The sequence below is a fragment of the Pseudorca crassidens genome, chromosome 5, assembly GCF_039906515.1.
Source record: "Pseudorca crassidens isolate mPseCra1 chromosome 5, mPseCra1.hap1, whole genome shotgun sequence".
NCBI classification, from domain to species: Eukaryota; Metazoa; Chordata; class Mammalia; order Artiodactyla; family Delphinidae; genus Pseudorca; species Pseudorca crassidens.
Window position 1 is genome coordinate 31,664,351 of NC_090300.1, and position 136,278 is coordinate 31,800,628.

Genomic DNA, 136,278 nt, shown 5'->3' on the forward strand with positions numbered 1-136,278 from the left:
AAGAGAGTAAATCCTCATCGAACATGGCAGAAAGTCAACAGATAACTCAAGAAATCTCTATGTAAGCTTATTTTTTAGCGACAAGCAGGTAACCACTAGCTGAACTCAACGGGGTAAGTGTTATAAAGGACTCCGTGGTGGGGCGCAAGGGAGAGGGCTCTGTTGCTTCCATTATAAGAACATGTAGGTAACTTTATTTTCTAAAAAGTGCTCATGCATTACTTATATTTTTTAATTTGCTCTTTAAAAAGAAGTAAAAATAAAAATAAGAAATAAAGCGGAACGCAAAACATAGAAAAATAAAATGCAAAGGCGCACACAAGCCAGGGAGTGGGAGCAGAGGCGGGGTGGGGGAGTGGGCGGGGCTTGGCCAAAGGGGCGGGGCGTGGGACGCGGTCTCTTTAGGGCCCGCCCCCGGCGAGGAAGTCGGGCGCCGCGGTTTCTCTCTGACTCCGGCCGCCTCGGGGGAGCCGTTGCAGTGAAGAGTCTAGTTCGCCTTAGGCCCTCTCCCCACCGCGGGGGTAGGAAGGGCAGGTGACTGACTGCCCCACCGTAAAGGGCGGTGCGTGCGGAGGCCTGGAGCGGTCCTCACCTGGCCTTGGGTGCGGGGCCAAGCGCGGGCGAAGAGCCCCGGTTTGGCGCCGCCGGGCCTACAGTCCCCTACAGTCCCCAGAGGCTCGCCGAGTGCCTCTGCGGAGCCGCGCGACGCGCAGGTAAGCGCAGCCAAGGCCGGGCCTGTTCAGCCCGCCTTTGCCGTGGTGGGCGCCCGCCGAGACCTGGCCCGCACCGCACCGGGGCGACAGGTGGCGGCGGGGTGCGGAGCTCGGTAACCCGTCTGGGTCGGATGAACCCCAGAACTCCTCCTGTCTACAGCCGGCGCCACCCATTCTCGCCACAGCGTTATCGACCTAACCGCAGCACCCCTGTGGCTCAGACCCGAGCCCATCTTCAGCACTCGAGCCCTCAACAAATGCAAATAAGGATCCACCAACTCCTGCATGCCGTTGAGTGCCCGCCACTGGGCTCAGTGCTGGGGGGTACAGTGCGGTCCAACGAACGTAGTGCCCACCCCCCGTGGAGCTCGCAGTCTGGTAAGAGAGACCCAGAGCAAATAGGTAATCTCCACATGTGAGTGTAAAAGTTAAAACTGAAAGATCTGTGAAGATAGGAAGTGCAGGGTGCTGGGAGAGCATTTAGCCGGTGGTCCCCATCTATAAAGGATGCTGGAGCTCACACTTCAGTATGAATGGCAGGGTCCCAAGGTGGAGAACGATGGAGTAAACACACTTGTTGGGAGAGAGTGTGGCTTGTTTGAGAAAAGGAAGGTCCTGCCCACTGAAAGCAGGGAGCAAAGCAAGTTTCCTAACTTCCTCCTCTGTACAATGGGACTGTTCCTCCCCATTGACGATTGAGACTTTGCATGTAAATGACTTAGTGGTGTTCCAAGGGTGCAGTAAGTGAAGTGAAGGTGAAGATTTCTGTGGATGGATCAGGTTGTAATCTGGGCCGAACGCAGGGTGCTGCCTCTGGGCACTCACTCACTTCCCCTCTCCTGGAGTCCTGTCTCCTTGTCTGAGTAGAATCTCTCAAACAGCTTGTTCTCTAAAATGATGCCTGCTTTAGTCATTCATTCTTAAAATATTTAACTGGTGCCCACTTTACACTGGCCTTGCCCTCATGGAGCTCATGCAGGGTGGGCCAGGTGAAGTACACTGGTAGTCCCAGCCGTGGTGCTCTGGAGCCCAGAGGAGAGAGCCTGATCCAATGGCCTTGCCAGAGAAAGCCTCCTGCTTCCATCAGGGCCAGGTATACATTTCCCAGAAAGGCTCACCTGTTAGTGCCAACACCGTGAATCCCCTGAGAACATAAGGCTCACACTCCTCCGCTGAGCATGTTACTTCCTTATTTTTATTGGTGGCATCACCCCCCCCAAAACTGGCCAGAAAACTCCCAAGAGGCAGCAACCCTACTTGTCCCTTGCTGAGGACCCCCAGGGATTTAGGAGAGGTTTGGAAGCTTCAGAAAACACCTGGCTGGTGACTGCTTGTATATTGTATTGGCTTGGATGATGCCAATTCCTTCTCTGGCTCGGTTTATACTGTTGGTGGAAACTGCGGATTTGCTCCATGAAAACAGGCCGGGAGGCCCAGAGAGTGGACAACACAGTTGAGAGAAGAGTCTGGCACTGTTTGTGAGTAGGCGTTAAAAAAAAAAAAAAAAAAAAGCAGAGGACAGGTGTTAACAGAAGGGTGCTGGGGGAAGAGGGGGAGAGGGCAGGCTTTGTGCAGCCACTCTGTTTCCCCTCGCAGACCGTGGCAATGCCACCTGCGGAGAGCAAAAGGAGAGCAATGGGTTAGGCAGTCACAGACCTGGGTTCAGGTTCTTATTTGTTACTTCCCAGCTCTGTGCCTGACCCTGGGCAGGTCACTGATTATCTGATTGTGCAAGCTTAAGACAGTGCTTGGCATCTAGCTGGCCCTGAGGAACTGTAACCTCCCTCCCTCTTCCCCTAAATGAACTAGAATAGGAGTAACAATAGTGCCTACCTAAGAGGGTGATTATGGGGATTTAATGAGTTAATGTACCTAAGATACATAGAGCAGTGCCTGACATGTAGAAGTTACTGCTGCTGTTGCTATTGTTATTATTCCTTATTCTGGGTAAAAATTGGCGAAACAAGGCAGGCAGAAGATAGGAGGTGGGGGTGAGAGGTTGGTTCTGAGGAACTGTGCAGGGTGATTAGTGGGGGAGTTGTGTTATCTGTTGGCAGTGGTTTTACCGGAAAGCATCAGCCCTGGCAGGAAAAAGCGGTGTTCTGGGTGATAAAGGGCCTCTTGGGCTGCCAGGCTGTCAGAAGGCCTGAAGACTCAGGCCAAAGAAAACACAGCAAAAGCGTGGGGGAAAAACTAGGGTTGAAAAAGATCCAACGTTGTCTTGTTTGGGTTGTCCCTAACCCACAGCTGGGTGTGGGTCCCCGGTGAGGAGCTGCCCCTGCGCCATGCTGACCCCTGCCCTCCTATGGATATGGTAATTGCCTGAGACCGGTCCAGGAGCTGTGGAATCCAATTCTGTAAGCCCTGTACCTAGCAGAATATTGGGCCCATAATGAATGCATGAAAGAATGAATGAATGAATGAACAAATGAACAAAGGAACCTAAACCCACAGATCAAATTTCTCAATGTGTAAGTGTGCTGTTAAAAGAAGGGAGTGTGGGGCTCCCCTGGTGGCGCAGTGGTGGAGAGTCCGCCTGCCGATGCAGGGGACACGGGTTCGTGTCCCGGTCCGGGAAGATCCCACATGCCGTAGAGCGGCTGGGCCTGTGAGCCATGGCCGCTAAGCCTGAGCGTCCGGAGCCTGTACTCCGCATTGGGAGAGGCTGCAGCAGTGAGCCACACACACACACAAAAAAAAAAAGAAGGGCGTATGAAGATAGGGAGAGAGAACTAATGTTTTTAGGCCCTGGCTAAGGGCCAAGCATTTTCATGTATGTTGCAACTTAGTGATGAACACTGCAGCTTTGGAGTCAGATGAAGCTGCCTGTGTGACCTCACATGCATGACAGAAGCTCTCTGAAGTACAGTTTTGCATCTGTAACCTGGGACTCATTGTCCCTCATTTGTAGGGCTGTTATGAGCAGTCAGTAACGCTCGTATATAAGTGTGTGGTGTGCCGTCCTCAATGCACAGCACAAGGTCTGGGAAGTACTCAGTCAATAATGGCTGCTGCTCTTATTATTATATTGATGAATCTTCCCAGTGCTGTCCACTGTGATGAGGGAACGGAAGGCCACAGACACAGATGGGTGGCGTTGATTCTGAGCTCTGTCCCGTCTGGAAGCAGAGGTTCTCTGCAGACGCTAACCAGACAGCTTTACGTGCATTTCATGCATTACTTAAAGCACTTGACTATGTGAAATCTTAAAAGGAAAAAAACTGCAGAATTATAATTTACGTGTCTTTCAAGTTCAGGTATTTTATCATCTAGATAAATCTTCCGTGCATCTATGTTAAACCACTTTGGGCTGTCGAAGCTTTTAAATAAAGTGGCTCATCCTGACCAGTGTCTGTCTTTGCTCGTTTATCATAGTTCCCTTGTATAGACAGACAGGAGCTGCCTCAGGACGGCAGCTCCTGCCCCACCGTTTTAGCTGTGTGGTTCTGCTAAATCACAGTGGACTTGTGATTCCCTCATCATTGTCTCTCTTATGTACACATAGACCCACAGCACCAATCTTGGAACTAGGAATAGAAAGGTGTTCTGTGGCTAGTGTGAATCTGGGGAAATCAACTCTGGGGAAATCACAGGTTCTCAGTGATGGGTTTGGGGGGTGAAAACGCCTTGGATGAAGGTGGCAGCGTCTTCTAGAAGTCAGGGCTGTCTGCCCTTTCCACCCAGGAGTGCCATCTCTGGGTCTGGCCTACCACACAGTAAGGGTCTGATCTGCATTCCCGTGCCTTCCTGCTGTCCCTGTCTCTGGCCACATCTGCCCCGAAAGCTGGAACCCCTGCAGCATCTGCAGGGAGGGGCACAGCCTATTGCAGGGAAGCCTTTCCGAAACAATCCTGCATTCCCATGGTCCCACTGGGCACCTCTGCTGGGCATCACTTTTCCAGCTGCCCTGGCATTACCTCCTCTGTGGGCTGTGAACGCTTCCACAGCTATTGGATTGAGCACCCCTGGTACCCAGCACCATGTCTTGTTCATTATCCTCCCTCCTTCTCTCCCTTTCTTCCTTCTGTACATTCTCAGGCAGTGTCCTGGGGATTAGAATGCTGAGACAAAGTGACACAGTCTCCACCCTCCTGCGGCCCAAAGACATCATGAGACAGATTATTGATAAAGACAGAATTAAGCACATGACCACACACACAACGTCAAGTTATAAACCAGATTAACTGCCATGAATGAGAAGCCTGGCATGCCTGGAGAACGCATAAAAGTGGGGTAGATATAGAGATTTTGTCAGTATTGATATAGATAGAGGGGGCCTGGAAGTGTTGGTTGGAGGCTTATACTGAATTATTTATGTACCTTTGAAGACTGTTGGATAGTATTTTTCTGTGAATTGTGGCAAACAATATTTTATGCGGCCAAAGTAATCTTATGAGAATGTGTACTTTAAAAATCACTGAGCTTTGGCTTCAAAATGGGAAAATAATGCTAATGCTTCAGTTTCCTTAACCCTTTAGAGGTACAGAGCCCCTCCTTGGATGTTGTCTCACTGGGTGTGCTAGCTTTCAGAATCTCTCATACTGGCTGGCGGCAACATACAGGTGTCCAGCTCACCTGGGGTAGATCGGGCATGGTGGGCATTGAGGCCCTCTCCCTTCAGAGTAACAGGGACCACCAAGAGCTTATATTTTTTCTCCTTCTTTGATATCTCTGGGCACATCAGGCTGAGGTTCTGGCATAGATGTTATGACATTGTGTCTAGAGACCTGTCATTTGAGGGGAAAGAAGGGCAAAGCTGACTGTTCTTGTCCAGGTGTGTGGAGGACACCTGTCTGCACGCAGCTGAGGGAGGGCGGGATAGCTGGCAGCGACCTACCCCTTCAGAGCCCCGCCATCCCAGCGTGGTCCCTCGTCAGGAGCCAGCGTCCTCCGGAGGCACACCACGCCTACCTTCAAGCCCAGTCAGTTCCTCTGAGAACAAAGAGAAAATCACACTCAGAGTCCAGTTTTAAATAAGACATGATCCAAACAGCCCCAGGAAGCATTCTCTCTCCATGACTAAATATTATTAGAGAGTTATTTTATTTATTTGGCCAGCGCTGATGACAAAATACATCTTCGATCCCCACCTGTCTCAGAGGTAGACCTTATTACAAGAGGTGAGCTGCTGTCTGCCCTGAAGCAAAGGAAGGAAAGTCGCATCGCTGTGCAGAAATTGAGCAGGCCTCCGCGCCAGTCTTGGTGGGGTTGGGCTTGACCACAGTATTCTCAGGGTACAGGTCTAATAGGCTTGTAATCGTGTGACTCTGAGCCATGGAGAAAAGAAGTGGCTCTGGAAATCTGCCTTCCATAAGGCTGACACACAGTGACGGTATTTACTGCCTCTAGGAAGTGCATGTTAAGGGGTAGGTATTTATGAAAAGGGTTCTAAGGAGTAAATGTGCCCATCAGTCAGCCAGGAACATTTTAGAGCTCCTAAGATGGTTTTAAATTAGAGCCAGTCTTCCTTCCTGCCTTCCGCCTTCCGTCAGCAACCCCCTCCCTTGCTTCCTGTTGTAAAAATGAACTGTCAAGGCAGGACACAGCCCAGGTAGGAGTGTGGGAACTCTCTTGCAGAGTTCACGTATTCAAGGCAGATGTGTGAGGGTTAGCGCCTTGATTCTGGTCCTTCCCACCTAGTTACCGCACTGGGAAGACAGGAGTGTGGAGCAAGGCTGAGCAACAAGGTCAACCTAATTGCCCCTAACCACGGCCACCAGCTGCTCTGCTCTCAGCCAGTCTGCTCGCCAAAAAGGGTGGGCAACTGGGGGGGGGGGGGGGAAGAATGATGAAAACAAGTGATGGAAACTAAGCTCAATTGGGGCCCAGTAAGTGGCATATGGGAGAGAATGAATGTCAGTGTCAGGGAATCCCACCAGGCCAGGTAAAGAGCAGGCTTTAAAAGGCTAGAAGTTTCTCTGTGAGCAGTTGATCATTAGAACAGAATGCCTGTTACACGAATTAGTGTGTAGGAGTCTAACTTGAAATTATGTTTGACCTTCAACTGTTCATTTTAAAGATCAGAAATTGGTGTTTATTGCACGAACCCTAGACTTAGTATCAAAGACTGCTTTGCTTTTTAATTCTCCCATCGGGCCTTCTTCTATGTGACTTTTTTTAAAATTTAATTTAATTTTTTTTAATACAGCAGGTTCTTATTAGTTATCTGTTTTATACATATGATTGTATACTTGTCAATCCCAATCTCCCAATTCATCCCACCACCCCCCGCCCCCGCTTTCCCTCCTTGGTGTCCGTATGTTTATTCTCTATATCTGTGTCTCTATCTCTGCCTTGCAAACCGGTTCATCTGTACCATTTTTCTAGATTCCACATATATGCGTTAATATATGATATTTGTTTTTCTCTTTCTGACTTCACTCTGTCTGACACTCTCTAGGTCCATTCATGTCTCTACAAATGACCCAATTTCGTTCCTTTTTATGGCTGAGTAATATTCCATTGTATATATTACCACATTTCTTTATCCATTTGTCTGTCGATGGACACTTAGGTTGCTTCCATTTCCTGACTATTGTAAATAGTGCTGCAAAGAACGTTAGGGTGCATGTGTCTTTTTGAGTTATGGTTTCCTCTGGGTGTATTCCCAGTAGTGGGATTGCTGGGTCGTATGGTAGTTCTATTTTTAGTTTTTTAAGGAACCTCCATACTGTTCTCCATAGTGGCTGTATCAATTTACATTCCCACCAACAGTCCAAGAGGGTTCCCTTTTCTCCACACCCTCTCCAGCATTTGTTGTTTGTAGATATTTTGATGATGGCCATTCTGACCGGTGTGAGGTGATACCTCATTGTAGTTTTGATTTGTATTTCTCTAATGATTAGTGATGTTGAGCAGCTTTTCATGTGTTTCTTGGCCATCTGTATGTCTTCTTTGGAGAAATGTTTATTTAGGTCTTCTGCACATTTTTGGATTGGGTTGTTTGTTTTTTTTAATATTGAGCTGCATGAGCTGTTTATATATTTTGGAGATTAATCCTTTGTGGATTCGTTTGCAAATATTTTCTCCCATTCTAAGGGTTGTCTCTTCGTCTTGCTTGTAGTTTCCTTTGCTGTGCAAAAGTTTTTAAGTTTCATTAGGTCCCATTTGTTTATTTTTGTTTTTATTTCCATTTCTCTAGGAGGTGGGTTGAAAAAGATCTTGCTGTGATTTATGTGAAAGAGTGTTCTTCCTATGTTTTCCTCTAAGAGTTTTATAGTGTCCGGTCTTACATTTAGGTCTTTAATCCATTTTGAGTTTATTTTTGTGTATGGTGTTAGGGAGTGTTCTAATTTCATTCTTTTACATGTAACTGTCCAGTTTTCCCAGCACCACTTCTGTGTAACTTTTATGATGCTATTGGTCAACCTCGTCTTAATATTTTTTGTGTGTGAGAAAGAGGATGCCAGTTTCTGTTACCCGGTTTATATTTTATGACTAATCCAAGGACTGTAGATGATGAAAGTAGGGGGGCTTCCTGTTTCAGATGTCACTGAATTGCTACCTTTTGCTTCTGGAATTCTGTCTTAAGAAAATAATTTGAACATTGGAAAATGCCACTGTATGAAGATGCGTCATTATTTATAATGGTGGAAGCTTAGAAGTGACTTGAATATCCAGTATAGGAGGGTAGTCAAGTTACAGAACACCAGGTTGGTTGAATATTTAAAAATAGGAAGATTAGTAATGAGAGAAGTCATTACCCGCTCAGTGAACAGAATACTGTTACATGAAAGATGTGTTCAGGAAAATGGTCTATGAGGGTTGCCTCAAGGGGACAAGAATTGCATTTGAACAGTGGAACAATGGATAACTTTCTTCCGTATTTTAAACTTTCTATACTGTTTTATTACTCCTGTAAAATCTTTTTTTAATTCTAAAGCGAGCCAAGTTCAATAATGATCTTTACGCTGTTTGCAATTTTAAGGTCACTGCATTCGTGGCCTTATCCTGATTAAATCTTTTACTCAGCAGTTTCTGAGGCCAGGCTTCGCTCCCTGCCTCAGTGTCTCTGGTCGAGGGACATCCTCTGGGTCCACTGGCTGAGTGGCTAGGAGATGTGCTCCCTCTGGCTGTGTAGACTTAGAGTCTCAGGGTCTTATAAGTTGGAGGAGGCTACTGCCCCTCCCTGCCCTGCAGCCTCATACCCTTCTGCCAGTCTCTCTCATCCCTGTTCCCCACCTAGTCCCCAGTGGTGGGGTAGGGATGGGGGGGTTTGGGTTTGCAACCTTTGGGGGCTTCATTGGTAAAGTTTCAGCCAACTCTGCCCCCCGGCCCCAAACACACACTCACTCCCTAAGGCAGCAGTTGCCTGGGGCGGCCCTACATCACTCTGGCTTCTTGTCCTGCTTAGGCCTTGGTACTCCCGTACCTCAAGGGCCTGGGTTTTGCATTCTTGATGCCAGCTCTCCCAGTGTCGGCCCTGTCCCCCTCCATCGTCTGCTGCCCAGTGCTGGCAGGGGCCTAGTGCTTGGCCAATGGTACGTCCTAAAGCAGCAGTTCTCATACTCAGCTGGCCATACGTTGGGAAATCATGGCATGTGTCCTTATTTGAGACAAGGATTTGAGTCTGTGTGGTTTATTTGGAAGGAAATCCCCAATAAAGAAGGGGAATAAGGAAGTAGGGAAATGAGCCAGAGAGGCACACCATCAAGCAGGTCACCAGCGTGGACCACTGGAGTTTAAACCTGCTGGGAGTTTCCGGCAGCCAGTGTGTAGAGCACCCATTCCAGAACTGGCCTCTCCTGGGGATTGGTGGCTGGGTATATACACACCCTTGCGATCTGTCATTGGTTGAGCAAGGCTCCTTAGGGGAAGCGAATTCTCTGCGACTTCCGGCAGCTTCCAGCCACCAGGTAAAGCACCAGGGCAAAGGGATGCACGTGCTGACTCACAGAAGACGCTGGCTTGCTCTAAAACAATGAGTCCTGAGAGCTCAGGGCATAGCACGGACAGTGTCTGCTGTGCCGTTCTTCCCTAAACACCATGAACGTGATCAGTGCACTAAACTGAAAATAACCAAATCCATAATTCTGTGCTGAATCAGACCTGTTTATACTCAGTTGAAGACTACCTTAAGAGTAGCCAACCCTCAAAGTTTATGAAAACTCATGGGAAGAAAACCTTAGATAAGAAGAATATTACCACTTTTTTCCCTGTGAGTTGGGCTAGACTACCGATATTTGATTTAAGTGGCAGAACACTAATATTCTGCAGCCATGCACTTTGAGACCCAACACTTTAAAAGACGACCTGAGTATATAATAAGAGTTATCTTTATTTTGGCAATGTTTCCCCCTCTCTTGTAGCTTGATTTTTTTTGTTATTTTTCAAGTGTAATACATTAAGATGAACTTAAAAGAAAAATTCATCGGGAGAAAACATTGAACCTCATTTGTATCAACCCATAATTATGTCTCCAGTGCCGTGTTTTAATATTAATGCAGGATTCACCGTACTGACACTGATACCAGAGGATGGGAGAGAATGTCTGTAGTTATGGCTTTAGACACTGTGATAAATGTGTAGATGATTAATGATAAATGTTTTGTAGTCATTGCCTTTATATAGAAACACTCCATCTCCAATTAAAGATTTAGTAAGCACTTCATCAAAGTATCTGTTAACAATTGAGGAGTATAATATGGTTGTGCTGACATTTCAACTTAATTCACTCTGTAGTTTGAGTCCCAATCCATTTTATATGCCTGTTTTTTTCTATGCATGGAGGAGGAATAATGGCAGAAATTTGGAGGCATATTGCAGATTCTAGAAGCATTACCATGTATTTATTATTATTGTCTGTTGGCATATTTGTCACTACAAATGAAGGCCTTACTCCAAGAGAAGATTTAAAATTGTTCATGTAGCAAGCTCAATAGGATTTAGTGGCTAAATCTCATATGCTTTGAGTTATGGGCATTTTAGTATTTGCAGAGAAGGGCATTCATTCAAGATCCCGGCATTTTAGAGAAATGAGGCCATTTCCCTTTAAGGCATGGTTAAATGTGCGTTCCATAAAGACCGGGATGGCGGATGCTTGGTGCTAGTGCCCTATTCCTGTGTCCTGTGCACACAGCAGACGTCACTCCCTGATACCCAAGCCTGCATCCTCCTCTACAAAGTGTTCCCTGCAGCCACTCCAGCTCATCAGTACTGGCTGACTAGATGAAGCCTATGGACGCCCCCACCTTTTTACTTGGTCTTGCCGTTACTGTGCATGGTCAACAAAACAAAGGAATCTTTCACAGTCTCTCTCTAAAAAAAAAAAAAAAAAAAAGGACCAACTCAAGAGGTAGTTTTTCCTCACCTTGTGCTCTTCAGTCGCCTCTTTGTTGTGCAGACGGTATCTACTCAATTTGTTAATGTTTGTCTCCCTTGTTTCGTTCTATTATATGCATTTTGATTTTTCCCTGTCTGCCTTTTCCCCTCTAATGTTGCTCAGAAGATACAGCAGGGAGCCCCCAATTATTTGCTGTTTGGTCTCATCAAGTTTGGTCGCAGTGATTTATATTGATGGGAATGCATTGAGATTTTCCCGTTTTTCCCACCACTTCAGGAAGACTACTCTCCTGTAGAGAGGTCACCAGTGACCTCTGCATTGCCAAATCTTCCAGAGCTTTCTCTGTATCTTCGGGGTAACATTTGACACCTCTGACCACGCCCAGCTCTTGAACTCTTCTTTCTTGCATTTTCCTCCTTCTTCCCTGATGATGATTCTTTGACGTCTACCTGCTCCTTTTCCTCTGCTGGCATTTTCAGTGGGGCATCCCCAGAGGTCTTCTTCTCTTGTTTGTGCGCTCCACCTGGATGATTTCATTCCCAGCCCTGGTTTTTAATGACCACCTTTACCTAGACGCCTCCTGCATCCTCAGCTCCATCACATCCCCTCTCTGGAGCCCAGACCTTGGTACCCAGCAGCCTGCTGAATGGTCCCCATGGGCATCCAGAGTCATATGTTTCATTTGTTTAGACTATTCCTACTTTCATAGGGCCAACTAAATAGTTGCCCCCAGGGTGGTTTCTGCTACCCCCTTGGGCTTATAGGTAAGCTGTTCTAAGTGTGTCAGAAAGCTTCCATCTTGGAAAATCAAGTGTAAGACAGAGGCACAAACCAAGAACTGCTCCTCAAAACTTAAGGGATTGAAAGAAAACAGTTATTTGGTTCTTGTCGCTACAGTTCTGGGGGGTGACTGGACTCAGTGAAGCAGGTCCCACCCTGGGGCTCTCATCTAGTGGCAGTTAGTTGGCCATCTCAGTGCCCCCCCTCACTCAGGGCCTAGTGGCTGGGACCTGGGCCGGGCCGGGCTGCTGGCCTCGGTTCCTCCCTGCAGGACAACTGGGTTCTTAGAACAAGCATCCCAAGAGGACCAGGTGGAAGTTCCGTCACCGCTCATGGCACACCCTCAGATGTCTCAGAGTGTCATTTCTGCCATATTTACCTGCCTGCCCAGCTACAGAGGGACAGGACATAGACCTGCTTCTCAACAGAAGGCACATCAGCATCACGTTGTAGCTGTGTTGGAAATGCACCTAAGCCACAGTCCCCAAACGTGTCTAACTATCCCTTTGAGAACTACCCTAAATGCCACAGAAGCTTTACCTTTTATTTAAAATGTTTTTGGAATAGGTAACATATTTACATGATTGGAAAGTTAAAAAAAAATGTAAATGTATTCAACGAAAATGGTCTTTCTCATCCCATATCCCATACCCTTACCTCCCCATAGACAACCACTGTTCTGTTTCTTTATAATTCTTTGTGAGTTTATAGGTCTTTTTTATATTTCACCCTTATACAAAACGCAGTATTCTATACTCACCATTTTGCATTTTGCTTTTTTTTTTTGCTTAACAATATGTCTGGGAGAGATTTCCATATCAGTACATAAAGCATTCTCTCCTTCCCTCTCTCCCTCCCTCTCCATCTCCCTCCCTCACAGATGCACAGTATTCCACTGAGCCGCTTTACCCCAGTTTACTTAACCAGTTCTCTGTGGGTGGGCCCCGGGCTGTTTGCAGTCTTTCTCTATGACAGATGCTGCTGCAGTGCGTAACATACATATGCCATCCTTCATGCGAGACAATAAACTAGGAAATCTTCCTCAAGGGCCCCAGCCTGTTATGTGCATCCTCTTCCCATAATGCCTTGCAGCTCCTTCCATCGTGCACTTACCTGCCTCCTCTCAGTGGACTGTGGGCTCCCACGGGTCATGGGCTGTCCGTTGTAGCTCATTTCCACACTGCCTGGCACAGGGAGCTCTGTGTCCACAGTGTGCAGAGGAAGCCTGTGGCGAGGAGGGGGAAGAAGGAAGAGTAGGGAAGGGTGACTGAGTACAGGTTTCTGGGTGGCCTGTGATCCACCTCCTCTAATTTCATTTGGAGGCTTATCTCTTAGTGACAGTTACCACTTGAGGCCTAAGTGGGTCCTCCCTCAGTCACTGAAACTGGAACCTGGTCCCACCCTATCCTGCCTAGCTTCATGGCTGTACCCCAGGAGGCATGGGCCCAAAGCCCAGTTTTTGTGCAGTCTCCTTGTTCAACCCAGGACCACTCTCTGACAGCTTGTCCTTTCCTGCTTGAGGAAGTATCCTTAAATCACATATTTTCACTCTTCTCTGCTAGGAAATGTATTCCCTAAGGAATATAGATTCTTTTTGTTAAATTAAGGAGGCTAATCTCTAACTCCCACAGGAAAAAAGGACAGTTATGCTAGTTGTTTTAAAGAAGGCTTTCTGGGGATGTTCAAGATTCTGTTACAAGGAATAGAAACCTCACTCAAACTAAGTCAAGCAAAACTAGGAATATGGCTATTAGAATAAAAAAGTTTCGGGGTATCAGGCACAGCTGGATCCAGGTGCTCAGATCATGGCACCAGGAAGTACCCCTTCTCTATCTTTCAGTAGTTCCACTATGAACACCACGGTGTTGGCTTCACTCTCTAAGGTAGGGAGAATGGCAGCTCCAGGCTTATGTGGAGTTTACAGCTCCTGATTTCAGAAGAAGATACTCTTTTGTCCAGTGTTCATATTGAAAAGGGGCTCTGATTTGTCCTATAGTTAAGGTTTTCCGGCCATCTTGATTGACAGACCTTCCAGAATCATAAGGAGTGGTAGCAGAGCAGTTTCCAAATCAAAGGGACGCAGGACCAACACATGGAGTGGACCACTGCAGATGGTGATTCAAAGTTCAAATTTCAGACCGTGAGAAGTACCTGAATTGGAGGTGGTAGGCCTGGGAGTGCGTTAAAACAAATTCTGTGCTCATCTCTCTATTTTTGTATGTGTTTAAAATTTTCTGTAATAAAAAGTGTTTTTTTAAAAAATGCATTATAAAAAAGAAAAGAAGAGGAGCTTTTTTCTGCCTTGGTTTGGGAACTCTCAACAAAAAAGCCTGCGCATCCCTGTATGTTTACTGTCTGATTTTCTCACTCTCTTATTTTCTTTTCATTGTGTAAAGAAACCTTAATCCTTACTCTCCTCTAAGCTGGGGATTGGGAGGAAAACACATAACAGTTGACTTAAGATTTGTGTGGTGTGCTGGGAGGGGCACGGGGGTAAGGCAGTCAGGTGTCCTTAAGTCCATATCTCCATGGTTCCCAGGACAAAAGGCTTGGAATATTCCAGGTAGGGGAAAGAAGGAAGTCGATGCTGGCTCCCTCCAATGGTCAGTACTGGAGCCTCAGTTAGTGTGGACAAGACGAGGTGAGAGTTTCATGGGGTCCTGGGCTTTCTCACATGTGTTAGTAGGAGAAGGTCAGGATCCTCAGACCGTCACAGACTGGCTGCTAGGAGATACTTTAGAGTGCTTAGATAGCCTTTTCATTTTGTAAGTGAGGAAACTGAGGCCAGAAGGGCTGAGTGACTTGCCCAAGGTCACAAAGCGAAGTAGCAGGAGCAGAGCTAGATTGGAGTCCCCATAATCTGACATCTGAGTCTGGTACCACTTAATAGCTGTGTGACCTTGAGTAAGCCCCATTACCTCTCTGAGTTTCAGTCTCTCTCTGGTGGACAGAATAATGGCCCACATCCCAATCCCTGGAACCTGTGAATAGGTTTGGTTACATGGCGTGAGGGAGTTAAGGTTGCAGACGAAATTAAGGTTGCTAATCAGCTGACTCTAAAATTATCTTGGATCATCCACATGGGCTCGATGTAATCACAAGAGTCCTTACAAATGAAAGAGGAAGGCTGGAGAGGCGGTCAGAGTGATACAGTGTGAGAAAGACTGGGCTGGCCATCGCTGGCTGGGAGGATGGAACGGGGCACGAGCCAAGGAATAGGGCGGCCTCTGGAAGCTGGAAAAGGCAAGAAATGGATTCTCCCTTAGAGCCTCCAGAAAGGAATGCAGCCTTTCGACACCTTGGTTTTAATCGAGTGAGACCTCTTTTGGACTTTCGACCTCCAGAAGTGTGAGATAATAAAATGTATATTGTTTTAAGTCACTGAGTAAAGGAGGGTAATCATGTCTTTCTTGAAAGATTGGAGTGTGGAGTCAGGGAGATATTGTCCAAAAATTACACAGCAAACTCCTGGAATGTAGCAGGTGCTTAATAAACAGTAGTGTTGATGGTGGGCAGCGGTGGTGGTGGACAGTGGTTGTCATTAACACAGAGTAAAGGAGGAGGAGCTGATGGCAGGTGGTTTTGAAGAACCAGGGTTGGTGCCTTGAGGTGAGGTTCAGGGCTAGCGGCAGGCCAGTAGGAGACACCAGATGGCCCAGGTGGGCGGCCAGAGGCCCCGTGCAGGGAACGCTTCTGCTCTGATGGTCCAACGGCCTTCCTCCCCCTACTCGTCAGCACTTCCATCTGGCAGCACCGTCCTGCATGGAGGACACGGGAGCTGGGAAGGGCCCGCCCTAGGACCTCTTGCATCAGGCAAGCCCTACCTTAGAGATCTGCAGGGTGCGGGCCTCTCTCTGCCTGGCCTTCGCTCAGTCTCATGCCTTCGGCTGCCCTTATGGCCTTAAAGGGGATCACTGCCACCCCCAGTGGCAGCAGCAGAACTTCAGTGAGCTCGTTACTGCCCAGGCCGTGTGCTAGGCACTCCACGACAGAGCCTGTGTCACTGTCTCCTTCAATCTTCATGACTGCCCTTTGAGGCAGGCCTTATCTCCCGCATTACAGAGGAGCACACGGACGCTCCCAGAGCTCAGGCGACCTGCTCAAGGCAAACTTGTCGCTGGCAGAGCTGGGCCTACAGGTGGGTTCGTCTGATCAGATCCAGCCTCCTGGACAAGACGGGTCACCGAGTGGGAGATGGCTGACTGGAGGGGCCTGGGAGCGCTCTGTTTGGATGTGGTGGCACTGTCGGGGCGAGGTCCCCCAAATCTCCAGAAGGGGACCCCACTCGAGGGAATGCCCCTCCACCTTCTCGCACCTCTGGGAATGATGGAGCCCCCAGGTGGGACAGAGGTGAGCACATTTGCCTCCTGGGGACCTTGCAGGGGCATTCACATCTGCTCTGTCTCTCCTGGGGTTGCCCAAACTGTATTGGTATTTTATTTCCTCAAAAGATATACGCTGACATTTGGACCTGTCTTATATGATATTGAGGAATTTTTGTTAATTGTTGTTAATTTTGTCAAGTGTGATCATGGTATTATGAATAAGTAAGAAAGTGGCCTTGCTTTAGAAAGTGTCCTTTATTTTCGGAGTGTTCAGAGGTGAAATGTCATGGTGTTTATAATGTGCGTACTTATACTTCCAGCAGAAAAAAGGTGAAGTAAACTTGGAAACACGTTAATGAGCATTTGGAGATGGCTGTGTTGCAGTCCATTACACTATTTCCTCTACTTTTCTGTATGATGTAATTTTTTGTAATAAATGGTTGTTTGTTTGTTCTTTAAGTCATCTGCTGAGGCCTCAGGATGTACTTTGTCTTGGTCTGAATTAGACACAGCTCTGCACTCTGGAGACCCACAAATAAATGCTGGCAGTGGTGGATGGAGCTTGGGAGCAGAGGCAGAGGGGTGTAGGGCGTGGGTGCGGCAGCCCTTGGAGGGGCGGGCTTCTAGGGGGAGTCACTTAGTGGGACCAGATTCTGGCTCTCCCAGTTGTGGTTGCTGTCCTAGAGCTGTTTGTAGTCAGTCCAGAGTCAGGTAACTACGAGACAGCTGGCCTAGTCTTTTTTGATGCCTGATCACAGAGAGAGTCCCTGCAGTGTTCGACCGTTCTTCCCAAGGCTGCCTGATTTGCCTTTCGTGGTGGCATTCCGCCTTTGCTGTGTTAGGCTAAGAGAAAAGGACCATGGTGTTTTGTCCAACATCTTCTCATGGTACGTACACTTAAGACAAATTCCACTTGTCACTGCCGATCCCCCAGCACATTTTCTTTGGCAAATTCTGTAATCTTTTGAGCTGTACATGAGAGTTCATTTTTCAGACTTAGCATTGGAAGAGATAATCAGATTCCGTGAGCTCCTGTTAGCCTCCTCTTTCTTTGCATTTTTCCTTATCAAAATAGCCAGCCGGGGCTTCCCTGGTGGCGCAGTGGTTGAGCGTCCGCCTGCCGATGCAGGGGACGCGGGTTCGTGCCCCGGTCCGGGAAGATCCCACATACCACGGAGCGGCTGGGCCCGTGAGCCATGGCCGCTGAGCCTGCGCGTCCGGAGCCTGTGCTCCGCAACGGGAGAGGCCACAGCAGTGAGAGGCCCATGTACCGCAAAAAAAAAAAAAAAAAAAAAAAAAGCCAGCCGATGAAGAAAAGCAGCCCTCAGAGTGTTTGTTCTTATCTTCTCGATATTTCCAAGGACTTTGACAAATCTGTAGAACTGTGTTGAGCATCTTAATACAGACGTTACTGCCAGCCAAGAGGCCAGACTCGGCCAAGTACTGGTTTAGCTCTCTAAATACCGTGTTATTCTTCCACTAACACTCTATTTCTTCCCTATAAGCCTTTGGACATAGGAACACATAATAGGTGACCTCTGAGTGGTAATTTCATATACTCTGGGTGAAATGAATTGTATCAGATCGATATATCCGTAGACTCATCACATTTTCCGGGCTGCGAGGGACTCTGAGATGAATCTGGTACAGCTCTGTTAGTAGAGGAAACATTCATTTTAACTGCATAGTCAATTCTCCATTAACAAGGGTAATGGAGTGGAAAGAGGTCAGTGATAATCAAAAATCACGGTGAAAATAAAATTGTAGTCAACAGTGGATTTTCTGAGGGCTGATTAACTGGTTTGTGAATTAATTGAGGTTGAGACACGGTGGACACCAGGTTGTCATCACCTTGGTAATTCTCACCACCTGGTCTCCACCTACCCTCTCTGTCCCAGGCAGGAGAAGGGCTTCCCAGGGGCTGGCTCAGGCAGAGCCAGCTGACCTTGGCCCGATTGGTCCCATGAAGGCTGCCTTTAGGGTTTGTTGCCCATGCCCCTTGAGAAGTGGTTCTCAAACTTGAGCTGCATCAGGCCCACCTGGAGGGCTTGTGAAGCCTCAGTTTGCTGGGCCCCATCCCCAGTTTCTGATTCAGTAGTTCTGGAGTGGCGGCTGAGAATTTGCATGCCGAAGAAGTGCCCAGGTGATGTGATATGTGCCGGCCCAGGAGCCACACTTGGAGAACCGTGGCTTTCCAAACCATTCTCGTCATCCCAGCTGCACATTAGGATCACCTGGGGAGCTTTTTAAACCTACTGACGCCCGGATACACCTTGGCCAATTATATGAGAGGCTCTGGAGGTAGGACCCAGGCATGGGTGATTTTAAAGCTCCAGGTGATTTGAATGTTCATCCAGGGTTGATGACCGCTGCTCTAGGGAATGTTTCCCAACACCACAGTCATCTGCATACAATTCTCATGATTTTTTTCCCTATCTTTACTCCCTGTGTATTTGTTTAATATTTCTTTAAACTTTTTATGTAAATACACTTATTTTAAAAGCAAACTAGGGACTTCCCTGGCCGTCCAGTGGTGAAGACCCCGAGCTTCCAATGCAGGGGGCACGGGTTCGATCCCTGGTCGGGGAACTAAGATCCCACATGCTGAGAGGTGAAGCCAAAAAAAAACCCACCAAAAAGCAAACTGTATATCCCTTTCATGTAGGAAAACTAGTTTCACAGGCCAGCTATAGGACATACTTGTAACAATAAACATATTAAAGTTCTGGCCTGGAATCATCTTGCATCCCATCACACTTTGAGTGTCTCTACTCTAGAACTGTGATTTTCACTCTTTTTTCACAAAGGTGACGGAATACACTATTTCTGCCCTTCGTCCCCTCCCATGGGTCAGGCAGGGCTATGCTAACTCTGAGCACACCTGGTCTTCTCCCCACAAGAGGGACAGGTTAGAATGCAAGCGTGACTTCATTACAGAACAACCTTGCTGAGGCAATAATCTTTACTTTTAACAAAGGAATTCACCAATGGGAAAATTATCTAGATAAACTGTGGTACAGCCAGAGAATGGAATACTACCTGCCGACGAAAAGGAGGAACTACTGATGGACACACCCCCTGGGAAGCCAGACACAGAGACTATACACTGTAATTTAGAACAGTGGTTGCCTGGGGGGAGGGGGACTGGGAGATTGAGCGGGAAGGGGCGTGAGAGGACTTTCTGGGGCAATAGGATGTTCTGTGTCTTGATAGGGGTTGGAGTTGCATGGGTGCGTGCATTTGTCAAAATTCGCTGAAGGGCTCCCTCAAGATTTGTGTATTTCACTCTATGTTCAGAAAATGGGGAAAAGAATGCTAAACCAATACAGAGCTCCAGTCAGTGATAGGCTTGCCAAAGTGTTCAGGGAGAAGGGTATTGCTGTCTGCAGCTTACTATGAAAGGCATCCAAAAAATAAGCTGGATTGACGAATGGATGGAGGGATAGATATATTACACAACAAACATAATAAAATAGGAATGGTAGAGTCTAGGTGGGGGATAGCCAGGTGTTCATTTTTAAATTCTTTCAACTTGGCAGGATGTTTGAAAATCTTTCCTATTAAAGATTGAGGAAAATTTGACATATACATTCAAAACAACAAACAAGTGCTTTCCCCGCATGCCTGAGCTCTCTGGCATCTGCCACTCCAGCAGCTCCCTCGGAAGATGAGCCGGAGGGTCAGAGGGGTGAGCCAGGTGTGGGCGGGCGGGGCCCTTGAAAGAGGCTGCTGCTCTGGGAGAGAAGCCTGTGGCTCCCTGTGCTGGGCCCCCTGCAAGAGGAGAAAGCCAAGGGCACTGCCTCCCTTCACCTATGCTGTGTCCTGGGTGTCCCCTGGGAGGGGCTGTGCAGAGGCGATGTCAGATGTGACCTGCAAAGACCACCTGGACCCTGTCCCAGAAAGGCAGGTGTGAGCGGCTGAGGAAGAGAGGGGCTTCCCGGGCCCCTCCAGCCGGCAGAATTCCAGAACATGCCACCCCAGTGTCTCCCTGGGGGAGCGTGAGGGTGCTGAGGCATGAGCTTCCCATCACGGGTATCAGGCAGGTGCAGTGGGCAAGAGCGGCCTTTTCAGGCCTGGTAGTCGCGGGCTGTCCGGGGTCCCCCACGGCTGTGATGGGGACCTGAGGCACCTCTCTGGACTGCAGGGTCCTTCCCGCCCTCCACGCACCCCCACGGCACACCCCCGTGATACACCACAGCAGACCGGTAACCTACCTCCGCAGCACAACCCCGTAAGGCATCTGCCAGCTGAGAACAAAACGTACAACATAAGAGCTGTGAGTAGTTTGCTCGGTGTCCTACCGAGGACCGTAGCCCGGGGGACAGCCTCTCAGTAGCTCTGAGGATCTGTTCCAGAGGTAAGGGAGGAGGTCAGCGTATATGTGATCCTGGTGAAAGGTAGGTGTAATCAAGCACACATCACAGGGGAAGGTTGCTGCTAGTCACGAGTATCGGGCACCTTAGTTAATGGTTTTAGTGCCTTTCTATGTATGGAACGATGCGAGAATTGGGGTGGTATGGTCAGGCCACTCAAGATGGCTGTTCTCTTGCTCTCCAGACATCCCCTGCTCAACTAGTGCCTGCTTCACCTACACCCTACGCACACGACTGCGCTTCCTACGTAGTCCCCGCCTACGTACTAGTCCCCTGCCTACGTACTAGTCCCCTTTTGTTCTCATCAAAAGGGGTGGTGAGGGGTGTGCCCCTCTGCTGGTTTCCCTGGTACCTGATGAGCCCACCTGAAGTACCTCCCCCTATAACTGGCAACCTCCCCCTGCCCCGAGGAGCAAAGACGGCCTCCACGTCCTGCCCGCAGGTGCGGTGTCGCTCCAAGGACTCTGCTCCAGACGTGTAAGCTCCCCCATCCTTTGAATCATTGATGTCTCTGTCACCGACTCCAGGCTCTTCCTTGGTCTTGAGGCTGAGCAAGCCCAGTGCTTGTAGGCCTGCGGGGTGCAGCCCAGCGGGGGTTCATAAAAATTTCTCCTGCGGATATCTAACTCTCTGAAGGCCTGTTCTGCAAGCTTTTCCCAGAGCACAGAGTGCCTTATTCCTGATCTCCACCCTGAACTCCTCCCCGGGTGTGCTGAAGGTCAGCCTCTATGGTGGCTAAGGACTTCATTCTCATAGAACCAGGTGGCGAGCGACATTCTTTAGTTGGCACATCCCAGCTGCAACCCTGCAGCACCCTCCATGTCACCCCGCAACAGCAAAGCCTCCAGAGCACACCCAGCGGGCCCACCCCCATGATACACCCCACGGCACACCCCTCGTGAGATGTCCCCTGCATTGTGGTTTCCACCACACGCAGCACAGCACAGCCCCTGTCACCTGCCCTTGACCTCCCCACATCCACTCCACGCCTCCCCATGAGACAGCCCATAGACCCACCCTCCATCAAACCCCTCCATGACACCCCTTGCGACACACACACACACACACACACACACACACACACTGCTGAACTTTGAAGAGACGCTCCCTTGCCGTTGCTGTTGAGGGTAGAGTGTGCGTGTTAACCTGCTCTCACCTCTCCTTACTTGTGCAAGGATCTTGAGATATGCAGGATGGAGGACAGTTTACTCTTGAGGGAAGGATTTGTGACTGACGTCTAAATGATGGTTGATATGCTTATTACATCTAGTGTTTCCTGCAAAAATGAAGGAGCCCATCTTGAATACCAAAGAGCCTGGGGCCTGGGTGGAGGGGGAGTCTGGGGCCCCTCTTGGTTTCTGCACCTTCAAGGCAGTGGGGAGTGAAGCGGTGGGGACCCAGCCTTTGTGATCAGACAGGAGCTCGTCCTTGCTCTGCGTTTCCTGGTACCGCATCTTTGGATGAGCCCTGAGCTTCAAAGGACCATCAGAGACAAGATGATAATACGTACGTCTCTGCATCGTGTTTGCAAAGATTAAAGATGATGCAAAAGACAGGGTAATAAGAGGCTTGGTATAGGTACTGTCGAAATATGAGTTAGACCTAGAAAGTGCCTGGTCCACAGTGCACTAAATACCTTTTAGCCGTTGTCACTGTTCCTGTTGATTATTGATTTAGTATGACTGATTCAGTATTGTCATCCACAAGGGTTGAAAATGTGAAGAGGGCAGCATTTAGAACTTCCCCAGCTTTGATGATACGAGCTTTTGCTTTGACCACACATGGCGTTTTGAACATTTAAGAAGCTGCTTGTCGTGTTTTCCATGTCTGACCCCCGCTCGGGAGTAGGGACTGGGTCCCCTGTACCCTGGTCCCCAGGACCGAGCACAGTCCCACGTGGAAGATGTTAGCAATTTGGTGGTTGGCGTGGTTTCTTGATGAGTAAGTCATCCCAATAATGAAACTGTGTAGCTCATCAGAGCTGGGCTTTGGAAACAAAACTGCCAACAGCACCTTTTAAAGCCACAAAGCCACAGTCGTAATTTCATTTACATACTACTCTGTCAATTAACGTTACATGCCAATTAAATGGGACGTTAACCTGCCAGTAGGCATGCGCCTCTGCACGCTAGCGTCCTCTCCACTTCACCTAGTGAGCTGAATTCCTCGCCTCCCATCCTTCCCCAAGGCTCTTCCGCACCCACATTCCAGCCCTCACCGGGACAGGAAGACCACCAGACATTTCTCTGGCTGGCTCTCCTTTGGGAGAGGGGTTCGCAACACCAATGAGTGTGGCTGCTTCCCTGCGGCGTTCCAAACAGGATTTGACCAGATGTTTCAGTTGCTTGGATGCATCTGAGTTAGTGACAATCCCATCTTTAAAACTCCCTCCTAGAAGCAGAAAATGCAGGAGTTAGTGCCTAAAAGTGCAAGGGGCCTACCTGCTACCTAAAGCAGCTGGTTTTCGGGGAGCCGTTTTAAGAGCTCTCATAGCAGCAGTTCTGCTGCCAGCCCAGCTCTTCCTGGTTTTAGGTAAACTGATTATGGTGAGCAGGTGCACCTGTGAGATGTCCCGAGAGATGTCCAGAGAGCCTGGTCATCTGACACGGCCCACGAACTTGCATTTCATTTTTCAAACCCTTGCTTTTATATTTCTATTGGCAAAAGATGCTTAATTATTCCCTGCCTTTGTGGCTCGGGCACATTCGTAATTTAAAAGCGCTTCTTGTCCTCCTTCATCTAGAGAAGTAAAAATATCATAGAAAATGGGTAATTTACAGCTACGGTGCCAGGCTGATGATCAAAAACTTGTAAACAGAAACGATCATATGCTTATCGCTTCTCGAAGTTAGAACGCAATTGAAAGTAGCTGTGGCCTCAGAGAGAGGGATTATGGAAGGGAAAGCAGGCTGACTTGTTCATTGGAGATCTGTCTGCTAACGAGGCTTATAAGTTGTTGCCTCAGGAGCAGTGAATAAAGGAAGGTGTCCTGGAGGCTGCTTTGCCCGTCAGGAGACCCTCAGCTGATCACTTTCGGATTGATCATCCCCTGTGTAACCATGCAGAGGCTCACCAGCCACCACCATCATGATCAAGTTCAATCTTGCCAACATAGAACACAGGCCCTGGAGAATGCTGTCATCTCCCCACTCCCGTCACCACCCCATACCCCTCCACCAACCTTAGCTACTCTGTTGACCCTCTTGCATCCCTGAACCTGACATGCCCCATGGCCTCCCACTTCCCCAGGTTTGCAAACACTCTTTTCCCAACTCATTGCCTCCTGCCTAATTCCTGTTCATCCTTCAAAACCTCAAACACCTGCTACTTCCTCTTGGAACCCTTCTGTACCCCTTTTGCACACTCTCAGCCTGGCTGGGAGCCCTCTTCTGTGCCCTCAGGCTCCCTGTTTCCATTTATGCCAGTTCCAATATGTGTTGTGAACATCAGGTAGCCTGTCTGCCCCCACCAGCACAGTCAGGAGAGCCCTGTAGGCAGGAATGTGGCTTACCCTTCTGTCTCCCTGGTTCCTGGCATACTTCCTGACACATAGTAGATGCTGATTGATGTTTGCTAAATGAAGGGATTATTAATGGCAGTGAAGGAGTTTGAAACAATTTTAAGTTCGTCTTTAAAACATAGAGATCCCATTGATCAAATAAATCCATGATGCATTCTATAGCCAGCTGAGAGATTTGTATCTTTGGTGTCCACGTTCATTTTTGTGATGAACCAACGGGTGGATCATGAGATAGGCCTGCCCAGTTTTCAAGTCAAAAGCAAAATCGGCCTGAGAGACATCATGGTTTTGCTTCTGTCTTCAGTTCTACCTGCCTCTGTATCATAATCAGTACAGCAATGTGCTTACAGCTTGGCATCTTATTTTTGTGATTTTATTGGAAGTATGGAAGGGCACACAAATGCTCTCAGCGTGAAAAGGAGGTCAGTCTTATTAATGAAGAGTTTCTGAGCCCAGAATCAAGTTTATCCCTATTTATGCCCTTCCTCTGTAACCCAGAGTCCAGCTGTCTCTCTGCCTGCCGCTGAGTAGACACGTCCGCCAGTGGTTGGCTTTCTCATCACTGCGCTTATTCTCAGCTTGTTCCAGGCTCATGGGCAGTAGGGGTACAACGTTTACGTTGAAATCAGCCCCCTGATTTGAAGTTGATTTTCTTTTTATCTGCAGGTTAACTTGCTGGAGGTTCGCTTTCCCGCTAATCAGTTACCTCTCACGCCCCAAGCCACGGGGAGGAAGGGAGGAAGGTGTGATTCCTGCCCAAAGGGTCTCACCTGTAAGACACTCCCGTAGAGTGGGGATGTTCCGGAGCCATCCTCGGCCCGGGGCTGTGCCGTCTCAGGACTCTGTAGGTGCTGTGTGCTCTGCCAGCTGCTGGGACCCAGGGACGAGAGAGGAGAGGAGTCCAGGCAGGGAGGTGGGAGGCACCACGTGCCCCAACCGCATCCCTTAGCTTGTCTCCGTCTTCCTGACCCATGGGCCATGCATCTGCACTAGCCAGGATCTCTGGTCCCTCGCACCTGCATCCGGCTCTGAGATGCAGTCCCGCCCTGGGTCTGAGTTAGAACGTGTTGTCCACTGCGTGACTCTGGCAGTGAGTGAGTCCAAGTAGGGAGGGGAGGGGCTGCCTGGATTTGCCAGAGGAGGTTCTGGAGTTGGGGTAGGGCTGGTCTGTGGGGAGCCTCGTTTCTCCCTTCAGCCAGCATTTCCTAAGCCCAGATTATGTTCCAGTCCTGCGTCAGACACAGAGATCCTAAAGGCAGTGAGTGGAGCCAGGCTCTTCTGGTCTGGGGCGCATAATCCAGTGGGGGAGGCAGGCCACGCCCACACACCGTCCCCCACCCCCCAGGCCTGGCCGAGCCCCCTGCCTGCCTTCTCCTGCCCCACCTTGCGCTTGCGGCACTTACCAGTCAGTTGCGTTTGTTTCCAAATGTGTTGGTGCCCATTGTACTTGTAATGAATCACATAATGCTATTAAATGTTACATAAACTGATGGATTATGAGTACAAAAGGAAAGGGTAGGCTTTTTTGGAGGAATGAATCGAATGCTTTGAAAAGACTCAAAATAGTGAGAGTGGCTCGCCTCCCCTCACCCCCCGGGTGTTGGTGAAAGAACTGGACTATAACAGCTGGGTGGAGGTGGGGATGGGGTGCAGGTCAGAAGAATCAAGACAGATCCTTCCCCTCAGGCTCTTCTGGGGCGTCCTTAGGTGCACTCTCCCCCTAAAGGGAGCTGGCATGGGGAAGGGGGTTGGATAGGGTTTGTGAAAGCTCCAAGCCCTGCTCCCAAAACAGAGCCCTGGCCCTGCGGCAGACCGCTCCCTTGTATAGGTTTACTTTAAAGCGAAAGTTCACCTAGACTTTCTGGGAATGATTCCCTCCCTGCTTTGGCCATTTGTTGCTGCTTTACCAGCCAGAAACGAGGGTAAGAGGGCTTCTGCGGCAGCTGGCATGGGGCTGAGAGCTGCCTGCTAGGAGCTGAGACTTACGGGGCCACGTCATAGGGACCACCTCTCTGCCTTGTCAGCAAGCTTGGGCTCCATCCTGAGGACGGAGGGGAGGGACGGGCTCAGTGTGTATTAAGGAAGGGCTGGACAGGGGAGTGCGGAGCGGGGGAGCGTGTGGTGGCCCCATGGACGCAAGGAAGGCTGGGGCCAGGCATTACGGGGTGAGGGAGAAGAAAGGAGATCAGAGGGGGATCTAGGACGTGGAGCGTACAGGACTCGGTGACGGACGGATTGAGAGGAGGGTGGTGGGAGGAAAAGAGAGGGGCCCAGAATCCCTCCCACACGGCTGCCTGGATGATGGTGCTGTTCGTTTACGGGACATTGGAGAAGGTGGTACAGATAAACTGAGGGGAGAGGGCAGTCCAGGTGGAGAGAAGAGCTCCAAGGAAAGGGAGGAAGCAAGAGGCTCCTGGCCAGGTGCCTGCATCATTTATTCAGGGAGCATTTATTAAACACCATCTGTGTATCAGGTTGAAGGCCAGGAATGCTAGGAACAAGCATGTTGGTCTCAGACACAGAGGAGGAAGGGCCAGCCTGTGAGAGGTGCTTGGCAGCCGGGTGGGCAGCGACGCCTGGGGTTTTTCACCCCACAGTGCCATCCCCAGGGCTAATGATGTGGGATGAGGGGAAACAGTGAGTCATGACCAGTTGAGTTCTGGGAGGTGGTAAAGGGTAGGGGTGTTCCAGACAGAGGCCAGAAGCTCACCTTAGGAAGTGGAGGCAGAGGAGCAGAGGCAGAGGTCAGCATTTTATACTGTTCTACTATTTTTTAATTAAACCAGTTTTTTTCTTTAAAAAAAAAAAACCTTTTAATGGGGTTTTTAACAATACCACTTACCTTTGGCATCATTCAATGACACATTGAGAGGTGTGAGGTTTTCTGCATCAGAATATTTTTAAAAACCATCTCTGAGTCTGGGTTTATTTGCAGAATGACCTTTTAGGGACCTTTTAATCCAAGCATAAGTATTTTTATAAACTGGAAATGACAGACTAACTCCAGTAAGGTGGACATTTATGAAGCAGAGATTCCTTAAACTGGAACGTCTTGCATTTTTTTCTCCCTGTATCTGTTCCTTTAACATTTTAGTTCCATTATTTCAATAAAATAGGGGTAGGATGCTTGTTGTGAAACCCAATTTGTACTTTGAATGGCTTTAATCTTCTCTTGAGTGGATGTACATCTCCTTGGTTAAGGGCCTCAAGCTCAGGGTTTTCTTCTCTTGCCTTTGCTTATGTCCTTTGCTTATGGACTTCTAGAGTTACAGCCAACACTATTCACTCTTGGAGAAGCAGAGCTGCATTTGGTTCTACAGTGATTCCCGGTTTCTCTCAGCGGAGAGAAGGGATGGTGCTTTACTGGTTCTCCATCCCTCTCCTAGGGAAAGAGGCTGTGGGGCATCTGTTCGCTCTTGCTTCCAAAATTAAAGTGAACTGAATTTAGTTTTGAGGGTTTTGCAGTTCCTCTTAAACATTATGCTGTTGGGGACCTGGGAATCCAGGCTGTGAAGTACCCCCAAGTGTGTGCTCACAGGTCCACGCTGTTGTCATCTGGTTCACAGGTCTTGGGAGACAGCTGGAGAGCCCGCGGTGTGGGGTCAGATCCCAGCTCACTCTTCCTCCCTTTGTAACCTTGAACAAAGTAGTTCACTTCTCTGAGCCCCAGTTTCCTCGTCTGCAAAGGGGGAATGTTAGCATCTATGTGGAAGCAGTTAGCAGCAGCGCCCCGTGAATAGTAATGACACGATCCAGCTCAGGTGCAGTTAGCTATAGCTTTCCTCAGCTCATCCACTCAGAGCCACTTAGCCTCGTTTCTGGGCCCGCTTGCATTTTGTGGGTGCCCGGACTTAATTGGATTATAGCTGTTGACTCATGGGCCTCTTCCACCAGCCACGAGCCGCCTCCGGGCTGAGATGCGGCTGAATCTCCTCTGGGAGCCCGGAGCCCACACCTGGCCTGGGCGCTGGCTGGCTCAGGGCAGACCCCAGAGTGCGAGTCTTCCCCGGGCACCTGTCCTCCCAGCATCTCCTCCAGCCTGGGCTCCCTCTCAGGCCTGAAGCTGGGTGGAAGATGAGGGCCAGACACAGATCAAGCAGTGGGTGCCAGATATCCCACCAGTGGATGGGAGGTTCCTGAATGCCTGGGGGAGGAGAGGGGGGCATTCAGAGAAATCCTTGCTTTGGAACAACAGAGGAGTAACGGCTGGAACAGGAGCCCTGAGTCATGGCTACAGAAGCTCTGATGGGTCACGGGAGGGGGATGGTTGGGGTGGGGGGAAAATTGAAGAAGGTCCTTGTTTCACACCCTTGCCCAGGACCCTTAGACCAAGACTCTGGTGTTTGCTCTGTCCTCAGACCTGCCAGCCCCTCTCACAGGTGCTGTGAGTGGCCTGCACTGTGCCACTGGCCTGGACCGCCTTAACTCCAGCAGCTGCCTTTGAGATGCACCCCTGAATTCTCAGGAGCCCGGCATCTCATCATCTGACGGAAAAGCAGTTCAAAGCCGTTGGCAGTGGGTCAGCGGTATCGTCTTAGATAAGTGCCACACATTATTAGCTTCCTCTCTCTTAATATCACGGATGTTAGGCAGACTGCCTTCTCTCAGAACCACCTCTGGCTTTCAACTCATTTGGCGTGAATATATGTGGAATCATTGGTGGAGTTTTTAATCAAACTTTTTTCCCCTTCAGATTACTTAGAAATGTACTTTCTCCAGCTAAGGCCCACTACAAAAACTGCTTTGCAAAAAATGGGGACTTCATACGAAACTTAGAGAGAAAAATCATACAGTGGGAGCCACTGTATAGTTTCGAACTCAGGAGTTTTCATGTTGCAAGTGTTTCATGCTCTGCAGTTCTCTCTGTATTAACCTCTCTGTCAAAGTTCTTCATATAGTCAGGCCCGAGTGAGTCTCCTACATTCTTACAGATTCTTACAGAAGTCATAGTTAAGGTGTCACAACAACTCTGTACTCCTTATTTTCCAAAATGTTTTCCTTTTACAGTAGAAATGTCCATATTGGATTAAACTAGGAGGTGATTTTAAATAATCACTTCTGAGGTATCGGGTGAGGAAGATTTTATATTTTTATGTAAAAGACTATGTGTTGGTTTTTTCTGCTTATTTCTTGGATCCTATTGTTGAGAGCAAATCAGATATTCCTTTTTTTTTTTTGCGGTACGCGGGCCTCTCACTGTTGTGGCCTCTCCTGTTGCGGAGCACAGGCTCCGGACGCGCAGGCCCAGCGGCCATGGCTCACGGGCCCAGCCGCTCCGCGGCATGTGGGATCCTCCCGGACCGGGGCACGAACCCATGTCCCCTGCATCGGCTGGCGGACTCTCAACCACTGCGCCACCAGGGAAGCCCCAGATATTCCTTTTTGTAAGTAAAGTGACAAAATCTTCCCTGAAGGGTTTTAGAAATAAAATAGCTCCTTCTCCCCTGGAATGATGTCTGCGACTTCTGCCTTCAGGAAAGGAAATGGAGTAGAGAATCCCTCCAGGTCCTTTCCAACCTCGTATTTCTCTGAATTTATTACCTGCGCAAAAGGGGTCTTCTGCATCCCCTGCTTTTGTTCCAGACTGCCGGTCTCATTAGGCCTAGTGATGAGGATTATATGTCATGATGCAGTCCTTGGATAAAACTTTAAAATCTCCATAACCAAAGAGCTTGGCTTGGAAGGCAGCATCGCAGTGTGATACAAGTCTCAGCCCAACTTCTGATTCTAGCTCTGTTATTACCTTACTGTGTGACCTTAAATCAGCATCTTCACCTCTCTGGTCCTCAGTTTTCTCAACTATAAAACAGGGGGTTTGGACCAGATGCTAAGATTCTGCGAATGGAAGTACAAAACCAACAGCGTTCAATATTTTGATTAAGCATAAGCCTTCTAGATACAGCTGTCCCTCTGCTTAAGTACAGATCCAGCTCCCAGTCTTTGTTTTTGCAACAATTCCTTTAAAGGAGATGAAAGTCTTTTTTGAAATTTGTAATAAGGAATCATAAAATGTCACGACCTTTTATGATTTGCAGCAAATCTCGGAGGAACATACTTGGAAAAATAAACACTTCATATTTTATAGGGGAGAGAGGAATGGTTCCTTTCCTTCCACAAAAAGCAGTAATTTCACTGAGAGCCATCACTGCAGAAGTGTTTGCAGAAATCTGTTACCTTCAAAGCCCTGCGCTCACGTGGCACGTGTTTGAGATGGAAATGACCCACGCCCCTGCTTTTATCCGAAGCGGAATTGCGCTTCATGGTTTTTCATCCTCCAGAAATCTCATCTTTGCTTTGACGTCCCGAGACACCCTCCCATCACATCTCTAGCGCCCCTGAATTGAACGGTGGGAGGTCAGTGCATATTTCCCCCAGCTGTATTAACGCCTTTTTGGTGCACAGTTGATAAGCCCAATTGTACATTAATCCAAAAGAACACTTCCAGTGGGCAAGTAACCTGTGTGGTGGAGCGTGTTTGGGGTGCACTTCTGGGTGTACTCCAAGGAGGGAGACTGGGGGGTCCTTTTCCAAGGCATAGGCTCCTGTCCTGCCGGGCAGCTCACCAACAGGAGGAGGGCTGTGCTCAGACAGTTCTGCTCACCAGCGAGGAAACAAGCCTTCCAGGGGGCAAAACAACCTTTCGAAACATCCTCACGTAGGATTACTCTGGAAGTGCTCCAAAGACAGATTCCCCTTGGCTTTCATGCAAAATGGAGGAGCCGGTGAATAGTGGCTTTGCCTCACTCTGTGAAGAGAGAGTAGACACACTTGCCTGGGACTTTGATCTCCCGACTGTGCCGGTTTTTCTTTTATAAATAAAAACATCGCCCCACTAGGGAGCCTGGTGTAAAAGCCAGCATTTTTGCCTCCAGCCCTGTGACACTGGCAGGCCTGCAGGCGGCCTCAGGAAGCCACAGCCAGTCTCTGCGGACCACCGGCCCTTCCTCAGGCCACACCGTGCTTGGCATCTACTAGACAAGGTTCTCACAGCTTGTCTTTACTGCGTGTTCATTTTTTCCTCCTTAAAACTACAAAAAGAGTACACACTTAAAGGAAAAAGCACCTTCATGTAAAGTAAGAAGTCCAAGTCCGTCCCCCCCAACAACCCTCCCCTTTCCTTAGGGGTAATGACTTAACATTTGATGAGCACCCATCCAGTGGATCTATATACATATATAGGTGTATATATTATGGATTATTCCTATATTACAACATAGATGGCTTCATTCAACCAAAATGAGATAATACTATAAGACTGTAACATGCTTCTTTTCCCTCAACATTTACTAATTAGTAACCTCCCATGTCAGTATATGCATAGAAACATGTTGCTTTTTTATAGCTGAATGGTATAATATGGGATTTAACCATTCCCCCGTTGGTAGACATTTGGGTCTCTAATATTTCACACACGCGCGCGCGCAATGCAGCCCTAACTGAGCTATGAGGTTAATTTATGGGACGTTTCTTAAATCCTTGGTACCCCCTTCACACTTACCTCTTCAGATATTTGCTTTAAGAACTAGACATGTTGTCTTCATGCACTCAGCCGCCTGCTTCAGGAGGGGAATTGCCCAGAGCTGTTCCCAAGGACCCGGGAGTGTGGCTGCCTGCTTTTCTCACCCTTGTGCTACATGGACCTGGCTGCCCTACATTCAGCCCTCTCACTTTCCACTTGCTTGGAGGCAGGAAGTTGACTTCTGCCAAATACCATCAAAGGAACCATAGAGTGCTTGGGATGGTTTTGTACAAACTGAAACCTTCCCCTGCAGCACCTCTAGGGGTGTGTTAGTTTCCTAGGGCTGCTGTAACAAAATATCACAAACTTCGTGGTTTAAAACAACAGAAATGTGTTCTCTCAGGGTTCTGGAGGCCACAAGCCTGAAATTAGTGTCACTGAGCCAAAATCAAGGTGTCAGCAGGCCCACGTGCCTTTCGGAGGTTCTGGGAGTATATGTGAGGGGGAGGGAGTCTGTTTCTTGCCTCTTCCAGCTTCTGGTAGCCGCTGGCATTCCTTGGCCTGTGGCTGTATCGCTCCAGTCTTCAAGGCCAGCACCTCCAAATTTCTCTTTATTCCGTCTTCACATGGCCTTCATTCTCCGTGTGTGTGTCAAATCTCCCTTTGTCTCCTCCTTACAAGGATTCATGTGACTGCACTGAGGGCCTTCTGAGTAATCCAGGATCACCTCCTCACATCAAGAGCCTTAACTGAATCACATCTGCAAAGACCCTTTTGCCAAATAAGGTCACATTGACAGGTTCCAGGGATTAAGACCTGATAGGTCTGGGGACATCATTCGGCCTGCTACTGTGGGATTTTCCAACCTCTTTCCCAGCATACTTTAACTTACTGCTGGGGCACACTTGATATTTCCTTTGAACTTGGGAAGAATGTATTTTCATTCATAAGGAAGACAGAAAGAGATGTTATTTCTCTCTGTGCGTTGAAAAATGGGCTAGAAAGTCCAGGTCAGACAGAAAGTCTCTGGCTGACAAGTTCTTTCAACTGGAGGCTACATGGCATGAACCGCATGTACAGCTGCTATGAGTTATATCACAAACTTGTCTGTCTTCCCTTTTTAATTTGGAAATACTTAGCCGTATCACAGCATGGATGCCCTTGCTGGAAGGAGTTGAGAAGCCGTCTGTTCTACCTTACCTCCTGCAGATCGAACCACATTCCAGCCATGAAATTCAACTTTCAAACCTGCCCAGAGGATGTCCATACAAATGTTTTACTGTTGTGAAAACAATGGGGGGCCGTTGGGCAGCAATAAGGGCATAAGACCAGGAGCAGCACATACCTCCCAGGTGGTTGGTGGCATTCAAATAAAAGGATGAGGTTCGTGAGCACACATTTAACTGACAAGAGCGTCAGCTCCTTCAGACTCGCCCCTGTGAAATAAGTGCCTATTATAGTTTTGGACCTGGCCCTGCCCTTGCCATGCGAATGCTAATGTCTTGTACTTCCATTTCCCAATTTCACAGCAGACCTACATACTCATAAATTAAACTGCATCGCTCAGCGTTATCGGGTGCATTCTAGGATTTAGTCCAAAATGGCCCAAACTACTGCCGATTTCAGCAGAACTCCCTTTGGCCACCGCACGTTAATATGTTATAGAGATATTAGGACAGTGATTTGGGAGTGCAGACCAGGCAGGCTGCACACACAGTTCCCTGCACAGAGGTCCGCCAGCAGACAGGAGTGACCCGGGGGATGACACTGGCTGCTGCTGCTGCCGCCTTTCAGGTGGGGCCTGGGCAGACCTACCCTACCAGAAACACAAGAGGGGGTGTGTCGGCCAGTCTGTTAAATTATTTGGGGGATTAAACGCACAACTCTAAATTATACCCTGATAAGATAGCCACAGAGTCCCATTAAGAAGGATTGATTTAATTCGCTTATACTCTGCACCCTACCCTTCCTTCTTCCTCTCATTTTTGATGGCTCTGTTATTTTTTATTATCTTATTGGTTACCTTTTTACTTTAAAGAATATACTTTTATTTCTTGAGACACAAATGATGAATTGCTTTCCCAATATCTATCTCCCCTTCTTTCTTACAAACAAACCCAGGTTTGTTGAAAGCAGCAATGTGCCATCTAAAAAAACTACACTTCCCAGTTTTCCTTGTGATAGGGACAGTCATGTCACTGTGTTCTGGCCACTGTGATATAAGCAGCTGTTGGATGGGGCTTCAGGAAAGCGCTTTATAAGGGGAATGACTCAGCAGGTTGGCCTCTTTTGCCCTTCCTCCCACTTCCTTCTTCTTACTTGGAACACAGGTATGATGGCTAGAGCTGTAGCAGCCATCTTGTGACCATGAGACCAGATGAGGCACATTCTAACAATGACAGAGAAATCTAGAGGGATCCTGGGATACTGGTGCTAGCAGAGCTGCTGCACTATCCCTGAACCACCTACCTTCCAGCTTCATTTTATGGGAGAGAAGTTTATGCCCTGTCTTGTTTAAAGCGCTACTTTCCCCTTATCTATTATTCACAATCAAATCTCTGTTTCTTATTCCTAAACTGTAATCAGTATCTAGACTCTCTGTGAGGTAAGAGGAAAATACTGGAACTTCTCTTCTTGGTCCCATTTTTCTTTCCCTAACCATTTCCCTTCTGGTGGCTGTATTCTTACATTACCAAGGGTGTTAACATTATCTTTCTATAATGTATTCACAATTAAGCCTTCTGTGCCTTTCATTAAATTGACTCTAAAAGTTGAACACCATTAAATAGCATTTAAGTCATTTTGACTACATGAATGTTCACTCCAGGGTCAAGTAGCCCTGGACCACTCAAATGGAAATATCAGTCAAATGAATTTTCTTTTCTCCTATTCCATCAGGGCTTAAAATTGTGTCACAATGTAATTTACATTATATTATTAGGTAGCTTTCTGTTTTATTCGGATTTTTTTTCTGGTTACAGTTGAGAGAGAAAGCTTCCACTGTAACCTCAGTGTACCTGGCCTCTCGGCACGCACCTGTTACTTAGAGGCCCATCTTTTCCTCTTCTGCCCTGGGCCGTGGTACAGCCTGCACAGCTCTCATCCTAGCTTCACCAGCCTCCTAGGTTGGATCCCTTTCTTTCTACTTTATTAGTTTTTCTTCCTCGTTTTGCTGGAACACACTCTCAATGAACTTAAGAAAGAGTGCCTCAGAGGTAAACTTTGAGTCCATTCATGTCTAAAAATGTATTTCCTCTGTCTTTATACTGAAATGAGAGTCTAGCCGGATAGAGAATTCCAGATTCAAAGTCATCTTCTCTCAGAAGTATGCAGCCATTGCTCATTGTCTTTGGCATCTAATGTTGTAAAGGAGAGGTCAGATGCCAGGCTTATTTTCATTCCTTTGTCTATGAACTTTCTTATTCCCTAGAAATCCTTAGCATCTTTTCTTTATCCTTAGTGCTGCAATATTTCAGATCAAGTGTATTAGCAATTAGGTTGATTTTGGTTGCAAGTCCCAGGACACCAACTCAAAGCTGCTTAATGGTTAAAAATTTACTGGCTTACACAAACACATGAAAGGATGCTCAACATCACTAATCATTAGAGAAATGCAAATCAAAACTACAATGAGGTATCACCTCACACTAGTCAGAATGGCCATCATCAAAAAATCTACAAGCAATAAATGCTGGAGAGGCTATGGAGAAAAGGGAACCCTCTTGCACTGTTGGTGGGAATGTAAATTGATACAGCCACTATGGAGAACAGTATGAAGGTTCCTTAAAGAACTAAAAATAGAACCACCATATGACCCGGCAGTCCCACTACTGGGCATATACCCTGAGAAAACCATAATTCAAAAAAAGTCATGTATGACAATGTTCGTTGCAGCACTGTTTACAGAAACCAGGACATGGAAGCAACCTAAGTGTCCATCGACAGATGAATGGATAAAGAGGATGTGGCACATATATATAATGGAATATTACTCAGCCATAAAAAGAAACGAAATTGGGTTATTTGGAGTGAGGTGGATGGACCTAGAGACTGTCATACAGAGTGAAGTAAGTCAGAAAGAGAGAAACAAATACCGTATGCTAACACATATGTTTGGAATCTAAAAAAAAAAGAAAGAAAATGGTTCTGATGAACCTAGGGGCAGGACAAGAATAAAGACACAGACGTAGAGAATGACTTGAGGACACGGGGAGGGGGAAGGGTAAGCTGGGACGAAGTGAGAGCGTGGCATGGACATATATACACTACCGAATGTAAAATAGATAGCTAGTGGGAAGCAGCCGCATAGCACAGGGAGATCAGCTCGGTGCTTTGTGACCACCTAGAGGGGTGGGATAGGGAGGGTGGGAGGGAGATGCAAGAGGGAGGGGATATGGGGATATATGTATACATATAGCTGATTCACTTTGTTATACAGCAGAAACTAACACAACATTGTAAAGCAATTATACTCCAATAAAGATGTTAAAAAAGAATTTACTGGCTCACATAATTGAGATGCCTAGTTAGGATTGACTTTAGGAGCAGTTCAATAAGGGCTCTGGCTCTATTTCTCTGTGATGCTCTTGGTTTAGGCACCTGGGTAGGTCTCAAAACAATCCTGATAGAACAGAAAACAAGGAAGCAAGGCAGAGGTTAATGAGCAACCAGTGCAGTCAGACCCTGGCATCAGAGAAGGCTTCACCAAAGGAGACCTTTTATTTTTAGATTTTAATTGGGGTAAAATACACATAATATAAAATTTATCATCTTAACTATTTCTAAGTATACAGTTCAGTAGTGTTAAGTACAGTCACACCGTTGTACAACCATATCCCAAACTGTAACATCTTGCAAAACTGAAAGTACACAACTCCCCGTTCCCTCCTCCAACCAGCCCCTGGCAAACACCATTCTATCCCCCATCGCTATAAGTTTGACCGCTCTAAGTACCTCATGTAAATGGAATCATACAGCATTTGTCTTTTTCTGAAGCTTGTTTCAGTTAGCAGTGTCCTCAAGTTTCACACATACTGAAGCACGTTTTAGAAGTTCCTTTTTTGAAGGCCAAATAATAGTCCAGTGTATGTAAATACCACAGATTGCTTATCTCTTTATCCATCAATGAACCCTTGGTTTGCTTCCACATTTTAGCTACTGTGAATATTACTGCTCTGAACGTGGGTGTACAAATACCCCTGTGAGACTTTGCCTCCAATACTTTTGGGTATATACCCAGAAGTGGAATGGATGAATCATATAGAAATTATATCTTTAATTTTTTGAGGAACCCCCATACTGTTTTCCACAGTAGCTGCACCGTTGTACATTCCTACCAATAGTGCACAAGGGTTCCAGTTTCTCCACATCCTAATCGACACTTGTTGCTTTCTGTATTTTTGATAGTAGCCACGCAGATGGGTATGAGGTAGAATCTTATTGTGGTTTTGATTTGCATTCCCTAATGATTAGTGATGTTGAGCATCTTTTCATGAGCTTGTTGGCCATTTGTATATCTTTGGAGAAATGTATATTCAAGTCTTTTTTTTAATTGGGTTATTTGTTTCTGTTTTTGTTAAGGAGACCTTTTATGTTGCCCTAATATATGCTGAGTGCTAGGGGAGCAAAGTTAAATAGGTACAAATGGGTAGAAAGGGCATTCTAGGCAGAGGGGCCAGCAGGAGCAAAGGCACAGATGACGGTGCGGATGTGTTGAGGCTTCCTCAAGTCACCAGGCTGTGTCGGGCCAAAGGCACAGACAGGCAGGCAGCTGGCACTGAAGCAGGAAAGACGCAGCTGTCCCTGCCTGTGGAGAGGTGGAGCGAGGTGCATGTCCTCCCAGCGAGCCATCGAAGATGTGAAGACGGTCCCACCAGATACAGAGCTGCCCTCAGAGAGGTCCCTGCGGGGACATGGGGACAGTGAATGCAGTTGAGACGCGTCTGTTAAGAGGCCCAGGAGGCAGTTTCCCCCGAGATTAGGTTCTGAGGGCCCAGCGTCAACCAAAAATCATGTTTGTTCAAAATAGTCCCTGGAAAATTCCCACTACAGTGGCCACATTGGGGTCTAACATACCACCCCTCCCTGGGTCCCACACAGCAGGATGCCCTCAAGCACAGGCGCAGTGCCTCTCTCCAGCTTGCAACCCAGAGGGAGTGGCTGCTTTGACTTTAGGGACCATGTCATGCAGAAGGTCCCTGTCTTTTCACGCTGGGGTCGCCCTTGGCCTGTAGAATTGCACACACTGTGAGGCACAGCCAGAACCAAGGCCTCCTGGGGTATATCTGTTTGGATGCTTCGAGCCACAAGTGACCGAATACCTGACCGGCAGTAGCTGTAGCAGTAAAGGTATTTTAGCAGCTCAGTAATAAAATCTAGAGAGAGGCAGTACTAGGTTAAATCAGTGACTTGATGAGACCACATCTCTGGGTGGTCCTTCACCTCTGCAGCTCTCTAGGGCTTCCCTTTGTGGTGACAGGGGACCGTGGCAACCCCGGTGGCACATCTTACACCACAGTGTCCGGGGGGGGGGCAGAGAAAGGGCCTCCCCGTCGCTGCTCTTTCAGCGGGTAGGAATGTCTTTCCCAGAGGCCTCCAGGCTCCTCCTGTTAAATATCATTAGCTGGCACTGAGTCACATGCCCACACCCGACCAATCACAGCAAAGGGGACAGACTGCCATGGCGGACGTGGTGCCGTGGTTCCTGTCTGGATCTGTGCCCCTTGTCCCTGAACAAAACCGGGCTTGATAACAAGGAGAAGAGGACCAGCAGAACCTCTGCCACATCACACTCCCTCTGGAACATCTGCTCATGGAAGACAGTGAGCTTAAGTCATTTCATTTTGGCTACCTTTTCTCTTACACTTAAGTTATTATTTTGTTGATCTAGCGAGGCCAGCACATGCAGGAGAATTCACAAGAGCCAGAGGCTGGTGGATGAAGCTTCCCTGTCTTAATTTTGGAGCTGATACCTCCAGATGTCTATGTCTGGCTTTACCCCAGTCTCTGGGCATAAGGTGCTCTGTAATTCTTATGACCTGACTGGATTCTAGCTCTACCCATTGACCTTGAGGCCCCGGGATCTGCCTGTTCCCCTGGAGCCAGGATCCTCCTTGCCTGGGCCTCTGGGCAGCCTCTCTGCTCCAACTCCCAGGAACCCTGTGCTCGTGCGTGCGCACTCATGGATTACCATGTATCACAATGTCCTGTAAGAAATGCCAGCAGCCAATGGCTACCAGATAAATACATTTGGTTCTTCAGCAATCATAGGAGCAAATTAACGTCTTTGCTGGCTTTTTAATTCATGCATAGTAAAGAAAGTCACCAATTCCTGACTTCGTGGGAGGGAACCTGGTGCAGGTCAGCTGGAGTGTTGTGTATGACCTACTGGTAGATATGTGGGGCCTCTTTGATTCTCCCAGCCCAGACCCAAATCGGCTGGAACACTGGCTTCATTAAATCCTTGATTTTGTGCATGTGGAGCTCGTGCCCTGAGATAAACAGTGGCCTCGTTTGGCCTGCTCTGGCAGGAACAGGTTGAATCTGTCATGGACAGTGGTGTCTTTACACAGGGGTGGCACACATGAATCCTGCTTCCTAACTTTGTAATGGAAGGCTTCCTCCTCTTGTCAAAGCCATGTAGGAGGTGTAGTCCTTACGTGTCTCTTTTGTTCATGTTCACGGCACCCCCGTGGATGGATGTTGGGATATCCTCATCTTAAAGAGAGTTGGAGGGCTTGTTCAAAGTCATAAAGCTTGGGACAAAAAGCCAAGCATTTTCCATTCCAGGTGCAAGCGCAGGCAGCCTCAGTTCAAGGCCAGGAGAAGTGCCCCATGGGCTTCACCGTTTGAGTGTCCTTGTACGCATGAGAGACGTTGGCCCATGCATGAGCTTCGGTGGGGACGTGGGCAGGGCCTGAGCTGCCTGTCCTGCTAATGGCTTCTGAAGCAGTAACTGAGGGAAGAAACAGGATAAGCTTTGTCTGTTAAAGACTCATAGAGACTGCAGTCGTTCCTGTGAACTGCCCACCATTCAGGCCTCATCTCTGGCCAACACAAAAGTGATTATGCATAACATTAAATATACGTTGGATGAACTTGGTTAAAATTTTTAATTAATTGCCGCCCCAGACCTGGCTCAGGTTTGATCTGACTTCATAGATCACTGCACAGATTTGCGGTTTTCTGCTCATGACCATCTCATTCTGCTTATAACTCAATAAAGCAGGGAAGATGGGCTGCTTGGCTTATAATTTCTGGAGGAAATTATATTACATGAGATGGGAAAGGATTGCTCTGGACCTGGTTATGTTGTGCCCCGTGAAATTCTCAAGTGAACACCTATCTTTTAGCAGTAAGGCTTGCCCGCATCTCCCCGGCTGTGGTTCACTGGGCATCCGCTGGCCTGGCCTGCCTTCATGGAGGGCCCAGCCAGCTCAGCATCTTTATAGGTATTTCAGGAGCTCCCTCTCATCATCCTGATGCCTGGGGGAACTTGACCGCAGTGGCAACTTGTTTTCTTTTTTAGTGAATGAATGAACAAGCAAGGTAAACAAAGTTGCCTTCTTTGTTAGAATTTTTACATTTGATTTTAAGGCTGGTCCTAAAGTTCAAGGCAAGGGGACTTGGGATAGAATAGAAAGCAGTTTGATGGAGCAGACACAGGGAGGGGTTGGAAGGTAAGTGATGAGGCTGGTGAAACAGGTCATGACCAGGTTATAAGGGCCTATGGATGCCACGCTAAGAAGTTTCAACATTATCCAGAATGTGGGTGGTCGGCAGGGGATTAAGCATGTTACAAGATCCCTTGGGCAACTGAGCCGGAGATGGATCAGAGGTGAGACTGGAGACAGGAGACCAGGTTAAGAGTGCACTCAGGTCCAACTGAGAAATAATGAGCCCCAATCCAAGGCAGTGACCGTGGAATTTGAGAGAGGGCTGGATCATAAAGATGTTACACAGGTAGAACTGACAGGCTGTCAAGGCCAGGGAGGGGGAAGAGCCCACATTGCTGCCGGTTCTGTGGTTTGGGCACTAGAAGGGCCCTGGTGCCATCCCCTGCCATCATCATGAACAGTTCTGCATTTTGCTGACAAATAGGGAAGCCCCTAGGGCTGTAGAGGGTGTGGGACTGCTTTCCCAACACTAACTGTGGCTCATCGCCCCCTGCTGGACTGGAGCGGGACCCTGGGCATACACCCTGGACAAGGCATGGACAGAGACACAGAGAGGATAGAGGAGTCAAATGATGCCTTTGAGGGGCAATCAGGAATCAGGATCCTGGATGGGGCCCAGCCAAGGCAGCAGACACAATTCATGGGGTGAGAACATTATTCGAGTCTGGAAGGGAGCTGACACCCCAGATGGAGGGACAGAAGTCTGCCTGGGGTAAAATAAAGCAAACTGGAGACTAGGAAGAATTGGTTGTTGGAAGCACGGGGGAGGGTGGACAAAGCTGGGGCTCTGCTATTCTGGTTTGAGGGATGTTTCCTCCTCAGTTGCTTCTTCGTGCTTCAGCCTAGACCATGCCCTGAAGTGCCCGGTGCTCCCTGGCTCTCATTTCGATCTACTTTTCACTTGTACCTTGTCCCCCAATGAATGAGGTGAATATTCCTTATTTGCCTTCCACTCTGCATTAGAACCCCTGGGATCCCTGCCCTTAGGGATTTGCAGCCTGCTAGGCTAGAAAAGTGTGGGGACTCAACCATATAGACAGAGTGTCACCTTGAAGAGGTCAGAGGACGGATCACTGACTTCCAGGTGGGCTGCCAGGAGGAGCTCTGTGGGAGGGTTGGTCCGCAAGAGATTCTAGCTCTAGGAAGTGGCAATAAACAGAGATCCCAGAAGCAGAAAGACTCAGAAGACACGTCAGAGCATGGCAGGTGGTCCCAGCTTGGTGAGGAGATGGAGAACATGTAGGGAACAGAGAGGGCAGTCGGGGGACAATTAGGAGAGGTAGAATGAGGCCAGAATCTCCAAAGTTCCGACGCCAGATGAAGGACATGACCTAGCACATAAATGCCAATGGAGAACACATTACCGAAGACTTTATCACGGGCGTGGCATAAAGGCCCAGGTTTTATACAGTGCTTGGTGCATAGTAGACACTCAATAGTTTGTCACATTCGTCTGAGTGATTGAACCCAAACTTTAGAACTAGTTAATCTGCTCAGCATATTGAGAAGAGATTGGATTGAGGCCAAATTGGTGGTGGGGAGGTGATTCCTGAGTGTCTCTTACCTTACCAAGTGTGGACGCCCACACTGGGGGCAGGGGTGAGACTGTCCAGTCCACATCAACTGCCCCTCTCTGGGAACAGCATTGTACACTGGTGTGAGCCCCAGTGACCATGTCTGTACCACAGGATCCCATCCAGGCTGGGACCGTGACACTGCCCTGGCCCCTGTCCACCCTGAGATCTCATGTTCAGCTCTTCCTTCATTCTGTGTGATGGCCTGGTGGCCTTCTGATCATTCCATGCTCCTTCACTGCTTTGCCTTTGGTGGGGAGGGGAACCAAGATAACCAGAGCTTCCTTCTCTTGTTTGCATTTTCCCTAATTGATACAAGAAAGTAATGACATCCTATAGTAGGGCAGGTCTCGGTCGTGATGGAAGGTGACCTTATGCAGAGAACATTGGACACACTCGGAGGCTAATTGTATTGAGGGGACATGAGGAAGGATGGGGAGGTGTCATAGCTAACTGGCAGGTTTTGATCGTGGGCGACTGGAAACACAGATAAGGGGTACGGGCAGCCAGAAGCAGGTATGGGAGGTGATGAATTCTGTTTTGGACACACGGAGAAGTTAGAGGTTCTGGAGAGCCTCTTATGAGGTTCTGGAGTTAGAAGTTAGAGGTTCTGGAGAGCCTCTTATGGGCCAGGCACTATTCTGAATACCCTCCATGGTCAACAGCAATTATCTTCATGACAATCTGAGGAGGTAGGTGTAATTATCTCCATTTTCCCTATGGGTCACTGAGGCTCAGAGTGGTTAATTAGCTGATAACTGCAGGGCTATTCACCAAATATTTCTGGCTCTCTAACTTTGGGACACAGAGTCAGATTGCATTTTCTAACTTGTTGAACTTGGGTGCTGTTGTTGCAAGTGACATGTGCCCATTTGAGGCCAAGTGACCTTCCAGAGCCTTCTTTTTCTCTGCTACAGTGATTGACTATATTCCAGGTAGTGACTTCTCCATTGACTTGAGTCCTGGATTGAGGGACAAAGATGAGGCAGAGCAGAGCCCCCAGTAGGCATGGACTGGGCATGTATAGGAACATGAAATAAACCTTCATTGTTTTAAGCTACTGAGATTTGGGGGCTGTTTGTTAATGTGCCTCACCTGGCCTCTGCTGACTGATACACTCAAGGTCATGCTGTTAGGAAGTGCTTGTTAGTTTTGAATCCAAGTCTGTCTGGCTTGCTATCAGGCAGTGCGTGGCCACCCATGGACCTGTAGGGGCCCATAAGCAAGATCAGGACTAGGACGATAGATTTGGGTGTCATCTCTACACATGGGTTAGGGAGTGGAGAGGAAGAGATAGGGTGTTAGTCTGTGAACTTTGGCATGAGGCTTATCTCTCTCCCGCATGTTCTTTCTATCCCCAGGGTTTGTGGTCGGCTCCACATGCCTGCTAAGTAGGACATCACTGCTGCCTGCCGGGTCTGGTGGTTCAGAGACGTTGGCTTGAGTTTGTCAACAGCTGCACACTCATAACATTGCTAAAAACTTCACAAACTCTGAAGCCTGGAAATAGCCCAAGTGGTTTGAGGTTTTGCTCACTTGTAAATGTTTGAGTATTGTGTCCACAAATTGCAAATTGAGTAACTCACTTTTGAGGCACAGCTGTTATTTGGAAAAGACCCATCTAGGAATGCAAACTCCTTGCAAAATGATTGTGCTTCATTTTTGTCAAGTATCAGAAAACCATTATACTGCCAAGCCATATGGCAAATGCCCACTCGAAGCAGAGTGTGACAGCACACCATAATGAATCTGTCTTGGGGGTAAGGAGATAGGACAGAGTCTGGCTTTTGTGATCTACAGAAAAGCAGATTCATTGCTGCACATTTCAGCCTTCTAGAGTCCTGAGTAAGGACTTTTCCTCCCATGAAAAATTCATAGAAAAAATTAAGTGATGGGGCTTCCCTGGTGGCACAGTGGTTGAGAGTCCGCCTGCCGATGCAGGGGACGCAGGTTCGTGCCCCGGTCCGGGAAGATCCCACATGCCACGGAGCGGCTGGGCCCGTGAGCCATGGCCGCTGAGCCTGCGCGTCCGGAGCCTGTGCTCCGCAACGGGAGAGGCCACAGCAGTGAGAGGCCCGCATACCGCAAAAAAAAAAAAAATTAAGTGATGGTAGAATTTTTTTCTCTTAGATGTATTTTCCCTTTCAAACAATATCTATTTGAGTTTCTGGATATAAAATAGGTTTAACTGGGGCAATAGGAACTTCTAAAAGTTTATACACTTTTCATTCCTTTATATCCAAATTCCATAAACATTCATTAGGTATCAGTATATCAGTTTGAATTAGGTTTAGCTGCATATAACAGAAAATAGAAAATAATAGTGGCTGAGGAGGTTATTTCTCTCCCCAGTAAAAAAAAATACCTGGAGGTCGGCAGTCCAGGTCCTCAGGGTCCTGACTTTCTCTTGGCTTATTTTCTGCCAGACCTAGAGTTGATCCTCAGGGTCCAATCTAGCTGCCATACCCCAGCCATCACATTCTAGACAGGAGGAGGGGAGAAGAGGAGAAAGGCATGCCTTTCCCTTTTAAAAAGAGTTCCTGGAAGTCCCACCCGACACTTCTGTTCATATAGATCACTGGCCAGGCCTTAGTCACATGGCCTCACGGGGAATGTAGCAGCATGTCCAGCCCGGAGAGTGGATGCTGGGAGCTCACCAGCAGACTCTGCCCCAGCTGGTGTCCTCGATATCCGTTCTTCCTGAAAGATTGGGAGGGAGAGGCCAGACTTCATTTATCCCTGTACCTCCAAGGCACTAGCACCATAGCTGGCATGTTCATCTGCTACTCTGCACTCCTCATCGCAGACCCCAGGCACCTCTTCTCACCTTCTGCCTCCTCTTAGATCTTCTTTGTTTAAAGTTGGCAAGTTGGTTGCGATTTGGGGCACGTTTCTTCTTCATTTTCAGATGTTTTTCCTACCTGAATGACATTCAACTATTCATTCCTCTGTTTCTCAGTATCAACTCTCAACTCGATTCCAGGGATAAGTGATGCTTTGAGTTGATTGTTATGGTTGGAGCTAGACAGAAACCACAGCAGTGGCATGTGGGAGTGGCCTTTTTGGGGAGCATTCTTCTCTGGTGACAACTCAAGCTGGTCTGACGGAGCCGCCTGTCGGGCGGGGGATGCTGACGTGTTCCTAAAGCCTGCCAGGTTTTCATCAGTGGGTGACTACAAAATGGTAGGCTCTTTTTGAAACAAGGTGAATAGGTATATGGAAGCAGATGTGGGGATAATGAATTCCGTTTTCAGTATAATGGAAGAGGAAGGAGCTAATATTTCTGGAGAACCCCCTATGGGCCAGGTACTGTGCTAAGTGGGTCAACTCCGATAACCCTCTAGACAGCCCCAGAAGGTGTGTGTCATTATCTCCATCTTCCATGTGACTGAGGCTCGGAGAAGTTGATGAGACTCTTTACCAGAACGCAAGCACCAGCCCTTCCCTTCCAGGCGTGTTGAAAGAATCAGCGCCAATGTGTATAAGGTTTTCTGCCCAGTGCCTAGCCCGTCACTCAATAAACCCAGTAGCTGTTACTCAGTTCCTCCCTCCTATGAGAGTCGAAATCAGTCCCAGCTCCTGAGTGTGGGATTGCAAGAGAGCTCGTTCCATTCCTTGGGCTCCTCCAAATCTTTTGAAAGTTCTCAAAACTGAAGATCCAGGCTGCCTGCTTTCCTGCGACTCTCATAATTAGGACGAGCGTTTAATTGGCATGTTTGTTTCCTCCAAGGGGTGGCTGGCAGAGGATCCTCACACGATGGAGCAGGCTGGCTCCGCTTTTGTTCTTAGCAGCACTGTGTGCCCATAGCAACAGCGAGTGAATCCGGCAAAGTTGAAAAGAAAAAGTGCCCGGAGTTTACTTGAAGGTTGATTGCCCTGGAAAAGTTGATGCTCTTGCGCAGATGGAAATGATCTCCCCGGGCCCTGAAAAATGTGCTCGTCAACCCCACAAATCCAAACTGTGCCTCTTGTTTTCTTTAAGACAAGGAGTCCGGTCAAGAGGTCTGTGTAATGAAAGATGTTTGTAGAATCCATTTCCATTCTGCCCAAGTCCATCTGCTTTATGTCTATAATAAACGGATGTTTTCGGCCACTTTCCTGGGCCAGGTCCTGTTAGAGGCACTCACCACAGGGAAAGGTAAACCGCCTCCCAGTTGATGAGCATTAGCGCGTTACGTCCGCAGTGGTGGCACTTAACCTTCCCGGCTCGCCTTTCCTTTCTGTGTCTGTGCAACGGCCTGTGACAAGTGGGCCAAGGGGCACACACTTAGTTAGAATTTAGTACGCGTGGGGCACTGGCCAGCATCACATTACCCGCTGACTGAGGAGAAATGTAGGCAGCAGGAAAGGCCATCCTCTGGGAAGCTGGGGACTGCCTGACCTTTGCCAGGCAAAGGGGTCCCGGGGGTAGCCATCCTGGGGCTCGCTTCCTGACACACCATCCTGGGAGCACTTGAGAGCTCTTAAAATCCTTCAGAGGTTCCTCATTGCCTATGGGATGAAATCTAGACTCCCCCTTGGGGGACTGCGTGATCCTTGCACCCTCTGCACCCCCGTCTTGGGCCACCCACTCATCAGCGTGCACCACACACAGCCACATCTATGTGCTGTTAGTCCATCGCCCACCTTCAGTGGTGGTTTCTGAACCTTCGCAATGCTGGTCCCTGTGCCCGACACACCTTTCCATATCCTCCTTATCGGCTCAATCCCTGTGCCCTTCCTGCCCCAGGCTGAAGGTCACTTCAGAGCGCCTGCCCCGAATAGGTGAGTGTATGAGTTCCTTATGGCTGCTGTAACAAATCGCTACAAAGTATTGGCTTAAAACAACACAATTTTATTTTCTTATGATTCTGGAGGTCAGGAGTCTGAAATCAAGGTGTCAACAGGGCTGCCCTCCTTCTGGAGGCTCTAGGGGAGAATCTGTTTCCCTGCTGATTCCTCTCGCCCTGCTGGGTCCTGGCCCTCCCTCCATCTTCAAAGCCAGCAGCAGAGCATCTTCCTGCCTTCTGATCGCTGCTTTGGCCCTTATGTCTTCCTCTATGTGACCCTCCTGCTCCCTTTTATTAGTACCCTAATCATGTTAAAATTGGCCCACCCGGATAATCCAGGATAACCTCTGCATTTCTGATCCTTAATTTAATCGCGCCTTCAAAGTCCCTTCACCTGGCAAAGCCACAGCTGATGACCTCCAGGGTGGAGGAATGACCTTGGTGTCAGCGTGCAGGAGGCTGGTATATCCCTATTGATGGGCTCCTGGCATCGAAGATGACACAACAAGGCAGGAATATGTTGTTTGCTTCCAGTCTGAGTTGGGTGGAGTGGGGTCTTGGGGAGGGGCCTTAGGTGCCCCTGGGAAGCTGGAAAGGTCAGCTTATATCCCTGGAAGGCCCAATCCATTGACTACTTGGGACAGAAACAAAGAGAGGAGGTCGCCATCTGAAAAGGAGGATGCTTGGTCAGGGAGAGTCCCTCATTCTCTCGTTTGTGCCACATTCCTGAGTACCTGTGTGCCAGGGCCCCTGCAGGAGTTGAGGGGCCTAGATGAACAAGAAACCTCCCTGGAGGAGTTCACCTTCTACTTGGGGAAGAGAGATGCGGAAACAAGGCAGTGACAGGTCTGTGGTCCGTGAAAGAAGAAAGTGATAAAGTAACAGGTACAGTTAGCGTGGTGGGGGTGTGAGGAGGCATTGGCCTCCAAGGAGAACACCTTGAAGGCAGGTGGTCGGAAGAGCATTTGCACCAGCAGGAGAAAGGAGGTGCGTGTTGTATTTGAGGAGCTGGATGAAATGTTATCGGGATGACTGTGAAGTGGGAGGCGGTAAACTGGAGAGGGGGCGGGATCCGGATGTAGAATCTGTTTGCCTTGCCTCCAGTTTAATGATAAATTCCAAGAAGACCGTATGCCACCTTCTCAACTTGTTAAATCCCTCAGCTGCAATTGCTGTGCACTCGGTGGACCTCTATTAAATGCTTATTGGTGAGAAGCCTTTCCCAGTAGCAAAAGTCCCCCACACTTGCTTCATCTCGCCAGATACTATGACATGATAGGGCAGATGAGTCACTTTTATGGCATGCATCCGACCTTCGAGACGCACTCAAATTGGAGCCTGGTGTATTCTCTGCTGAACCCCCGGAGGGAGTCCATTTCAGCCCTATCATTGTATTTCTCTGGGTTTGGGCTTGGGAGGGTGTTTAGTTGAAGCACGTTGGCGTAAACAGACGACGCAGGTGCACTGACCTCGTTCCTGAGCCTGGGAATGTGCACCCACTGCGACCTCCAGCCTGAGGTGCGGCTCAGACAGAGTCAGTCGCTGTCAGAGCGGCGTGGCTCAGTGTGACCACGCAAGGAAAGAAAAGACAGACACACACTTCCTGTATATCATTTGTTCTCCTCCCCATCGTCGCACTGCATCGCATTGATGCCACCATTCAAACTAATGTTCTAATTTACAGTTTTGGGGAACTTTGGAGAAAATGGATCAAAACCCCAGGTTACCTGAGATGCTGCAGTTACATGTTTTAAGGGCTCTAAAAAAAATACTGTTTTGTCAGAACGAAGTAGAATTTTGAAAGGCTTCCTAACAGTTGTAGAAAACGGCCAGCCTCTTCGGATACACTCATTTCAGGGCTGCTCTTGTGACTAGCTCAGCACACTCTGCAAATACTATCTCATTAAAGATCCGCCCTCCAGGGCCAGCAGCGGTCACGCGGGCTGCTTTCTTCTCACGCAGCAGGGGGTGTCCCTGCTGCCTCAAAGGAAGTGGGAAGAAACCACGGCCCACCTATGTTGAGAGTTTTTTATCCTCACACCACCATAGCTCAGAACCCTGCCAGAACAACTTCTCTATGTACCCAAGGAGGTGCTTAAGCCTTCCCAGTACCAGGAGGCAGGTCCACTCCCAGCTGGCCGCTGCCCTTTCAGTCTCCACCCAGCCCTCCTCTGGGCCCACCCTCTTGTCTCCTTACCCTGTAGCTTTCAGCACCTAGGTGAGGTTAGAGTAAAGCAGAAGACAGCCTGGGCTCCAGGGCAGGTTGGCTGATAGGGGCTCTCCTGCCACTGAGGCACTGCCTCCTGGAATGTTCATGAATAGCTTCACTGGAGTTAGGCCTTGGTTTGACTCCTAGTTCTACCTCTTACTGGCTGTGTGACCTAGGGCAAATGAGAGCCCCTCTCTGAGCCTCAGTTTCCTCATATGCAAGATGAGGATAATATTACTTATAAGGTTGTTGTGAGGATAAATGAACTATGTATGGAGAGTGTCTGGGCCTGACCCTCTCAAAAAATGCTTGGGCCCCAGATAAAGACAGTGAGTGACATCAGAAAAGGCCTGTAGATTAGATTATAGTCCTGTAGCAATGTTAATTTTCTGATTTTAATCGTTGTTCTGCAGTTATATAAGAAAATGTCTTTGCTCTTAGAAAACACATACTGAAGTATTTAAAGAGGTATTATGTCTACAACTTATTCTCAAACATTTCAGAAAAAAATTATAGGTATTTAGAGATATGTGTGTGTATACGGAGAGGGAGAATGAATGTAGCAAGTGTGGTAAAATGTTAACCTTTGGGGACTCTGTGTAAAGGGTATATAGGAATTCTTTGTACAAATTTTGCAACTTTTTTGGTAAGTCTGAAATTATTTTAAAGTAAGTTTTTAACAAGTCCCGCTCTGCTCTGAGGCCTGTGACTTTATTTGGACTCTCAGAGATGACATTTTGGGCATCTTACATATGCCTTTGGACCAAGGGGATCCATCAGAGCACAGGGAGGATGTAGAGGTTATGGGCAGAACATGGTCTTTGGGTCAGGCTGCCTGGGTTCCAGTCCTGGCCCTGCAGCTTCTAAGGTCCCTGAGCTGTATGAGTAACTACTCAGGGTTGAGTTGAAAGCATTTGGTAAGATACGAGCTGTACCTTGGTGTGGTGCTTGGCACAGTTCCTGGCCCATGGTGAACCTCCTGTAAATGTTGTTACTGTTATTCTTGCCTCCTCAGTCATCTTACAAGTGAGAAGTAATGGCCTGTGTGTGGCTTAGAGACGCTGATCTTGACACTTGTCTTGGTGCCAACTCCCTGACGTGAGTTTTTGTCCCAATGAAGGCAGGGTGGCTGCTGCAGCGAGTGTGAATGTGCCTGACAAGATGAAGAGCCGAATCCCCGTGGTGCTCCTGGCCTGTGGCTCCTTCAACCCCATCACCAACATGCACCTGCGCTTGTTTGAGGTGGCCAGAGACCACCTTCACCAAACAGGTCAGTCCCGGGGCCCAGGTCCAATGGAAGAACTGGTGGGTTGGGCCTCTTGGGGCTTTGCTGGCTGCTGTCATCATCCCCATTATTAAAACTGTTCAATTTATTCATTCACAGCATAACTGGGGACATACATTTCCTCCATCATATTCAGAGGGCAAACACCCCTCAGCCATGTGACATGTGTACAAGTCATATCCCTGGCCATAGAGTGGAAATGCTTCTCAGGATCCACTACCTCCCTGTCCACTTCACATTGACCGTTAATGCTAAAAAGACAACTGGGCACGTTATAGAACCTGTGTCTCAATCAGGGCGTCCTTCCTGGGGCTCCAGGAAGCATTACCCACACAGCCGGATGAATAGGTAGCATGTACCTTTGAGAACTCCTGCTACTCTTCAGTGGGTAAACAAACGTTCTGTAATGGGGATTCTGACACGTTCTCCTTTGAAAGAATAGATCTTAGACAATTACAAATTAACAGACTTGTATATAGGGCATTTCTAATACAGATGGCATGGCTTTGCCAGAAATATTTAATCAGCTGGAAATATTTAATCTGGAAATGTTCCATCTCCTTAACTTTCCATTTCATTATTAAGAGAGTAAAGTGGCATTTGTAATCTGCATGATTATTTCTAAAGAATATAAGTCATTTATTTGTCGATGTCAGATACATATGAAAGTTTTATTCATTACGTATTTATGTATATCTTATGTATCCATATATGTATTTTGTATTTTTGCATTGCTCAAAAATGTTTACTGTTTTTAAACCAAAATCAATTTCTATTTACTTTTAACATAGAAAAAAATGTTTGAGTAACATGTAAGTCATTTCTTCAAAGAAACTACTTACAAATATTAATTTATTTTAAAGAAATGTCTTTGTTTACAAAACATTTTTTAATTTCTCAATAAGTTAAGTATTTATTTTTAGTAAATAAATAGCTCTGACATAGGAATAAAAAATCCAAACAGTTAACTTAAAACTGGTCACTGAGCATTAGTAAGCCATATACCAAAGAAGAAATATAAATGGACAGTAAACTTGAGAACAGCTGCTCAACATCACTAATAATCAATGAAAATGCAAATAAAAACATAAACACCACAAGGTAATAAGCACCATGAGGGCAGCTACTGTGACTGCTTGAACACCACAGAATTGCCACCGTCAGTCACTAGGCTTGTAGCTGGTGCTCAATAAATATCCGTTGTGGTAGTAAATAGTTCCAGCCAATGAGATAGGCAAACATTAAAGATTGTCAAAATTCAGTGCTGGCAGGATAGGGAGGGAAACAAACACTCATGTATTGGTAGTGATGGGAAATGATAAAACATTTTTGGAGGGCAACTTGGTTTTCCATAGAAAAAAAGAATTGAAGTCTATATACACATCCGTAATGAGGAGAAAAATCAATCAATGGAAGTCGAACCAGAACTGATGCAGATGTTAGAATTAGCAGACTAGTACATTAAAGATTACAATAGTTATGTGACATATGTTCAAAAATTAAGTAGAGACATGGAACATATTAAAAGGACTCAAATATCTAGACATGAAAACTACAGTAGGTGAGATGAAAAATAAACTGGATAGGATTAATAACAGATTAGACACTGCAGAAGAAAAGGTTAGTGAACTGGAAGCTATAACAGTCTATCCAAACTGAAACAATCCAAAATGAAACATAAAGAGAAAAAAGAATTTTTAAAAATAAAGAAAAGAATATTGGTGAGATATGAGATAATTTAAATCATCTTAATATACTTGTAACTGAACTCCTGGAAGGAAAAGAAACAAAGAACAGAAAAAATATTTGAAGAAGTAATCACTGAAATGTTTTCAAATTTGGTGAAAATTTGATTTAATCAAGTAGCTCAACAAACCCCACGCACAAGAAACAGGAAGAAAACAATGCCAAGGTATATGATAATAAGGTTTCTCAAAACCAATAATAAAGAGAAAATCTTAAAGGCAGCTACAGAAGAACAAATAAAGAAGATAGCAGATTTCCTGTTTCTTAATTCAGCAAAAGGGAATTCCGTGGTACAGATCTTTAAAGTACTGAAAGAAAAAAACGTGTCAATCTAGGATTCTATATCTGGCAAAAATATCTTTCAAAAACAAAGGCAAAATAAAGACATTTGCAGATCTGCAAAAGCTGAATGATTTCACCACCAGCAAACCTGCACCACAAGAAATACCAAATTCCTTTAGGCAGAAGGAAGATGATACCAAATGGAAAAATGTATCTACAGAAAGGAATACAGAGCATTGATAACTACATGGGCAATTATATATGTTTTTTATTATTTAAATTTCTTTAAAAGATAATTGACCATTTAAACAAAAATAACAATATATTGTGGGGTTTATAACATATGTGGAAGTAAAATATATGACAGCAGTATCAAAAAGACTGGGAGGGGAAAAATAGAAGAATACTATTGTAAGGTTTTTATGCTATACATGAAGTTTTATAATATCACTTAAAGGTAGACTGTGATAAGTTAAAGATATATATTATAAACCCTAATGCAACCACTAAAATAAAAAAGCAAGCAGTTATAACTCATAAGCTTTCGATGGAGATAAAATAGCATGAGAATATACTCAGTTAATCTAAGAAGGAAGAAGAAAGGGAATGAGGGACCAAAGAATAGATGGGACAAATAGAAAGCAAATAACAAAATGATAGACTTAAACCTAATCATATCAATAATCACTTTAAATATAAATAGTCTAACAACTTCTGCTAAAAGGCAGGCATTGTCAGATTGGATAAAACAAGCAGGACCCAACTACAATTATTTGATGCCTACAAGAAACATACCAAATATAAAGACACAATTAGGTTCAAAGTAAATGAATAGACAACTCTCCCATGCAAACACTAATTAAAAGAAAGCTGAAATAGCTCTAGTGTCAGAGAAAGGAGATTTCAGAGGTAAGAATATTAACAGGAATAAAGGAAGTCATTTCATAATTATAAAGAGGTCAATTCTATGAGAGGAAATAATAATCCTAAACCTTTTTAAAATGTAATAATAGAATATCAAACTACATAAGAATAAAAACATATAGAACAGCAAGGAGAAATAGACAAATCCACAATTACAGTCTGATATTTTAAGTCTCTTCTCACTAATTGATAGAATAAATATGCAGAAAATTACTAAGGATATAGAAGACTTGAACAAGACTATCAACCAATTCAACTTAGTTGACTTTCATAGAACACTAACCAAACATCAACAGAATACACTTTCCTTTCAAGGGCACAGAGAACATTTACCAAGATAGACTATATTCTGGGCCATAAAAGAAGCTTCAATAAATGTATAAGGCTTGAAATCCTACAAAATGTGTTCTCTGACCACAATGGAATTACATGAGAAATCAATAATAGAAAGATTACTGGAAGATTCCCCAAATATCAAAATGGAATAACATACTTCTAAAAAACCCATGTGTCACAAAGGAAATCAAGATGGAAATGAGAAAATATTTTGAACTGAATGAAAATTAAAGTCGAATATATTCAAAAATTTGGGTATGTCACTAAAGCAATACTTAGGGGGAATTGTAGCACTAACTAAACACTATATTAGAAAAAAAAGAAAGGTTTTAAATCAACGACTTCAGCTATATTAAGAAATTAGGAATAGAGGAACAAATGAAAAACAAAATAAGCATAAGAAAGGAAATAATGAAGAACAGAGCAGACATCAATTAAAGAGAAAACAGGAACACTTTACAGAAAATCAGTTGAACCAATAGTTGTTTCTTTGAGAAAATCAATAAAAGTTATAAACCTCTAGCCATACTAACAGTAAAATAAAGAGGAAAGACATAAATTACTATTATCAGGAATGAGAGAGGTGACATAACTATAGATTTTGAAAACTTATATAGAAAATATAAGGGAATATTATAAACAACTTTATGCCTACAAATTTGATCATTTTAAAAATTGGAATAGACAAACCCCTCAAAAGACATGCTACCAAAGCTCATTCAAAAATAGATTTTTTTTAAATGAGAAGAAACAAGTAACCTAAATAGCTTTATACCAACAAAAGAGGTTTAATTTGTGATTTAAAAAACATCCCACAAAGGTTCCTGGGAAGATGGCAGAGTAGGAAGCCACAGGAATCTGTCTCCCCACCTAAACAATAATTGCACCAACAGAATCTGTCTGATGTAACCATTTTGGAATACTGAAGTCTGTTGAAGACGGACTACGTCCAGGGGAAGACATGGACAGATAAAGTGCAGTTAAGTTTAGTCAACTTCAGCTCTTAGCCCAGTAAGAGCTACCCCTCCCCCACCCCCAGCCACATGGCAGGCAGCTGTGCCCATGTTCCTGGAACAGCCTGCACACAGCTTGTGGGAGCCAGTGTGGGGAAAAGGGCCTCTGTCTTCCGAATATTGGGGATCTGTGCTCTGATCTCTGGTTACTGCCTCTGATCACTGATGTGCAGACGAAGGTGGCCAGCCATTGTTGCATCTCCTCTCATTGTTGTAAGCCCCTCCCTCTCTGGCTGAAGTAACTTCCAGGGGATTTAAACAATCAGCACGCTTTCCCCTCCCCTCCTTTTTCTCTTTTTCCCCTTTTGGGAGCCAGACATTAAAGACTAGGACATTCAAAATTAACTGCATATATGGGAAAAATTAAAAAGTGACCACACATGCCTAGGGAAAGTCTGAAAAAAGACTGAGAAGACTTTAACTTTATACTTTGGGCTGATCCTCAGCACAAAGACAGCCTACAACCGTCAAAAAACAATAAGTAATAACAACAACCAAAAATATCAAACCCTGGGGAAGGAGAATCATCTGATTTCCAGAGTTACCACATCATTAGAGTCAAATGTTGTTTTCAACCAAAAAAATCAGAAGGCATATAAAGAAACAGGAATGTATGGCCCATTCAAAGCAAAAATAAATAAATAAACAAAAATCGCCCTTGAAAAAGACCTGATGGCTGATCTACTAGACAAAGACTTTAAAACAGCTGTCTTAAAGATACTCAGATAACTAAAGGAAGATGTGGAGAAAGTCAAGAAACCATCTATGAATGAAATGGAAATATCAATAAAGGGATAGAAAACCTAAAAAGAAACCAAAAAGGAATTCTGGAGATGAAAGATATAAGAATGGAAATGAAAAGTTCACTAGAGAGATTCAAAGGCATATTTGAGCAGGCAGAAAAAAAGAATTAGCAAACGTGAAGATAGGACAATGGAAATTATCAAGTCTGAGGAACAGAAAGAAGAAAGATTAAAGAAAAGTGAACAGAGCCTAAGTGACCTATGGGACACCATAAGGTGGACGTTGTGAGAGTCCAAGAAGGAAAAGAGAAAAAAAGGGGCAGAGAGAATATTTGAAGAAATAATGGCTGAAACTTCCCAAATTTGATGAAAGGTATAAATACAAACATCCAAGAAGCCCAACCAACTTCAAGTAAGATGAACTCAAAGAGATCCACACTAAGACACATTATAATCAAACTTTCAAAAACCAAAGGCAAAGATAATTCTTGAAAACAGCAAGAGGAGCAAATTGTCACGTACAAGGGATCCTCAATAAGATTTTCAGCAGATTTCTCATCAGAATCTTTGGAGGCCAGAAAGCAGTGTACTGGTATATTCAAAGGGCTGGAAGAAAGCTGTCAACTAAGAATCCCATATCTGGGGAATTCCCCAGTGATCCAGCGGTCAGGACTCTGCTCTTCCACTGCCAAGGATGCGGGTTCAATCCCTGGGATTAAGATCCCACAAGCTGCGCACCGTGGCCAAAAAAACAAGGAATCCCATATCCTGCAAAACTATCCTTCAAAAGTGAGAGGAAAATTAAGACATTCCTGGATAAAAAAAGCTGAGGGAATTTGTTACCACTACACCTGCAAGAAATGCTCAGGGAGTCCTGCAGGTGAAATGAAGGGACCCAAGACGGTAACTCAAATTTGTACGGAGAAATAAAGATCTCAATAAAGGTAAATACATGGGAAATTGTAAAAGCTAGTAACAATGGTTTGTAACTGTACTTTTTATTTTCTACACAATTTAAGAGATTAATACACTTAAAGAAAAAAAAAATTTGGTCTAAAACAAGCCAGTATTATTGTAACTTTGGTTTGTAACTTCAAGTCTGGCTTTCTACATAATTTAAGAGATTAATTCATTTAAAAGAATTAACAGTTTGGGGCACACAACGTATGAAGATGTAATTTTGTGACATCAACAACCAAAAGTGGTGGGGACAGAGTGTTAAAAGAGCAGAGATTTTGTATGTCATTGAAGTTAAGCAGGTATAAATTCAAATTAGAGTGTTATAACTTTTGGATGTTAAATGTAATCCATGGTAACCAGAAATAAAATAGCTATAGAATACACAAGAGAAAATGAGAAAGGAATTTAAACATTTCACTACTAAAAAATCAACTAAAAGACAGTAATGCAGGAAATGAGGGACAAAAATATATAAGGCATATAGAAAACAAATAGCACTATGACAGAAGTAAGTCCCTCCTTATCAGTAATTACCCTAACTGTAAATGTATTAAACTCTCCAATCAGAAGATGAGGAACAAAATAAGGATGTCCATTCTTATCACTTCTATTCAACATTGTACTGGAGGTTCTAGCCAAAACAATAGGCAAGAAAAAGAAATAAAAGTCATCTAGACTGGAATAGGAAAAAAAATGTTGATGACATAATCATCCATGGAGAAAATACATAGAAATCTACAAAAAAGCTCCTAGAACTCATAGGTGAGTTTCATAATGTTGCTAGATATGAGACAAATACATAAAAATCACTGCATTTCTATATACAAGCAGCAAAGAATCATAAATTAAAATTTTAAAATAATACCATTTACAATAGCATAAAAAAAGAAATAGGGATAAATCTGGCAAAAGTGTGCAAAGATCCATATGCTAAAAACTACAAAATATTGTTGCGATAAATTTAATACAACCTAGTTAAAATGGAGAGATATGCCTTGTTTTGTGGGTTGGAAGACTCAACAGTGTTAAGATTTCACTTCTCTCCAAATTTACTTATAGGTTCAATTCAACCCCAATAAGCTTTTTGGTAAAAATTGATAAGCTAATTCTAAAATTCATATGGAAATGCAAATGACCCAGGATAGCCAAAGTAATTTTGAAGAAAATGGAACAAAGTTGGAAGATTGACACTATCTGATTTCAAGACTAATTATAAAGTTACAGTACTTGTTACAGTGTGGTATTGGTGTGAAAATAGTTAAATAGATCAATGGAACAGAATAGTGAGCACGAAATTTGACCCCCCTCCTTACATAGATAACTGAGTTTTGACAAAGTTGCAAAGGGCAATTCAGAAGAGAAAGGATACTCTTTTCAAAAAATGGTATGGAACGATTGAATATCCATATGTTCCCCCCTACCCCCCCCAAAAAAATAACATTCAACCCGAAGCTTGCACCATATACAAAAACTAACTCGAAATAGATCATAAACTTTAATGTAAAGCATAAAACTATGAAATTTCTAGAAGAAAACAGGAGAAAATCTTTGTGACCTTAGGTTACAGATTTCTTAGATAAGACACTACCAAAAGCGTGATCCAAAACAGGAAAAAAAAAAAAAAAAAAAAGACAAATTAGATTTCATCAAAATTAAAAGCTTCTCCTCTTCAAAAGACACTAAGAGAATAAAAGACAAGCCATAGCCTGGGAGAAAGGATTTGCAAAGCATAAATCTGTTAAAGGACTTTTGTCCAGAATATATAAGAACATCTCAATACAGTAATGTTTTAAAAAACCAAATAACGCAGTAAAAATTAGAGAAACTATTTGAACAGACTCTTCACCAAAGAAGTTATATAGATGGCAAATAAACGCACATAAAGATGCTTAACTGCATACAGAAAATGCAGAATAAGATCACAATGAGATACCCCTGCACCCCTATTAGAACAGCCAAAATTAAAAAGACCAGTCATACCAACTATGGGCAAAGATGTGGAGTAATTGGACTTCTCATACACTACAGGAAGGAATGTGAATAGTTCAATGGCTGTGGAAAACAGCTTGTCAATCTCTTACAAGTCAAAAATAAAATGTCCTTATCTCTTAGGAAAAAAAAAGTATATATCCATAGTCTAGCAATTCCACTTCACAAAATTTATCCTAAGGCAAGTATGTGGGGGAAACAAAGAATATTTCTATCTGGCAGAAAGTAGGAATGTATTCCCTATATGTCTTAAAGTAGTTTGTGGAATCATGTTCTTTTCAGGGTGTATAGCATCTACTTTGCTTGGAATAAACATCTGCTTGACTCTTAGCTACTAAGCGGCTTTTCCCGGCAACCCTGACCCATCAGAAATGCCCCTGTTGTCTTCGCTCTGAGGTTTTTCAGGGCAGGGCCTGTACTCTGCTTTGTGCAATGTGCTGCTTCCCGGGCAGGTACATCTGTACACTGTATTGGAGACTTTGGATACTTCATGTACTTGCAGACTCTCATTTAGCACATGGTCAGGCTCTAGCATGGCTCAGCGAGGTGTCAGAGAATATTCCTCATCCTTAAAGCTCACGATAACCACAGAATGCGTGAATAATTAATCATATGGATACAATATATTTTTATATTGCATATGATTTCTGTAACTTAAAGTATTAATAGGTAGAGAGGCCTCACATATGACCTCGAGCATCTTCTTGCCTTTATTCTCAGTCATTCTTGCATAGAAAGTACCTGGTCATTTTTGAAAGTCCAGAATGGATTCTGCTGTCTGTGTCTTTGTGTGTTACACAGCAGGTTGACATCTTTCAACGTTCCACAGATACCTACTGCATCTTCTTCATGCCAGGCACTGTTGCTGGAAATAGAATCGATTAAATTGCATCTCCTGCCCAAGAGGGATGCACAATGTAGGTGATGAGAGACACATGGTGGCAAGTGATTGTGGCACTAGATGCAATGGAGAGACATCCCTCACCTGGCGGTTGGGGAAAGCTTTTCGGAAGAGATGACACCCAAGGCTTCAAGAACATGAAAGACTTAGCCAAGCATAGTTTAGAGGGCATTATGGGCAGAGAAAGCAGCACTGGTAAAACACAGAGGTGGAAGAGAATCACGTTCCAGCACATGGGAGAGAAATGAGGCTGGAGGTAGGGAGAACCAGGTCATGGAGAGGGGTGCGTGGTGAGAATTTCCCTTCTCTGCACAGCTGGGCTTCCTCTCCCCCTACCCACAGCCCCAGTGGCTGGCTGTAGCCTCCCATAGCCAGCAGAGCTGTGCATCAAGCCATCACCCGACCCCTTATTTCTCCGGGGACAAGTATTTAAACAGGGCCTTTTCTCTCAATCAGAATCAGCTCACAGTTAAGGCTGGATGAAAATCTGGCCTCACAGCTGACTTTCTCTTTTCATCAAGAAAATGAAATCTCCCTTCTGTTGGTGTATTTTCACTAAAACAACTCACAATTTTAATTCGATATTACACTCATATAAATTGAACTAAACAAGCTGAAGCAATTTGTGTAGTACGTTTGAGGAGAAATTAATAGTTCACTCCTAGTTTGCTGCAGTAGCTCTAATTACTTTGTTGTTTTGAGCCCTTTCCCCTTTGCCAAGCACCCCTTCTTCAAACTGCAACTGTCCTTCCTTCCTTTTTCTCCTGAAGCAACAGCAAAACCTTAAAAACTGACAGAGGCACTATAATATATCACAACTTTTTACTGTCTTTAGTCCTGCGATAACACACCCCTTTATAGTAAGAAACAATTATACATTGGATGAAAACTTAGGTCTGAAGATTTTCGTTGTTAATACCCTGACAAAAAGTCATACATGCTCAGAGGATGAAATGTTGAGCCAGCTATTTTTTTATACTCCTTTACTTGAAAATATTGGGGAATATGATAAGGGCTGGTAAGAATGTGTGGTATCTGTGGATTTTCTGTATTTTATAGTGTTGTCCTCTAATCATAGGCGCACTGTGTGCTGTGTGGGGAACTCTCAAAGAAGATTCTCAAAGCCTTGATGGATGAATTCGCGTAGTGGGCGTGGGTGGTTTTTAAAAGTTCATTTGGGAGTTTTATCTTGGTTTGCTGATTTTTGACAGAAGTGACTCAGCCCAGCGTATGACTAATCAGTAGCATCCGTCATACCTAAAGCTTTCTCTGGATTAAGAATTTGAGCCGGCATTTCTCTTAAGATGTTGGATGTATTCCCAGTTGTAAGTAGTTGTTTTCCCAACATGTAGTCACAAACTTACTAACGAAGGTTGAATTAAATTTAAATCCTGCTTTCTGTTACGTAGACAGTTTGTTATTTCTAGTCAGCATGACTTGGCCATTGGCCTATATTTCAACAACAAGCCACTTGTGTTCCTTTTTTAAAATCAGGTTTTCTGTCAGCTTCATTAATACTTCTTCATTTAATGATTATTTAGCACCTGTTCATTTTACATATTTAACAAACACAGACCATCCTCACTATTTGTCAGGTAGTGTTCTGAGTACATTACATTTAAACAAAGGTCATTGAATCTTCCTAACAACCCTATGAGGTGGATGTTGTCACTCTCCCTATTTTACACATGGGGAAGCTGAAGCTCAGAGAAGTTGAGTGGCTTGCCTGACATCACACACAGGGTAGAGACAGTCTGCCCTGCAGTCTGTGCTTGTAGCCACCATGCCATCCGTGTTGCCTCCATTCACTCAACAAACTTCTTGTTGAGCACCTGTCTGTGCTGGAAACTGTGCTAGAAGCAGAGGCAACAAAAGTGAGCCCTGTGCCCCTGGGAGAGTGCCTTCGTCAGTTTAGGCTGCTATAAGCAAAAATGCCATAGACTGGGTGGCTTGTAAGCAAAAGAAATTTATTTCTCACAGTCTGGAGGCTGGAAGTCTGAGATCAGGGTGCCAGCATGGTTAGTTTGTGGCAAGAGCACTCTTCAGAGTTTCAGTCTCTGACTTCTCATCATGTCCTCACATGGAGGAGAGCAGAGAGAGGAAGCAAGCTCTCTCGTGACTCTTATAAGGTCACGAATCCTATTCATGAGGGCCCCACCCTCATGACCCTGACTAATCCCAATTACCTCCCAAAGGCCCCATCTCCTAATACCATCACATCAGGGAGTACGGTCTCAACATATGAATTTGGAGGGGACACAAGTATTCAGTTTGTAACAAGGAAGCAGACGTTAATCAGATCCCACAGAGGTAAAATTACTCGGATGACAAATGCCTCTGAGGGGAATTCCTGATGCTATCAGGGTGAACAGTGAGGCAACTTGACAGAGGCAGGAATCCAGGGCAAGTGTTTCTGAAAATGTAAGGACTGAGCTGGAGAAGAATAGTGAGGCACATTTTAGGTTGAAAGTGAGGTTGGCCTGGGTCAGGGGATGCAGGGAAAGAGCACTCTTGGACCAGGAAAGTGCGTGTACAAAGGCTCCTTGTGGGAAGAGGACAGAGCCGCTGAGGGATGACCGGGAAGCAGGAACAGAGGGGAGTGTTACAGGAGGTGAGGAAAGGGTTGGGGAGCAGACCGTGAGGGCCTTGCCGGCCATTGTTAAGGAGTCTGTTTTTCATCCTAAGAGCTGTGGGAAGATCTGCCTTTCCCTCCCTCCTCTTTGTATCTGCCCCCGCCATCCTAGCACTAAAGAGCGGGCGGAGGGAAGCCAGTTAAGAGGCAATTTAAGCAATACTTTTGATGAGAGGGTGACATGTCAATGAAAAGAAGTTGGTGGATGGGGAAGGTCATTACAGGGTGACGCTGGCCTGATAGTGGATTGGGTCTGAGGGAGAGAGAGAGCGCCACCCACGGAGAAGGAGAGAGTCTGGAAGTGGAGCAGACTTGGGGAGGGACAAGTTCATCTTCAGACCTGTTGACTTTGAGAGACCCGCGCGAGAGAACATCACATGGGCTTTAATGATTACAGGAGACTGTGGAAGTGCAAGCCTGGGGCACAGCAGGTATTCAAGGTCAGGAGGTAGTGTTGTCCCTACCTTTATAGACAGGGAAACGGAGGCTTGGAGAGGTTATCACTTACAAAGTTAGCACGTGGGGGAGCTGGGGCCTGAACCCAGGCCTTGGGCCCCTAGGCCAGTGTTCTTCTCACTGCCCTGTGCTGCAGAGATGCACCAGCAGGCTCCTGAACGTGCAAGTCCCAAAGACAGATTTGATGAGAGCAGAGTCTGGGTGGACTCATAGAAAGTAGGGAAGTGGTCGGGGCTTGATTTTGGAGTCTGAAATGCCAGGTAAGGAATGTGGACTTTAGGTGAAGGGAGCTCACTGAAGCCCTTTGACCAAGTGTCTCATCAGATGCCTACGAAGTAAAGTCTCTGCCATGGATGGAACCTGGGCACAGGGATCCTCAGATAGATGGCCTCCAGAAAATCACCTGCTAGAATACTCTCAGCAGCCTGTACCTGGATAGCCGGACCCCATCTGCTGCCAGGGATGGCTGACTCAGAGTTCAAGCCCTCTTCTCCAGAGTGACCAGGACTCAGCCTTGGGGGCAAGTGCACGGCCCTGGACAACTCCTCCTGCCTGCAGCGTGGCCCCGTGTGCATTTCCCACCCTGTTGCCAAGGTGATCTTATGAGACCTTGGCAAATGCCTGGATGAGGTTCTGCCTTCATGGTGGTTACTTGCCTGCCCATCTGAAAACGCTACCGAATAGGGAAATGACTTATTCTCAGCAAACTCTTGCTAACTCTGAACAGTGATCACTTTTTCCAGGTGCTCAGAAACTGTCAGTGTCAGACTAGGTTTCCCAACTTTCGCTCTGGTTGGAATTCAGCTTCCCAAACTATATTTTCCAGATTTTATTCTCTGTGCGTTGTTTATAATTGATTCAATAGATGCCCCCAGAAAGCAGAGCATTGGTCTTCTAGGTGCATGCAGCAGGGAGGGCACAGAGCTGCTCTCAGCCACATCTCTGTCCTGGCTGAGGCAGAATCCAGGAGGCTGTGCCTCTGCCTGCTCACAGGCCCCAACTGGCCCTGGCTGCCTCCCAGCCACGCTCGGCTCTGACGTGATGTTGCTCCCGAGATTCTCATCTCTTTTCCTGCTTTCCCTTGGATGCCACAACCTACAGGAGAAAGAACGCAGAATGGTGAACCATAGAAAGGACGTGCTCCCTTCCCTATGACCGTGGGGTCACAGAGAGAACACTGACTTTGAAGGCAGCCTTAGCATCAAATCCGCCTTCTAGTGCATGACCTTGAACAATTTACTTGACCCCTCCGACATGTGTTTCCTCAACTGCAACATGGGAAAAATATCTCCTAACTTTAAAGGTTATTTATTATAAGGGCTCAACGAGATGATGTGTGAAGGGTCTAGCCTACTCGACAAATCCAGTACACGTTTGGTCTCTCCACTTGCATCCTGAGCAGGCCCCCCGCAGTGCGGGCTCAGAGTAGCTCCCGGTCCTGTGGCCACCACCAGACAGGTTAACATAATATTCTCACATCTACGCATGGAAGTGAGAAAACCGCAGAATTGTTTCTTCTGTTTTCTTTAGCACTTTCTTGATACTTTATGATATTATTGCCTAACAATCCTGCCCCACACATTTGTGGCATCCCAGATTAAATTGCATCGTAAAGATAACAACCTGGTTGAAAGCCTTCTCCTTTTCTTCCCTTTGGACAACCTTGAGGAGGGGAAAGGTATTTTATGGCTCCCAGGAGTTCCTCTCAGTGACTTGCATTTTAAATTGGAGCATAGTTATTACAATATCATTTACACCAGCAGTTTTCTTTTTTTTTTTTCTTTTATTTAGCTCAGGGAAAGTACTTTATTTTCTGTTATTTTTATAATATTTGTGAGAAAGGACCATATAATATGCCTCAAAGAAAATTTAACTAAATTTCCCAAGCGAAAAATTGTAGAGATCACTTTATCAAACCTCAGTGCAAAAAACCTGGAACTAAATAATTGAAATGTAATTTTTTTTTTTTTACATCTTTATTGGAGTATAATTGCTTTACAATGGTGTGTTAGTTTCTGCTTTATAACAAAGTGAATCAGTTATACATGTGTTCCCATATCTCTTCCCTCCTGCATCTCCCTCCCTCCCACCCTCCCTATCCCACCCCTCCAGGTGGTCACAAAGCACGAAGCTGATCTCCCTGTGCTATGCGGCTGCTTCCCACTAGCTATCTATTTTACGTTTGGTAGTGTATATATGTCCATGCCTCTCTCTCGCTTTGTCACAGCTTACCCTTCCCCCTCCCCATATCCTCAAGTCCATTCTCTAGTAGGCCTGTGTCTTTATTCCTGTCTTACCCCTAGGTTCTTCATGACATTTTTTTCCTTAAATTCCATATATATGTGTTAGCATACGGTATTTGTCTTTCTCTTTCTGACTCACTTCACTCTGTATGACAGACTCTAGGTCCATCCACCTCATTACAAATAGCTCAATTTCATTTCTTTTTATGGCTGAGTAATATTCCATTGTATATATGTGCCACATATTCTTTATCCATTCATCTGATGATGGACACTTAGGTTGTTTCCATTTCCGGGCTGTTGTAAATAGAGCTGCAATGAACATTTTGGTACACGACTCTTTTTGAATTATGGTTTTCTCAGGGTATATGCCCAGTAGTGGGATTGCTACACCAGCAGTTTTCTGTGTTAAATAAAAATGTCTGGTCAGTGTCCAGTGTGATGCACGTTACTTTTGCTACCCCTGTGACTTTAATTTTGATCCTTTATTACACAGTGAATATTGAGAGAATTAAATGCACCATGATATGGTGGTGCAGTACAGTCTGAGGTAAGGGGGAAAATTAAGCTATAATAATTCTATTTAAGGCAGTGACAGCCCCAGTTCTGGGTCTTCTGGGCTTTCGGAGGTATCATCAGAGCATGAGTAAATATTATATAAGCTCAGCATGTTACTTTAATCTTGGGCTCACACGGACATTTATTAATCAGAGTGATTTTAATATATATTCATGGGCATTACCCCAGCCTGGTCTGAAAAACTGTTCATTTTCACGTTTCTAATTTAAGAGATCTTTCTGGAGAAGGTAGATTTAAGAATGTTGAATCACGCCAGCAATTGTTCGGAACCCAGACAATTTGTTCCTCATCTTCTGAGGCTTTAAGGGTTTGAGGCTGCACCAATGTTACCCTCCAAATTCCTTCAAGAGGAGGTGCTGTTCTGATTTAATAACAAATCAGCATTTTCCTTATCCTTCTATCTCTACTTTGGGATGTAGCCTGAAGGGAAACAGATCCTGGCAGGGTCTCTGAGGGGGGCAGTTTCCACGGTATGTACTCTCACACCAGACTCGGTTGTGCCAGGTTAGGGGGTGAACAGAACCTCACCTGTGAGTGTGCCTTGTATCAAGGCCCTCAGACACTTCCCGAGCACCCTGCACACCCCCGTATTCTGGTTTGCATCTGCCTCACTGCAGCTCATGTGCACGTGCTGTGAAAGATGGGAGCCATTGCTTGTGTCCTCATAAACCATAAGATGCTTCCCACCTCTTCCCCTCGTTTCTCACCCTCTTCTCCTTTCCCCCAACCAGATAGAAAGCTAAAAGAAATCAATGTTTTTTGTTTAATTTTTTGCTGTTTTATTCTTCAAAAAGAGTTGAAATAGCAAAACACATATCCGGCAAAAAACTGGAGTCCCGAATACATAAAGAATCTCACCCTCATACCCTGTTGGTGGGAATGTTGGTGCAGCCACTATGGAAAACAGTATGGAGGTTTCTCAGAAAGTTAAAAATAGAGCTACCATATGATCCAGCTATCCCACTTCTGGGTATTTACCCAAAGAATATGAAAACACTGATTCGAAAAGATACATGCACCCCTATGTTCATTGCAACATTATTTACAATAGTCAAGATATGGATACAAAGTGCCCATCAACAGATGAATGGATAAAGAAGATATGGTATATATATATACAATGGAATACTACTCAGTCGTTAAAAACAAAAAGGAAATCTTGCCATCTGCGACAACATGGATGGACTTAGAAGTGAAATAAGTCAGAGAGAGAATGACAAATACCATATGATTTCACTTATATGTGCAACATAAAAAACAAAACAAATGAACAGACAAAACAAAAACAAACTCATAGATACAGAGAGCCGATTAGTGGTTACCAGAGGGGAAGGGGTTTGGCAGGGGTGCTAAATGGGGAAGGGGGTCAGCTGTATGGTGATGGATGGTAACTAGACTTATCATGGTGATCATTTGTAGTGTATACAAATATCGACTTAGGTTGTACACCTGAATCTAATATAATATTATATACCAATTTTACCTCACTTAAAATAAATAATTCTCAAAATGTAATAAAAATACAAACAGTCCAATAAGGAAATGGGCAAAGACACATTTCACTGAAGAGGATACAGATGGCAAATAAACACATGAAAACGTATTTGACAACATTAGTCATTAGGGAAATGCAACTTTAAAAACATAACAGGGTATTACCATACACCTATTAAAATGGCTAAAATAAAAAATAATGATGACACTAAGTGCTTGAAAGGATGGAGAGAAAAAGGACCATTCGTAATTTCTGGTGGGAACGTAAAATGGCTCAACCTCTCTGGAAAACAGCTTGGCAGTTTTCTGTAAAACTAAAAGTGCAACTACCATATAACCCAGCAGTTACACACATGGGCATTTATCCCAGACAAATGAAAATTTATGCTCACACAAAACCTGTACTCAAATGTTCATTACAGCTTCATTTATAATAATTAAAAACTGGAGACAATCCAGGTATCCTTCAGGGGGGGAACAATTAAACTGGGATACATCCATACCATAGAATAGGCTCAGTATAATAAGAAACAAACTATACACACAACAACTTTGATGACTCTCCAGGGAGTATTGCTGTGTGAAAAAAGCCAATCCTAAAAGGTTATGTATTAAATGATTCCATTTATATAACGGTCTTGAGATGACAAAACTATATAAATAAGAATAGACTCGTGATAGCCAGGGGTTAGGATGAGGGCTTGGGAGCAATGGGAGGGAAGTGGGTGTGGTTATAAAAGGACAACACGAGGGTTCCTGGTGGTGAGGGAACTATCATGTAGTTTGCTGTTGCTGGTGGATCCATGAAACCTACAGATGAAACGAAATTTCATAGAACTCAACACACACACTCAAATGAGCAAGTGAGTGCATGTGGAACTGGTGAAAGCCGAATAAGGTCGGTGGATTTGATCAGTCTCAGTCCTGGGTGTGATATCAAGTATCATGCTGGAAGATGCTACCACTGGGGGAAACGGGGTGAAGGGCACATGGGATTGTCCTGCATTATTTCTTACAACTGCTTTTAAATCAGCAATTATCTCAAAAACTTAATTTAAAAAAAAAAAGAAAGATTGAAGCAGCATATTTTATGAATGTAAGGATGAAAGGGTGAAGTGAGGAAGTGACACTGTCTTTTCAGTGGACCTCTTCCACACCAGGGGTTTTTAAATAGAATCATGTCATCCTCAAAACAGTGCTGTGAGTATTAATATTCCCATTTTACAGGTGTAAGTAAACTTGAGGCCTGGAGAGGTGATACATTTTGCATGAGATCTCCCCAGCAAGTAAAAGACAAAGCCCCAGTCTCTTAGAATGCAAAGCCAGTGCTCTTGTCATCTCTCCATGCGGGTCCCCATCTCCTGAGCAAACCATGCTGTCTCTACCTGCTGCTCCTGCCACCATACCAGCCAGTCAGGCTGAACTTTCAACTCCCTGAGGAGACAGCTGCCGAGTTAATATGCCAGGACCTGCAACCATCTTGGTCTTCCAAATGGGAAGCAAAGATCATTCAGAATCAGGCACCAGCATTTGCCTGCTTTTCTAAGCAGGTCCTAAAGAGAACTCATGCAAGAGCATTCAGAAAATCCAAGCCAACATCAGATAAAACAGCGAAGTAACACTCCCAACAGCACAAAGGGCATTAATTAAAACGCATTGAAAAGATGTGTCTGTATAAGTACTTCTAGAGATGAGGTTGTTGAGAGAGGGTTCGACCTTGGGGAGATTGATGAGTTACTGATCATTATAGGGAAGATAAATCTTAAGAGGACAAAGTCATTTAAGAATGGATTTTATAAGCTAATGAGATTGGTTCCTTCAAGCGGGCGAATGGGAACAGAGTGAAAAGAATTCAGGATGGGAATGGGGTAGAAACTAGGAAGAGGGAGGAGAGAGCCTTCTCTGAGCATACCACTATTTTCAGTCTGTCTCTTAGAACCACAGAATCTCACACCCAAAAAAACTACCTGTATAATTAAGGTCAACCAGGCTGTGAGGGGAACCCAAGCGGTAATACAGACAGTAACAAATGAGCCTATCTCTATTATAAATGAATACATTACCACACCGGAGCCAATGGGAAAGGAAAGAACCAACTTCAGTAACTTGGAAAGCATCATTGTGACTGGATACTGCAAGGCTAAAGCCAAAAAAAAAAAGTGCATAAATACTGTTCTCTAGTTAGAAAATGTATTTTCCACGGGAGTGTAGGTAAGCAATTTTGAAACTACTCTATGTAAATCATAGTAGGATCAAGCAAATGAGTAAATTATTGTGGGTGACAGAGCCAGGTATCTCAGTGTTAAAAAAAGGAGGTACAAATAAGGAAAGGAGGGGAAGGCTAGAATGAACTCTGTGGTGTTGGATTAGAATCGGAAGTTTCAATATGAACTCATGGTTTTTAATAGATATCCAGATGGATAGTTACAGAAATAAATACAGCAAGGTGTGTGTACACATGTGTGAGAATATATGTATATATAATTTCTAGTTCTGTCTTCTAAGAGGTGCCTAGAAACCACAAAATTCCAGAAGCAATGAGCGCAACTAGCCCTCTTGGTCTCTAATAAAAGAAACCCAAGTTTCTTAGAAAAATGATTAATTCCAGAGCAGGGGCAGAGAAAGTACAGGATGAGCATGAATGTCTTGTGGTTCCAGAAAGCAAGGGAATACTTAATAAATGATGGGAGCATGTCAGAAAAACAAAAGAGGCAACTTAAAGGAGCTTCCATTGGGTAAATCTGGGATAATCTGAGGAACAAAATAATGATCATGGATTCCACCCCACAGAATAAAATAAATATTCATGAGTCCATATTGACATAAATAAGTGATTTAATGAATAAGTGCAGGAAAGGCAACATTTCTTCCTTGCAGTAGAATTGTAATTAATACTGTAGAAAGAATGTTGGAGATAGAAAATCACCATTTGGCCAACATCATAGTAATGATTGTTGCACACCAGAATCCTCAATGGATGCTAAAATTAGTGGGTGAAAGTATGATATTTGCATAGTCTCAAAGCACTTTCCCACAAGATCCTTGTTCATTACAAATACCCAGGAAAAAATAGTGACTTCACAATAGAGAAATCTGGCAGACACAACCTCAACAAAATATTAAAGGTAATATCAGCAGAATCAAAACAGATCAACATCATGTGCCCCCTGATATGGTGCACCGAGACAGACACAACGTCATCTCTGAGATATTCTTGCCTAAGGTACATAACCTCAATCTACTCATGAGAAAACATCAGACTGACCAAACTGAGGGATGTTCTACAAAATAACTGGCACCTCCTTTTCTAAAGGTTATGAGAGCCTGAGAAGCTGTCCCTGATTAGAGGAAACCAAGGAGATAGGACAGTCACATGTGATGTGACTGGGAATCCTGGATCAGACCCTACATTAGAAAAAAAGCCATTGTGGACAAAATAGGGGAAGTATGAACGAGGTCTATAGATTAGTGAATGGTGTTAATGTTATTTTCCTGGTTTAGATCACTGTATCATGCTTATATAAGATGTTAACATTAGCAGAAGTCTAGTGAAGAATATGTGGGAAGTCTTTGTACTATCTTCATTGAAGTCTAAAACTATTCTGAAATAAAAAGCTAAAAGATGTACAACTACAAAGGAAACCAATAATTATATTGAAACCATTATCCAGATAAATAAGCAACTTCGCTATATAGTAAAAATAATTTTATTACTTGAAACCAAAATAATAGTAATAATATTACATTTGAATGGCTCCTCACATATTACAAAATGTTTTTACATACATTCTGTTATTAATCCCCCCCCAAACAAGCCCATGAGGTAGCATTGTTTTCCTCCCACTTTAGAGGTGAAGAATCTTAATCTAAGAGTTACTTGGTATGGTTAAAACAAGCACAGATCATGTCAAGAAGCAAAACTTCAGAGCCAGACGAATGGACCTGGGACCTTTCAAATCCCAGCGCTGCCATTTCCATCCTATTGCAACCTTGGCCAAGCCAGTTATGAAATCTTCGGGGATTCTGAGATTATTGTGAGAATCTACAGGAGTCAGAGCATCCCTGACAATGGTCCTGGCCACACTGTAGACACTCAGAGTAGGACACAGCTTAACGATATTTGAAGGAGTCCATCTCTTTTTTTAAAAAATCTGTATGTCTGCGTATGTGTAGAATATACACATAAGTCTGCATATATTTGTGTATTTTTAAGAGTTAACAATAGGTACATTTGCGAAGTGACCATTTCTCGTATCAAGATGTGTAAGGAATGAACTAGGGTGAGGAGGAAGAATGGCGATCCCCTGGCAGGCAGTCCCTGCACTGCTCTCTGAATCATCCCCCATCAGTTTGTAGTGCTGCTGCCATCTGTGGAAGTGCTTGGAAAACTTTGAAGCTATTTGAACCCAGGATATCTTTTCCTGAGCCTGCTGAGGACTTCAACACACACAAGCTATAGAATAAGAAGCAGGAGGCTGGCATTGCCTTGCCCAGTGCCCTGCACACCGCTGCCCCCTCATCGCGTGCTTATTACATGAATTTATGAGAACTTTGCCTGGAGAGTAGTTGTCTCTCCACCTTCATATTTTGCACCGAATTGCTTTGCACTTGGTGGTCTTTCATGTCTCTTCTACCTCTTGGAATGTAGTGAATTTACATCTCCTCTGAGACTAGGCTCAAAAATTAGCACGTGAGACAAATCGCATATAATCAATAATACCCTTGAACATACCTTGAATCGCTCCATGCAGGATGACGTGTGTACAGCTCAGTGTAGAGTTTCAGCTAAGAGTGTCCCTGGAACCAGACTACCTAGGTTCACACTCCAGTGCTACAATGAATTCACTTTGTGACCTGGGGCACTTAACCTCTCTTCATTTTTTGCGGTATGCGGGCCTCTCACTGTTGTGGCCTCTCTCGTTGCGGAGCACAGGCTCCGGACGCGCAGGTTCAACGGCCATGGCTCACGGCATGTGGGATCTTCCCGGACCGGGGCACGAACCCGTGTCCCCTGCATCGGCAGGCGGACTCTCAACCACTGCGCCACCAGGGAAGCCCTCAGCCTGTGCTCTCTTCTTTTTGTAAAAGAGTATGAGGATTAAAGAGATGCTATATGTAAAGCCTTTAGCACAGTTCCCAATACTTTGTTGGCACTCAGTGTATGCCACTCATGACAGATCTTCCTCCACTGATGATGGGATTACATCCAGATCAACCCATCGTAAGTTGCGAACACTGAAATTCGAAAATGCATTTACTACATCTGACCTCCCAAACATCATAGCTTAGACTCGCCTACATTAAATGTGCTCAGAACATTTACATTTGGCTGGGCAAAATTATTTAACACAAAGTCTATCTTATAATAAAGGGCTGACTGTCTCATATAATTCATTGAATACTGTTCTGAAAGTGAAAAACAGAATGGTTGTATGAGTACAGAATGGTTGTAAGTATAGCGGTTGTTTACCCTGGTGATCGCGCGGCTGACTAGGAACTGTGGCTGCTACCGCTGCCCCAGCATCACAAGAGAGTATGTACTGCATATCACTAGCCTGGGAAAGGTCAAAATTAAAACTTCAAAGTATGGTTTCTACTGAGTGCATATCACTTTTGCACCATCAAAAAGTCAAGGACTGTCTGTATTATTATTATACATTTATATATGTACAATAAATGCAGTGCATACATAAAATATAACTTTAAAATAATTTAATTACATAAACTAGAGCATATAGCTGAGTAAGTTAAGTCCTTTTCTGCTGTGATCCCCCAGGACTAGCTCCTTAAGCAGTAACAAGCTGCATTTTGAGCTGGGTTTAAAGCCCCTTATGGTTGCCACATGGCTAGCACCAGGGTCTCTCCCCAACAACTAGCTGAGGTCCAGCTTCCTGAAAGCAGCTTTCTGAAAGCAGATTGGGGCTGAATTTTCCCATCAGATAAACTGGCATGGCAGCCCTGTGTGGCATTTTTTACTCTTGTCACAGAGGTAACTGAGGGACTCATGCCTTGGATCAGAGATTCTATTGAGACTCTAGATCCCAGGATTCTACCGGGACACCATGTCTGGTGCCGCTTGGTGGTTATTGGTACCTAGGGATAAATATGTGCAATTATATCTCGTCTTCCAACCTTTGAATGCAACCTGGAATAATAACACTGTGTTTTTTATCTCCAGACTGGACATAAGAAAGATGGTGGCAACAGGGGAGCAGTGGTGGTGACTTGCTGTGACAGCAGTTGTCGTGGCTACAGTGCGGGGGATGGTTGCAGTAGTGGCAGTGGAAGTAGTGTGGGTCACGGGGTAATAATAGCAGTGGTGTTGGTTGCTCAGTGTGGTGGTAATGGTGGTGGTGGTGGTAGTGATGGCCAGGTCATGGTGATGGTGATGGTCATGGCAGTGGCCTTGTTGGTCATTGTATGATGATGGTGGCACTATCAGTATAATGGGAGTGGTAGGGATTGGAGTATTAGTCAGAAATGCTGGTCATGATTTGAGGATGGTGGGAGCGAGAGTTGGTGATGGTCAAGTAGACTGTGATTCCCATTATTTTGATCAGTGCTTGAACTTGGATGTTGAGAGTGGGAGGTTTGTGTTTGAGGGAGCTCCCCATGTGATCTAATGTGCACCCCCAGTTGTGAAACATTTTCCTAGGCCTGGGTCTTGAGGGCAGTGCATCTAAGTGAAAGCAGCCTGATCCCCCTGATAGAGTTTGCCGGTGGGTTAAACTGAGTATTTGACAAACTGTGGTCCTCTGAATGTTCATCCAGTGGAATGTTCCATGAAACTAAATGAGCTTGGCAAACCCTGAGATTTCCATCCCTTTCTTGTAGAGTTAGTGTGCACATCCACATGTTAGGGGCTCTCAGAGGATCTGTAATCTGCAGTAAAAACCTGTTTCACTTTGTCTACCCCAGTGTTTCCCAAGCCTACTAGATCACTGAACTCCTTTTCTTTGGGGGAGCTGGTAGGTACCTATTAACCATTACACAGAACAGCTACAGAAGCACTAATCTAAACAACACTTGAAATGAAAAGTAAAAACTTTTAAGAAAAATGGTCCCCCAAAGGGACTAATATTTTAGTGCTTGGTGAGAATAGTTAGCTTTAGGTTACTTTTGCAACTCTAGATTATGTCCTATATTGCAAGTGAACAAGACCATCTACAATTTACATAAATCAGAATTGACAGATGCATATATTAGACATGTAAATTAAGGGTATTATTAGAAACCAACTTCAAAAATGAAATTGGATTAAACTCTATAAAACATTTACAACCTAAGAAATTCATATCCTTTTTTTTTTTTTTTTTGCGGTACGCGGGCCTCTCACTGTTGTGGCCTCTCCCGTTGCGGAGCACAGGCTCCGGACGCACAGGCTCAGCGGCCATGGCTCACGGGCCCAGCTGCTCCGCAGCATGTGGGATTCTCCTGGACCGGGGCACGAACCCGTGTCCCCTGCATAGGCAGGCAGACTCTCAACCATTGTGCCACCAGGGAAGCCCCATATCCTTTTTTTTTTAAACTAAACATTTTTTTGAGATATAATGACTTTATCCTTTTATTCCATACTCATAAAATTGGCCATTTGGTCATAATAGCAAAGTGGTCCTTGTTTACCTTAGAGCTCGGTTACCTTAGAGCTAGGTTAATCAAAGAACCTTGGATGACTGAAAAGAAGTAGTCCCTCTACAGTCAGTGCTGACCCACGGCTCTCCACTCACGTGTAAGAATCACCTAGGATGCTTGGGAAAAAATGAAAGTTCTTAAGCCTCACTGCCAGAGAGCACATCTAGGTGCAGCTTGGAATATGCATTTTTAATAATGACATCAATGCAGACCTCACTTTGAAAAGTACCAGAAAAGTACCGATGTTAAAACACGGTCATCCCTCTCATTCCTCCCAAGGTTGATCTTGGGAAAAATTCCAGTTTCAGGCTCCTTGCCCCTGCAGCAGTTTCAGGAGCAGCCCCAGTGGTAGAGGTGGGCTAGTGGGCTACTTGGGTCTCTTCCCCAATGCAAGGTCTGTTAACCTCAAGGGCAAAGTCCATAACCTCACCAGATGTGCTTAAAGAATAGGAAAATGGCCTCCTGATTCCTACAGCGATCTCTTCCCATTCACTGATCAGTCGTTAGTCTTAACACGAATAATGAAAAAGGGCAGCTAAGCAATTTAAATTTTATCCATAAAATGAAGCCCTTGATTTCACCACAGCGTTTAACTCCATGACCTATTTTATTGAATCCCTTAGCAGATCTTGGACAGTTTCCTTGAGTATAAATTACCATGAAGGTAAATTGAAAACGTATCAAGAAATGGGCAAGGATATTCGTGCAGAATCAAGGAGTCATCAAGCTTCAGTTGTTCTGAAGATTTTTTTAAAAAGTCTCTTTCGGGCTTCCCTGGTGGCGCAGTGGTTGAGAGTCCGCCTGCCAATGCAGGGGACACGGGTTTGTGCCCCGGTCCAGGAAGATCCCACATGCCGCGGAGCGGCTGGGCCCGTGAGCCATGGCCGCTGAGCCTGCGCGTCCGGAGCCTGTGCTCCGCAACGGGAGAGGCCACAGCAGTGAGAGGCCCGCATACCGCCAAAAAAAAAAAAAAAAAGTCTCTTTCAATACAGTTAAAGTAGAAAGAATTGATTTGATTAACAAGACTTTACCTTTCATAGGTCACCATCTGTCTTCAGCAATCGTACATGACTCAGTTTAGCTGTCCCCCCTCCAGAAAACCTGCTCTACCTGTTCAGAGCCTCTTCAGTGCTCCCTGTGTACCCTCTGCCCCATGTTGACCACCTTGTGGTGACTATTCGTCTCCCCAGGACTGAAGCCCCATGAGGGCAGAGCTCCCACCATACTTATTTCAGAATTCACAGTGCTGGTACATTACCCGACTTCAAGTGCCTGCCAAGCCGGCGCCTCTTGTCTTAAGAAGAGAAATGGTGTTTGTAGTGAAAACAAAAGAGAAGGAGGGGAAAATTCAGATTCAACTGATATTTCTAGCATGTTCTCCATCCATGTGTCTGCCCTGAACTGGTGTCTGTCTCCTGCGTGAGCTCATTTGATGCAGGTGGAGAGAATGGGGGACTGAGAGGTTAAGTAATTTGCCCCAGGTCACACAGCTCAGCAGCTGCAGAGCTGAGTCTCACGCTCAGGTGTGTCTCTGCCTGCTCGCCCTCAAGTTCCTGCCACTATAAAGCCTGTCTGGAGAGGACAGTTGAAGGGACTGATTGCCCAGGCCCAGTTATTCATTAATGGAAAACGAGGCTGCTTTGCATAGATTCCAGGCACAGAGGCTGCCCCGGGGCGGTGTTCGGGCAGCTTTCCCTTGACCCCATCAGCGGACTACACACCGCGCCAGAACTGCCCGATTGCAACCTGCCCCCCCACCACTGCCTTCCTTCCTGTATTTTTCCTGCCGGATCTAAGGCCTTCAATGAGATGGTAGCGAGCTTCTGAGGCACCACGAGACCCTAGCATTTGGGATTCTGCTGAGTTCTTTTTAAAACCTATCTTCTCTGAAAGGACAGTCATTCCGTTCAGCAGACAGAGATGCAGCGCCAGGAGTTAAAATAATGAAAAATAGAGACTCACGAAAGAAAAAGAATTTCTGATACCCTGAAAGCACATAGGACCCCACGGAGCCAGCCACCCCCCTGGAGGCTTTGTCAGGGCTCAGACAGTTGAAGGACCTGCCAGCAGCCCAGTGCCAAGTGCCTGAGACTCGGTGGGGGGGGGGGGGATGATTGCAGAGAGTGGGACGGGAGAGAGAGGAAACCAAGAAGTCCTTTTTCTCCAAGACCAGAAGGAAGTGTAAACCCTACGAAATATCGCCACCTTGTTGTTTGCTCTGTGAAGTTTTTAAGAAATTACAAACGCAAAACAGGACATTTGGCAATGAAAGAAAGAAGCCTCAGGCTGACCAGCTCAGGCACGGAAAGACTCAGACCAGAGGGGGCTTTGTCGTGTGCAGGAAGAGTTTGCCGGTTGAAAGAAAGACTGTTCGCACTGAAAGAGGTGAGGGAAGTGGAGGGCAGACAAGGAGAGGAGCGTACACCAAGGGCACTGAGGAGGGAGGAAGGGTGGTTACACTTCCAGGAACGGCCCGCTCAGTCCCAGCTGGCCCACTGTGCTTCCGGAGGGCTGCCACTCTACTTGGGATACTGGGAATGCTGGATCTGGTCTCCTCCCTGCTGCCCCCCAGGTCCACAGTGGACATCAAAATAGATGGGTGCTCCCGGCCAGTAGTGCCCAGAGCAGAGCAGTCTCAAGTTCATTTGGACCACGAGAGCTAAGAGCATTCCAGCTGAAGAAACAAACATACACATGAAGAAAAGAGCAAAACTTGTTCAATAAGCTTGAGCGCTGATAAAGAAAAAAGATGCCAAAACGGCCTCAAAGCCTCAGCGGCCTCAGCCTGATCCTGTTCGTTAGACTTCGTGTAACTGAACACAGGTTCGGCCGCTCACCGCTCAACAGCCGATAAATCGAGGGCTAGGCTTCAGCAGAAAAGAAAAGTCCTTTATTCAGAAAAGCCAGCAATCTGGGGCGATGGACTTATGTCCAGAGACCGACTCCAGTGATTCTGCTCAGACGTGACAACTTTTAAAGGGAAAAGGGGGAAAGAATCTCAGCTGATCATCGGGCAGGGGGTCAGATTCTTCATCATCTTTCCATTGCGCACAGACCTGCTGACTTCCCGCATCTTCCTTGGGACCCCGTCTGGCTCACGAGGTCCTTCTGCAATTGGATGTTCTCTTGCCCACGTGGTCTGCCTGCGCCAGAGAGGTCCACCCGCAAATTTACTAAGGGGAAGGTAGGGGTAGAGGGTCAGTCATTCTTTAACTCCTTAATTCTTCCTTCTTACTCCTCCTAATGCAGGAAAGGAATCAACAGCGTAGGTAGGGTGTTGTGTATATGTAGTAAAGCAGAAATCTGGAGCTAAGTTAACTGTTGCCTGATGACCTCATCTTCATGATTAAGGTCTAAAGAAAACAGGGGTGATCAAACAGAGAAGAGGCAAAGGAGCTGCTTACATTAGCTTGGAGGCCCCGGTAATCACAGCTGCTTTTTGAAAGCAGGTAGATCCATGTAATTGAGAACCTGGCCTGTTTTGTTTTTGTTTATTTTTCAACCTGCTTATCATCACTCCGGCTTCTTTTCCTTGTTTCCTTGGTTCCTAACAGCACTGGCAACAGTTGCTCTTGATATTTCTTAAAGGGTTCCTGCCCTTCAAGGCCTCATTTCCAAGGGTGCTTTTCAGCAATAACAAAAGAAAGAAGAACGTGGACAAAAGGGTCCACGAAGTGGGTCAGGGTGGGACTGTGTGTGTGCTCAGAACACTGAGCTCCTCCCGGCAAAAGCCCCAGAACTGGAGGCTGCCAAATGCCTCCTAGCGTCACCTAACACCTCTCGCCGCTGTTTTGACAAGCGTAGTTTTGTTTTAAATATGTATGGTAATTCTTAATAAAATGCTGATAAATGTGCCAGAGCATACGCTCCATGGAAATAATGAAGTCCTTACCATGTGGAATGCTATTAAGTCTTTGCTTCATGGTTCGTGAGCCTGCTGAGCATTTGAAGCAGCAGTAACATTTTACCGAAGCCCCGTCCTGTTGGGGGAGATGGTCTCATTTGTCCAGGTCAGCTCTAGAGGGGGCAGAATCTCTGTCATACGCCCAAGAGGCCTGCTTTGGGGATGTACAAGGCAAGGTGGGGCTACCTAGTGGTACCCTTCTGAGGCCCGGCTGCCTTATGTCTCCCCAAAGCTCACTAGTCGTCATCAGTACAGCGCCACAGAAAAAGTACAGGCAGACCTGCGTTCAGATCACAGTCCTGCCACTTCCTGGTAGTATTACCGTGGGAAAAATCACATAACCTTTCTGAATCTCTCTTCCTGTTCTAGTTATTATTACTAGTAACAAACCAGCACAGACTTGTAGGTGTAAATTGACTGTTTTGTTATGCTCAGAGCACAGTGAGGATGGCTTGTCTCCACTCCATGATGTTTGAGGGCTCAGCTGAGAAGACTCAAAATATTGGGAGTCGGGCTTCCCTGGTGGCGCAGTGGTTGAGAGTCTGCCTGCCGATGCAGGGGACACGGGTTCGTGCCCCGGTCCAGGAAGATCCCACATGTCGCGGAGCGGCTGGGCTCGTGAGCCATGGCCGCTGAGCCTGCGCGTCCGGAGCCTGTGCTCCGCAACGGGAGAGGCCACAACAGTGAGAGGCCCGCGTACCGCAAAAAAAAAAAAAAAAAAAAGAAAAGTAAAAGACTGGGAGTGAGTGGACAGCAGGGAACAGACGTCATCTGGAGACCTCTTCGCTCACACGGCTGGCAGCTGCTGCTGCGTGCCGGCAGGGCGCCAGCTGGGACGTTGACGTTGACCCTAACCGTACTCCTGGCTGCGCTAGGGGGACTCTGCATAGTCTGGTTGGGGTTTTCACGGCCTGGTAGCTGGGTTCTAAGACCAAGAGTCTGCAGATCACAAAGTGGAAGCACATGGCATTTTTATGGCCCAGCCTCAGAAGTCACACATTCTCACTTCTGCCCCAAACAAAGGCGCCCACCCAGGTCCAAGGGGACCTCTGGATGGAGGAATGGCCGGATCTAGGAGAGCACGCAGGCTGGGAGATAATGATGGGACCATCTTTGTAAAATACAGTCTGCCACAGTTTCCTCCTCTGCTGACCGGCCAGGCCAGGGCGTAGAGCGAGTCACGACGGCTGAGCCCCAGCCAGGCACCACAAACTGTTCACATGTTATCAGATTCTTACTAGTGTAAAGCATTTAAATAATCCTGGGGGCTAGGAGAACACAAGGGGTCGTAGCTACCTCGTGTATTCTCTCACAGGGATGGCGCAAGCACAGGGTGGCCACCAAGCAAGCAAGTTTTAAGTTTCTGTTCATGTCGCATCTGCTAATATCCCATTAGCCAAAGCCCAAAATCAAGGGGCAGGGAAGTATGTTCTGCCTTAGTGAGGCAGTGGCAGAGGTGTGGGTGTGCGACATTATAATAGCAGAGTGAGGAATTAGGACCGATAATCCAATCTACCATCACCATTCTCTAGAACAAAGAAAATCGGATAAGGATATTGTGGCATTATAGCTAGTGTTTGACAGTATAATCTTGGACGCAAAATACCCATATAAAGTAGTAGGTTATCAAATTACGACTAAAAGAATAATTCAACATGACCAGGTAGCACGCATCCCAGTATTCAAGGACAGTATAACATAAAGAAATCTATTAATATATTGCATTACTAAGGTAATATATTTTTATGAAACTTAAATCATCATCTCAATACACACTTAAAAGCCATTCAATAAAAATCCAGCACTTACTCAGGGATTTTTTTTTTAAAGCTCTTAGTAAAGTAGAACTAGTATACTTGTCTAGCATGATAGATGATGGCATAACACTTCAGAGGTGTTCACACAGAAGCAGGGAAATAGAAAAGAATGCTTACTCACCACTATTATTTTCTGATGGCATCAATCAAATATAGTTACAGAAAGGAGACTCAGTTTTCATTATTGCAGGCGGTGTTACTGTATCCCTAGAAAATCCAGGAGAGGCATTTGAAAAGCTGTTAGAACTAATAAGTTCAGTAACATAGCCCAGACTCAAAATAAACAAACCAAAGTACAGTTTTCTATATAACAGTTGTAATACAATGTAATGAAAAAAATACATATATATATATTAAAATATGAGGGAAAAAAGATCTATTCACAAGAGAAACAGCTAAGGACATCTGCCCCCAAGGCTAACCTGAACCAGAAACGTGAAGGATACTGAGGGCAGTGGCTCTGTCCTCTGCTGAGAGACTTGACGAAATGAAATATGACCAGCTCCTCACTGGAATGGGCATTCACTGATTGGCTTTTCAGTGAGAAGGCCAATGGGTATTTTTCTTTATTTAACGTTAGAAAGTTATCCCAAGTTTCTCCTAGAAGACTGACCATGTGCTCAGACAGCTCTCTCAAACATTAAAATGTAATTTTTAAAAAATATCTTTTTAAATGTATTTATTTGGTTGCACTGGGTCTTAGTTGCAGCAGGCGGGCTCCTTAGTTGCGTCTTTCCAGCTCCTTAGTTGTGGCATGCGAACTCTTAGTTGTGGCATGCATGCGGGATCTAGTTCCCTGACCAGGGATCGAACCCAGGTCCCCTGCATTGGGAGCGTGGAGTCTTAACCACTGCACCACTAGGGAAGTCCCTAAAATGTAATTTTAAAAAAAGAGATTAAACGAGTGTGATAGGGACTCAAGACAGCACAATGGAACTTAAAGTCTATGTGAAAGAAAATATACAGTAAGGGAAAAACAAAAAAACAGTGATGGGGGGGTACAGATTATTTAATTAAAGGAAACAGGACAGTCACCTACATACTTGAAGGAAAAAATCAATATTTTCCTACCTTAGCTCAGTCAGTGAAATACTACAGATAAACCTTAGGAGTGAAGAATTCCCTTCAATTGCTGTTTCCTTTTACCTGCAGCTCCCTGCTTGAAATATTTCTAATATACAAAGAAACATTACAGTAAGCTTAAATCTTGCCTTTATCCTTTAGCCGTGAACAAAGTAATTAATCAAGGACCTACACAGACTCTGACAGGGCTGCCCAGCCTTCCATACTGGACAGATAGACCTTTCTGGAGGCAGCTGACTGGTCAGAGAGAGGTCACGGTTCATATGAAAAAGGAACTGCATTTCCAAAGAAGGCCCCATCCTCCAGGTTTAGGCCACGTGGCTCTCCACTTAACGAAGATAAAATTTTAAAACCTCTGGTTCTCATGAGATTCAAGAGGAGAATGTGATAAAGCAGAAGAGCAGCCCACCTGAGGACAGGGAAGGGCTTTTGGAATGAAAAACGTCATCGCCACGTTAGTGCTCAGTGGAGACAGGCAGGAGGGAGGCTATTTCTTGTAACTAAGTAGAGAATTAGGTCACCAGTGCAAGGAATTCTTCCAGAACACAAGAAAACAATAAGGATATGAAAACTGTGAGATGAGACAGATTATTTATGCAAGAGACTAGAGCAGAGGAGCAGCGACACACACGAAACGACAGATGAAAGTACAGACAGACCCCGACTTACAATGATTTGATTTACAGTTTTTCGACTTTATGATAGTGCAAAAGAGATGCGTATATGGTAGAAACTGTACTTCGAATTTTGAACTTGGATGTTTTCCTGGGCTAGTGATGTGTGGTACGCTCCTCTCGTGATGCTGGGGCAGCGGCAGTAGCCGCAGCTCCCATCAGCCATGCAATCATGAGGGTAAACGATTGATCCACTTACAACCATTCTGTACCCATCCAACCATTCTGCAGTACAGTATCCAAGAAATTCCAGGAGCTATCCAGCCCTTTATTATAAACTTGGCTTTCTGTTAGAGGATCTTGCCCAACTGTAGGCTAATGTAAGTGTTCCGAGCGTGTTTAAGGTAGGCTAGGCTAAGCTAGGATGTTCGGTAGGTTAGGTGTATTAAGTGCATTTTTGACTAAATGATATTTTCAATTTATGATGGTTTATTTTCCACTTATGATGGGACTAATCCTGTCGTAAATCAAGGAAGAGCTGTAACCCTGAGATGAACACTGGCTTTGTTGCACATGGACGTGGGGAGTTTTAGTTGGATGAATACCTGGGCCTAATTCCTAGCAGCCAGACAGGAGCTGGGGAAGGTCCATGATTTGGAGGAGAATCCTCTCTATATGTTTGCCAACAGATCCAACAGGCAAACACTTCACATACTTGTTTAAAACTATTCATACACATCAGTAGACAAATGAGTAACAAATAAGAGCAGAAGGTTCACAAAAGGAGATATAGAAATATCTAATAAATAATACAAATCACACAAGTCATTTTAAAAGCAAAATTTAAACCACAAGCAATTCCTACAAACTGGCAGGTGTTTTTAAATTGAGTAGTCCCAGTACTGACCAGTGTGGGGAGAGATGAACTCTCTCATACTGTGCTGCAGTCTCTCTCCCTTTGCTCAAAATTTCTGAAAAGAAGTTTAGCAAGATGTGGCAAAATCACCCAAAACGTTGAAGCCGGTAGTTTTCCTTTCTAATAATTTATCTTAAAAATGTATCCAAAACTTGAAACCAAGATCTACAAAGATGGTCACAATATATTGATTCCAGCATAAATTTTTTTAAACCTCTATTACTATAGAGCCATTACAAATGGTGTTTTCAGAGTCCTAATGGCCAAGAAAAATGCTTATGATATAATCTAAATAAAGAAGATACAAAATTGAATTTACACCATATGAAGAAATAGAAGAAAAAGACAAAGAAAGCTATCCAAAATATAAACAGTATTAACCTCTTTGTTAATTTTTCATTCTTTACACTTCCAGTATACTGAAGTATTTCTACAAAGTACATCAATTTTTCAATTTATTTTATAAATATATAAACATATTTATAATAAAAGTTATTATAAGGCTTATAGTAGTGTTTGTTCCACTCTTTCCCACCACTGATTCCTGGTTCCCAGGGAAATCACTTTTGACTTCTTTAGCTGTTTTCTCTGGTATTTGACTCCCTGTTTCTAAATAATAAGCTTATACTGCTGTTTCTTGAATTTTCAGATTCAGACATTATCTGTTGGCTTCCAATTATGTAAAAGGAGAATTTAGCATTCACAACTCCACCCTCACACTTATACTTCATCTCCACCATATGCTCCCAAATTGATTAGCTCACAGCTTTGGGTTAAATTAATATTTATTGTTTACATTTATGTCTGCTAAATCATTTTAACTAAACCGTGTATTACACTAAGATTTTATTGCCTCTCATATAAACTTTGGTTTTTCCTAGAGTTAATAATTGCTGCATTTATCTGTTTCCTTGGGTTCCTTATACCTATCACTAATTTAGTTCCAAATTTTCCCCCAAAAAAATTCTCTCAAACTCTTCTTAATACAAACAAACTCATGGTAATCTGTCTATTCCATTTTGTTTCTGCTCGTATCCTTCCTGGAGCCCTCAAGGTCCTATCTGGACAGCTAGCTCTCTATGCCTGCTACACCAGTGTCAACTGGGATTTCCCAACGCTGTTTTCCTGGGGATTCCCTTTGCCTGTCTCCCGATTTGGAACCCTAGTTTCTTAGATCCGATGCCTTCTGCTATTTTTGGTTTACTCTCTTGTCTTGGTGGAGTGCATCCTCTAGCATCTTTCTGAGAAAGAATCTATGGGAGATCAACTTCCTGAGACCTTACATATATGAACACAAGTTTATGCCACACTCCAATGCACAGATCAGTAAACTACAGCCCATGGGCCAAATCTGGCCTATAGCTTGTTTTCATGCTTTCTGTGAGCTAAGAATGATATTTTTACATTATAAAAGGTTGTTTAAAAAGAGGAATATGCCAGGACTTCCCTGGTGGTCCAGTGGTTAAGACTCTGCACTTCCAATGCAAGGAGCACGGGTTCGATCCCTGGTCACGGAACTAAGATCCCACATGCCCTGTGGTGCAGCCAAAAAAAAAAAAGAAAAGAGGAGTATGCCACCAAGAGTCTACGCAGCCCACAAAGCCTACACTGTTCAATATCTGTTCCTTAATAGAAAAAGTTTGCCAACGCCATCCTAATTAATTGGTTGTTTGGCCAAATATAGTATTCCAGGCTGGAAATAATTTTCCTCTAATGTTTGAAGACTTGCTTCACTGTCTCCTGGATCCCAGAATTGCTGTTGAGAAGTCCAACGCTGTCCCAGTCCTGTGTATACAATCTCTTATTTTCTCTCTGGGAACTTTTAGAATCTTCTCTTTAAAACTGGTGGTCTGAAATTTTACAGTGGTTTGCCAGTGTGTTCTTTTATTCAGGGTGCTGGGCACACAGAGGGTCTTTGACTGTGAAAACTTAGGTCCTTCTAGTCTGGGAAGATATTTGTGTTACTTCTTTGATGTTTTCCTCCCTCTGTTCTCTCTTTCAGGGATGTCTATTAGTCAGATGCTTCACCTCCGAGATCAGTCTTCTAAGTTGATCTCCTTTTTAGCATATGATTTCCTCAAATGTATCTTCCAGTTCTTCTCCTAACTTATTTTGTTGCCGCTGTCATCCACCAGAGTATAAGCTCCTTGAGGAAAAGAATTGGTCTGCCTCATCCCCACTGTATTTCGCCAGCACCCAGCACAGCACCTGGCATGTGAGAGTCAGTTGGTGAATATTGTCAACTGAGCGAATATTTTTCTAATTTCTAAGAACTTTGTCCTGTTTTCTGATTTTTTTTTTTTAATTTAAAAAAAGCCATTCATGGGGCTTCCCTGGTGGCGCGGTGGTTGAGAGTCCGCCTGCCGATGCAGGGGACGCAGGTTCATGCCCCGGTCCGGGAGGATTCCACATGCCGCGGAGCGGCTGGGCCCGTGAGCCATGGCCGCTGGGCCTGCGCGTCTGGAGCCTGTGCTCCGCAACGGGGGAGGCCACAACAGTGAGAGGCCCGCGTACCACAAAAAAAAAAAAAAAAAAAAAAAAGCCATTCTTGGATGGGATATCCAAGAATGGATATCGATGGGATATCGATACCCTATCGATGGATGGGATATCGTCTCTTGTCTTCTGAAAATATTATTTGGAGATTTTTGAAGCTTCCTTTTGCTTTCTGCCTTACCTTTGTGTCCCCCTAGTTCCTTTTCTCTGGATGGCTGTTTTGGTCTCTGTCTTTCATGGTCAGCACCTTTCTAAAACTGGTGTCTTCCTGAGCTGTCCACTCCCATCTGCAGATCAGGCCGTAAGTGTCATCCAGAAACTCTGGGTGTGTGGGTGAAGTTGGTGGGCCTGATGGCATATGTCCAGCTCCTGGGTCCAAGACCCCTGACTGTGTCTGTACGTGTCCAGAGAGATGGCTCCAATCTGGTATTCTGGAAGCCAGACTTGACCCTCCTGTCTTAGGGATAGTAATCCCACATCCCCTCAGCTATGCCTGGGAGTCAAGGGTCTCTGGTCCAACCTTGGCAGAAAGCAGAAATCTGGCCTTCTGCCAGGATGGGAGAACAAGGGCTCCTTAGACAAACCCTCAGCTAGTCCTCCTGTGTTCGGGCCCTCTGGCACCCACCCCCACTGGGAGGCTGTTGGCTCCTCTGGGCTTCTGCCATGCGTGGCAGCTTGACCCTTACCGCCTTCCCTGCCTGCAGCTCTGCTGGCTCTGGTACCGTTGTTCATCAGCTCTCCAGCTTCCAAAATTGTGTTGACCTTTCCCACCTACTGTTGTCTCCTTTCCCACTCTCTTTGCCCTTGTGATTTCATACTTCTTTTATTCCTTTACTGCCATTTTGTTAGAATTTCCGGAGGGGTAGAGATAAACGAAAAAGGAATTCTATCAGCCATGTTAAACACATAGCCACGTATTACTATGATAACTCCAAGGGAAGGATGGGATAGCTTCATGTGAAGTGAAGTGCTGGCCATGTTATCCAGAATGAAAAGACAGGTTTGCATCCTTAAGGAGCTCTCAGCCTCACGAGAACGACAAAGGCAAACAGATCATTACCATACAAGTGCTGTAATGGAGGTGTGTGTGGGCTGCATTGGGTCACCGGAGAAGTACCTCCACGTAGCAAGAGGGAGAGGGGGTCGCATGAGGCAACACTGGGATTGTAGCATTGTGGAGAACAAAAGAGGCTTAAACTCATGACCATTTAGAGGGCAAGAAGGAGTTTTAGCTCAAACTGTTATTTTTATTGACTCTCCTCTCCTGGGAGCTATAGCAAAGCATTGATTTCTCAGTGTACAACCTGCCCCGTCAAAATGAGCTAAACCATCCCAGGTGACACCTGAGTATCCAAGATGCTCAGCAGGGCTGCCTGGAGGAGCCCCTGGCCCCCCACCCCTGTAAAACAGAGATTGAGGTGAAGGTTAAATGTATGTAAATGACCCAAGAGAGTCAGCTCCCAACAGAAGTTAGTTCTCCTGACCCCCATTTCTTTCAAAGAGGAAAAGAGAAAGAACTAACGTCTTCCATGTCTAACATGAGACTCAGATGTGCAGAAGAATAGCTTCCTTTGCTTTCTACAACACTTGACTTGCTCTTAAGTCACCATTTCCATGAACGGTGAAAAGAAAATTGCTACTTTAAGGTAACTACCTTCTGATTTTAAGCTTATTCTCTTATAGGTCACTTTGCGATCAAGTTTCTCTTTTCCGCCTATTTTCCCAGGAGTAAGTTAAGCATCCGAGGTGGCTTATCATCCTGGCCTCTGAAAAGGGGCCTCTGGCCCTCAGTGTCCTTCAGCCTTGGGGTCTGCCCTTGACCTTGGGCATTGGCCTCTATTCTCTCTGCCTCCACTGTTGAGACCTCCTCAGCTTCTCTTGGCTCAGGCACAACTGCTGCTATCTGGGCCCATGCTGGGCTCTCCCTGGCACTGCCAACACCATGGCCTCTGGCTTTGGGCTGCACACCCTGTACCCTGTACCCCCGCCCAGTAGCCCTACTGACTGTTAATTCTCAGCCTCCCTCACTACTCCTCTCGAGGAACCTTGAGAATTTGTACTGGTTTCTACCATGCCCTGCTGGAGCAGAGGGGGACTTGGAAGGCACGGGAGGGGGTGTTTTCTGAAGCTCTCTCTGCCTGTACTTGACACACTGCCATTTCCACTGTGTGGATGCTGTTCTGTGTTGGCACAGGGCAATGGGAGATGGTCTCCTCCTAGAATTCCAGGTGGGAATCAAAATACAAGTCCGTCTGCTCTGCAGTTTCCAAACCCAACTGGACCTCTTCACTATGGCCTCTTGCACCCAACATACACCAGGTTTTGTCTCTGAAGGGTAGGAGGGTGTAGGGAGCAGGCCTCAACTCAGGTCTAAATGCTCCATCACACAAACCTTTCCTACCAAGCTCTTCTCTGCTCTGCTGCTCATTTCTCCACCCACCCCACCCTCAGCCCAGAAAGGGCCTTCCATTTCCATCTTCACATTCTCTCCTTCTTACCGCTCTGTGGATTTTAGTAAAACTGTGTCCTCTGACTCCCTGGGCTCTGGTTCTTGACTTTTTTAAGGGTAACTTTTGCAACTTAAATCAATCTTTCTCTCTCAACGCCTGGATCTTCCAAATGAAAGCTTTGACCTTCACAAGCACTCCTCTGAAATGAGTTTCAGGAGCCAGTTCTGGAAGTCAAAAGCTGAATGTCCTCTCCTTAGTCTCAGCTGGTTCTGCCACCCCCCTGAGCAGTGGGAGCCTCAGCCTCCATGATGGAGGACCCTAGGGCAGCCAGGTTTCCCAGAGATGGAAAAATGCATCAGAGAACTTCCACCTTCCAGGGGACAGGCTGCACTCTTTGGATCAACTCTCCCACTAAAGCAACAAGAAATGGTGGATAGAACATTTTTCAGACTTCACTTTTAAAATGGAAAAGACAGAGGGGATGTCTCAGACCACCTAAGAGATAAACACCTGTAACCAGGGAGGTAAGTATGCCACCGGGACCCCTGGTGGGCACTTGACAGTACTGCCCACAAAGGTTTGACTCAGTGGCCATACAAGGCAAGAGGGAAAGAATACAAAGTTGGAGCCCTCCCAAGCTGGGAGCCTTATGGGTGACTTCTCCCACATGAAGCTAGATTCCCAGGAGCTGCACCCTCAGGACCAGGATGAACTAGATCTTAACCCACTTTCCTCCCGCAATCCTAGAGGACTTCAGAAAAGCCTTGGTGCCTTGACACTAAGGCAAGCGGAAGCAAAAGGAAAGCATAAAATATTGCTAGGAAGAAATGGCCACACGTCAGCCCTCTGCCTGGATTAGTCAAAGAAGCTCAAGTTGAGAACTTGACTTAAGGTCATCCATGACTTTTAATAACTCCAGCCAGGTACCTGGTGAAAGCAAACATGAAGTCTCTCTGGAGGAAGGCATATCTGTCTTAGGCCTTGGGGAGCCCCCCAGATAACTAGTTAGTGGCATTGACCAGCACACAGTCAAAATCAGCTAAGCGCAAAAGAAACAGAACAATATGAATAGAAGTAGCAGAATCAACAGCAAAAATAACCTGTAGAGACTTTGAAATTGGCATTGTCAGATACAGATTATTTATTTATTTATTTTTCTGCTTTTTGAAGTATTGTTGGTTTACAATATTGTGTTAGTTACAGGTGTATAGCAAAGTGATTCAGCAGTATATATATATATATATATATATATATATATATTCTTTTTTTCAATACTTTTCCATTATAGTTTATTACAAGATATTGAATATAGTTCCCTGTGCTATACAGTAAATCCTAGTTGCTTATCTATTTTATATATAGTAGTGTGTATCTGTTAATCCCATACTCCCAATTTATCCCTCCCCCCTTCCCCTTGGGTAACCATAAGTTTATTTTCTATGTCTGTGAGTCTGTTTCTGTTTTATAAATTAATTTGTACTATTTTTTAGATTCCATATATAAGTGATATCATATAATATTTGTCTTTCTCTGTCTGACTTACTTCACTAAGTGTGATAATCTCTAGGTCCATCCATGTTGCTGCAAATGGCATTAGTTCGTGCTTTTTTATGGCTGAGTAATATTCCATTGTATATATGTACCACATCTTCTTTATCCATTCATCTGTCGATGGATACTTAGGTTGCTTTCATGTCTTACCTATTGTAAATAGTACCACTATGAACATTGTTGTGCACAGATACAGATTTTTCAAGTTACGCTTATGTTTTTTATAAAAAGGACTTATCAGATTTGATGAAGAATAAATCAGCACTTCTAGAAATGACATCTAAAATAAATGAAATTAAAAGTTCAATAAAGTTCAGCTAAGAACACCTAATAATCCTAAATGTGTGCACACCAAAAACCAGAGTCTCAAAATACATGAAGCAAAAACTGGTAAGAGCTGAAAAGCAAAATAGGCAGGTTCACAGTCACAGGTGGGACTTCAACACTCCACTTGCAGCAACTGACAGAACTGCTAGACAGAAAATCAGCAAGGATATAGAAAAACTGAACAACACCATCAACCAACAGGATCTAATTCATGTGTGTATAACTCTCCACCAACAACAGCAGAATACACATTTTTTTTCAAACACCCATGGAACATTCACTAAAATGGGCCATATTCTGAGTCATAAAACAAACTTCAACAAGTTTTAAAGAACTGAAGTCATACAGATTATGGTCTCTGACCATAATGGAATCAAACTGAAATCAATAAAAGGAAAACAACAGGAAAATATTAAAACACTTGGAAATTAAACAACATACTGCTAAATAATCCATGGGTCAAAGAGAAAGTCTCAAAATAAAATTTTTTAAATACATGGAACTGAATGAAAGTAAAAATACGACATATTAAAATGTAGCAAATAATGTGGCAGCTAAAGCAGAACAGAGAAGGAAGTTTATAACACTAAATGCTTACTTTAGGGAAAAAAAGGAAAGGTCTCAAATCAAGAAATAAAAGGCAAGAGATTGGTTCAAGATGTTGGAGTAGAAGAACAAGCTCTCACTCCCTATTTCAAAAACACCAGAATCACAACTAACTGCTGAATGATCATTGACAGGAAGACACTGGAACTCACCAAAAAAGATACCCCGCGTGCAAAGACAAAGGAGAAGCCACAATGAGATGGTAGGAGGGGCGTAATCACAATAAAATCAAATCCCATTACTGCTGGGTAGGTGACTCACAAACTGGAGGACACTTATACCACAGAAGTTCACCTACTGGAGTGAAGGTTCTGAGCCCCATGTCAGGCTTCCAAACCTGGGGGCCCAGCAACGGGAGGAGGAATTCCTAGAGAATCAGACTTTGAAGGCTAGCAGGATTTGATTGCAGGACTTTGACAAGACTGGGGGAAACAGAGAATCCACTCTTGGAGGGCACACACAAAGTAGTGTGTGCACTGGGACCCAGGGGAAGGAGCAGTGACCCCATAAGAGACTGAACCAGACCTACCTGCTAGTTTTGGAGGGTCTCCTGCAGAGGTTGGGGGTGGCTGTGCCTCACCATGAGGACGAGGACACTGGCATCAGGAGTTCTAGGAAGTACTCCTTGGCATGAGCCCTCCCAGAGTCCACCATTAGCCCCACCAACGAGCCCAGCTAGGCTCCAGTGTTGGGTTGCCTCAGGCCAAACAATCAACAGGGAGGGAACCCAGCCCCACCCATCAGCAGACAAGCGGATTAAAGTTTTACTGAGCTCTGCCCACCAGAGCAACAGCCAGCTCTACCCACCACCAGTCCCTCCCATCAGGAAACTTCCACAAGCCTCATAGATAGCTTCATCCACCAGAGGGCAGATAGCAGAAGCAAGAAGAACTACAATCCTGCAGCCTGTAGAAGAAAAACCACATTCACAGAAAGACAAAATGAAAAGGCAGAGGGCTATGTACCAGATGAAGGAACAAGATAAAACCCCAGAAAAACAACTAAATGAAATGGAGATAAGCAATCTTCCAGAAAAAGAATTCAGAATAATGATAGTGAAGAATGACCTCATAAAAAGAATGGAGGCAAAGATTGAGAAGATGCAAGAAATATTTAACAAAGGTCCAGAAGAATTAAAGAACAAACAGATGACAATATAATAACTGAAATGAAAACTACACTAGAAGGAATCAATAGCAGAGTAACTGAGGCAGAAGAACGGATAAGTGACCTGGAAGACAGGATGGTGGAAATCACTGCCACAGAACAGAATAAAGAAAAAAGAATGAAAAGAAATGAAGACAGCCTTAGAGAACTCTGGGACAACATTAAACACAACAACATTCACATTATAGGGGTCGCAGAAGGAGAAGAGAGAGAGAAAGGACCCAAGAAAATATTTGAGGAGATTATAGTTGAAAATTTCCCTAACATGGGAAAGGGAATAGCCACCCAAGTCCAGGAAGCGCAGAGAGTCCCATACAGGATAAACCCAAGGAGAAACACACCTAGACACATAGTAATCAAATTGGCAAAAATTAAAAACAAAGAAAAATTATTGAAAGCAGCAAGGGAAAAATGACAAATAACATACAAGGGAACTCCCATAAGGTTAACAGCTGATTTCTCACCAGAAACTCTACAAGCCAGAAGGGAGTGGCATGATATACTTAAAGTGATGAAAGGGAAGAGCTTACAACCAAGATTACTCTACCCAGCAAGGATCTCATTCAGATTCGATAGAGAAATCAAAAGCTTTACAGGCAAGCAAAAGCTAAGAGAATTCAGCACCTCCAAACCAGCTCTACAACAAATGCTAAAGGAACTTCTCTAAGTGAGAAACACAAGAGAAGAAAAAGACCTACAAAAACAAACCCAAAGCAATTAAGAAAATGGTGATAGGAACATACATATCGATAATTACCTAAACATGAATGGATTAAATGCTCCTACCAAAAGACACAGGCTTGCTGAAAGGATACAAAAACAGGAACCATATATATGCAGTCTACAAGAGACCCACTTCAGACCTAGGACACATACAGACTGAAAGTGAGGGGATGGAAAAAGCTATTCCATGCAAATGGAAATCAAAAGGAAGCTGGAGTAGCAATACTCATATCAGATAAAATAGACTTTAAAATAAAGAAGGTTACAAGAGACAAGGAAGGACACTCCATAATGATCAAGGGATCAATCCAAGAAGAAGATATAACAATTAGAAATATATATGCAACCAACATAGGAGCACCTCAATACATAAGGCAACTGCTAACAGCTCTAAAACAGGAGATCGACAGTAACACAATAATAGTGGGGGACTTTAACACCTCACTTACACCAACGGACAGATCATCCAAACAGAAAATTAATAAGGAAACACAAGCTTTAAATGACACAATAGACCAGATAGATTTAATTGATATTTATAGGACATTCCATCCAAAAACAGCAGATTATACTCTCTTCTCAAACGCGCATGGAACATTCTCCAGGATAGATCATATCTTGGGCCACAAATCAAGCCTCAGTAAATTTAAGAAAATTAAAATCATATCAAGCATTTTTCTGACCACAACGCTATGAGATTAGAAATGAACTACAAGGAAAAAAACATAAAAAACACAAACACATGGAGGCTAAACAATACGTTACTAAATAACCAAGATATCACTGAAGAAATCAAAGAGGACATCAAAAAATACCTAGAGACAAATGACAATGAAAACACGACGATCCAAAACCTATGGGATGCAACAAAAGCAGTTCTAAGAGGGAAGTTTATAGCTATACAACCCTACCTAAAGAAATAAGAAAATTCTCAAATAAACAATCTAACCTTACACCTAAAGGAACTAGTGAAGGAAGAACAAACAAAACCCAAAGTTAGCAGAAGAAAAGAAATCATCAATATCAGAGCAGAAATAAATGAAATAGAAACAGAGAAAACAATAGCAAAGATCAATAAAACTAAAAGCTGGTTCTTTGAGAAGATAAACAAAATTGATAAACCATTAGCCAGACTCATCAAGAAAAAGAGAGCGAGGACTCAAATCAATAAAATTAGAAATGAAACAGGAGAAGTTACAACAGACACCACAGAAATACAAAGTATCCTAAGTGACTACTACAAGTAACTCTATGCCAATAAAATGGACAACCTGGAAGAAATGGGCAAATTCTTAGAAAGGTATAACCGTCCAAGACTGAACCAGGAAGAAATAGAAGATAAGAACAGACAAAGCACAAGTAATGAAATTGAAACTGTGTTTAAAAATCTTCCAACAAACAAAATTCCAGGACCAGATGGCTTCACAGGTGAATTCTATCCAACATTTAGAGAAAAGCTAACACCCATCCTTCTCAAACTCTTCCAAAAAATTGCAGAGGAAGGAACACTCACAAACTCATTCTATGAGGCCACCATCACCCTGATACCAAAACCAGACAAAGATGCCACAAAAAAAGAAAATTACAGACCAATATCACTGATGAATATAGATGCAAAAATCCTAACAAAATACTAGCAAACTGAATCCCACAACACATTAAAAGGATCATATACCATGATCAAGTGGGATTTATCCCAGAGATGCAAGGATTCTTCAATGTACACACATCAATCAATGTGATACACCATATTAACAAATTGAAGAATAAAAACCATATGATCATCTCAATAGATTCAGAAAAAGCTTTTGACAAAATTCAACACCCATTTATGATAAAAAAAAAAAAAAGTCACCAGAAAGTGGGCATAGAGGGAAACTACTTCAACATAAAAAAGGCCATATACTGGGCTTCATTGGTGGCACAGTGGTTGAGAGTCCGCCTGCTGATGCAGGGGACATGGGTTCGTGCCCCGGTCCAGGAGGATCCCACGTGCTGCGGAGCAGCTGGGCCCGTGAGCCATGGCCGCTGAGCCTGCACATCCGGAGCCTGTACTCCACAATGGGAGAGGCCACAGAAGTGAGAGGCCCGTGTACAGCAAGAAAAATTTTTTTAAAAAAGGCCATATATGACAAACCCACAGCAAACATCGTTCTCAATGGTGAAAAAGTGTTTCCTCTAAGATCAGGAAAAAGACAAGGATGTCCACTCTCACCACTATTATTCAACATAGATTTGGAAGTCCTAGCAATGGCAATCAGAGAAGAAAAAGAAATAAAAAGAATCCAAATTGGAAAAGAAGTAAAACTGTCACTGTTTGCAGATGACATGATACTATACATAGAGAATACTAAAGATGCCACCAGAAAACTGCTAGAACTAATCAATGAATTTGGTAAAGTTGCATGATACAAAATTAATGCACAGAAATCTCTTGCATTCCTATACACTAGTGATGAAAAATCTGAAAGAGAAATTAAAGAAACACTTCCATTTACCATTGCAACAAAAAGAATAAAATACCTAGGAATAAACCTACCTAGGGAGACAAAAGACCTGTATGCCAAAAACTATAAGACACTGATGAAAGAAATTAAAGATGACACCAACAGATGGAGAGATATACCATTGTCTTGGATTGGAAGAATCAATATTGTGAAAATGACTATACTACCCAAAGCAATCTACAGATTCAGTGCAATCCCTATCAAATTACCAATGGCATTTTTTACAGAACTAGAACAAAAAATCTTAAAATTTGCATGGAGACACAAAAGACCCTGAATAGCCAAAGCAGTCTTGAGGAAAAAAAAAACAGAGCTGGAGGAATCAGACTCCCTGACTTCAGACTATACTACAAAGCTACAGTAATCAAGACAATATGGTACTGACACAAAAGCAGAGATATAGATCAATGGAACAGGATCGAAAGCCCAGAGGTAAACCCACACACCTATGGTCAACTAATCTATGACAAAGAAGGCAAGGATATACAATGGAGAAAAGACAGTCTCTTCAGTTAAGTGGTGCTGGGAAAACTGGACAGCTACATGTAAAAGAATAAAATTAGAACACTCCCTAACACCATACACAAAAATAAACTCAAAATCGATTAAAGACCTAAATGTAAGACCAGACACTATAAAACTCTTAGAGGAAAACGTAGGAAGAACACTCTTCCACATAAATCACAGCAAGATCTTTTTTGATCCACCTCCTAGAGAAATGGAAATAAAAACAAAAATAAACAAATGGGACCTAATGAAACTTAAAAGCTTTTGCACAGCAAAGGAAACCATAAACAAGATGAAAAGGCAACCCTCAGAATGGATGAAAATATTTGCAAACAAATCATCAAAGGATTAATCTCCAAAATATATAAACAGCTCATGCAGCTCAATATTAAAAAAAACAAACAACCCAATCCAAAAATGGGCAGAAGACCTAAATAGACATTTCTCCAAAGACATACAGATGGCCAAGAAAGACATGAAATGCTGCTCAACATCATTAATTATTAGAGAAATGCAAATCAAACCTACAATGAGGTATCACCTCACACCAGTTAAAATGGGCATCATCAGAAAATCTACAAAAAACAAATACTGGAGAGGGTGTGGAGAAAAGGGAACCCTCTTGCACTGTTGGTGGGAATGTAAATGGGTACAGCCACTATGGAGAACAGTATGGAGGTTCCTTAAAAAATGAAAAATAGAATTACCATATGACCCAGCAATCCCACTACTGGGCCTATACCCAGAGAAAACCATAATTGAAAAAGATACATGCACCCCGATGTTCATTGCAGCAGTATTTAAAATAGCCAGGTCATGGAAGCAACCTAAATGCCCATCGACAGACGAATGGATAAAGAAGATGTGGTACATATATACAATGGAATATTACTCAACCATAAAAAGGAACGAAATTGGGTCATTTGTAGAGACGTGGATGCATCTAGAGACTGTCGTACAGAGTGAAGTCAGAAAGAGAAAAACAAATATCGTATATTAACGCATATATGTGGAACCTAGAAAATGGTACAGATGAACTGGTTTGCAGAGCAGAAATTGAGACAGAGAAGTAGAGAAAAAACCTATGGACACCAAGGTGGGGAAAGCAGCGGGAGGTTGGGGGTGGTGGTGTGATGAATTGGGAGGTTGGGATTGACATGTATACACTGATGTGTATAAAATGGATGACTAATAAGAACCTGCTGTATAAAAAAATAAATTAAAAAAAGAAATAAAAGGCATACATGTAGGAAAAGAAGAAATAAAACTTTCTCTATTTGCATGTGATATGGTTGTCTAGGTACACAATGCCAAGGAATTTGTTTTTTTTAGATCTCTTAGAATAAGTGAGATAAAAATCAACAAACAAAAATCAATCTTGTTTATGTATATTAATAACAAACATGTGAACCAAAATTAAAAACATAATACCATTTACAATTGATCTAAATAAAATGAAATACTTAGGTACAAATCAACAAAATATTTATATAATTTTCAAAAATACTGAGAAAGAAATCAAAGAAGACCTAGACAAATGGAGATATTTACATGTTTTTAGATTAAAAGACTTTAAAAAAATTTCAGTGAATAATTTGGAATCAGACTATAGATAGAAAAATACAAACTTAGTGAACTGGAATATAGATCAAATGAAATTATGAAGAATGGAGGAGAGAGAGAAAAAGATTTGTTTTTAATTTCAGAAGAGAGGGTAGGCAACATGGTGGCTACGTATACACAATCAGAGAGCTAGAGGAAGAGGGCAGAGTACAGGGGCAGAGGCATTTTCTGAGGAGATAATAACTAAGAATTTTCCATGTCTAATAAAAGCGTGAGGGTAATATCTTGAAAATGTCTTTCAAGCATGAAGTCACTAACTTCAGGAAATTCTATGGGATATATTCTGTCAGAAGGAGAGTGATTCCCGGAAAGCATGTCTGATATGCAAAGAGAAATGGAGTGCAAAGAAAATGGCAAATACATGGGTAAATTTAAGTGAGCATTGGTTGTATAAAACAGAATGATAAGGTCTAATAGGGTTAGGGGAAACAATAGTCTTAAAATATGTACAAGACTAGCATGGACAGAGCTCTCTAGTCCCCATGTTGTTGAGGAAGAGAGGAAAGGTCTTCATTTACTTTGGATGTGAGACTATATATAATTCCAATCCAAGAGAAAAGAAAATGAAATAAAGCCCAAACACAGGCAGGACAAGAGGAAAAAATAACATAGATTTGTGTGGGAAGAAAGAAAATACTCTATAAGTTGGTAGCTTTAAACTTAAATCTGTTAGCATTCATGTTAAATGTAAGTGAACTTAACATTCCAATTAAGAGTCAATAACTGTCAAATTTGACCCCCCAAATTTTTTAATCCAGCTTTAGGCTATTTACAAAAGACTTTCCTAAAACAAAAGTGTAGAAAGATTGAAAGTAAAAGGGTGAAAAATATATGACGTGCATATACTAATCAAAATAAAACTGTTGAGACTATAGTACTATCAGGCATATAGACTTTAAGTAAAAACTATTACTAGAGAGAAAGAGACTTGATTCACAGATATGTAAGAATCGTAAATATATAGGAACTTAATGTATATTTTAATAACATATTAAAATATAAGAAACAAAAGTTGAAAGAACTGAAAAGACAAATAGAAAATTTCACAATCATAGTGGGAGATTTTAACATGCCTCTCAATAAGTAATACACAGGCAGAAAAAAAAATCAGTAAGAACATAGATTTAAACAAAACAATTAACAATATTAAGTAAATGGACAGAACATTGCACCCAACAATCATAGAATACGCATTTTTTTAAGTACACATGGAACATTTACCAAAACTGATCATATCCTAGGACATAAAGCAAGTATCAACATATTTCAAGAGATTGAAATCAATAGAGTGTGTTCTCTGACTACAGTGAACTAAGCTAGAAATCAGTAACAAAAAGATTACCAAAAATCTCAATATGTTTGGTAATTAGGAAAAACACTTCTAAATAGTTCATGGATCAAAAAGTCGTAATAATAAAAATTAGCAAGTATTTTGAACTGAATGATCATGAAAACACTACATATCAAAAAGTAAATGCAAGTAAAGTCATGCTTAGAGGGAATTTTTATAGCCAGAACTGTGTTTATTAGAAAATGAGATAAATGGCAAATTAGCTGAGTATCCATCACCAGGAGTTAGAAAAAGAAGAGCAAAATAGCACCAAGAAAGGAGGAGGATAGAATTAATAGAAATAGAACAGAGACTGATGAAATAGAAAACAAACATTCAGTAGAGAAGAGCAATAAAGCCAAAAGTTGGTTCTTTGAAAAGACTAATAAGAGTACAAACCTCTAGCAAGATTGAGCAAGGAAAAAGAATGGAAACACAACCAACATTAGAAATGAAAAGAACATCCCTACAGATGGTGTCAACAACTAAACAGATAAGAGAATATTGGAAACAACCTTATGCCAGTACATTTCAAAATGTAGATATAATGAAAAGAATCCTAGAAAAAATGCAAGTTGCCAAAAATTATAATGAAGAAATAAAAATCTGAATCATTTTACAACCATTAAAGAAATTAAATCATTAGTCAAAAAATTTCACACAAATTAGACTCCAGCCTCATGAAGACTTCACTGATGGGTTCTAGAAAACACTTAATGGAAAAAAATGTTTTTTCAATCCTACACAAGCTATTTCAGAGCATAGGAAAAGGAGGGGACTCCCAACACTTTTTATGAGGCTAGCATGACCTTGATACCAAAACCTGATTAGAACATTAAGAGAAAATAAAATTATAGACTTCTCTTGCTCCCTAAAAATATATTAGCAGAGTGAATCCATCAACACATTAAAAAGATAATATATCTTGACCAAACCGAGTTTATCTCAGGAATGCAATGATAAAGATTAGAAGGTTAATCAATGCAATGCACTGTATTAACTGACTAAAGGAGAAATATCACACAGTCATTTCAAGAGTTTCAGAGAATTCATTTATGACAAAAGCTCAAACTGACTAGCTGGGAATGTCTCTTTTTTATTTTATAAAGATAATATTTATATATAACAATATGTAAGTTTCACGTGTACAATATTTCTACTTTTGTATACCCTCAAAGTGCTCACCATCAAAGATTTAGTTTCCGTCTGTCACCATATGGGAGACATGTATGGTAAAGGAGACTCATCTCCTTTACCCATTTCACCCTCCCTCCACCCCTCCCCCTTTGGTAACCACTACTCTGTTCTTTATATCTATGGGTTTGTGTTGGTTTTTGTTTGGTTTGCTTTGTTCGTTATTTGTTTTTTTTTAGTTTATTAGTTTTTTATATTCCACATATGAGTGAAATTATACAGTATTTGTCTTTCTTCATCTGACTTATTTCACTTAGCCTAATACCCTCAAGGTCCATCCATGTTCTAACAAATGGCAAGTTTTTTCATCTTTTTTCTGGCTGAGTAGTATTCCATTGTGTATGTGTGTGTGTATATATATATATATATATATATATATACACACACACACACACCACAACTCCTTTATCCATTCATCTGTTGATGGGTGCTTAGGTTGCTTCCATGTCTTGGCTATTGTAAATAATGCTGCAGGGAACATAGCGGTATGTATATATTTTCAGATTAGTATTTTTGTATTCTTTGGAAAAATATACAGAAGTGGGATAGCTGGATTGTATGGTAGTTCTATTCTTAATTTTTTGAGGAATCTCCATACTGTCTTCTGCAGTGGCTGCACCAATTTACATTCCCACCAACAATGCAAGAAGGTTCCCTTTTCTCCACATCCTCACCAACACATATTTCTTGTCTTTTTTGATAATAGCCATTCTAACAGGTGTGAGGTGACATCTCATTGTGGTTTTGATGTGCATTTCCATGATGTTTAGTGATGTTGAGCATCTTTTCATGTGCCTGTTGGTCATCTGTATGTCTTCTTTGGAAAAATGTCCATCAGCTCCTCTGCCCATTTTCAAATTGCTTTTTTTTATTGTTGAGTTGTATGTGTTCTTTATATATTTTGGATATTAAATGCCTCTTTTAAGATAACATATTTGGGGCTTCCCTGGTGGCGCAGTGGTTGAGAGTCCGCCTGCCGATGCAGGGGACACGGGTTCGTGCCCCAGTCCGGGAGGATCCCGCGTGCCGCGGGGTGGCTGGGCCCCTGAGCCATGGCCTCTGAGCCTGCGCATCTGGATCCTGCGCGTCCGGAGCCTGTGCTGCGCAGCGGGAGAGGCCACAACAGTGAGAGGCCCGCGTACCGCAAAAAAAAATAATAATAAATAAAATAAAATAAAATAACATATTTGTCAGGATAGACCAGGCTAAGTTGCAGTAACAAATCCCCCAAGTTGAGGAGCTTAACACATTAAATAAAGTTTCTCTCTCATCAGATAAATCCTTTGTAGGTTCAGAAGATCTACAGGGCAGTTCCCTTCCAAGCTGTGTCTCAGGTATCCTGGTAGTCCACATATGCTTTTCTATCCTAATCACAGCTTTCAGATTCACTATGAAGAGCTAGAGCATCATGTAAGAGTTTTTATGGCCAAGTCTACGTGGGGCATACATCACTTCCACCCACATCCAAATGACTATAACTCATTCAAATCACAAAAACACAACCTAATTTCAAGAGGAACAGAAATATTAGCTTCCTATATGCCCAGACAGAGGAAAAATAAAAATGGGTCTTAATGAACACATGGCATGGTCTCTGCCACAACTGAAAAAGGATATCTACAGAAAACTTACAGCAAATATCATACGTAATAATGAAACTTGAAAGTTTTTCCTCTGATAGTGGGAATAACACAAGGATGCCTGCTAACACCATCTCTATACAGCAGTATTCTAGAGGTCTTAAACAATGCAACAAGAAAAATAAAATGTAAAAGGATTGGAAATGAAACAGCAAAATTGTCAGTATTTTCAGATGGTATTATTTTGGACATAGAAGATTCAAAAGATTCTGCAGATAAACTATTAGAATTAATGAGAGAGTTTAGCAAATTTACTAGATACACATTCAAGATACCTAAATCAATTATATTTCTACATATCAACAGCAGGAAAAAGAGTACTTTAAAAATGCCATTTATAGTGACATCAAAAAGATCAAGAATCTAGGAATAAATCTTACAAAAGATGTGTTAAGTGCGCTACAAGAAAAATTATAAAATTTTATTTAGAAACATTTAAGAAAACCTAAACAAATGGAAAGATATACCATGCTCGTGGATTGGAAGACTCATTATTGTAAGAATGTCAGTTCTCCCTAAATTGAATTATAGATTTGATTCAATTCCTATCAAATTTCAGCAGGGTTTTTGGGGGGCTGGGGAGCTGTTTCATCTTTGTGGAACTTGACAACTGCTTTCTAAAATTTATGTGGAAAATGCAAAAAGTCAAGAATTGCGAAGACACTCTTGAAGAACAGGCGGGAGGATTTACTTAACCAGATATCAAGATGTGGACTAAAGCTCTATTAAACAAGGCAGTGTGACGTTGTACAAGGATGGCAAATACAGCCACATAACAGAATAGAGAGCGGAGAAACAGGCCCATGCACAGATGGACACTAGGAGTTCCACACAGGTGACAATGCACAGCAGCGGGGCAGAAGAGGTCTTTTTGGTAAATGATGCTGGAATAATTGACTATCCAAATGGAAAATAATTTAATAGGATGCACATCATGCACAGCGACACAAATGTGCAAAACAAAACTATAGAGCTTTTATGAGGTAATTAGGAAAACGTCCTCATAACACAAAAGGCACTAGCCATAAAAGAGAAAAACTAACAACCCAACTACATAAAAATTAAGAAAGTTTGTTTTCACAGGATTCCATAAAAAGAATAAGACAAGCCGTCAAGTGAGAGGAGGTATTTATGACACATGTAACCAACCAGCAAAGGGCTAATATTTGGAATAGATAAAGAACTTTACAAATCAATGATAAACAGGCAGACAACCGAAAATATGAGCAAAAGATTTGAACAGGCACTTCACGAAAAAATTAAGCTCAAGGACTTCCCTGGTGGCACAGTGGTTGAGAGTCCATCTGCCGATGCAGGGGACGCGGGTTCGTGCCCCGGTCCGGGAAGATCCCACATGCCGCGGAGCGGCTGGGCCCGTGAGCCATGGCCGCTGAGCCTGTGCGTCCGGAACCCGTGCTCTGCAAGGGGAGAGGCCACAGCAGTGAGAGGCCCGTGTACCGCAAAAAAAAAAAAAAAAAAAATTAAGCTAAAACGTCTAATAATATATATGAATAAATGCTCAGGCTCATCGGTAAGCAGGAAAAGGAACATTAAAACCACAATGAGATATAACTACACATCTATCAGATGGGAAAATCCTGACAATAACCCTGTATGGTTATTTGCTCGATGGTGTGAAGCAAGTGAACGCTCATACACCGCTGGTTGGAGAGTAAATATCTATGACCATTTTAGAAAATTTTTTAGCATTATCTAGTAAAGCTGCAAATACATCTACCCAATGACTTAGCAGTTCCACTCGTAGGTGCATATCCTAAGAAAGATATGCTTGTGCACACAGGGAGACTTGTGCAAGCATTTTCATAGCAGCATTGTTGGTAACTGTCTAAAGCCAGAATCAAACCAACTCCATCAACAGTAAGATAGATCAATTCTTTGGTATGTAATCATGCAAAAGAATATTATGCAACAATAAAACTGGTTGGACTACATGAATTTTTTTTAATAGGATTTACTCTTCTTTTTTTCTTAATTTATTTATTTATTTATTTATTTAGGGTGGTGTTGGGTCTTCGTTTCTGTGTGAGGGTTTTCTCTAGTTGTGGCAAGCGGGGGCCACTCTTCATCGTGTTACACGGGCCTCTCACTATCATGGCCTCTCTCGTTGCGGAGCACAGGCTCCAGACACGCAGGCTCAGTAGTTGTGGCTCACAGGCCTAGTTGCTCCGTGGCATGTGGGATCCTCCCAGACCAGGGCTCGAACCCGTGTCCCTTGCATTAGCAGGCAGATTCTCAACCACTGCACCACCAGGGAAGCCCCGGACTACATGAATTTTATCAAAGTGAAAAAGGCTTAATGAAAGAATACATTGAGTATGGCTCCATATTTAAAAGTTTCAAAAGCAGGCAAAATCAACCTGTGTATTTTAAGGATGCATAAATACATGGTAAAGCTATAAAGGAAAGCAAGAGAATTAATATTATAAAAGTAAGAATAGTGATGAGCTTCCATCAGAGTGTGGAGGCTGTGATAGGGAACTTCTGTTCCTTAACCTAGGTGAGGATTAGAACAGGATATACTTTATAACTCTTTGTCAAACTCTATGTCCTTTTATATGCATATGATATTTTATAACACAATTTTTTTAAATGTATCATATACGAAGTCAAAATATTATCTCCCCTCATAAACATTATCTAATTTCGTCCTTACCACGAGGTCCTGCCAAGCAGGCATTATCCCATTTTACAGGTAGGAAAACTGAAGTTCAAATGGCTAAGTGTTTTATTTTTGCAAATAGCTTGGTAATTTGCCTAAGACATCCTAGTGAGTGATAGAACTAGAGCTTCACCCAAGTTCCAGCCACCGTCTCTCTGAGACCCATTCATACTCCTTCCATGGTGGTTCTCTGTAGCTTCTACAATTCACTGCAGCTCTAAACCTATAATGCCCCATTCTTCAGTCACTGAGCCATGCAACATCTCTCATAAGACAGCTTACATCTTTTCCAAAGTAGGCCTTCCCATTCCCTTAACAGCACAGTCCTCCAAAGCCAATGGTGGGCCTGTGCAGTGAGCCTACATCCCGTCACCCACCCACCTGGTTCAGGCTAAATGTCATGCTTTCCTCTTTGATCCACAAAATCCCCTACTTGAGCTAAGAAACCATGTGTAACTGTTGTCCCAAACATGATTAGAGGACAGTAGTGCCCCTGTAAGTCCCAGGCAGGGGGAGTCATCGTGTTCCTCCAACATACTCTGACCCTAACCGTCCACATTGCTATCTGGGAGCCTTGCCTCAGCTCCACCCTCACGGCATGCTCTCAGCTACTCCAGGGTGTAGAAGCCTCTGGAGGAGAGGCACGTGGTTCCTGAGGTAGCACCTTTACCTGGCCCAAGGGAGCTGGCCCGCCCAGCAGAGAATGCTAGGGTCTGATCCCACTCAGGACGAGACCCCAAGATTTTTAGCACCTGCCTGAATTCCAGCTGCCAGGTGACAAAGTCCTGTACCAGCAACACCACTGCTCTCTGCTGCCTAGGCAGGTACCAGGTGATCGGGGGTATCATCTCTCCTGTCAATGACAACTACGGAAAGAAGGACCTCGTGGCTGCCCGGCACCGGGTGGCCATGGCCCGGCTGGCCCTGCAGACGTCCGACTGGATCCAGGTGGACCCCTGGGAGAGTGAGCAGGTGCAGTGGATGGAGACAGTCAAGGTGCTGAGGTAACGGTGGGCATATGCCCTTGGGATGAGCAGGGGCCACGGTCACGTCTACAGAGTCCACAGGGTGACAGGCAGGGATGGAGTGTTGAGTGGGGCTTCCGTCAGCCCCTCTCATCCAAATCCTGCAAGTGTTTCTCCTTAGAGGGAGAGAGACCAACAGATTCACATTCTCAGAGAGGTCCTAAGTGAAAAAATCACAAACCACTGCCCTTCAGGGTACACTTTGTGGGAAAGCCCCGTCTTGTTTCAGAGGGTTGTAGCATCTCGGCTCCAGGGCCGCCACTCAGTAGCTGTGTGACATTAGGCACATGACATTTCTCTGGGACACATTTCTCACTTGCAAAACGGGGACAGCATAACCCAATGAGCATTATGTGAAGATGTAAATCACTTTTCTGACCCAGAACCACATCATCACACTCAGTAAGTGAGACCCTTTATTATTGTCATCACTGACCAGGTTGAAAACTGCATCTACATAACAGGCCATCTTTTCCAAGTGTACAAATCCTAGGTTCTATAAATCTAGACTTTAAGAAAAAACTATGAATCTAGAAACAATTACACAGGATTTTTTTTTTTCTTCTAGAACTGCTATTAGCATTCAGCATAAGTAATGCAGCCGTTTAAAAGCCCTATATTTTAGGACAGTGGGTCTCTGACGTTTGTCTGGGAAGCTTTCCTGGGAGATTGCTAGAGAAGCAAGAAGTCCCACTTGTCCTGCCTGTCAGAGGGGATTGTGAGGTGGGCCTGCCTGTCACTAATGACAGCCGGCTCTGCTGGAAGGGATTGCAAACTGTGGGCTGTGTCTTGATCTATGTGGAAGCACTAGGATTGTCAGAGAATAGGAGACACAAGGGACCAGGATGAATGATTGACAGCCCTGTCCATAATTTGGATTGGTTTTTATTTTTTACTAATCTTCAAAGTCACTTGGGAGAAAAATGTTTGCCTTTTTAAGCAAAGGTAAACGTTTAGTTTCCACATCCTGGTTCTTATTACTTACCCTTTACTGGGGAAAGAACCAGCTAGAAGCATTCAGCAGTTACAGTGCTACTGCAAAATCTGTTGTCAAGTTGAAGGAGAGCAAATATGAAATAATTGTTAGATATATGCTTCTCTTTTTTTCCTTAAGTAATAAATTTACACCTAGATCACCCTTTTCGAATAAACAGTGTAGTCAGCTCTCATTTATCGAGGCTAACAGAGGGGAGTAGAAACAAATCAGAGAACCCAACAAATCATTTAGCTTTAATATGTAGTCAGAAACAAAGAGACGCTCTCCTTTTCCACCCTGCGCGGGGCAGTGTGGCCTCGGGCCCAGATCTTGGAGGCAAATTTACTATCGAAATGACTTGATGTAAATGAGTTAGCCTCTCTGAGCCTCAGTTCCTCACCTACTAAGATGGGGATGACACCACCTGCTTCACTGGGATACTGTATGAACTACGTGAGATGATGGCGGAAAGCACCTGGTTTATAGTAGGTGCTTAATAATGTTAGCTACCTTCCCTGCATCCCTAACGGGCCCATAATGTCTCCTCGTAACAGAGAAGCCATTCACAGGTAAGTAGGATTTGACTGCAGTGCCACGTAATTAATAACCTGCTGCAAAATGCAGACCTAAGATTTTACAGGACACATTCTTTTCTTTTTTTTAACTGTACCCTTTAGACAAGTGCTTCTCAGCCCCGGCTGCAACTTGAATCACCTAGGGAGCTTTCAAAAGTACGGAAGCCTGAGTCTTACCCCAGAGACTGAGATGCCATTGGTCTAGGACGGGGCCTTAGGATTTTTAAGAGCTCCCTGGTGATTCTAACGTGAGGCCAGGGTTGAGATCCACAGCCTCAGTCACCAAGTGTGTGAATCATCCCTATGCTTAGTACCGGGGTGAGTCCAAACCAGTGGTCTCAGTCCTGGCTGTAGGAATCACCTGGGAAGCTATTTCTAAACGCTCACCCTTCCCTACCTGAGATTTGGATTTTTCTGGGGCAGGGTCTCGGCATGGGTACTTTTAAAGGCCCCCAAATGATTTATTTTGTGCAGCCAAGGTTGAGAACCCACTGATATAGTCAACACTGTTTTATGAGATAGCTGATTAAGACTTTTTGTCAGTATTTGGGGTGGGCTTCATTCGAAAATTTGTTTAATTACTAATGTTTTCCTAAAATTACCAAAAGCATTTTTTTTTTAAGATTGAAAATCTGGTTAAAATTGTCAAGTTAGGTGATTCTAGAAGCATTGTAGAAATCCACCCCCCCCCCCCTTTGCTCCATTTAGTATCCTCTTGGTGGACTCAGCAGTGAATCTACGTCATGGTGACAGTGACATATGTCACTATGAAGTCAAGTCACTGTAGGGCTTAGTGAGTGTTCTTTTTCTCCTTATTAGGTTTTTTATTTTTACTCTAATTTTTTAAAAAATCTGGGCCAGCTTTCATGCTTTTAGGGCACTTGATAACTGATTTCACTTGCCCTTTCCCCATGATGGGGGAGGGCCTCGGTCACGATGCCATTTGATGTGGTCCAGCAGCAGCTCACGTGCCCCTTGGCAAACATGCTCTTATGTCGTCCTCATTTTACAGATGAGTAAACTGAGGCTCAGAGAGGCTAAGTTAACCACAGTCGCACAACAAATAAGCAAGTGGTGGAGCCCTATTCTGTTGAACTCTGAAGCCATGCTTATGGCCATCTTCAAAACCAGTGATCTACGGGTGGGACCACGATGTGGCTGACTCTGCTTCTGCCACAATGGCCTTCTGATTGGGTATTGTTGGAGACCAGGGGCTGCTGAGGACACAGAGAACATGCTGCCAGGGGCAGTCGTCAGGTCCAAGGCTGGGCACACCAGGGTAACCCTCAGGCAGGCAACAAGAGGACGCAATGACCTCCCACCCAACACAGGCGGAGTGGAGGTCTGTGAGGACGATGCATTTGACGTTAAAGATAATCATTTGCACACCAGAGTTCAGAGCTCCAGCTGATTCAAAGTAGGGCCAACTTGAACCAGGAGCGTCAAGGAAGTAAAATAAAATAATACCAGCTTTCATTGATCACCTACTGTGTGTGCCAGGTATATAATATCTAGTCAGCTCAGCAACTCTGAGAAGTAGGTGAGTTTGGCCTCATTTCACAGATGAGGAAACAGAGGTTCTGAAAGGGTCAGCAACATACTCAAAGTCCTACAGCGAGAAAGTGGAGGTGAGACCCAAACCTACTTCAGTCTGATGCGAGATTCCAGACTAACCCGGGAGTGAATCCTCAGAGGTGAAGCTTTCTAAAACCAAAGCAGTAAGACAGTAATGGAAACACAGACGAGTCCAGCAAGGCCCTGAGAAGACTCAGCTGAGTCTCTGAGACCATCAGGAGGGAATCTGGACCTGAATTAAATGTATGTATTTATCCCCCGTCCATCCTTCGTGAATTCAGCTGACTTTACTAAGCAGTTCCCTAGGTACCAAGAATATAAGGATGAATTAAATGAGCTCCTTGTTCACAATCTGGTGGGGAAGACAGACTGAGAGTAAGGATACTAATAACAGCTAACGTTGATTGGGCACTTTTCTGTGGATGGGCTGTGCTAAGCTCTTTAATTCAACCTCACAACAGCTCTCTCGGGCGGGTACTGTCATTGTCTGCCATTCTACAGATGAGGAAAGCGGAGGCAGATTGCTTAAGGCACCCACCAAGATTCCACAGCTCCTAGTTGGAACCAGTATTCCAACCCAGGCAATCTCACCCACTCCAAATAATACTCAGCATTCAGCCACTTCCCCAGCCGGGGAGAAGCCTTTGGCCTTCATGGCCTTGTGATACTCAGGGTAGACAAGGCCGGCATTAACTTTCCTGAGCAATTAACAGAGGTCAGTGAGGCCCTGAGGGTGTTTGTGACTCACCCAGGCTCGTACAAGCAGGAGAGCCTAAACTTGAACCCAGCCACTCTGGCTACAAACACATGCTTCTCCCACCAGGCACTTCTCCTTCCCAGACACAGCTCTAGTTAATACGGGAGGTGGAAGATGGGAGATCAAATTGATACAAGACATAGTGATTACCTGTTGCTCTGTTAAAAAGAAGACGGCGCAGGTATCTCTTGATTTGCAGAAGATAGATTGCTTAACGAGCCGGGCCTGCCATATGGGTGTAAGTCTAATCATATCTGAACTGCTAACATGTAATGAGATTCGCTCTGTGCTGCACACCACTTGGTGGGCTTTGCATGTATAACTCCTTTCATCTTCATAACCATCCATGGGAAGCCGGCACTGTCATCATTCCTCGTTTTGCAGGTGCCGAGACTGGAAGCCGCCCACCCGGGGTCCCACCGCTGGCCGGCGGGGGAGCTGGGATTCAACCCAGGCAGTCTGGCTCCAAGCCAGGCTCTGAGCATCACCCTGTCAAATTCTAAAGTACTAGCCCATGATCCGAGAGAGCCTCTATCTTGAGAGGCAGCTGTGGGCCGTGCACTGTGCCAGTGCTTACTGTGTGTTAGCTCATTTACCTCCACAAAAGTCTAAAAAGTAGGTGTATTATCCCAGCTTTACAACTGAAAATTTGTATTTTGAACTCAGGTCTGATTCTAATAGCCCAGGTCTGTAATCCCTATTCAGTTTTTTTTGTAAAAAGTGAGGTATTGAAAGAAAATACTGAAAGAGTAGAACTCTGCTCATTTCCTCCTTTCAGTCGGGGCTCACAGAAGGCTGTGAGCTGCCTTGGACGCGGGGGTCTGTGAGGGCCCAGACGCATCACCTGGCACAGGGCCTGGCACATAGTAGGCCTTCAGCAAATATTTATGGAATGAGCTACCTAAAATGGACAAAAGCAGGTTGAGACTTAAAATCAGAGGAACCCCCCCCCGGGTGGTTTGGGGGGACTGTAGGCCACATGGATGCCCCCTGAACCCATATGCTTACAACACAGGCATCATCACAGCGAACTGCTCAGATCTCTGCCCTGGAAGGAAGGCCTGGACCAAGGCAAGGTTGACTCTCCAGCCCCCGCAGGTGGGTGCTGACCCTCTCCTCTGTGGGAGGGTGAGATGTCAGGGCTTCGGGAGTCACAGCCCCCTGGGCACAGATAAGAGCTTTCGAAGCCTGCTAGGGGTGACACTTCCCACTTCCCACGTTGAAAGGTCAACTAACCAATCTGCCACCATCCCTTGTAAATCGTTATGCTAAATCGGGATTTTCTGCCCCAAAGGAGTTTACCTACACTTGTGACTTGGGCTCGTGACCTGGATTACAGTCAGGGCTACACAGACATCAACTTCCGGGTGCTGCTGGGCCGCTTTTGAAAGCCATAGTCTTTTTGAAAACAAAATGTGCCATTATATCCCTTAAACTAATACTTTATAGCAGTGTTACTCAGTGTTTTACTTGGAAGAGGAAACCTATGTTTTAAGGCATGTAAAGTTGATTTGGATTAGCCTTTTAATTTGTAGCCCTGGGTTTCTACCCTGTTGTCAACTCCTGGTGTTTGATGGAATCTTGTCAGCCGTGATTTCAGAGTACCTCCCATGGCAGCCCTGGTACTGGGGGTCAAATGCATAGCCCCTCAGGCACATAAGCAGCAGCGACAGTGATGGGGGGGGCAGGATGTGCCATGAGCAGGGAATCGCTGGTCCTACTGGGCCAATACTCCAGCGGCTCTCCCAACTTTAGTTGGTGGGACACTATTTCCCTATTAGAAGGACTCCAGAATGTCACGGTTAAGCAAACTTAAAGTGGTGTCTTTACTGCAGGACTTTTCAGAGCCTTTACTATGTTCATGTGCGTTGTGACTCTGAAAGAAAGGGAAGAGGCTCGTGGCGTGCTTAGCACTTTTTAATCATGGGACTCTTTTTAATGCATATTAGTGTTTCTCAGAACCGGTGCTCCCCAGAACACAGACTGGGAAACACTCTTCTAAAAGGACTTGAAGGGTGGGTGGGGACACATTAGGAGTTTGGGATTAACATATACACACTACTATATATATAAAATAGGTAAACAACAAGGACCTACTGTATAGCACAGGGAATTATACTGAATATCTTGTAATAACCTATAATGGAAAAACATCTGAAAAAGAATATATATATGTTTATAATTAATCAATTAATTAAAAGGACTTGAAAATGCCCTAAAGGTTTCCTGCAGCAGTTCCTGAATGCTGGCCAAAGGCTCACTCACAGCAGAATCACCTGTGAGGCTTGTTAGAAATGCTAATTCCCAGGCCACGCCTCAGACCTGCTGAGGGGGAATGGAGCCTGGGACTCTGGATATTTAATAGGCCCGCTGGGGAACTGCTTTACCGCCAGTTTGGGGAACTGTGCACTACAGTGGGAATCCAAGAAAGAAGGAGCTACAGAGTCTCCTATATGATCAGCTTCTACAATGTTTATTACACTCCCCTGGTCTCCCTGTCTGCCCCCCTCCATTGCCAGCATGGGCACCTCATCTGTCCCCCAGTCCCGAGCACAGCACACAGTGTGCATTCTCAGCCCTCTGCCTTCTTTCTGAATCACCTCTGGCTCAGCAGTCACTCCTAATAGGGTTCTAGAGATGCTGGCTGAGAACAGAGACCGGTGCCCAGCCCCTGCCCTGAGCTGGAGACAGGCTGTGAATGGCAGTGAGTCCAGACATGGATTAGGGGGACTGGAGGAGGTGACGCCTGCACCATGACTCATGGGATCAGCAGGTTATCTGGGGCTGGGGATGTTTCGGGGACAGAGGGGCGGCTGAGTAAGGCACACAGGCAGGAAGTGCTGGGCACTCCATGCCGCTCAGGATGCTGGAACCCACAGTGAAGGAAGGGAGTAGCTTCCAGTGAGGTAGGAGGAAGGCCATGCTTAGGCTCCCAGCTTCTCAGCTCTCTGCAGATGCTTCCAGAATCCCTGTCTCTGCCTGGTGTGCCCCCCCTCCCCCTTCCCTTCTTGGCTTCCCTGTTGAAAACCTGTCTGTCCTGTGAGGCCCAGATTGGAACCCACTTCCCTGTGGTGAAACCAGTCCTTCCCTCCCCCAAAGCTCACCCTGCATTCTTTTTGGATTTATCTTTCCAGGGGGCTACTAGTCTGCTCTGTTTGGCCCTATGATGTTGGGGGTTTGTTCCTTATCCCCTTTCTCTCTGTTCAAACCCTAAATCCTACTCATCTTGTTCTCTTCCAAAGTAACTGTTAAAAAAGGAAGTTTAGGGCTTCCCTGGTGGTGCAGTGGTTGGGGGTCTGCCTGCCGATGTAGGGGACACGGGTTCGTGCACCGGTCCGGGAAGATCCCACATGCCGCGGAGCGGCTGGGCCCGTGAGCCATGGCTGCTGAGCCTGCGCGTCCGGAGCCTGTGCTCCTCAACGGGAGAGGCCACAACAGTGAGAGGCCCGCGTACCGCAAAAAAAAAAGGAAGTTTGCATTGAATGAAAAGTGAGCTTTTCAATTTACCAAAATATAGCAGAGGCCTTAAAAATGTGTGTGCCCTTTGCTTGATACATTCCCCTTCTAGGAACCTGGCTGAGGAGATACTTAGAAATTGGGATGAAGACATGCAGAAGGATGTTTAGCGTGGCAATTTTTATAATGGCAGAAAATAAAAGCAACCTTAGTGTTTAAGTGTAAGGGAATGTATAAGTAAGTTACACTGTATATATAAGATGTAGATAGGATGTTCTGTATATACAGGATGAAGAATCCACACAAAAGGTTTTCATGATATGGAGAAACACTTAGGAGGGGAATGGGAAAAAATCAGGATACAATACTGTGTAATCTCAAGTATACAAAAATATGTAAATATACTTTCACATCTATTTGCATGTTTAAATAGAAAAGACTGAAGAAATACACCAAAATATCGAGTTTTTTGTAGAAAGAATTATTGTTGCTGTTATTTTCTACTTTAAATACTTATGTGTTTTCCATACGTCCCATAATTGACATAGATTTCATGTTTGTCATCAGAAAAAAAGAACTAGAGCAATTTCAAAAAGGCAGGTGATTTTTTCTCACCTGGCTTTTGATGAGGTCGCTTGTATGTTACTGGTGACACGTTTTTAAAGGACCATTTTGTGTGCCGTGTGTTTTGTCACACGCTGTTCTCCTCTGGGGCTGAGCTCAGCGTTTTCTGGCCGCTGGAGCCCTGCTTTGCCCATCACTCCTGTGATTTGCAGTCCTCCTTGGACTCACCCAGCGGCGTGTGAATTGCCTTGTCCTGGGCTGCTTGGGTGTCACGCTTTGGGGTGGATGATGCCTCAGTCCTTTAACAGGCCACCTCTGTCGCTTGTGAATGTGGTCCCTGCCTTGGCTTATGGGGCCCGAGCACAGCTCAGCCCCCTTCTCCTTTCATACAACCAGAGCAGACGCTTCATCTGGTTCCATTTCACACTGACTGTTCCAAGGTTAATTTGGGTGCCACCCTTCAGTTGCCAAAACCTGGCTGCATCTTGGGTGTCCTGTCTAGACCCAGAAGTCCTATGCTCCGGACACCACCTTCGGTGCCTGCACTAAGCAGGAGATTTCCATTGCATTCTCTCCATCACTCAACTTCCATAACTCCCGAAGGAGGCTTTATTATCCCTACTACAGCTGAGGAAACAGGCCCACCAGCTATAACCATCCCAGGCTCCTCGCAGATCTGAAATTAGAACCCAGGGCTGACTGGCCTCAGGGTTGGTGCTTTTGATGTCAAAGAGTTAGGGCAACTGGACATTCACAGGGAAAGGTCCTGGTGGTGCTTCTCCCACTTTCTGTGTTAATCTCTACTTCCTCTGCTTTCCAAAGCCTGTGGCCATTCAAAAAGCACACTGCCCCCAAAGGCCCACGGACATCTATTTATGTCACTATATCACTGTTAGGACAAACCAAATTGGCAGTATTTATTCAAAACCTCAGACTTACAGACTTTGGACTTAGACAGTCAGAGTCACTCGGTCTGCAGTTTTTGTAAGAGTGATGTGAATGGATTTGAAAGGGAGATGTGAATGCCTCTGGGGGGCCTGATGACAGGACTGCCCAGAGTTGGGATCTGAGACGCGTATGGCCATCACACCAGTCCCACAGACATTCCTTTGACTTCGGGGACGGGACAGGTGTGGGTACTTGTCTCTTCTGGGCAAGGGCTCAGAGTGAATCATATTCCACACTGTCATTGTTAATGAATTCAAACAATATCTAATATCGAAGTGGATATGTGGAAATCGTTCCCACGGAAATCCACAGGACGAGAATCCCTGACCTGTGGGAACAGGGTGGTGTGCCTCAGACCCCAGAAGACCCAGGAATTCAGTGCACAACATTTAACCTCCCCCATAGGAAGACCACATAACAGCAGCCCAATTGCTTGAAAGGTCGAACAGTGGTCTCTTGCTACATTACAATGGTCAAATAAATAAGAAATTAGAGTAAAATCTCACAGGTGCAGAGCAGTTTGGATCCACATACATGTTGTAGGCAATGGGACCAGCCCAAATGAGTGAAAAGGGTCTAAGTTATTGAATAATTTTTAAATGCAGTTTTATTGATTTTAAAAGGCCAGGTACTTAGGAGATATTCCGTAAGTGCTGAATGGATGTGCTGATGAATGGATTGGTGGATAACTAGGTAAAGATGGAGGGATGGATGGACGGATGGACAGTAGTTAACATATGTCACACTTTCTCTGTTCCAAGCACTGTTCTAAGTGCTTTACATTTATAAGCTCATTCAATTCTAAGATAATCCTATGAGATAAGCACTGTTAATATCCCCATTTTAAACTTGAGGTCACACAGCTGTCAAACCGCAGAGCCAGGATTTGAATCTAAGAAGTCTGGCACTAGAGTCCTAGTTATGCTGCTAAAGTGTCTGAAGTGTGTTTTCTGTAATTACATCTGCTGCTTTAAAATGAGTAAGCAAGTCCAGTGCCACCATTTCATGGATGGGAAACTGAGGCCCAGAGAAGGATCTCAGCTCCAGCCCCACAGCAGCCGGTGCCCGACTGAGGCCGGAACTCTGACCTGTCCATGACATCTCTAGTTTCTCACTTTGCAGTGCACGGCTGGTCTGGTGCTCGTTTGTAAACTCATCTCTCTGGTCCACGTCCGGATCCCTTCGAAGGTTTCACAATAGAGGAGCCTAAACCGACCATTTACATCAGGTTTTCCCCAGCAGCTGGTATCCCTGAAGCCTCTCCCAGCTGAGATTCCAGGGTGACTGAGAGATGCCCGTGACCTAGAAGCCCAGCCTCTGCCATTCACTGAAGCTAGAACCGGCTTCCAGAATGACTAGAGGTCCTGCTGGTTGCTTCTAGCATGGACTTGGTTTTTCCTTTTCCGATTAGCCCATTCAAAGGGGACCTGAACAGGAATGGTGCCAGGAATATCCAGGCAGGGTGACGCATGTACAATTCCTGCCAGCAGGCGGAGGCAGAGCCCAGCGGTTTCAAATGCCCCAGCTGGAGGCTGGCTGTGTGCATTTAAATCCTGACTCCTCTGCTTAAATGAGTCATGCACCTCTCTGTGCCTCAGTTTCCCCCTCCGCAAAGTGGGCCCAACAATAACACCTACCTTCTGAGGTTGTTCTGAGGCTCAAATGCGATTAAACACATAAAGCGCTTAGCAATAGTGCCCACAGTAAACAACCAATACGTGTTAAGTATTCTTTAATCATCATAATCATCATTCTCTAGCAGCACAAATGCCAGAGGATTAGCCACATCGATCAGTTGTTCTAGAGCTTTGTTTTATTGAAAACAGATGAAAAGGTCACCAGCTGGGGTCTTAGAGACCTTTGAGTTACCCACAGATCCTTTATAATTAACCTTTAGGATGAGATTGTACTTCTAAAAATACCAGGTGTTAGGGCTGAAATAGATTTTGAGAAAGGCAGTGACTTGTTAGTCCTAGGACTTTAAGAACCTCACCTTCTATCAGAAGACGGGGTTCTAGGTACAGCACAGCCGCCTTTGGACTCTGCTATGGGGTCCGACAACCACAGACAGCCTTGTGGTATAACACTGAAAAAAAAAAAAAAAATCCATTTTGTATTACTTGGCATTTTGCCAATGTTAAAAGATTTATTGATTAAAGTATTACAACTATACGTCCCTGAAGTAACTTCAGATTCATTTACATGCTTTTTCTTTTTAAGTCATGAACACGGAGATGTTGAGTTCCCCATACATTCCAAGAAAAACATTTTTGGAAAATTTCAAACAGAATATGATGTTATCGTTCCTGGCCATGACCCTTCTGTAACTTTCTTGGGATCCACCCTTGTTTCTCCAGCCGTGCCTGAGCTGAAGCTCCTCTGCGGGGCAGATGTCCTGAAGACCTTCCAGACCCCCAACCTCTGGAAAGACACGCACATCCAAGAAATAGTGGAGAAGTTCGGCTTGGTGTGCGTGGACCGGGCAGGGCACGACCCAAAGGGGTACATCTTGGGCTCGCCCATCCTGCAGAGGTACCAGGACAACATCCACCTGGCCAGGGAGCCAGTGCAGAACGAGATCAGTGCCACATACATCAGGCGGGCCCTGGGCCAAGGGCAGAGCGTGAAGTACCTGCTCCCCGATGCCGTCATCGCCTACATCAAGGAGCACGACCTCTACGCCAGCCCCGGAGAGGAATGAAGGGTAGCTGAGCTGGGGAGGGCCACCTCCTCCTCCACTGGTCTCGTCCTTAGGACAGGGCGCTTACAGTCTTTGTTTTCCAGTTTTTCCCTGTTTCATTTGGTTTGTTTCAACAATAATTTTGTTTGTGAGGCATCTTCTGTCCCAGGAAGAGATACCTTCTTCGGGGAGGAGCAAATGTTTGCATCACAAGGATGGACATTTATCACAGAAGTTAAAGTGGTGTGGCAGGTCATTAGGTTTAGACAGAAGCTCTCAGAACCTCTGGATGAAGAGGCCTTCTTATTTTGTAAATGGTAGTTATGGCTGCGCACTGAAGGCAGTTCTGCACGTGGCAGGGGGCCCCTGAGGGTCAGGTCAGAATTGCCCACAAAGCGTGTTTTAACTAGGACCAGGTGCAGCTTGCAGGTCTTGATTGGAGAGACTTGACAGGATGCTAATTACCAAACAGTGGGCTTTGTCAATGCCTTGTTTCCACAAAGTAATGCTCATGGAGGAGTCCAAAATTTGGAAGCAACACTTTACTGATTGACATTGAATCTTCCTTTACAAACCGTAGTCTGCCTGCCTACTGGCCATTGATAAAATTTAAACTAAAAGCTTTCTAGGTAGTGATCCTCAAACTATATATATATATATATAATTTTTTTTTTTTTTTTTTTTTTTTTTTGCGGTACGCGGGCCTCTCACTGCTGTGGCCTCTCCCGTTGCGGAGCACAGGCTCCGGACGCGCAGTCTCAGTGGCCATGGCTCACGGGCCCAGCCGCTCCGCGGCATGTGGGATCCTCCCAGACGGGGCACGAACCCGTGTCCCCTGCATCGGCAGGCGGACTCTCAACCACTGCGCCACCAGGGAAGCCCCTCAAACAATATTTCTGATACAACACATATATATATATATATATATATTATTTTTTTAAAACACAGCTATTCTATAAATGCCAGGGCTCCTGATTTCCAGGTTTCTAAAAAGGAACGGAGGTAAAACAGATGCCTTGACTGTTTTAGAAGATTGTTTTGAATGTTTTATGACTGCCTGCCTGTTTGAATATTGGTGAAGGGATAAATAATAAATTGACATCAAAAAGCACTAATGAAAAGTTTCTCTTTTCTCTTTCTTTGTTATATTATTAATGCCTGATGTACCAGCTGTTGCTTTTCTTTTTAGCTACTCCATGAAATTTGCTACTGTTCCAATCGAACTGGCATGAATTTAAAAGTTTCCATTCCCGGGTACCAGCTGTGGAGGAAGCAATTGCTTTTCAACACCAAGCAAATGGTTCTCTAAGCTCTGGGTTGATAGCTGTGTTCTGCTGAGCCCCGAAAGGTGCCCACAGGAGCTGGTGTGTATGTTCAGGATTTTTCCTTCCACTCCCGATTAGGAAGAGGTTTTGACTAGCCGAACTCTGTTTGAGTTTACTCTTTCCACTTGCTGACCAAATGACTGAACTCATTTAGAATTTACTTCTCCAGGATTTTACCCTGGTTTATCTTTGCTACAAATTTAATCGTGCAGAAACGCCAAGGGTCAGTGAGAAGAATCTAGTATCTCCCCAAATATATCCCAGTGCCTGCAGGTGTGTCAGGATGGACATGAGTGAAGTAGGAAATCAGGGTTTCCTGCCTGGAGAGTAGTGGGGCCATCCCGTGGGAGTCTCCAGACTTCCACGCCTGCAACCTGTAAAGCTGCTGGCCATCCCCCCACCCTGATGAGCTCTGCCCTCAAGAACTTCCTAAGGACCCTCATAATTCAGGGGCATAGGAATCAAACAGCCCTGCCCAAAAGCTGGCACAGCAAGCTGGGTGATGTTAACTAGCTCCCTTCCCCACTGTGAGCCTCAGTTTCCCAGTCTCTAAAATGGGGAGGTTTGATTAGACATCCTCTAAATTCTCTTCCAGCTGATTTTCTAAGACTCCGAGTGCTTCTGACTTCAGCCTCTCCACCCTTCTTTGGGTCCAGTACACTTTCTAGCCCAACTGGAAGCTCCCCAAGGGCAGGAGTCTTTGTTTTCTTTGCTGCTGTATCCTAAGTGCCAAGAAATTTGCTACTCCAAGTGTGCTCCCAGGCCCAGTGTTTTCATCCTGGGGTGAAATGCAGATTCTCAGGCTGCGAGCTGGTTAGAAATGCAGACTCTCAGGTTCCACCCCAGACCTACTGACTCAGTATTTGTATTTGAATAAGATTTGCAAGCCATTCAATGCATCGGCCTAGAATAGCCCCTGTTATAATAAATATTCATTTTGTTTTGAATAAACTGAACGTATGGCTGAAATTCCATCACATTTACTCTGGTGAATAGCTTTCCAACATTGCCCCCACTGTTCTGTGTGGAGTACAGAAGGCAAAGGATGGGAAAAAAAAGGAAGGGCTTCCCTGGTGGCGCAGTTGTTGAGAGTCCGCCTGCCGATGCAGGGGACACGGGTTCGTGCCCCGGTCCGGGAAGATCCCACATGCTGCGGAGCAGCTGGGCCCGTGAGCCATGGCCGCTGAGCCTGCGCGTCTGGAGCCTGTGCTCCGCAACGGGAGAGGCCACAACAGCAAGAGGCCCGCGTACCACAAAAAAAAAAAAAAAAAATGGAAAACAGCAAACAGCTATAAGTGTCCAGGAAAAGTGATGGAGAGGGAGTCTGTGGGTTTGAGGCAGGGCTTCTCACCCTGGGCACTAGTGACATTCTGGGCCACAGAATTCTTTGCTGGGAGGGGCTGTCGTGTGCCTTGTAGGCTGCCTAGCAATATCCCTGGCCTCCGTTCATTAGCTGGTAATAACACCTGCCCATTGTAACCACAAAAAATGCCCCCAGGCATTGCCAGATGTCCCCTGGGCACAAAATAATCACCAGGCCCACTAGTTTAAGAGCATGGCTGGGCAGGGAGGATATGTATATGAGGAAGGGGTTTCTGTTTCCCAAGAGGGAAAATTAGGAAGCCACAGCTTGTTCTTACAAAGGACTAGTTTGGGGGCAGGGGGGATCCCTACCGCTCATGAAATCATGTTTGTTCTGGGCGACACAGTGCTGCAGACAGTAGGAATTAGATGCTACATCCTTGACTCAGAGGCGCCCCAGCCTCAGCCTCCCCGTACTCCCAGTGTCCAGAGTGCTTTTCTCTTCCATGTTTCACAGGCTGAGGCTTCCAACCTACCCCCCGCCCCGCGTACCCTCGGTCCTCATGGTCAGGGCCTGACAAGTGTAGACTCCTGATGAGTGGGAGATAGTAGTACTGTGATTATAATTATGATTCAAAATTCAGGATTCATTCACTCAAATCCTTTTACTGAGGACCTCTCCTATGCCAGCCACTAGACTAAACAGTAGGAAAACGAACAACGGTGAGCAAAATGGACATGGTCTCTCCCCTCAAGAAGCTTACAGTCCAGGGTAGAGATGGCTAGGAGTCAACTATTCACGCCACTAAACATGATTGCAAAGCGTGTTGAGGGCTCTGTTGGGCAAACACACCACGTGATATGCCAGCCAGAGACAGCAGGTTCCCTGTGACATAGGGAAGCTTAAGCTCTAGCCCCTCGCTCACCAGGCCCTTCTCAACACTCTGGAGGGACCTTAATTATTTAGGTATGTAATTTCACATTCATAATCGTTATTCCTTTTCTGGAAAGGGGCCTTCAAGACTGTACAAAGTTTAGGCTCCGTAAGGCATCAGGGATTCACCCTGATGACAGAGTATAGACAGCAGGGAAGAAAGGATAGATTTGAGACCTGAAAGATGAATCCACAAGACTTGGGGATGGATGGAGGCAACTGGCTTTTAGGCAGAATGAACAGCAGGTACAAAGGCCTTGTGGCAGGAGAGGGCAAAATAGCATGACCAGCTAGATTCCTCATCACCTCCTTGAGGAGGGCTTGACCATTACCGTGTGCACCCGATAGCAGGCATCTTGGCACACCACCATCTATCTCCCTGTCCAGCCTTTCCACGGGCTCAGGGAACCAGGCCCAGCTAGGCTGGAGGAGATGCCTTCATCTGTCTGATTCATGGCTGTATCTTGTGGCTCCCACCGGGCAAAATATTCATTTCTTAACCTTCATATACATTGTCCCCTAAAATAAAACAGCACCAAAAAACCTACCACATGTGTGTGTGTGTGTATGTATATATATATTTATTTATTTATTTATTTATATTTATACATATATATAAATTTTTATACTCTCGTTTTGTCCCATTGATTCATGTAACCTCCCTTTTTTTGGTATCAGAAGAGAAAATATGTATCACTGCTGTGCTCTTGATTTATTGCATTGACACCGACCTGCGTACCTGATTTCACATTCTTCTGCATTCCCTCGGGCCTTCTCTGCAGCTAGTTTGCCAGGGTGTTTTGTTTATTTTGCAAGAACAGATTAAGCAGTGGTTTGGGCTCCTGGGTAAATAGAATCTCCAACCTTAAATAAAGGTTCTCCTGTGATAGCACACGCTGCACGAATGAGCGGAGCTCTGGATCCCGGCCTGAGGAAAGGATTTTTCATTTACAGTACTGTCTGTATCACTTGGGACAGAATGCTGTGAAATCCCATGTTAAACAGATAGTGCTCTGGATTTGCAAGGCACATGTGGTAACTGAGTTAATACATGAATATGAATTTCTTCTCCCCGTCCTCACACTTCCTGTGCTAACAGTGTTTCTACCTTCACTTTTTACAAGGGTCTCCGGGCATAGACTGTGTTCCATTTCAGTCATGAAGTTATTTTCTTGGACCAAAGCTCAACATGTTAGATACACGTGTGTGTGTAACTCTTAATCCATCATAATGCACCTAGGCACACACCTCAGAATATTTTGGAATTGTTAAAATCATCCCCAAAAGACTTGCTCATGGCACCATAAGGGACCCTAAAGTTCATCTGGTTGGTCCCACCTTTCCCAAATTATCAGAACACTAAAATCCCACAAAGATATGGAAATATTGCTATTAGAAACAATAGTATTGTGTTCTGCAGTTAAGTTTAGGGAGCCCTACCTAACTTTCTTCCTCCTGTTGGAAATTCACAATGAGTGTTTGCATGCCTTGTCAGTCTTACTTTCTAAACAGCCCTCATATGCGGCCTCTTTTCTCCATCCACCCTGTCCCCTCCCAATGTAGACCCCCATCATCTCTTACCTGGACTACTGTGATGGCCTCTCTAATCCACTCCCGGCCCCTGAGATCTGTTCTCCACATCAGACCCAGAGCAGTTATGTGTGTGTGCAAATCTGGGCATATCCCTCCCCTGCCCACACTCCTTCCAAGGGACACCAGGGGACTCCAATGGAAGCCACAGACTGAAGAACACATTTCCAAAATGTGTATCTAATAAATGACTCGTGTCCAGAATATGTAAAGGACTCTCTTAAAAATAAGCCTAAAAACCCAATTAAAAACAATCCAAAGATTTGACTGAAGATATGCAGGAGAGGGTTAACCTAGCAGGCCTGACGCTGCTCGATAGAAGGCCGGCCCTTGGCTGGCATCTGAGACATTGGCTTTTGGAATATCGCCTACGTGTCTAACTGATACGGCTGTTTTGTCTGCCTGGGGCACTGAATCTGGGTACACCAGCTTGCCTAGACTGTTTGTACAAGCAACGTGATTTGTAGTGAACATCTGCCTTCTTTCTAGGAGTTTGGAATGTCGGGAATCACGGCAGGGCGTGCGGGCAGAATGCTACATCGCCAGCCCACGATAAGAACCCTGGATTCTGAGTCTCAGGCAGGCTCCCCCGGAGAGAAACAATACGCAGCGTTGCGGCATTTCACTGCTGGAGGAAGAGGCGTGTTCTGTGTGTGTTCTCTCTCCGAGGGAGAACTTGGGAAGCCTTCCCCTGGGCTCCTCCAGACTCCACCCCATGTGTCTTCTCCCCTGGCCAGCCCTGCCGTGTGTCCCCTCACTGCAATGACTCATTGCCAAGACAGGTAACTGCCTCTGAGTCCTACGAATCCTTCAAGCAAGTCACCAAACGTGGAATCCTGGAAACAAGACACTTCGCCAAAGGCGACACAGGAATGACAAATAAGCCCAGAAGAGATGCTCAGCCCTGTTAGTCTTTAGAGAACCACAGTGAGCTACCATTCCCCACCCACTGGAATGGTTAGAATCAATGCAGCAACCCCACTCCTAGGTATCCGCCCAAGAGAGAGGAAATCATGTATCTATGCAGACTTGAATGTGAATGTTTGTAGCAGCATTATTCACGATAGCTAAAAACTGGGGAAATTCAAAGGTCCATCAACTGGTAAACGGATAAAGGAGTGTGTTTTGTCCATACAATGCAATATGATTCAGCAATTAAAAGGAAGAGCTGGTGATGGATACCTGCAACAAAGTGGATAAATCTCAAAGACGCGCCAAGTGGAAGGAGTCAGGCATATAGGACGACATATTATATGATTCCATTAGTAAGAAATTTCTAGAAAAGGCAAAACTGTAGAGGCAGAAAGCAGACCAGTGGTTGCCTGAGGGTAGGAGTGGGGATTGGCCGCAAGTGGGCACAAGGGAACTTGTGGGGGTGTTAGGAGTGTTCTAGAGCTAGATGGTGGTGATGGTTGCTCATTTATATAAATTTACTAAAGCTCATCAAGCTACACACATAACACAGATAGATTTTGTGGGATTTAAATTACACCTCAATAAAAGTGTCTTAACAGAAAGGGCTTCCCTGGTGGCGCAGTGGTTGAGAGTCCGCCTGCCGATGCCGGGGACACGGGTTCGTGTCCCGGTCCGGGAGGATCCCACATGCCGCGGAGCGGCTGGGCCCGTGAGCCATGGCCGCTGAGCCTGCGCGTCCGGAGCCTGTGCTCCGCAACGGGAGAGGCCACAGCAGTGAGAGGCCCACGTACCGCAAAAAAAAAAAAAAAAAAAAAAAATCCTGCTGAGCTTCCTTTACATGCTTTCAGGGTGAAGACCCGGCTTCTCCTGGGGTTGGCCTGCTCCCCGCCCACCCCCCGCCACCGTCCTTGCCCTACCCACCCCAGGCCCGCAGCCCTTTCACTCTCTGCTCCAGCCCAGGGCATTTTTCAGTGTCTCACACTCCCTTCCTGGGCCCATCAGTGCTTCTGCATATACCCTTCCCTCTGCCCACAAGCTGTCTCATCCTCTTCTTTGGGCTAATTCCCATTTCTTCTTCAGTTCTCAGCCTCAAGTCGCTTCTTCCAGGAAGCCCTCTCTGAGTCCTGATTAAGTTAGACTTGCCCACAGTACTCCCAGCTCCCTGCTCTCTTTTGTGAGAGAATTTCATCACCCGTGAAATGACTGATTCGATGGTGACACCAAGTTCCCTGAAAGCAAGAATTTGTCTCGATCATTGTTCTTTTTCCCCAGCACAACTCCTGGATCATAGTAGGGGCTCAATAAATATTTCATAAAGTAATATCCAAATAAGAATCTTATGAGCTCGGAGAAGCCCGTGATAAACACACCTGTTTGACTTTATATAAATCAGTGTTTTTGAAGCATGTTTGCACTTGGAATCCTTTTTATACACACACGCTTGAGGAACACAGCCTCTGCATGAGGCTGTGTATCTGTATGAGGAACACAGATCTCAAAGGAGCAGTTTACAAAGTTCTGATCTAAAGTTTTCTATCAGTTTTTTGCTGCAATAGACTCCCTTATACATAAGCCCTTTAAGCTAGTGCGTTTGTGGGATAAATTCCAGGAGTGGTACTGCTGGGTCAAATGGTATGTGTACTTTTTATTCTAATCAGTGTTACCAGATTGATTTTTTTCAAGTAAACTGAATTTTTTTAGAAAACAGAATCTCATAGAGTGGCTGAAAATTTCATTTCCGTATTCCTTTGCTGGAAGTCACCTTCATTGCCTTTCATACAAGCCACTGCAATATCTGTCTCTTTATTCCAACAGAGAGTCTGTGTGGAAGAGTTTCAGGGGCTCACTCGCCTTAGAGAGACATAGCAGTTTGCAGGCAAAACTTGTTCCTAGTGTTTGCTGGGCGCCTCAGTCGAGGATTCTCTTTTCTTTTTGGTACACAGGAACTCCTCAAAGTCACCCAAATAACAGAGGTGGGAGCACAGGTGTCACACAGATGTCAGGAATGGGAGGGCCCAAGGACAGAACATGTATATGGGGTTCTGGAGAGAAAGAAGAAATTGGCGTTCCCTCCCCCGCTCCCTTCCCCTCTCTCCTTCCTCCTCCTCTCACTCTCTCTCTCCCTCCCTCCTGCTCTGCCCCATCCCCAGACTATCTCTGCTCCGCAGCCCCTGTTCATCATCCAGCAGCTGGCACACCTGTGCCCACGTGCCCCTCCACCTTAACCCCTGTCTCAGTGTCACAATTCTAGATTCCCCAAGAGATTCACTGGCCCTGGATGGACTTGTCCACCTGGTCCATGTGGCAGTGACGTCTCTGCAAGGGGGGAGGGTGGGCAGGAAAGAAGTGATGGACACTTCCCGCACTGGGGTAAGCGCCCACAAAATCGCACAGTAACCCAGCCATCTGTACACGCCTCTTACTCCTGTTCCATTGCGGGTGGTGCTATAGGAAAGGATGCTGGTGGAAGATGCACGTTCCTGGAGGGAGAAAGGGAAGGGAGAGTAGAACGACAGCCAGGTGTCAACCTCTCCTCCCTCCACTGTGGACAGACGGACCGGGGCCCAGGGCGGGTTGGGCAGAAACTAGAGGGAGTCCCCCAGGGCCCACAGGCCTGTGCTTGAGTAGCCGTGGGTCTGGGAGAGCCTGGCCTCCCAGGGGAGGGCAGAGTACATGGGCTGCAGCTGGACCAGCGAGCCGGTCCCCTCAGCCGGATCCTGCAGGGGATGCAGCAGCAAGCGTAGAACAAGAAGTGTCAAGCCAGGGGCGGGGCGGGTCCCACTCCTCGGCAGCAGCCCAGAGCCTCGTCTGGACCTCGCAACCTCCCTGGGCATCCTAACTCGGCCAAAATTCAGCTGGCGCCTTGGCGGGACAGCAAGTTTGTACATGGACGTTTGTGAGGTGAGTGTGGATTTCCCAGGCGTCTCAAGACGTGATGTCATCCAGAGACCTGTCTTTCCCAATTTCTGCCCCGACCTCCCTCTCTCTCCTCTGGGAAGAGCCTCTCCTTGGCGATCCTAGAGCCCCTGCTTTTCCCCGTCCTGGCCCCAGCCACCCTGGGTGCCCCTGTTTCCGTGGCTGTCTCCCTGACCTGACTGCACCCAGAGAGTGTTACTGAGTCCAAGCTCGTACCGCTTGCCACATGACGGGCCAGTAAATTGAGAGATGAGTCTTTGGGGTAAGGAATAGCGACTTTATTCAGAAAGCCAGCAGACCAAGAAGATGGAGGACTAGTGTCCCAAAGCACCGTCTTCCCTGAGCTAGCGTTCAGGCTTCCTTTATACTAAAAGAGGAGGGGGTGAAGTCGTGGTTTGGGGATGTATTAATGTCTTCCTTCCTGCAGCCAGGTGGGCCTAGTCAGGAGGTTTTCTGTGAGCTAAACCAAGGTGTTTTAGCTTAACACTCATTACATGGGAGGCAGGGTTCCCAGAGATGGACCATTATTTATAATTTAAGCTTACAGGCAACATCCCTTTAGTGACAAACTTGTAGCAAAAGCAATAGAATACACAGGTTAAAGTAAAAGAAACATCCAATATGGTGTCAGATTTGTTCTTCCCTATTACAAGAGGAAGGGGCTCAATGTCTCACAGTGCCCGGACCAAGTGCCCCACGGGGTGAACACCCAGATGGTCTTGTGAAGGCCTAGCACCCACTCTCCTTCCTAACATCACTCTCCTTCCTAACAGCACCCTGAGTTCCTTTTAAGGACTCCTCTTCCTCACTGGATTCAGTCTGGCAGGGCACACCCAGATGCTCATTCCCCGGAATTTAAATCTAGAACACATCGACCACTAAAAATGTCTGGAGTCGATCTGCCCTGGTGGCCATGTCCTGACAGTTCCCAATAGAGGGTCCCATTTGTTTTTCCTCTTTCCCTCCCCACATTCGTTGTGCCTTTGGTAATCCTTCTAGTAAATTTCCTCATTTCTTAAACTCTCCAGAATTTGTTTCTGTTGCTTGTAACTACGGGGGGAGTTGGGGGAGAGGAAGAATAGGAAGGAAGGAGGGAGGAAGGGAGGGAGGAAAGCTAACTCAAACATGCGGTGAGTGAGTGACTGAGACCAGACCGCAGTCCGGCTGGAAAGCCTGCCATCAGCAGGGCAGCGGTGGATGGGGTGATGGTGGGCGTGAGGAGCAGTGTTGTCTTTCTGGAACAGCCAGGCCAAGCCCATACACTCACATCTATGTTAATGCTGGACCAGCCACGGAGATGGTTTCAGACAATTCTCTCAGCGCTCACAAATGCCGCCAGGCTCAGGGTGTCCTCCCGTCATGGTACTGACTAACAGACACCTACCAAGCTCCTGCTAGTAGAGGCAGGAAAGCCCAGGCCTCCACCCTCCAGTCGCTCCCAGCCTCATGGGAGAACCCCACATCCAGTGTACACCCGGCATCCTCTAGTGCTGAGTCAGGGTGCAGGGAAGGGGCCAGGACCACCGAGCAGTAAAGATGCCAGGAGTCAGGCCTTCAAAATGCCGGGTGCATAAGCATCATCTGGAGAGCCTGGTCAAAGGGCCCTTTTCTGCGCTCACCCAGACTGTGATTCAATGAGCTGGAGTGGACCCAGAGATCCAAGTTTTAACAAAACCCCAGGAGCCTGAGGCAAGCGGACTCTCTCTGGAAGACGCTATCTAAGAGTCGGGAGAAGGAAGAAGAAATTCAGAGGGGTGTGTCCTGTTCAGCAAGCAGCATGGCCGATCCTCTGTAGAGCTTTTAGAAGATGGAGCGCATCTGTCCTCCACCCCCTCCCAAGGCAATTCCTGCTAAACTATCTTTACATTGTGCTGCTGTCACTCTGGTGTCAGAAACATTCAACATCCTTCCTCACCTCATGGGAAAAGCCCAACTTCTCAGTCAGCATTTGAGCCTCCAAGTCTGGTCACTGTTTTTTTTGGCGGTACGTGGGCCTCTCACTGTTGTGGCCTCTCTCGTTGTGGAGCACAGGCTCCGGACGCTCAGGCTCAGTGGCCATGGCTCACGAGCCCAGCCGCTCCGCGTCATGTGGGATCTTCCCGGACCGGGGCACGAACCTGTGTCCCCTGCATCGGCAGGCGGACTCTTAACCACTGCACCACCAGGGAAGCCCTGGTCACTCTCTTTTGCTCCTGCCTGTTCTCTGAATGGTCATCCAGGAACCCTCTCCTCTGGACAGCTTGAGATCATGTCTGTAACCTACCATGGTTTCCCGCTTCCCACTGTTTGTGTGAGCCTTTTCTCTAAGCTGGGACACCCTTCCTGCTTCTCTAAGCCTCTCTCAACACCACTCATTCCTTGGGACCCTCTCAGCCTCCACCTTCCAGAAAGCCCTCCCTCCCCACTCTGGTCCCCGGGGACCTCTCCTCCTCCAAACCCATGTTGGGATCGCTTTGTATCAGGTGAATGCAGCCTCCACCTTCCAGAAAGCCCTCCCTCCCCACTCTGGTCCCCGGGGACCTCTCCTCCTCCAAACCCATGTTGGGATCGCTTTGTATCAGGTGAATGCAGCCTCCACCTTCCAGAAAGCCCTCCCTCCCCACTCTGGTCCCCGGGGACCTCTCCTCCTCCAAACCCATGTTGGGATCGCTTTGTATCAGGTGAATGAGGCTGACAAAGGGTTTCCTGTCCCTCTGAGTCAGAGGAAGGTCAAAGGGTCAATGAGGAGAACTCCATTGAAACTGCCTGACCTGGAAAGACTGGAATGGACTGGGATGCTGCTGTGCATGAATGAGTAGTTTGATGGGTGAATGGGTAGGTGTTGGGTGCATTCTGTGTGCTAGAGGGTGGATAAATGGAGGTTGTTTGGGTGGATGGTGGATTTGTGGATGGTGGACAGAAGGCTTTCACATCCTACTCTCATCCCTAGAGCCCAGGGGCATGGTCCCAAAGGAACAAGACAGGTGTGCTTGCCATCGTGCAGCCCTTGCAATCTCCTGGCGGGCAAATGTCACCTCCCTGCCTACTGCACTCCACCAGATGTTCTGTTCCTTCTGGGCTGGCCGGCTTGCACACAGGCTCATGCCCAAGGCCTGTTGCCATGACTGCGTGTCTCTCCCTTCCCTCACGGTGACACTCCTGTACTTAAACTTTTCAGTGGCCGCCCTTTTCCCTCAGGACAGAGGCCAAGTACCTGCTGCAGCATCTAAGGGTCCCCATGGCCTGGCTCCACCTGTCCCTCCAACATTTTCTTCCACTGTGTTGGACCGTGCCATCCCTCCCGTCCCCCCAGAACTCCCCCTTAGCCATGCTGCAGCCACACGTGACCCCCCACTTTCCCTGAAGACACCAGGCTTTCCTACACCTCTCTGATGTGGCACGTACTGTTCCCTCTTGGGAATACCATCTCCCCCCTCAGTCAGGCAAACTCCTACTTGTCCTCCAAGATTTCATCCCTGTGCTCAACCACCATCTTGTCCTTGAAGCACCTTGCACAAGCCTCCCCTTGTTACATTTCTCTCTTCCGCTAGACTTAACTTCCTTGGGGTCGTGTCTCGCTCATGGCCGTGTCCTCAGCATCCAGCCCAGCTCCAGGCGCCTAGAAGGCGCCTGGTAAGTGTTTGCTGAAAGCACCCATCACTTGCAGCTTTGACACGTCCCCCCTGTTCTCTCAGCGTGTGTCCACTGTGTGCCCAGCTCCTGACCTGGTGCTGGGAGACACAGTCACTGGCCACAAAGCGTTGACAGTCTCATCGAGGAAGCGGAAGCAGGCGTGTGCACACATGATTCCCCGGAAATCAAAGCTCTGTCCGCTTGAGGCAGTGAGCAACAGGACCGTGTTGGGAGAGCTCAGGCGCTCAGAACTCAGGGAAGAGATCACAGCGAAACTGGAACATGAGGACTTTGATGGATGTGGAGGAGAAGAATGCTTTTGGGACCAGGGACCTGCAGGAGTGAGGCTGGGCTGTGAGGATACAGAAGACAAAGCCACCAGCCCAAGAGGGTGACTCAAGGGAAAGAAGAGTATAGGGCTGGGAAAAGACGCTGAGATCAGACAGTGAAGGGCCTCGGATGACAAGGACGAGAAGGAAACTAGAATTTATTGAGGATGTGTGGGCCAGGTGCCTCAAAACTACCCTATGAGATGATGGCTCAGAGACGTTAAGCAACTTACCCAAGATCACACAGCTAGGAAATGGTAGGCCTGGGGTTCAAAACCAGTCTGACTCTAATGCCCAGCTCTTCATTCCACTGGACTCTAATCCAGAGGCAGAGGGCAGGATGTAGCGGGAAGGGAGGTCACAGATGAGAAGAGTCTTTACAAAGATTACGATAACGCTATTTGAACTGTGTTCTCTGCCCCTGTATCAACGAGCTCCTGGCCTATTTCTTCTCTTGTTGGAAACACAAACCCTCCATGAACCACCTAAACAGTGTGTTTACCTCCACTGCTTCTAAGGAGACAGGACAGAGACCGAGGCCTTGAGGCTAGCCCTGGACCGAACAGGTGACCTTGGCCCGTCCTACCCCAGCGAGCCTCCCCTCCGAGGCCTCCCCTCCGAGGCCTCCCCTCGTCCCGGTCAGCACAGCCAGCTCTGTGTTCCATCTCAGGGAAGTCCTCAGAGGACAGATCACGTGCTGCCCAGAAATCAATGTGTGTTTGACCAGCTGTTTCCCTTTCATCTCTTCATTGTATAATTCTTCCCCCAGAAAGCAAAAACATTGGTCTGGCAAGATTTGTTCTTTTTAAATCTGGCCGGAGCCTCACTAAGGCCATTAATCTTTAACTCTTTATAGATTTTTCCGCTTAGAATATACGCCCTGTGCTTACATTTCACATGGGGATTCAAGTTCTGCTTCCATATTGATGACAACTTGGGAGACTTATGTTCTCTCTGGGATTTTCTTCCGTGGGCTGATTCATCAGAGCCAGGACACCAAGATCCCCATACATCTTTGCCTCATTCAGGAGAAAATCCGCAAGGTCAGGAGACCTTGGGCTTGGGGTCACACAAATCCAGTCCCCAGCCCTGCCACCCCACCCATGGGACCTCGAACAATTCGCAAGCCTCTCTATGGCTCATTGTCCTCTGAAAATGAAGACCCAAGGCAGTCATATCTCACCCGAGGTTGTATAATCAGCACAAAGCCCATACACAGTCATAACAATTACTTTTGAAAAGTCCTTGACTCTGCAAGGACTCCCGTCTCCTCAGCCCCATTCCTCACCTTTGTCCGGCCTCCCCTTTTCTTCTAAGAGTAGCTGCCTGCTCTTTCTCTGTCCACTAAGTCAACTTTTGGGGCCACCTCTAATCCTCCCTTCCACCCAGCACCTCTCACTAGCCCTGGAAGAAGGCCTGGGGTAAAGTACACAAGGCCACAATCCTCCATAAAAGGCAGGGAGGTGGGTGAAGTTGTGAATATGTACGATGCATTTTTGTTTTCAAATTCATTACTGGCCAAAAATATATTTTAAGAGTATCATTATGTGTGTATACACACACACACATATATATATGTGTGTGTGTGTATATATATATATATGTATAACTGAATCACTTTGATGTATAGCAGAAATTAACACAACATTGTAAATCAACTATACTTCAATAAAAAAAAGAGTATCATCAAAGTGAAAACACAAAATGTATAAATCTTTTGTTAAATCTCAAACCCTCAAGGCCAAGCACACCAAGTACTTGAGAAAGGCTGCTCAAGGGAAGTGATTTAAAAAAAAAATGCAAAACTTGGCCACCTTTACCCAGCCACTAGCCCAATGGACCTACTGAAACCACAGCAAACACCACGTGGGTCAAGAATCTGCCTACACCTATTTTCTATCTAATAGTTGACAAGGGCTGCTCTTAGTTGCCTAGCTTCTCAGATAAGCTATGCCACCTCCCACTTTAGTCCTTTTGTGGGCATGTCCCGGGGAGTGACTGGCCACCAGTAGGCAGATAAATGACCTTTTAGTGACCCTGGTATAACCCAATTGTTAATGACATCTCACTTAAAAATTCCTCTGCTTTGCTTTTGACCAAAAACCCTTCCCGCATCATTGTCATGACATGGCAAGGCATGGAATCGTGACATCTCCCATCTTTCCGTCCACTGTATCATTTGATCCATTTCATTGGATGAAATGGCCACTTAAAGACTGAAATTAGACTGGAACTCAAAGACTGACTTCTTCTGATTTCCTACCAGCTATGCCACTATACAAGATCTCTCAGCTGAACCAGTGCCCTGGGGAACCTTCCTGTCAGACATCTGTAACTCCACCCAAATCCTCCTGGTCCTGTCATCTGGGTTGGTGAGCCTCTATTCCATAAAGTCTCCATCCCACTCTAGGGCTGTCAGGTCAGGAGACATCCAGCACAGTTGCCTCCCTGGCACAGCTTTGGAACTCACGTGGCGGGGGGCTTACACCAGCTGCCGATGAAAAAATGTTGCCTGCCGAATCAGTAAGCAAAGGATGATCACATTACAGCCGCCCCTACGGTGAGCCCCGAGGGCACTCAGGATGGACACAGAATGCCGGCCGTCTAGCAGTCAGTTGCTGCAGCTGCCCTTGACAGTACAGCCTGAGGAGACTCAGGATGAGAAGAAACACAGGATACTGGCCCCAGATAGCTGAGGTACCTATCAAAGGAATGATTTTAGCAAGCCCAGACCCTTGCATCTTCCTATATGTAGGAGAGCGCTAAATTCACCAACTTGAGATTTCTGGTTTTCTTTAATTAACAGTAATCTTTTGACGTTCCAACTCCCTGGTCTTTGTTGCAAAACCCTCTGTGTATCCCGGCTCCTCCCTGCCCTCTTTGGAGCGGTCCCTTAGAGCCATCTGAGAGGCTGTGTCCCAGGCTTAAGTCCTCAGTTTTGTCTGCCGAATAAAACGTAATTCTCAACTTGTGCATTTTTTCAGTCAACAGAGCTTATGGGTAATCCCCCTACCTACCTGACATCTATGCCTGCCCCACAGAAATCACAGGATTCCACAGGACCCAGGCTTCATTTTCCAGGAGGCAATTGTAGATATATGTCTGTGAGGCCACAGGATTGGAAAGTTGGGACCCAGGTATCTTTGCAGGATGTTAGGCTGGGGAGGTGGACTGGAGTAGATAAAGTAAAGGGTGCTCTGTTCTTCACAAAACTACCAAAAATGTCTCTTCATTGAGTGTCCTTGGATCTGCCTCTGCCTTCTTTCACATCCTACTCTCATCCCTAGAGCCCAGGGGCATGGTCACAAAGGAACAAGACAGTTGTGCTTGCCATCGTGCAGCCCTTGCAATCTCCTGGCGGGCAAGTGAGTCACCTCCCTGCCTACTGCACTCCACCAGATGTTCTGTTCCTTCTGGGCTGGCCGGCTTGCACACAGGCTCATGCCCAAGACCTGTTACCATGACTGCGTAATGTACGAAACTTGTTTGGATCCTGATTCAAACGAACAAACTGAAACAAAAAATTATACGTAAGCTCTTTCTGGATATGTGATGATATTAAGGAATTAATATTATTGGTTTTTAGTTGTGATAATGGTGTTGTGTTATTTTTGTTAAATGAGTCTTTATCTTTTAGAGATACTTCTTGAAATGTTTCCAGATGAAAGGATGTGATATCTGGTATTTGACTCAAAATAATTTTGGAAAATGAGGCATGGGTGGGGATATAGTTGAAACCAGATTGGCCATGGGTTAATAATTGTTGAAGCTGGTGAGGTTGAATCCATGGGAGGTCAGTGTACAATTAATTCTCTCTCTGTTTATGGAGGTTTAAATGTTTCCATAATAAAGTAGTTAAGAAAGCAAAAAACAGTGAGGGGAAAGAAAGAGAGAGAGAGAGAGGAGGGAGGGAGGGCGAAAGGAAGGAAGGAAGGAAGGGAGGGAGGGAGGGAGGGAAAGAAAGGAAGAAAGAAAGAACGAAAGAGAAACACGTCCCACGCAGGGTTTATCACAGTCTGTAGAAACAATTGTCATGTGTCAATGAAAGGTAACTAACCCACTCTGCAGAACCATTTTCTATACAGAAATAAATCCCAGTCCACCTCCCCAAAGTGGGTTTAAGATTCTGGGACTTGAAGACCTGGTGTTTCATTTGCATATTTGCATATTCATAAACGCATCAAAGACAAGCGCCCTGTGTAGACCTTGGTGCCCCTCAGCCCCTGTGGCCTCTCACAAGCCCTCTCACCCCTGAACATGGTGGACACAGGGAGGCAGCTTTGTCGGGTCACCCTCATACTTTCAGGCATTAGCTTCTCAGCTGGCACGGCAACGGCTCAGGGACTGGAGGGGGGTTGTTCTCCACAACATAATTCCAGACACATATTTGAACACAGGAAAAGAGAAGAGTTTACCAGTCTCTAAAGTAAAAAGAACTCTTGAGAAGAGAAACGTGGATGAGGAAGGTTTTCTTTATCAGCATGAGGCAGGAGTATGAGGCCACCTGTCCCCGGCTAGGACGCTTGAGTCTCAGGGAGTTGGAGACCCAGCAAAGAGGGTAGGCACTGGAAGGCATGCTCCTGCCCAGCTTCTTGTGAGGAGCATCTCTGGGGGAGGGATGGAGCCTCAGGGTCTGTCCCAGGGCTCTCTGCTCCAACCCCACTGCCCTCGGGAAGCTCTGCTGCCCCACCAGCTAGGGACACACAGGGCAAGCTGCTTGACCACTCAGTGATACGGGAATAGGACTGCCCGCCTCACACAGAGCTAGTCAGGATCATGGGAAATCAAGGTATCCTTTCATGGAGATGGTTCCCTGAGCTCTGACTTATCCCCAGGGAGCAGACTGCTAACGAATGCAACGGCACATTTCCTCCCCAGCTCCTCTGAGCAACCCTCTCCCCCAGGCGACCACCTTGGGGGCCCTTGGCTGTCTCCTGTCCTCCCTCCACCCAACCCAGGATTGCTCACAGGCCTCACACATACAGCCTCAGGGTGGTTCCCCACTGGCCTGGTTCCTTCATGGTCCTGCTGGCTCTCTGGGACTGGTCATGGATCTCTGGATCTCCACTGCTCTTCTCTAAGGCTAGTGAATGACAAAAGTCTGGTTAGGATGTCCTAGAGTGTTTACAAATCTCTCAGCCATGAACAAGTCTGCCCCTTCCTCAGCACCCCCTTGTTCACCTCTCTCCCTCCTCCCCTAGTTCCCCCCCTCCCCTACCTCTCTGATCCCGGCCATCCTCAACATCCAGCTGGAGCCTCACCCCCTCCAGGGAGCCCTCACTGCCTGCCAGACCCTCACGGGTCCCCTCTCTCTTCTTCACACTCTGTCCTCAGATTCTCTCCTTGCTTTACACATCCCAAGAGATATCACCCCAGATAGAAAGGAGCACCCAAAAATACTGATTAATGGAGTAAAGCAAGCATGATGGAGTGGGCTGAGGAAGGATAAGCATGACGATATTTAATGCTCCCGCAACACGTCCACAGAGCACTTTCACTCAACTCACCGGATTGATTTTAAGTCCCCAGAAGCAGGGGGCACAGGCCAGCACCTCTTCTCTCCCTTGCCTTTTCCCTCACTCCTCTGGCTCAAACAGCCGTGTATCTGGAGCAGTACTCTGTGCCAGGCCCTTTGTATCCCTTATCTCCTTTGCTCCTCACCACCTGAAGAGGTAGGTAGTCAGAGCATCCCCATTTTACAGATGTGGAAACTGAGGCACAGAAGGGATAAGCAACTTAACCAAGATCACTCAACTACACAGTGACACAGCCGGCTTCAAACCAAGTGTTCTGCCTCTAAAGCCTTCCCTCACGACCAGCCCCCAGCTGCAGGTAACAGCACAGCCAGCAGAGGCTACACTTGGGAGAGCCCTCCTGGGAGGAAACCCAGCAGGGCAGGAGTATACGTAGCCACTGGGAGACTAGACCAAGACAGGCAGGAACCGGGCAAAAGCAGGCTGAACTAAGTGCCCTGGGCCAGCTCAGAAGACTGAGCCTGGGTGACCAGATGACCGAAGTTGCCGGTGGGGGGGGGGGCAAGGAGCGGCCAGACCTTGGCTTCTTGGGATGAACAAAGGAGAACTGACTAGAGAGGTGGGGAAGGGGCGGGCCTCTACCTAGTGCACGAGGGGACCCACTGGGCATGGCAGAGAGCCAGCCCTGACAGCCCTTGCTGGGCACCTTCAGACTGGGCGGGGCAGGGATAGGCTGCCCCACTGCCCCACTGAGATGAGCCCTGGGCTGGCCAGGGAAGGCTGCAGAGCCAAGGCCTGTGTGAACAACTGATGGTGTGAGCGTGAGATGAGATGGGAAACAGGCCTGATGAGGGGTACAGCTGTCCACAGCCGTGGCCCTCAACCAGGGGTGATTTTGACCCTCCTGGCCCCCGGCCTGGGGCATTTGGCAATGTCTGGAGACATCTTTGTGGGAGGTGCCAACTGATATCTGGCATGTAGAAGCCAGGGATGCTGCTAAACCTCCTACATGACGTAGGACAGACCCCTCCCCACCGACAAAAAATTACGTGGTCCAAACTGGAGACAGTGCCAAGGTTAAGAAATCCTGGTGTGGAGCAGGGCAGGTGAGAGAGGCTAAAATCCAAGCCACTCCCTGGGATGAAGCTGCCCCTACTCTGATGAAGAGGTATCTTTTCCTAACTCAGCCAGATGTAGTGTGAGGACTCACAAGAGCCTGGGGAGGGTGGGCGGGGAGGGGGTGGGGTTGGAGCCATTGTAGAGCTAGAGTGGGAGGAGAATGTACCTGCTGTCATCTAGGCTGTTAGTTGTGCAAAAAGCAATTTAAAAGAGTTGTTTAGTCTTTAATAGAGGTCAAAAAGTCAACCCACATGATTATGTCATCTCCTTGCTGGCAAAGACAGAGGTTTTAAAACACCATGACATACCCACCAGGTGAGAAATGAGATGTGCTCAAAGATCTTCACTGCAGTACTGCTTCTTATAGTAAAAGATCGGAAAATAATATATACATAAATGTCCAGCAGTGGGGGACAAGCTGGATGCACAATGGAATATCCTGCAAAAGAATGAGGTCTCCAGAACAGAGTAAGTGAAAAAAGCTAAGCGCACAACACTGTGGAGTGTTGTACTGCCACTAGGTGAAAGCGGAGGGGAAAGTCAACAGTGTATTGATAATTGCTTACATTTGCATAAAGCAGTGGATCTCAAACTTCACTCTGCAGAGGGCCTCTTTTTAACCATACTTACTTCAAGCAACATCAGCCTTGCTTATTTTTATTTTTTAATTAATTTATTTTTTAATTTTACTTTTTGTTTTTGGCTGTCTTGGGTCTTCGTTGCTGTGCGCGGGCTTTCTCTAGTTGCGGCGAGCAGGGGCTACCCTTGGTTGAGGTGCGTGGGTTTCTCATTGTGGTGGCTTCTCTTGTTGCAGAACACAGGCTCTAGGCACGTGGGCTTCAGTAGTTGTGGCGCGCGAGCTCTAGAGCGCAGGCTCAGTAGTTATGGCGCACGGGCTTAGCTGCTCCACGGTAAGTGGGATCTTCCCGGACCAGGGATGGAACATGTGTCCCCTGCATTGGCAGGCGGATTCTTAACCACTGTGCCACCAGGGAAGTCCCCCGGCCTTGCTTTATTTGGGGGGAGGGATGTGGGGAGTGCCCCACTTTTCTTTCCCGGAGTTGAACTGCCCAGCTTTCTGGATCCTGGATCCCCACCGGCCACCCGCGCTGTAAGCCTGTAAGTGGTCTCTTTCCCTAATTACTCCAGCAAACGCAGGAGAATGTTTCCCCACCCT

General features: G+C 45.4%; 1 protein-coding gene across 2 annotated transcripts; it reads left to right on the top strand.

Moving 5' to 3' along the window:
- Nucleotides 1-420: 420 nt before the first annotated feature.
- On the top strand, nt 421-116,696 carry NMNAT3 (nicotinamide nucleotide adenylyltransferase 3). 2 transcript variants are annotated; one of them, XM_067737670.1, is made up of 5 exons: nt 421-713; nt 49,800-49,949; nt 103,850-104,033; nt 108,953-109,035; nt 115,263-116,696. In XM_067737670.1, the coding sequence occupies exons 2-5, from the start codon at nt 49,841-49,843 to the stop codon at nt 115,604-115,606; spliced, it is 720 nt and encodes a 239-aa protein (XP_067593771.1). In that variant the 5' UTR covers nt 421-713; nt 49,800-49,840; the 3' UTR covers nt 115,607-116,696. The 2 variants fall into 2 exon arrangements, with proteins under 2 accessions (XP_067593771.1, XP_067593770.1); XM_067737669.1 differs by lacking the exon at nt 421-713 and adding an exon at nt 721-1,091.
- The last annotated feature ends 19,582 nt before the right edge of the window (nt 116,697-136,278 follow it).

Excerpts from the sequence above, each read along its gene's own strand:
- NMNAT3 (XM_067737669.1), top strand. The coding sequence starts at position 845 with ATGAACCCCAGAACTCCTCCTGTCTACAGCCGGCGCCACCCATTCTCG. Across the intron at positions 1,092-49,799 it reads CCCGTGGAGCTCGCAGTCTG|GCAGGGTGGCTGCTGCAGCG; the intron begins GTAAGAGAGACC and ends GTCCCAATGAAG. Across the intron at positions 109,036-115,262 it reads TGACTCTCCAGCCCCCGCAG|CCGTGCCTGAGCTGAAGCTC; the intron begins GTGGGTGCTGAC and ends TTGTTTCTCCAG.